The sequence below is a fragment of the Phalangium opilio genome, unplaced genomic scaffold (assembly GCF_054372755.1).
Source record: "Phalangium opilio isolate 3A_F unplaced genomic scaffold, DU_Popi_V2 ptg000070l_1, whole genome shotgun sequence".
In the NCBI taxonomy this organism is placed as follows: domain Eukaryota; kingdom Metazoa; phylum Arthropoda; class Arachnida; order Opiliones; family Phalangiidae; genus Phalangium; species Phalangium opilio.
Window position 1 is genome coordinate 3201891 of NW_028324182.1, and position 125642 is coordinate 3327532.

At 37.3% G+C, this 125642-nt stretch overlaps 5 protein-coding genes across 9 annotated transcripts; 3 read left to right on the top strand and 2 right to left on the bottom strand.

Annotated features, from left to right (window-relative positions):
* Positions 1-3981: 3981 nt before the first annotated feature.
* LOC149661102 (uncharacterized) lies at positions 3982-4542 on the bottom strand. Its single transcript, XM_089843619.1, has 2 exons — positions 4391-4542; positions 3982-4322 (listed from the first exon to the last, which is right to left on the bottom strand). Exons 1-2 carry the CDS (start codon positions 4494-4496, stop codon positions 3982-3984), a joined length of 447 nt encoding a protein of 148 aa, XP_089699745.1. The 5' UTR covers positions 4497-4542.
* A 4121-nt stretch (positions 4543-8663) lies between these two features.
* On the top strand, positions 8664-56715 carry LOC149661103 (echinoderm microtubule-associated protein-like 2). Its single transcript, XM_089842494.1, has 20 exons — positions 8664-8823; positions 14305-14454; positions 20541-20810; positions 21745-21961; positions 28232-28303; positions 29899-29924; positions 30864-30993; positions 31471-31620; positions 32326-32398; positions 33351-33452; positions 33979-34083; positions 34398-34532; positions 36926-37025; positions 38723-39006; positions 41719-41850; positions 42280-42537; positions 43283-43370; positions 46360-46455; positions 49015-49145; positions 51803-56715. The coding sequence occupies exons 1-20, from the start codon at positions 8811-8813 to the stop codon at positions 51926-51928; spliced, it is 2658 nt and encodes an 885-aa protein (XP_089698620.1). The 5' UTR covers positions 8664-8810; the 3' UTR covers positions 51929-56715.
* Positions 56716-56829: 114 nt separating this feature from the next.
* LOC149661104 (uncharacterized) lies at positions 56830-70070 on the bottom strand. The gene is made up of 3 exons (XM_089842495.1): positions 69557-70070; positions 67119-69467; positions 56830-58590 (listed from the first exon to the last, which is right to left on the bottom strand). Exons 2-3 carry the CDS (start codon positions 67621-67623, stop codon positions 58493-58495), a joined length of 603 nt encoding a protein of 200 aa, XP_089698621.1. The 5' UTR covers positions 67624-69467; positions 69557-70070; the 3' UTR covers positions 56830-58492.
* A 2945-nt stretch (positions 70071-73015) lies between these two features.
* Positions 73016-112918, top strand: Impbeta11 (importin beta11). 4 transcript variants are annotated; one of them, XM_089842491.1, is made up of 24 exons: positions 73017-73224; positions 73314-73775; positions 75176-75276; positions 77399-77471; positions 78212-78415; positions 79775-79904; positions 81067-81174; positions 82191-82261; positions 84348-84540; positions 88443-88625; positions 89073-89113; positions 90437-90575; positions 93064-93333; positions 94012-94052; positions 94401-94466; positions 102600-102765; positions 104404-104595; positions 105263-105423; positions 106642-106737; positions 106809-106919; positions 107735-107859; positions 107953-108045; positions 108928-109015; positions 111442-112918. In XM_089842491.1, exons 2-24 carry the CDS (start codon positions 73620-73622, stop codon positions 111625-111627), a joined length of 2994 nt encoding a protein of 997 aa, XP_089698617.1. In that variant the 5' UTR covers positions 73017-73224; positions 73314-73619; the 3' UTR covers positions 111628-112918. The 4 variants fall into 4 exon arrangements, with proteins under 4 accessions (XP_089698616.1, XP_089698617.1, XP_089698618.1 ...); XM_089842490.1 differs by having other exon boundaries at positions 73016-73775; XM_089842493.1 differs by lacking the exons at positions 73017-73224; positions 77399-77471 and having other exon boundaries at positions 73635-73775.
* A 2424-nt stretch (positions 112919-115342) lies between these two features.
* On the top strand, positions 115343-118565 carry baf (barrier to autointegration factor). Of its 2 annotated transcripts, none has more exons than XM_089842497.1 (3): positions 115343-115502; positions 115888-116040; positions 118302-118565. In XM_089842497.1, exons 2-3 carry the CDS (start codon positions 115915-115917, stop codon positions 118446-118448), a joined length of 273 nt encoding a protein of 90 aa, XP_089698623.1. In that variant the 5' UTR covers positions 115343-115502; positions 115888-115914; the 3' UTR covers positions 118449-118565. The 2 variants fall into 2 exon arrangements, with proteins under 2 accessions (XP_089698623.1, XP_089698624.1); XM_089842498.1 differs by having other exon boundaries at positions 115351-115502; positions 115893-116040.
* Positions 118566-125642: the final 7077 nt, after the last annotated feature.

Here is a 125642-nt window from a genome sequence, read left to right on the forward strand (position 1 = left end):
ATATATCTGTGACGTCAGCCTACGGGAAACGTTTTAGCCTTTCATAAAAAGTGGATTTCAAATAATTTCATATGAAGCATTTTCAAATGAATATTGCGGCCAAATAAGCAGAAATCGGAGAATTAGAAGCTTGATATTTTTGAATTCACAGAAATTAATTCTATCTTTTTATTGTTATATAAATCAGAGGTTTTTCAAGCGAAGCTTCTCATTCCCTTTAATTTCAGAGAACTTCATTACGAACTATTTCAAAATTCGCCTTGAGGTACTCCACTATGGCGGCGTAATTAACATCAACCATGCAGTTTCGACAAATTCCATAATTAACGAATTGTCGGGGTTAAAGGCCGACTTCCAGCGAAAAGGGTTCTAGCGAACTGAAAACCGAGCATCGAGACTAACAATGAAGCGACCGTGCCGATTTTCGAATCCCCGCTGGGTCAAAAATTGGAAGGGTTCTCGCTAACTGAAAGCCGTGCAATGTGGTTCTAGCGAACTGAAGATGAACAATAGAAATCCATTTAAATTTATTTCCTCTCGAATTTTTGGTTTCCCCTGAAGGAAATTCTCTATTGCGTATCTTCAGTTCGCTAGAACCACATTGGACGGCTTTCAGTTAGCTAGAACCCTTCCATCTTTTACCCCAGCGGGGATTCGAAAATCGGCACGGTCGCTCCAATGTTAGACTCGATGCTCGGTTTTCAGTTCGCTAGAACTCTTTTCGCTGCTGGAAGTCGGCCTTTAAAGTAGAGTTTCGTGTTTGAATACCTTGTTGTCCTAAGATGAAATATTCGGTATGGGGATTCAAAGACGATATATATGACTTTAAACATTCGGATTTTGCAGGACTGGTAACGTTGAAGCTGCGTCCTAGCCCATTTTAAAGGATCTGTTGGGACTGTGCATTTAAAAACATCCAAACAATCAACTTTCTGAAATGTATATAAAAATCTGGAATAAGACAGAAACAAGTTGGAAAACCAAAATAAACCTCTCCGAGTCGAGGCGCAATTAAGAGGTTTTTCTTAAATAATTAAATAAATATAATTGATATTAATTATTTTAAACGTCATTAATTTACCCTAATTCTAGTTAAATCGTTTTAAGAAACGTTATTCCTAAAAATCATTTTTAACATAGCTATTGTTGACGTTTGAAATGAAGCGTATGCCTCTTTAACAATTTTCGGAAATTTAGGGTATATAAGGCGATTGATTCGCAATAAGTTGAAAGAAAACCCGCAATTGCGTGAACCTTTGGTGGAAGCCCTGCCTGCCATTGCGAGGCTTGACGTTTCTAGTAACCCTAGTCAATCGCCGCGTAAATCTTAACACTAACGATGATAATGGAGTAGAAGCCAATATTGCTTTCTGCGAACGCGGTGACACACAGACACGTCCAGTGTAATACCTCTTCGTGACGTCATCGTCACTCGGAGAGGTTTAACTCCTAACGTGGAATTTTCCTTTAAGTCCTTTCATCTAGATTGAAGAAATAAAGTTCATTTTGTGTGGCTCTAAATTTTATTACACAAAAGGTCTTTTGTGACTCTAGCACAAAAGATGGTACTAGCTTCCTTCATTCTTCGCCCTTTTGTCGCGCAGTATTTTACATTTGTAGAGTAATTGGCATCGCATTATTTGATTTTTATCTTTTCGCGCGAAGCGTTAAGTTAGAGTGGCTAGAAGATGGCAATCTGACCCACGATGACCAGCAGACTTCCTCTATTCTTTCTAGCTTTTTAAAGGGAGGGTGAAGTGGAAAATCAAGTTATTTTTATCGATACTTCCACTAAGATCAGATTACTCTGTTCTCCATTCCTACTTCTAAAATTAAATCTATCCCTGGTAAAACACTTGTTTTTTCCGACTTTGGCAAATCATTTGAGGTTGGTTGTCAGTTGGTTAGCCTGACACACGATGGGTAAAAAGAAACAATGTCGGTACTGACGACTTTAAATGACAGCCTCATTTGTCTACACCTAAAGCCGAAGGTTCGGTCATTCGTGAAATCCCGTACGCTACCAGTGAAATCCAACTTAAGAAATCCCAAATCAATGCTGATTTCGAAATCAAATAAAAAATCCGAAATCAGCAACGAAATCACAAAATCAGTAAAGAAATCATAAAATCAGTAAAAAAAAATCATAAAATCAGTAAAAAATCACAAAATCAACAAAGAAATCATGAAATCAACAAAGAAATCACAAAATCAACAAAGAAATCACGAAATCAACAAAGAAATCATAAAATCAACAAAGAAATCACGAAATCAGAAGCAAAATCAGTAAAGAAATCGTGAGGTTGGTTGTCAGTTGGTTAGCCTGAAAATTCACGAAATCCAAAATCAAAAGAAATCACAAAATCCGACGAAATCACGGGGAAAATCTCAAAATCCGAGGAAATTAAGGGAAAAATAGCAAAATCCGACGGAATCACGGGCAAAATCTCAAAATTCGATGAAATCCATTGGATTTTATCGAATTCTGAAATCAAACAAAATCCGACGAAATCAAACGTAATCCGAAGAAATCAAATTGGATTTCGAAATCACTACACTTTTTCCTAAACGTCCGACCCCTCGCCTAAAGCAGTTACCGTCTTAAAGGGAGGGTGAAGTGGAAAATCCAGTGACTTTTTTATGGATTCTTCTACTAATTATAAGACCAATCTGTATAGTGAAACATCCAGGAAATACCAACTCCGAATGATTTTAAAATTCAAATTAGGTTCAGATTTTGAGGACAATTTTAAATAAGGACCTCTGACCAATCGCGTAACGCTCTGCCTTCTTGTTAACAAAATTCTTGTGGCACGCTCCATGCCTAATGAAATTTATCGCAAGATTTGATAAAAGTTGCTCGCGATGTGACCGAGGGGTTCAACATTTACACAAAATTCCGTACGCTTCACGCAAAATTGCGAAATCTTTCACACAAAATTCCTAAATCTTTGAAGAATTGGCGAAATCGTAAAATCAAAGAAGTAATCAGGAAATCTTTGCGTAATCGTGAATTCAATCAATCTTTTGTGAAATCAAGAAATCTTTCTCGAAATCACGAAATTCCGTACGCTTTTTTGGGAATGTCGGACCCCTCGGTTCATCAAGTTTAAGCGGAATTCTACATAAATTTATAATGTATGCTAGTCACTGCATAGCCTTAGCTTGTACGGTTTTGTACAACCTTTAACCTTGGAATCAACTTTGACCCTGTTTCTTGCAATTTAATGTATTTAACAGTGTTTTTCTTGCAATTTCATGTAGTTTATAGTTTTTTCAATCAATTTTATGTATTTTATAACTATTTCTTGAAATTTTATGTATTTTATAACTATTTCTTGAAATTTTATGTATTTTACAGTTTTTCCTTGCAATTTAACATATATTTTTATATTTTTTCTTGGTATTTTATATAATTTTAAAATTACGAAAATATTTTGTACTTAAATAGAAAATAGTTTTGGTATTTTTACTAAAATTTGTAATTAAAATATAACAAGTAAATAAATTTAGTTTTTATTTAAAATATGTCAGGTAAATAAATATAACTTTTAATTAAAATATAATAAGTAAATAAATAAAACTTCCAATTAACACATAATAGGTAGGTAAATATATTATTTAATTAAAATATAATAATTAAATATAACTTTAAAGTAATAGGTGAAAAATATCTTTTTAATTAAACTATAAAAAGTAAATAAAAATTTTAAATAAAAAATAGGTAAATAAATGAAATTTTTAATTAGAATATAATAGGTAAATAAACATGATTTTAAATTAAAATATAAAAAGTAAATAAATAAAATGTGTAATTAAAATATAATAGGTAAGTAAATAAAATTTATAGTTAAAATATAATAGGTAAGTAAATAAAATTTATAATTAAAATATAATAGGTAAGTAAATAAAATTTATAATTAAAATTTAATAGGTAAAAATATATAAATTTTAACTAAAATGTAATATGTAAATATAATTTTAAATTGCAATATAATAGGTAAATAAATATAATTTTAAATTAAAATCAGGGATAGATAAAATTTGAGGAGCAGGAATGGAGAACAGATCTGGGCACGACCAGTATTTTTTATATTTAATTTTTCTCATCCCGGTATTGTTTCGATGTGACTCTTGTCCGTTGCCTAACCACGGAAAATGACGCGATGTAACGCAGGGCCTTTGAAAACAATGATCGCATTCGGGGTTTGCGATATACCCATCGTTCGGAAATTCAGGCTCTGGGACTGGTGACATATCACTCGAGATTCTGGAAGGCTGCGGTACTTCGTTCATTTTTCTTTTTCTTGGTATTTTCGACCCTGATACGGAAAACCATGGAAAAATTAAGTTTTTATGCCATGAAAATTGAATCTATGCTGTATAATACCTGTGCTTTCTTGGTAATTCCATCCGTTCTTATTAAAAAGATTTTTAATGGCCTCTTCTTGTTCTCCACTAACTTGGAGGGTTACTTTTTTCATTTTGGAACTCATTTTCGATATGGTTATCTATTTGAAGTCCTACGTTTTGTGAAGGTATCTCGCCAAATACAACAAAGCCAATAGAAATTTTACGCTTGAGGGGCAGGATTAGAGTAGCAACAGAAAAATTCCATAGTAAGTCTCTTCAATGTAAGAGGGAAAGACACGGGGGTAAAACTTTGCCTTCCATCGCTTTTCGGCACCTGCACTCTAGGCGTTTTGGATCTTGAGAGTGCGCATTGACGGCAACCCCTTATGTACCGATACTGAGAGTTTCCTACCCCTTTTTTACAAAGAAGAGGCTTATACTCACGCATCTACACATACCTACTCCCTGCTAATACCCCCCTCGATGATACGGGGCATTACTATGTCCACAAGAAAAATACTTTCATTTACCTTTTAAATACCAATAACACGCCTTCTTGAAGTAGAATTGTTCTGTGATAATATACAATAGCCCTTCTCTCGAAATAAATTTTAAAAGCGCGATTATAGAAGCAACTTTGGTTGATCTTCACTTCGAATAGAATCGACCTAGGCGCGGATATCAATAAGCCTCGAACCTATCGGTTCCCGTCAGAGCCGAGGATCCCCTATTGTTTATCTTCAGTTCGCTAGAACCCGCCTTGCACGGTTTTCAGTTCGTAAGAACCCCTAGTTTTACGTCAGATGGAAGAAAAATTTGGGGGAAAAATATTAAGAGACCCTCTATTGTTTATCTTCAGTTCGCAAGAACCCTCCTTGCAAGGTTTTCAGTTAGTAAGAACGCTTCAAAATTTGGTCTCAGCATGAACTCGAAAATCGGCACGGTCGCCCCATTGTTAGTCTCGATGCTCGGTTTTCAGTTCGTAAGAATCCTTTTCGTGGGAAGTCGGCCTTTAAAAGAGACAGAGGTGAAAAGGAATTACGTATTTTTCGCTGTCCCCATCAGCAACGTCATCAAAACGTAGTTTAAGTGAGCCAATAAGCTAATTTGAAATTTTCGTTACGTGTTGGAGGGGAGGGGCTCTATACTGGGCTATGAGTCGGACTGAAGTAAATGCTAACCGTTCTCCATTCCTGCTTCTGAAATTACATCTATCCCTGTTAAAATATAATAGGTATAAATATAATTTTTAATTAAAATATAATAGGCAAAAAATATAATTTTTAATTAAAATATAATAATTGAATAAATATAGTTTTAAATAAAAGTATGAAAGGTAAATAAATATAGTTTTAAATAAAAGTATGAAAGGTAAATAAATATAGTTTTAAATAAAAGTATGAAAGGTAAATAAATATAATATTTTACTAAAATAAATCAGGTAAATAAATATAATATTTTACTAAAATAAATCAGGTAAATAAGCATAATTTTAATTGAAAAATAGGTAAATAAGCATAATTTTAATTGAAAAATAGGTAAATAAGTATGATTTGTAATTAAAAAAATTAGGTAAATAAGTATAATTTTTAATTAAAAAAATGGGTAAATAAGTAGAATTTTTATTAAATTATTAATTTTAAATAAAATATAGTAGGTAAATAAATATAATTTTTAATAAAAAATAATAAGTAAATAAACATCATTTTTAAATAACATATACTAGGTCAATATATATAATTTATTTCAAGCATAATAGGTAAATAAATAAATTGAAAATTCTGGATGTTTGGAATGATCGACGCCTCGGTATAAATAAATACAAGGGTATAACTTCCCACGGTAAGTCTTTTAAAGGTATTTAAAGTTTTCACCTGCTCTTCACTTTGTATATGTAATTATGTAAAATTTATAAACACCTTGAACTGCCAAAAACATTTTAAAATACTGTTGAAAAATTATCCCGTTATTATAAATAGTGGAAACAGCGGTGAAAACACTCGCTCCCGACAAGTCTCGATACGTATAGGCATAAGTTTATCATGCCTCTAAGTAGAGTTATGGCTGCTACCAATCTTATGGCAATAGTGTTTGTCTGGCTCCCTTTAATGAAACCCTATACTCTCTCCGTATCATTTATCACCTCAACTTCAATACAAAATTGTACTTCCTAGCCTAGCGTTTCATTTATATCTTTTAGAATGTTTCATAACTGAAACCGCCTTTATCTCACGAGAGAGAGGGATTTTGGGGTTGCTTAAGAAAAATTCGTTCCCCCCCCCAATGCCTGCCTATACGAAACGTAAAAATCTCCTTCATTTCATTTCATGATTTTATTCATGTGACCCATTTAGTAATCGTCTCGACCGCTTGGTGGCTGCACCGTGACAGATTTTTCAAAATTTTCTCTCTTCGGAACGAGTTCTGACGTCACAGTAGCCTGCGGAAGATGCCCAGTTGTAACCCATATCTGTGTACTTAGATTCATGATAAACTTATGGTATAGTCATTGCCGCCTCTATTCTTTAATAATAAAATAATTTTTCAATCCTGTTTCCTCTGTTACTTCGCATTTAAAATTTCAAGATTTTCCCCTAGTCACCCATGTACTTGCTTTTAATCTTGAATTATATAAAATTAATCATGAAATCAGAAATATAATCAAATACTTATATCACTTTAGTCAATGTTGCCCAACAGGCCTTTTCAAAAAGTCCACTATACAAAATATGTAGCCGGGGGAAAAAGCAGAGATGGAAGGCATTTTTCCCTCCCTAATTTCTGCGCGCGCACCTGTGAAACGTCATTTTTAAAATCGCCTAGGCTACTGGTCGAAGAAAATGTATTGCGCGAACACAACCATTATTTCAAATCTCGGATAAATCCCGCCACCTATTGGGAGAAATTCCAATACAACGTAAAGTCCCCCAATGGAATCCATGGATAAAGAATGCGCGTGAGGAAATTTGTTTTGACACTATAGGATAGGCAACTCCCTATCTCGATCGGTGTTTGGTGGGGCTATACTATGGCGCTAAAGAGGGTAGACAGTAGAGGAGTAGACACTGTAGCCTTTTCTAACGCATATGGGAATATCTCGCAAAAATTTCTACCCTCATTTCCAGTTTCTTCTTATTGGTCAATGGACTTCTAAGCAAGACTCTTCCTTATTTGTTGAAAAACGTCGTCTGCTTAATTTTAATTGTTAACGGTCAAGGTCGGTCAAAATCGTGCAGGCACGGTTTCTATTCCGAATTTTGGATTTTCAAAATAGTTTGGATTCATTTGGAAAGGTAATTAATGCAAAATAATTATTGTAGATGTATATTACTTTTCACATTCTAGTGTGTAGTTTTTAACGTTTTATTTCAAGTTTATTTGTTATTTAAGATATGCCTCCCTCTCCAAGATACTGTCTACCCTCTTTGATAGCGCGTGGCACGCGTGCAGTCAAAGCGTGATGGAGTGGGCTGTGTCTGAATCCTCGTACCTCTTTGCCCGTACATGGCCAACTTAGATTACCTGTGGTAGAAGGCCTGCCAGGTTTACCCGAGCCCCATGTTAAAAATCGACTAACAAAATCGCCCCTACTTCCGACTTTCGCCGTTAGGTGCGCTACCAACCCAGTTTTCCTCATAATGCTATTTCTATGGGAAATTTTATTATATTTACCGATTTTTTTCGTGGGCGAATTTCAAATGAGAAGTCAAGTAAGTTTTAATTTATATTTTGAGACCAATTTCATAATTTTCCGTCCGTTATTTGACGAGTTATCAACATTCAAAGTTGGGGTTTGTTTTTAAGGCGGATAAATTAAATTTCTCGGAAAACATAAGCCTTCGTCCAACGGCGCCACTAAATTTTAACAAAGAACGAATTTTAATGCAAACTTCCTTCAAGACCGAGGCTTAACTCTAAACGGCGCATTTCTCCGCCTTAAAAACAACCCCAACTTTGAATGTTGATTACTTGTCAAATAACGGACGGAAAATTATGAAATTGGTCTCAAAATATAAATTAAAACTTACTTGACTTCTCATTTAAAATTCGGCCACGAAAAAAATCGGTAAATATATTAAAAATGCTCTTAAACCGAGTCCACTTCCGAATTTTTTTCCCATAGAAAAAGCATTACGAGGAAAACTGGGTGGGTAGCGCACCTAACGACGAAAGTCGGAACTAGGGGCGATTTTGCTAGTCGTTATTTAACATGGGGCTCGGGTGAAGCTGGCAGGCCTTCTACCACCGGTAATCTAAGTTGGCCATGGCCCGTACGTCCCGCTACCTTACGGGCGATCTGGCAGTGATTTGTGTTTATTAGTATCCGGGTGTAAGCAAGACGGGGTCGGGTGTAGGGTTTTCTGTTACTTCTGTAAACGTTTCAATTTGAAATAATTCAAAACTATTTATCGCTAAATGGATTAAACTAACTTCTGAACGACTAATTTCGATCATCGATGGATGAGAATGGTTCGTTAATTTATTTTGTATTTTATTTTAGCTCTACCATATTTTGTTAATGATTTTTATTATGAGAATTGGTAAATATTGCTAAGCCTTTGCCAGTCCAAAGGCAAGGGGGAGGCAGGTCGCAGGTGTCTTGCGATTGCGAAGTTGTAAATCAGAAACCACTTTGCGTTTTGTGTTCTTTATTTATTTACGTTGATTACGTTTATTTGTTTAATTTTATAGTATTCAATTAACTTTAAAGAGTAGGCTTAGCTATTTATTTTCAAAGTTGTGTTTTCCTTATTATTTGAGATGCATTTTGTAAGAATGAGTGGCTAAAGAAATGAAGTAAAATAACAATATTGTGGGAAATATTGAGAATAAACGAGCTAATTATAAATTATTTGGGATATTAGTAATATTTTGGGGTAAAAAAACGTACCCTATATAGTAATATTTTGGAAAGGGGGAAACTTATTCATTTGGTAAACCTTGATCAGGCACACATTTAGCCGTTCATGTGAAACTTTAGGCACTACGATTGTGACATTAGTGATTCTAAACATCCTTTATGTTAATTTTTTTTGGTTGCACAGTGATTCAAAGCTTTAACAGGGTTTATACAAACCTGGAAAAATCAGGGAAATAAATAGTTGACAAAAACCTCAGGGAAATTTAGAATTTTTAGTAAAATTCAGGGAAATCAGGGAAATTTGTGTCAAACAACAGGGGCCGAGTAATTAAGCAAAACGTAAACAAACATACCCTCTTCATAGGATTAACATTACACTATACTTTGTAGGCTCATAACTCTGGTTATATTAGAGATACAGGGATGTCCTTTAGAGTATTTACTAGTCCTATTTATCCCCCATCTAACCATACTAAAAGCTTAGGGCTACGACAAACAGGGGCCGAGTAAATAAAGAAAATGTTCATAAACATACCCTACATAGGATTAACATTACACTATACTTTGGAGGCTCATAACTCTGGTTATATTAGAGATACAGGGATGTCCTTTGGGTATGGTATAGTCCTATTTGCCCCCCCCTCCTTCGTTAACATTTGCTCCCTAGGATACTCCATATACGGGAAAAACCTGGAAAACTCAGGGAAGTATATGGGAAAAAACCTGGAAATCTCAGGGAAATTGGTTTTCCAAAAGTTGTATGAACCCTGTTTAATTTCCTTCATTTGTTGGAAAACGTGATTTACATAAATTTCTTAGACTTACAGTGATTCAAAACACTTTAAAGTTAACATGTTTAGTTTCTTATATCACATGGTTAATTTTTATATTCAGGGTTGTCCGTTTTGTTTAAAAGTAGTACAGGGTTCGTACGGAACCTGGATAAGTCAGGGATATGGAGAAATAGGTGAAAAAGTCAGGAATTTAAAAATGTTTTCTAAAACGTCAGGGATATGTCAGGGATTTCGTTTGTTATATCAAACCATGCTTCGATTAATGCTAAATGTGATAAAGTGGGCTCTGGTAAACACCTTTAAATGGTCAGGGATATTGGACAAATTTGGTCAGGGATAACCTGGAAAAGTCAGGGATTTTCAATGTAAAAATTTCGTACGAACCCTGTTTAGGCTTGATTATTTGAGATGCATTGTTGAGAAAATGTTGTTATGGTTGGTGTGTTGTTGAATACATGATTAATAACATTGGCAATGGGTTAATATATTCCCCAGGGTTCATACAAACCTGGAAAACAGGAAAAATCAGGGAAATAAATAGTTGACAAAAATCTCAGGGAAATTTAGAATCTTTAGTAAAATTCAGGGAAATCAGGGAAATAAATAGTTGACAAAAAACTCAGGGAAATTTAGAATTTTTAGTAACATTTAGGGAAATCAGGGAAAATTGCGTCAAACAGGGGCCGAGTAATTAAGCTAAATGTTCGTGAACATCCCCTCCATAGGATTAGCATTACTCTAAATTTTGGAGGCTCATAACTCTGGTTCTACTAGAGATACGGGGATGCCCTTTGACTATGTAATAGTCCTATTTGCCCCCTCTTTCGATAATATTTGATCCATATACGGGAAAAATCAGGGAATTATATGGGAAACTCAGGGAAATTTGTTTTCCAATAGTTGTATGAACCCCTTTTAATCCCATATTGACTAGGGGTAAAGGAGACCTTGCTGTGCCTGTCAGGACATTTTGCTTACCGTTAGGGATGCCATTTTAAAAGAGGGGAGTGTTCAACATTGAAAACCATAAACATTGTTGCCACGGGTCAGTGAAAACCTGGAAAAGTCAGGGAATTTAAAAATGGGCCTAAAAGGTCAGGGAATTTTAAAAGTTTCAGAAAATTCAGGGGATTTGATTTTAGTGCTAAAATTTTTGGGGATAAGTCTTTATTGAAAGAGTAATGAAAGTTTCTCCTCATCCTCTCTTAACACAAAGTGAACTCTAGAGCAATCTTTAAAAATGCTGTCTAGAATTGTTTTTAATAAGTAAATGCCTTTAAAAATAATATCTTAGACTGTTATTTATAGTTAAAATGTTTCTTAATAATTTTGGTGCAACAAATACATTGGGAAACTTAATGTAGAGAGTTTATTTAATTATAAGCACTTAAAATGTGCTGTAAACATTCACACTTTCGGACTAAAAAGGTCAGGGAAAACCTGGAAAAGTCAGGGAATTTTGTTCTGAAAATTCCGTGGCAACCCTGTTATATTTTCAAGAAAAAATACCTATAATTCCTATAAATATTGTGCAATTTATTTAATTAGTTTGTGGCAATTTTGAGAAAGTCATCTGTTTATGTGAAGTCTTTCTGACAAATTTGAGATGGTCCACAATTTAGTTAAAGGGTTTCTAACAATTTTGAGATAGCCCGCTTTATTTAAACGGTTTTGACAAATTTGAGTTAGTCCTCCAATTTTAAAAGATTTATGACAAAACTGAGATACTAGTCTTCTATTAATTTTAAAGAATTTGTGACATAGTTTTTGGCAACACACGATCTAAAGAGTTTGTGACATAGTTTTGGCAAAAAAGGATCTAAAGAGTTTGTGACATAGTTTTGGCAACACACGATATAAAGAGTTTGTGACATAGTTTTGGCAACACACGATCTATTTAAATACATGCGGGGTCCACGTTGGTTCGTACACTCTTGAAATTAAAAAATTAAGTTATTTGTTTAAAGAGTTAGGCTTCACATTTCATCCCCCCCCTCTGTTCTTTAAAATTTGGAAATTACCCCTATTTGCGAGAAAACCATTTACATTCTAGGGACCAAGGTAAAAATGGATATATTTAAAGGGTTAGTGACGAAATTGAGATAGTTGAAACCAAATCTTACATCATATTGACGCTGATTAGAAATTAAAAAAAATTTAATTTATTCGTTTAAAGAATTAGGCTAATACCCAGTTGAGTTGACCCCCAGTTCTTTAAAATTTGTAAATGACCCCCTATTTGCGTGAAAACCATTTACATTCCAGAGAGTGAGGTAAAAATGGATATTTAAAGGGTTAGTGACAAAATTGAGATAATTTATCTGAGTAAAAGTCCAAACTGACGGGATGATAATCAACTCCCAAACTTTATGGCTTATCTTTTCGATTTGCCTCCATCTTTTAAAATGGCGTTTCGAATTGGAAAATTCGTGAAAATGTTAAAGGGAATGCGAATTTACAATTTCATATCATATTTTAGCACGAAAGTGGTATTATGTTACACTTTCGAGTCTCTACTTTCAAAATATCAAGTTTTTAATAAAATTGAACCAAAGTTTCAATTTTTAAAATCCATTGAAAAATCACGAAAACTCATGCAGTTTCGATATGTCAATAATTTTGTCTTGTCGAGCTTGTTCGCCCGTTTGATGACATCACTATGACGTCAGGGGGAAAAAAGCGCGGGAATCCTAGAGGCGTCTCGAGCTTCTCGCCAGTCTAAACTCTGGATGGTCTGATATAGCGGAGAGAGTGGCACCATCTCTAAGAGGAAAAATATATCTGTGACGTCAGCCTACGGGAAAAGTTTTAGTCTTTCATAAAAAGTGGATTTCAAATGAAGCATTTTCATGCATATTGCGGCCAAATAAGCAGAAATGGGAGAATTAAAAGCTTGATATTTTTGAATTGACAGAAATTAATTCTATCTTTTAATTGTTATATAAATCAGACCAGGTTTTTCAAACGAAGCTTCTCATTCCCTTTAACACCGGGATACTTGGCGTAAATGGAGTTAATAGCGTTGAAAGAAAAATTTGATATACCCAAGCATTTAATTTCATTTTTATTGAAGCAGAAATTTCAGAAAAATTTAATTTTTTGGTTAACTTATTTTTACGGCCGCCTGTTCTATTTTCTCTGTATGTCAACGGTGTGAATTCAGTAGAGCGTAAAATAAGGTCACACATTATTTATAGACCTGTGGCACCTCGTGTTAATTCCCCATAGAGATTTGCAGTGAAAGGTGGGTAGCTGCCATTACTCTGTAGAATAATTTTTTTTAAAACAATTGAACGATTGTTTTAAATATTATAATTTCCTAACACATTATTTGTGATTAGAATCTGGAAACGTCATCGCAAACAGTTCTATTATATTATTCGAGTTTTTATCTTGAAGGTTAAGAAAAACTTTAAAATTCTAATGAATTAACAGTCCTTAAAAGGGAAATGACCAGACAATATTTCATTTTTTTTTAAATTGATTTAGGTTGATAAATTAAATTAGTTTTAAAGGGAGGGTGACGTGGGAAATCAAGTGATTTTGTTTCGATTATCCTATTTATAAGACCAGTCTGCATAGTGAAATATACAGGAAATATCTCCGAATGATTTTGAAATTCAAATTAGGTTGATAAATTAAATTATAATCAAAGGGAGGGTGAAGTGAAAATGTTTATCGATTCTTCTACATATTATAAGACCAGTCTGCATAGTGAAACATCCAGGAAATACCAACTCCGAATAATTTTAAAATTTGAATTAGGTTCAGATTTTATGGATAATTTGAAATAAGCCCCTCCGACCAATCGCGTAACGCCCTGCCTTCTTGTTAACAAAATTCTCGAATTTCTCGTGGCACTCTCCTGTCGTATGAAATTTATCGGGAGATTTGATAAAATTTGATGTGAAGTATACAACTGGAATCTTGTTAATAAAAAGCCAGGTCGTTAGTAAAATTTCGAATCATAATAATCTTTGAACTATACAATAAAAATAAAATTTGTCATATTGATTAAGTTTAATTTCAATTTGCAATATACCTACATTAGTTTCTAATTTCTGATCGTTTGTGGGCTTGAGCATAGCCCACTCGATTCGCGCTCGGCGAAGTGTTGTACGTGATCAAGTGGGCTATGGCTAGTAAGAGCACCGGGGAAGCCATTACTATTTTAATGTTTTGTTATTTCAATGTTCTCAATTTGATATTTAGTTATAATTAAATAATGTTTAAAACTCAATTATTACCTTAAACATTTTTGCATATTTTTAATTTTTCATTTTGATTTATTGACAGATGATGACGCCTATGTTAACGAGGGTGAGTCAGTTGAGGTCAGGATTTCTGACTTGGAAAGGAAAGTTCAAGATCAGGCAGACGAGATTGTCTCCCTCAAGTCAACTCTCGCTGATGTCCTAAGAAGACTCGCCCAAATTGAAGGAAGAGGTTAGTTAATCTTATATATAAGTCTATTATGTATAGGTCAGTAACAAAGTCGAATAGTTAAGCCCAGTATTCGCGAATAGTTAAGCCCAGTATTCGCGAATAGTTAAGCCCAGTATTCGCGAATAGTTAGAATGTAGGACATAATCCCCCCTGGACACAATCCCCCGGACATAATCCCCTCATTTGAGAAGAAAAGGACATAATCCCCTCAGGTAGGAGACAAAATCCCCCGGTCAATTTCCCCCCGAATGGATGCCGAAGACAAAATACCCCCAGCCCAGGACAAATACCCCCCAAACTGTGTTCTTCAGAAGAAAATAAATGTAAAAAATAATATTTTGGAAAAGGCGTACCATTGTTACAATATTTCCAAAATATTACGAACCGAACCCAACCCAACCCAACCTAACTCAACCTAACCCAACCCAACCTAACCCAACCCAACCTAACTCAACCTAACTCAACCTAGGAAAGGAATTTTGTCTAGAGCGTAGGGGGATTTTGACTAGAGAGTAGGGGGATTTTGTCTACAGAGTGGGGGGATTTTGTCTACAGAGTGGGGGGATTTTGTCTACAGAGTGGGGGGATTTTGTCTACAGAGTGGGGGGATTTTGTCTACAGAGTGGGGGGATTTTGTCTACAGAGTGGGGGGATTTTGTCTACAGAGTGGGGGGATTTTGTCTACAGAGTGGGGGGATTTTGTCTACAGAGTGGGGGGATTTTGTCTACAGAGTGGGGGGATTTTGTCTACAGAATGGGGGGATTTTGTCTACAGAATGGGGGGATTTTGTCTACAGAGTGGGGGGATTTTGTCTACAGAGTGGGGGGATTTTGTCTACAGAGTGGGGGGATTTTGTCTACAGAGTGGGGGGATTTTGTCTACAGAATGGGGGGATTTTGTCTACAGAATGGGGGGATTTTGTCTACAGAATGGGGGGATTTTGTCTACAGAATGGGGGGATTTTGTCTACAGAATGGGGGGATTTTGTCTACAGAATGGGGGGATTTTGTCTACGGAATGGGGGGATTTTGTCTACAGAATGGGGGGATTTTGTCTACAGAATGGGGGGGATTTTGTCTACAGAATGGGGGGATTTTGTCTACAGAATGGGGGGATTTTGTCTACAGAATGGGGGGATTTTGTCTACAGAGTGGGGGGATTTTGTCTACAGAATGGGGGGATTTTGTCTACAGAGTGGGGGGATTTTGTCTACAGAATGGGGGGATTTTTTTCTACAGAATGGGGGGATTTTGTCTACAGAATGGGGGGATTTTGTCTACAGAATGGGGGGATTTTGTCTACAGAGTGGGGGGATTTTGTCTACAGAATGGGGGGATTTTGTCTACAGAATGGGGGGATTTTGTCTACAGAATGGGGGGATTTTGTCTACAGAATGGGGGGATTTTGACTAGAGAGTAGGGGGATTTTGTCTACAGAGTGGGGGGATTTTGTCTACAGAGTGGGGGGATTTTGTCTACAGAGTGGGGGGATTTTGACTAGAGAGTAGGGGGATTTTGTCTACAGAGTGGGGGGATTTTGTCTACAGAGTGGGGGGATTTTGTCTACAGAGTGGGGGGATTTTGTCTACAGAGTGGGGGGATTTTGTCTACAGAGTGGGGGGATTTTGTCTACAGAGTGGGGGGATTTTGTCTACAGAGTGGGGGGATTTTGTCTACAGAGTGGGGGGATTTTGTCTACAGAGTGGGGGGATTTTGTCTACAGAGTGGGGGGATTTTGTCTACAGAGTGGGGGGATTTTGTCTACAGAGTGGGGGGATTTTGTCTACAGAATGGGGGGATTTTGTCTACAGAGTGGGGGGATTTTGTCTACAGAGTGGGGGGATTTTGTCTACAGAGTGGGGGGATTTTGTCTACAGAATGGGGGGATTTTGTCTACAGAATGGGGGGATTTTGTCTACAGAATGGGGGGGATTTTGTCTACAGAATGGGGGGATTTTGTCTACAGAATGGGGGGATTTTGTCTACAGAATGGGGGGATTTTGTCTACAGAATGGGGGGATTTTGTCTACAGAATGGGGGATTTTGTCTACAGAATGGGGGATTTTGTCTACAGAATGGGGGATTTTGTCTACAGAATGGGGGGATTTTGTCTACAGAATGGGGGGATTTTGTCTACAGAATGGGGGGATTTTGTCTACAGAATGGGGGGATTTTGTCTACAGAATGGGGGGATTTTGTCTACAGAATGGGGGGATTTTGTCTACAGAATGGGGGGATTTTGTCTACAGAAGGGGGGGATTTTGTCTACAGAAGGGGGGGATTTTGTCTACAGAAGGGGGGGATTTTGTCTACAGAAGGGGGGGATTTTGTCTACAGAGTGGGGGGATTTTGTCTACAGAGTGGGGGGATTTTGTCTACAGAATGGGGGGATTTTGTCTACAGAGTGGGGGGATTTTGTCTACAGAGTGGGGGGATTTTGTCTACAGAGTGGGGGGATTTTGTCTACAGAGTGGGGGGATTTTGTCTACAGAGTGGGGGGATTTTGTCTACAGAGTGGGGGGATTTTGTCTACAGAGTGGGGGGATTTTGTCTACAGAGTGGGGGGATTTTGTCTACAGAGTGGGGGGATTTTGTCTACAGAGTGGGGGGATTTTGTCTACAGAGTGGGGGGATTTTGTCTACAGAGTGGGGGGATTTTGTCTACAGAGTGGGGGGATTTTGTCTACAGAGTGGGGGGATTTTGTCTACAGAGTGGGGGGATTTTGTCTACAGAGTGGGGGGATTTTGTCTACAGAGTGGGGGGATTTTGTCTACAGAGTGGGGGGATTTTGTCTACAGAGTGGGGGGATTTTGTCTACAGAGTGGGGGGATTTTGTCTACAGAGTGGGGGGATTTTGTCTACAGAGTGGGGGGATTTTGTCTACAGAGTGGGGGGATTTTGTCTACAGAGTGGGGGGATTTTGTCTACAGAGTGGGGGGATTTTGTCTACAGAGTGGGGGGATTTTGTCTACAGAGTGGGGGGATTTTGTCTACAGAGTGGGGGGATTTTGTCTACAGAGTGGGGGGATTTTGTCTACAGAGTGGGGGGATTTTGTCTACAGAGTGGGGGGATTTTGTCTACAGAGTGGGGGGATTTTGTCTACAGAGTGGGGGGATTTTGTCTACAGAGTGGGGGGATTTTGTCTACAGAGTGGGGGGATTTTGTCTACAGAGTGGGGGGATTTTGTCTACAGAGTGGGGGGATTTTGTCTACAGAGTGGGGGGATTTTGTCTACAGAGTGGGGGGATTTTGTCTACAGAGTGGGGGGATTTTGTCTACAGAGTGGGGGGATTTTGTCTACAGAGTGGGGGGATTTTGTCTACAGAGTGGGGGGATTTTGTCTACAGAGTGGGGGGATTTTGTCTACAGAGTGGGGGGATTTTGTCTACAGAGTGGGGGGATTTTGTCTACAGAGTGGGGGGATTTTGTCTACAGAGTGGGGGGATTTTGTCTACAGAGTGGGGGGATTTTGTCTACAGAGTGGGGGGATTTTGTCTACAGAGTGGGGGGATTTTGTCTACAGAGTGGGGGGATTTTGTCTACAGAGTGGGGGGATTTTGTCTACAGAGTGGGGGGATTTTGTCTACAGAGTGGGGGGATTTTGTCTACAGAGTGGGGGGATTTAGTCCGTATACCGAATAGTTAAGCCCAGTATTCGCGAATAGTTAAGCCCAGTATTCGCGAATAGTTAAGCCCAGTATTCGCGAATAGTTAAGCCCAGTATTCGCGAATAGTTAAGCCCAGTATTCGCGAATAGTTAAGCCCAGTATTCGCGAATAGTTAAGCCTAGTATTCGCGAATAGTTAAGCCTAGTATTCGCGAATAGTTAAGCCTAGTATTCGCGAATAGTTAATACAAAGCAAGTTGAAAAACATTTAGAAGCTCCTAAATTTCAAAGTATCTCTCCTGATTGGTGTCCAAGTATTTCTTAAAATTTTCCTAAGCGCTTACTGGTAGTTTTTGAAGGGAGATAAGTAAAATTGGGATGATATTTTTTAAAATAAGGTGGGTTTCTCTAGTGCCAAGGACCTAAATTTATGGTAGTCGAACTTTAACCGAATAGTCAGTTCGGTATTCGATATTCGTATCGAATATTGAAAATGAGCTTATCGAATACCGGATCGAATTATTCGATTGAAAAGGTTAACCGCACACCTCTACAAGTTGACCTTTTCCAAAAAAAAAAAAGAAATAATAAAAAATAAATAAAAAATAATGAAAAAAGAAGAAAAAAAGCACAAACACCCTCTTATTCTTTCACAATAAATAGTTTGTAAGTTTTATGAAAAATGAGGAAAATGGCATTGAATGTAAGGGTGTTTTAAATTAGCGGCAGGCTTTCTTAACTCTTATAAAACAGAGTGGGTTTGTTTTTTCTCTCTCATTTTCTCATTAGCTACTTTTTTGTTATATAGTAACAAAAACGTAGTTTGTTATCTGATGGTGTATGTCTGTGACGTGTTTGTTGGTTTGTACCGTTTGTTTGTGGAGGTCAGATACACGAAAATTAGTTTTGCTGTGGCTAGAAACTGGTTAAAGCAATTAAGTGTCGACTGTGGTTTGTTTTAAACAAATGTCACTAGATGCTCCCATAGGTGGAGTTATCTAGCCCGCTTAGTACACCTAAGGCAAATTTTTGCCTAAAAAACCCTGTATTTTGATTTAAATTCTGTATTTTGACGAATCCCATTATATTTTTTGACGAATCCCATTATATTTTTTGACGACTCCCATTATATTTTTTGACGACTCCCATTATATTTTTTGACGACTCCCATTATATTTTTTGACGACTCCCATTATATTTTTTGACGAATCCCATCATATTTTTTGACGAATCCCATCATATTTTTTGACGAATCCCATTATATTTTTTGACGAATCCCATTATATTTTTTGACGAATCCCATTATATTTTTTGACGAATCCCATTATTTTTTTTGACGAATCTCATTATTTTTTTTGACGAATCCCTTTATATTTTTTGACGAATCCCTTTATATTTTTTGACGAATCCCTTTATATTTTTTGACGAATCCCTTTACATTTTTTGACGAATCCCTTTACATTTTTTGACGAATCCCTTTACATTTTTTGACGAATCCCTTTACATTTTTTGACGAATCCCTTTATATTTTTTGACGAATCCCTTTACATTTTTTGACGAATCCCTTTACATTTTTTGACGAATCCCTTTACATTTTTTGACGAATCCCTTTACATTTTTTGACGAATCCCTTTACATTTTTTGACGAATCCCTTTACATTTTTTGACGAATCCCTTTACATTTTTTGACGAATCCCTTTACATTTTTTGACGAATCCCTTTACATTTTTTGACGAATCCCTTTACATTTTTTGACGAATCCCTTTACATTTTTTGACGAATCCCATTATATTTTTTGACGAATCTCATTATATTTTTTTGACGAATCTCATTATATTTTTTTGACGAATCTCATTATATTTTTTGACGAATCTCATTATATATTGACGAAAAATTCCCTTTCCTATTTTTTGTATGAAACTTCTTGAAATTCGGCCCTTGCTGCAATTTTTACTCAATCTGTAATTTCATCTGAGAGCTTCAACACATCTCAGACAACCTAACCCATGGACATTGAAAGCCATGTTAAACCCGCGTCCCGTACATAAAAATTCCTCTGTAATGATTCGGGATATTTTTTAACCAAGGCTTAATGTTAAACAGAGTGGTATTTACAAAAACTAACTTGATAGATCGTTTATGAATCGTCTATGTGAGAGAAAGGCTAAAATAAATAAATTCAACTCACTTTTATAAATTAGTCAAGATTTTCTGCCCATATCGGTGATTGGAGAAACAAAATGGGGCGAATTTTACCAGGGTTTGGTGAAAAACTTCCAACATTCGCCACCACAGCGCTAGTGTCAGGCGCTGCTCTAAGCAAACCTTACCTAGCTCCCTATTCAGTTGCCTGTCCATGGGTTAGTTGGTGGTCTGAGACCACACGTAGCTATTAAAGTTACGTAATCGCGATTTTTAACCAAGCTTGTTCGGTTTTTATCTCTCATTTCAATTTGGTTGTTTAATTTCATTTTCAGTGCCAGTCTTGACTTCAACGACGACTCCTCCTCCACCTCAAACCTCTTCTCCTGGTTTGGAATTTCTTCGTCGCTCACCCAGCGCCTATTCTTTGCGTTCCTCAAATGGTGCAACTTCTCCTACGTTTAACTCCAATTCTGGTCGAAATATGAATAATTATCATAGGCATTCATTGACCAATCATATTCCTGTTTTGGCCGCTAATGTTAGACCGTCATCTCAACGTCAAACTCACCATCAGTCCGCCATGTCTCTTCTAAACACTAATGGTCAGTCTCTCTTTATTATTTTTTCATTTTTTTTTAATTAATTTTCTTATTTTTTTACAACAAACATTTTTTTAATATTTGGTTATGTATAATTAAAGCCTTGATTTATTGTAATACCATTATTTGCATTAGTTTTCTCGAACTTTTCTCGAGTTTTTTTCTTTTTAATTTTTCTCAAACTCATTTTTTTCTCTAATTATTTTTTCTTCTCTAATTCTGTTTTTCTCTAATTATTTTTTCTTCTCTAATTTTTTCGTCTCTAATCATTTTTTAATTCCTAATTTTTCTGGAATATTTCATTGTTCATAAATGTACATTTTGAAATACCGCACTTTTCATAAATGTACCATGGATAAAGAATGCTCGTGAGGAAATTTGTTTATAGGATAGGCAACTCCCTATCTCGGACTACAGCTTATTCTGGATATACTCTGTTACAACATCGGGTGTCAGCACGCGCAAAGCCAGGTCTCTATTCAACTTAGCTTTATGCGTGCTGACAAGAAACGAAAAACTTCAGGATTTAAAATATCTGCCAGTTTTTTAGCTCGAGTGCACGGACCTCTAGGCCTTAGTAGTTTCAAATACGTGTAGTAGGCTGTGGGAAATTTCACACGTATTTGAAACTAAGGCCTAGAGGTCCGTGCACTCGAGCTAAAAAACTCGCGAATATTTTAAATCCTGAATATTTTCGTCTCTTGTCAACAAGTGAAAAGCAGATTACATAGAGACCTAGCTTTGCGCGTGTTGTCAACCGATATTGTAACAGAGTATCTACAGAATAAGCTGCCGTTCGAGATAGGGAGTTGCCTATCCTATAGCGTGATTTAAACAAACTTCCTCACGCACATTCTTTATCCATCAATGTACGTTCTTAAATATCTGATTGTATTCAACCATTTTTATTTTTCCATCCGCGTTCTTCCTTTTTAAGGTAAACATCATCGAAGTGGAGGTGGTGGCGGCGGTGATTGTAATTCCTCAGGGTCTTTATCGCCCACTCCTGCAGCGCCAGCTCAATCTTCTTCGACCAATAAAATGTCTCCCAATCGACAGATATCTCTCTCAGTTTCTAATTTGGCCAAAATGAAAAAATTCTCAATCAGTCAAGAAATGTCAAATAATTCATCCCATCATTCTTCACCCATCAGGTAACTAAATTACCACTTAAAGGGAGGGTGAAGGGGAAAATCAAGCGAATTTTTTTATCGAATCTTCTACTAATTGTAAGACCATTCTGCATAGTGAAACATTCATCCGAAATACCAACTCTGAATGATTTTAAAATTCAAATTAGGTTCAGATTTTAAGGATAATTTGAAATAAGCCCCTCCGACCAATAGCGTAACGCCCTGCCTTCCTGCTGTTAACAATATTTTAGTTGGACGCTTTACATCTCGCGTCACGAACAACATTTTAAAATCTCGCGATAAATTTCATTCTTCATTGAGCGTGCCACGAGAATTTTGTTAGCAAGAAGGCAGGGCGTTACGCCATTGGTCAGAGGTCCTTGTATCAAATTATCCATAAAATATCAACCAAATATAATTTTAAAATCATTCGGAGCTGGTATTTCCTGGATGTTTCACTACGCAGACTGGTCTTATAATATAGTAGAACAATCGATAAAAAATCACTTGATTGTCCACTTCACCCTCCCTTTAAATTTTAATTATAGTTAGGATAATTACATGTCATTTTAAAGAGTATGACATTTTTGTCTTATTTTACACCCAAACGTTAAAAAACAATGAGTATGATTGAAGTGCCAGGTATTTAAATTTCTGTTTGCGAATTATTATAATCACTTGTTTGAAGTCCCAGATTACAGGGCCCCAGTGGTCCTATAATTCGTATAAAATCCTAAATTTTCAAAACTGTCCTGTGAAATACTATATTTTTGGCAAAATTCGTCAAAAATCCCATAAATCGCGTGAATTTTCGGGAAATCTCGTTAAAATATCCTCAAGTCGCGGGAAATTCCGGGAAATCTCGTTAAAATATCCTCGAGTCGCGTGAATTTTCGGGAAATCTCGTTAAAATATCCTCGAGTCGCGTGAAATTCCGGGAAATCTCGTTAAAATATCCTCGAGTCGCGTGAATTTTCGGGAAATCTCGTTAAAATATCCTCGAGTCGCGTGAATTTTCGGGAAATCTCGTTAAAATATCCTCGAGTCGCGTGAATTTTCGGGAAATCTCGTTAAAATATCCTCGAGTCGCGTGAATTTTCGGGAAATCTCCTTAAAATATCCTCGAGTCGCGTGAATTTTCGGGAAATCTCCTTAAAATATCCTCGAGTCGCGTGAATTTTCGGGAAATCTCCTTAAAATATCCTCGAGTCGCGTGAATTTTCGGGAAATCTCGTTAAAATATCCTCGAGTCGCGTGAAATTCCGGGAAATCTCGTTAAAATATCCTCGAGTCGCGTGAATTTTCGGGAAATCTCGTTAAAATATCCTCGAGTCGCGTGAATTTTCGGGAAATCTCGTTAAAATATCCTCGAGTCGCGTGAATTTTCGGGAAATCTCGTTAAAATATCCTCGAGTCGCGTGAATTTTCGGGAAATCTCCTTAAAATATCCTCGAGTCGCGTGAATTTTCGGGAAATCTCCTTAAAATATCCTCGAGTCGCGTGAATTTTCGGGAAATCTCCTTAAAATATCCTCGAGTCGCGTGAATTTTCGGGAAATCTCCTTAAAATATCCTCGAGTCGCGTGAATTTTCGGGAAATCTCGTTAAAATATCCTAGAGTCGCGTGAAATTCCGGGAAATCTCGTTAAAATATCCTAGAGTCGCGTGAATTTTCGGGAAATCTCGTTAAAATATCCTCGAGTCGCGTGAATTTTCGGGAAATCTCGTTAAAATATCCTCGAGTCGCGTGAATTTTCGGGAAATCTCGTTAAAATATCCTCGAGTCGCGTGAATTTTCGGGAAATCTCGTTAAAATATCCTCGAGTCGCGTGAATTTTCGGGAAATCTCGTTAAAATATCCTCGAGTCGCGTGAATTTTCGGGAAATCTCCTTAAAATATCCTCGAGTCGCGTGAATTTTCGGGAAATCTCCTTAAAATATCCTCGAGTCGCGTGAATTTTCGGGAAATCTCCTTAAAATATCCTCGAGTCGCGTGAATTTTCGGGAAATCTCCTTAAAATATCCTCGAGTCGCGTGAATTTTCGGGAAATCTCGTTAAAATATCCTAGAGTCGCGTGAAATTCCGGGAAATCTCGTTAAAATATCCTCGAGTCGCGTGAATTTTCGGGAAATCTCGTTAAAATATCCTCGAGTCGCGTGAATTTTCGGGAAATCTCGTTAAAATATCCTCGAGTCGCGTGAATTTTCGGGAAATCTCGTTAAAATATCCTCGAGTCGCGTGAATTTTCGGGAAATCTCCTTAAAATATCCTCGAGTCGCGTGAATTTTCGGGAAATCTCCTTAAAATATCCTCGAGTCGCGTGAATTTTCGGGAAATCTCCTTAAAATATCCTCGAGTCGCGTGAATTTTCGGGAAATCTCCTTAAAATATCCTCGAGTCGCGTGAATTTTCGGGAAATCTCCTTAAAATATCCTCGAGTCGCGTGAATTTTCGGGAAATCTCCTTAAAATATCCTCGAGTCGCGTGAATTTTCGGGAAATCTCGTTAAAATATCCTCGAGTCGCGTGAATTTTCGGGAAATCTCGTTAAAATATCCTCGAGTCGCGTGAATTTTCGGGAAATCTCCTTAAAATATCCTCGAGTCGCGTGAATTTTCGGGAAATCTCCTTAAAATATCCTCGAGTCGCGTGAATTTTCGGGAAATCTCCTTAAAATATCCTCGAGTCGCGTGAATTTTCGGGAAATCTCGTTAAAATATCCTCGAGTCGCGTGAAATTCCGGGAAATCTCGTTAAAATATCCTCGAGTCGCGTGAATTTTCGGGAAATCTCGTTAAAATATCCTCGAGTCGCGTGAATTTTCGGGAAATCTCGTTAAAATATCCTCGAGTCGCGTGAATTTTCGGGAAATCTCGTTAAAATATCCTCGAGTCGCGTGAATTTTCGGGAAATCTCCTTAAAATATCCTCGAGTCGCGTGAATTTTCGGGAAATCTCCTTAAAATATCCTCGAGTCGCGTGAATTTTCGGGAAATCTCCTTAAAATATCCTCGAGTCGCGTGAATTTTCGGGAAATCTCCTTAAAATATCCTCGAGTCGCGTGAATTTTCGGGAAATCTCGTTAAAATATCCTAGAGTCGCGTGAAATTCCGGGAAATCTCGTTAAAATATCCTCGAGTCGCGTGAATTTTCGGGAAATCTCGTTAAAATATCCTCGAGTCGCGTGAATTTTCGGGAAATCTCGTTAAAATATCCTCGAGTCGCGTGAATTTTCGGGAAATCTCGTTAAAATATCCTCGAGTCGCGTGAATTTTCGGGAAATCTCGTTAAAATATCCTCGAGTCGCGTGAATTTTCGGGAAATCTCCTTAAAATATCCTCGAGTCGCGTGAATTTTCGGGAAATCTCCTTAAAATATCCTCGAGTCGCGTGAATTTTCGGGAAATCTCCTTAAAATATCCTCGAGTCGCGTGAATTTTCGGGAAATCTCCTTAAAATATCCTCGAGTCGCGTGAATTTTCGGGAAATCTCCTTAAAATATCCTCGAGTCGCGTGAATTTTCGGGAAATCTCGTTAAAATATCCTCGAGTCGCGTGAATTTTCGGGAAATCTCCTTAAAATATCCTCGAGTCGCGTGAATTTTCGGGAAATCTCCTTAAAATATCCTCGAGTCGCGTGAATTTTCGGGAAATCTCCTTAAAATATCCTCGAGTCGCGTGAAATTCCGGAAAATCTCATAAAATAAATCGCTTTAGTTATTAAAATTTCAGTAAAATCACTAGAAATCGAGATGAATTTGTGAAACCGTGAAAATCAATGCATATATTTTTCAAAGTATTGTTAGTCTTTTTAAAAATGGTAGGCATATTTCAATTAAACACGACTTTCCATAAAATCCGGAAGTTTTCTTAAAAATGAAACGAAGTGTCTTGAAAACATTTTCAGAAGGGGTTACAGGTTTAATACAAAATTTAAAACTTGTTTGTTACATCATTTTGAAGAACCTTATTTTTATTAACTGCATGGGTGTTTGTTTCAACTTAAAGGCAGAGTGAAATGGTCCGAGAATAATTTTTAATAGATTTAGATTAAGGAAAGACTTTGAAGTCATCCATTAATTATAAATTAAACTTTTAATAGTTGACATGCTAAGCCTAACGTACTTTTTTTCATAAACGAACTTTGATTTTTATATCAAATACCTCTATACAAGAATCTTTCAGACATAACAAGTTGGGAAACCAAAATGAATTAATTAATAATGAAATATTAATATTGATTATTTTTATCGTCAGTAATTTACCTTAATATTAGTTAAGTTGTTTTAAGAAACTTTATTCCTAAAAATCATTTTAAACATAGCTATTGTTGCCGTTTCAATTCAAGCGTATGCCTCTTTTGCGATTGATTCACAGTAAATGATAAGAAAACCCGCAATTGCTTGAAAATTTGGTGGAAGCCCCAACATTGGGAGGCTAGACGTTTCTCGTAACCCTAGCCGATCGCAGCGTAAATCTTAACCCTAACGATGACAATGGAGTAGAAAAAGGGGGTATGAAAGAAGAGGCGGGTCATAACGACAGAGGTAAAATGGAACTAAGTATTTATCGCCGTCCCCGTCAGCAGCGTCCTTGAAACGTAGTTTAAGTGAGCCAATAAGATAATTTAAAATTTTCCTTACGTGTTGGAGGGAGAGGCTCTATACTGGGCTATGAGTCAGAGTAACTGAAGTAAATACTAACCGTTCTCCATTCCTGCTTCTAAAATTACATCTATTCCTGCTAAAACATTCTAACCATAACTTGTAAACATTGAAACTTTAGGTAAATGTTATGAAACATTTTGAAATCGTAATCGCCCATAGAACCTTTAAACTTCTGTCCTACCAATCTTTTAGAAGCATGCTGTTTATAGATTCAGGGTTCATACAAACCTGAAAAACAGGGAAAACCTGGAAAAATCAGGGAAATAAATAGTTGACAAAAACCTCAGGGAAAACTCAGGGAAATTTGGAACTTTTAGTAAAATTCAGGGAAACAGGGGCCTAGTAATTAAGCAAAATGTTCATAAACATACCCTCCATAGGATTAACATTACACTAAACTTTGGAGGCTCATAACTGTATTTATATTAGAGATACGGGGATGTCCTTTGATTATGTAATAGTCCTTTTCGCCCCCCCCTCCTTCGTTAACATTTGCTCCCTAAGATACTCCATTTACGGGAAAACCTGGAAAACTCAGGGAAGTATATGGGGAAAAGAACCTGGAAGTATAGGGGAAAAAACCTGGAAATCTCGGGGAAGTGTATGGGAATAAAACCTGGAAAACTCAGGGAAGTATATGGGAATAAAACCTGGAAATCTCAGGGAAGTATATGGGAATAAAACCTGGAAAACTCAGGGAAGCATATGGGAAAAAACCTGGAAATCTCAGGGAAGTATATGGGGAAAAGACCTGGAAATCTCAGGGTAATTTGTTTTCCAAAAGTTGAATGAACCCTGTAGCTATTTCGTTATCCCTTTGAAAACTATTTGCTTTAAACTGCGTGGGAGTTAGTTTATAAATTAAAATGGCTGTATTTTACAAAATTTATAGACTAAGATTATCTTAGCGCGCTTGAGTATGGGGGTGTGAATCTAGGTCAAAGTAAATCCTACTAATGAATTATTTATATAACAAGAAAAATAATGATTATTTAATATTTATAGCTGCAACATGTGTATTTTAAAATATGGAACTTCATAATGTAATAGGTCAGGCCCGAGGAGTCCGACATTCACAAAAAAACGGACGGGATTTCGGAGAGTTATTACACTGGACGTATCTGTCTGTCTCTGTGTGTGTGTGTGTGTGTGTCTGTCACCGCGTTCGCAGTTGGCAAATTGGAGCAAACTTGTTTGCAAGAAGGAATTTTTGGCTTCTACTCCCAGAAGTACGCGGCGATCGGCTAGGGTTACGAGAAACGTCTAGCCTCCCAATTGCAGTTAGGGCTTCTACCAAAGGTTCACGCAATTGCGGGTTTTCTTATTATTTACTGTGAATCAATCGCCTTATATACCCTAGAAAAGAGGCATACGCTTGAATTCAAACGTCAACAATAGCCATGTTTAAAATGATTTTAGGAATGAAGTTTCTTAAAACGATTTAACTATAATTATGCTAAATTACTGCCGATGAAAATAATTAATATCAATTATGTTTATTAAATTATTTAAGAAAAACCTCTTAATTGCATATCGACTCGGAGAGGTGTATTTTGGTTTCCGAACTTGTTTTTTTTTTTTAAATCTATGTAATTTGTGTGTTAAATCTTTATTTTTCGTTTATTATAGGAGGCCGCCTTCTGGGTCTCTTTTTAACATTAACTCCAGATCAAGTGCCTCGCCAACTCAAATGAAGCATGGGTAAATACACCATTATAATTATTGCAGATTTTTTTTTATTAGAATGAAAATAAGTAGCGCCTTGCGCAAGACAATTTAAACAATTTTAAAAGCAGCTATTTTTTCAAGTGCACAAGCTATGATGGTCCAATAGTGTGACCGCAATTAGTCAAGTTTTTAAATAAAATTTTCTTGTGCACTTAAAAAAATCGTTGCTTTTAGAATTAATTAAGCAGATTTTTTATATTACGGGAATATTAATGAAATTTCTAGACAAAAATCATTTTTAATCAATGATAAAGTAGATAAAATAACACCCAAAATATTGAACATAACGTTTTCCGACAACGCGATTAAACGGCATGCTGCGAGCATGGATGAAGAATGCGCGTGAAGAAATTTGTTTTCACTCTACAGGATAGGCAATTCCCTTTCTCTGACGACAGCTTGTTCGATGTATATACTCTGGTACAGCATCGGTTGTCAGCACGCGCAAAGCTAGGTCGCTATGTAACCTAGCTTTGTGCGTGCTGACAAAAAACTTCAGGATCTTCAGGATTTAAAATATCCGCGAGTTTTTTAGCTCGAATGCACGGACCTCTAGGCCTTATTTTCAAATACTCGTGAAATTGCCTACAGCCTACTACACGTATTTGAAACTAAGGCCTAGATAGAGACCTAGCTTTACGCGTGCTGACAACCGATGTTGTAACCGAGTATATACAGAATAAGCCGTCGTTCGAGATAGGGAGTTGCCTATCCTATAACGTGAAAACATATTTCAATCTCACGCCCATTCTTTATCCATAGCATAGATATATTAAAAGGGTAGATACACAATTCAATGGGAGGTCGACGCGGAAGGGGCAACGAGCAGACAGCCGCTATTTTCTGGGGGTAGCCGTATAAAACGCCATCTATCGGGGACAAATTAGCGGCCAAAATTGGAACTATCATAAGGATGAGTGGCACTCTATGTTAACTCCCTATAGGGCATAATAAGTCAAACCCTCGGAGATGCCATTACTCCATTTCCAAATCTACTTCTACATTATGGCCATGACCAAGGCTTAGCTCGCCTTAAATGTTTTTATTACTAATAAATGTATAAAAAAAAGACTCTTACCTTCAGAAAACGGTGGTATTTCCTCGAAAGTATGTAGAAATACAAGTTCCAAGTGTTTTTTAAAAGATTTTACAGGTGTAAAATTTATAAAATACGTTTTTCCACTCTTAGCTCGTATAAAATGGAGCAATGGCATCTCCGAGGGTTTGACTTATTATGCCCTATAGGGAGTTAACATAGAGTGCCACTCATCCTTATGATAGTTCCAATTTTGGCCGCTAATTTGTCCCCGATAGATGGCGTTTTATACGGCTACCTCCAGAAAATAGCGGCTGTCTGCTCGTTGCCCCTTCCGCGTTTTTTCGTTAAGCCTAAGCCAGCGAAGTGGATCTAGACCCTTTATAGTTTTACTATATCTATGATCCATAGTATGATCATTTCAATCTCTCTTTAATGATGATGTTTTCTCGCTTAAACTAGAGAAAATCATGCAAACAATTTATTATTGTTTATTTATTAATTTATATTTTTTTTAAAAAAATTCTTCCAGAACAAAAGATGTACATTTAAATGAAGGTATGTTATTTTTATGATGAGATTCATCTATACTAGTTTTAGGAGTGAAATTTATTGAGGGCCGCCATTGTTTCTTAGTGGTTTTTGCTAGCGCCATCTATCATTAAAAGATGGGTGGTGCCATCGTAAAGCGCATTTTATTCCTGGCAGTTCACGGTTTATACAAACCTGGAAAACCTGGAAAAATCAGGGAAATAAATAGTTGACAAAAACCTCAGGGAAATCTTGAATTTTTAGTAAAATTCAGGGAAATTTCGCATTTTTAGTAAAATTCAGGGAAATTTCGCATTTTTAGTAAAATTCAGGGAAATTTCGCATTTTTAGTAAAATTCCGGACTTTTAGTAAAATAAATATGGCTACCAGAACAGCGGTAAGACTTTCAAGGGTGTGACGTACTACTATATCATCTGATAGCTCTCTATACTTTGGAGGCTCATAACTGTGGTTATATTAGAGATACGGGGATGCCATTTGATTATATAATAGTCATATTTGCCCCCCCCCCTCCTTCGTTAACATTTGCTCCATATACGGGAAAAACCTGGAAAATACAGGGAAGTATATGGGGTAAAACCTGCAAATCTCAGGGAAATTTGTTTTCCAAAAGTTGTATGAACCCTGCAGTTCCAGTAGAACGCCGCAATTTTTCCAATATAATGGAAAATGTAAGTTGAGAAGTCGCTTCAACCATAAACTACTATCATTTAAACGATGGGCACTTAGTTTCTAGCAAGTAACAAGGTCTTAACATTGCGCCTCGCAATTTTTTAAATGTATTGAAAAATACAAGTTGAAAAGTCGCTTACTAGATGGTCGCAATCAAAATCTACTAACATTTAGAAAATGGGCTGTACCCTAGTGAAATGCGTTAAAATTCTTTTAGAATTCTTTGTATTCGTATTTAATTGTTAATTTGTATTTATGATGTTATTTTTCAGAGGATGGTACGCTGAAAATGTACTTGCAAGGACATCCTATTGTTTTCCACATCCCAACGGATTATTTGAACGAATACATCTTTAGGAAAGTCAACAGTGCTCCGCTTCACCGTTTAAAACTAGACTGGGTGTATCCTTTTCAATTTACTAAAATAAACTTGTTGCAATTTGTTAAAGCTAAGACCATTAAACACAAATGGACTGGGATGATAAGCTTAAACCCCGGTTCTTCTAAAGGCATCTCCTGTCGTCGCCCCTAGCGGGAACTTGCCGAAATGTTTCGACTCATAGATCATGTAAAGGCCATGGTTTGAGTCGAAAAAGTTGTCAATATTGGTTGCGGCTTGGCGCTAGAGAGGCGCTGCCCTAAAAGAACGACTATGAGAGCATCTATTAGCATTTGTTGAAACTAAACCACAGCTGAGACTTGCTTTAAATCAGTTAAAAAGTGGTTGTGACTTGTGAGGTCATTTCATTGTTCCTTCAATTACTTGTTTCATAGCTAAAGTTGACATTTTACTTAATGTGAACTTCTTAATGACTTTCTTGGGATAGACTAATTAGTGTTAAAATTGATATTAACCTTAATTATAAGTAAATGAATCAGATATGGTTACAGAGGGCGAGATTGTCGTTGCAATTTGTTTCTTTTACCGACAGGAGAGATTGTCTATTTTGTTGCGGCAGTTGTCGTCCTTTATAACGTCGACGAACAAATTCAAAGACATTATTTAGAACATACGGACGATATCAAATGGTAATTATCACTCTAATTAAACTAATTAATGTGTAGATTACAGTGTTTATTCTATCTACGTGTGTGGGTATTTAACTTATGAAATGCGCGTTTGCGGATTTGTCCTTTTACCTCTCGGAGTGACGATGACGTCACGGAGAGGTATTACACTGAACGTGTCTGCCTGTGTGTCTGTCTGTCATCGCATTCGCAGTTGGCAAATCGGAGCAAACGAGTTCACAGAAAGCAATATTAGTTTCTACTCCATTAGGGTTAAGATTTACGCGGCGATCGATTAGGGTTACGAGAAACGTCTAGCCTCCTAATGGCAGGGCTTCCACCAAGGGTTCACGCAATTGCGGGTTTTCTTGTCATTCACTGTGAATCAATCTATGTCTATATAAATCAAAGTCCTGACTGGCAGACTGACTGATAATGAACGCCCAGCCCAAACCGTTTGCCCTATAAGGCTGCAAATTTGCAGGAACGTTACTCATAAGTAGTAGGCGCGTACTAAGAAACAGTTTTCCGATCCGCCGCCATCTTAATAAATGGCACCCAGAAATGAAAAAATCTCTATGCAACAAAGGGGCGGGGCTTCTTTTGAACTGGACGCGAGGGGTGGGGGCTTTTTTTGAACTGGACGCGAGGGGTGGGGGCTTTTTTTGAACTGGATGTGAGGGGGGGGGGTTTAACTGGATGTATCTAAAATTATTTTATTTTTAGTTTGACAGTTCATCCTAACAAGCTTTTAATTGCAACTGGGCAAGTGGGTGGTTACAACAGAAGAAATAACCAGGTAAAAGCATTTTAATCCCATTATTTTCCTATTAATTTTAGATGGCGTTTTTTTGTGATTAATATTAGATGGCGTTTTTGTGATTAAAGCATAGCACGGCTCCAGTTGATCCGCTACAAGGAGACTTTCCTCCTGAACTCCGGGTTTGGCTTGGCAAAGGCTAATGGGCGGGATTTATACATGCACGTATAAATCCCGCCCACAAATACCTCCTGCCTTGGCCAATCCAAAACTGGAGTCCGTAAGGAAAGTCAATTTTTAGGGGATCCACTGGAGCCGCGCTATGCTTTAAGCATGGTTTTCACTTGATCGAAAAAAACTACTTTGCAGCTGGACGTCAAACGTCAATTTGCTTTTTACGTTGTCGCCCAGCGTTATAGCGTTTTCACTTAGCGTAGTTACCGCAAATAATGGAACCAAGGCTTAACAGATAAACTGAACACGGCACTAATTCCGGCCCATCTATTGTCTTTACTTTTTGCAATCTTTGTTTCTAATATCATACAGATTTGTATTGTTCCTAACCTCTTCAATAAACCTTTCAGCATTGAACTTCGGCATTCTCAGGGATTTGTATACTAGTTACTGACTCGATTAGGAACGAAATAAATAAAAACATGGCGGACCGCGGACGGCCTCTTCCGAACACGCGTGGTCGAAAATGACGTCACGACTCTAGCATATTGCTGATTGTCTCGCGCAGAGCGTTGACGTTGAACGTGGCCGAAAAAATAGAAAGCTAATATCGCCACACTCAACGTAATTTCTGTCCAGTGTAACTAGGTTTTATTTTTTCGGTTGTCGCTTGACGTCGGGCGAAAAGTCGTGATTTACGCCATGTGAAAACCATGCTTTAATATAAGATGGCGTTTTTTCTGATTAATATTAGATGGCGTTATTTAATGTTAAATTAAATTCTAAAATTATCTCTTATTTTTCTTTCATTATTAAGCCTCACGTTAGAGTATGGGATTCTGTGAGTTTACATACTTTGCACATAATTGGAGTTGGAGATTTTGAAAGAGCAGCTTCCTGCATAGCATTCTCAAAAACTGTAATTTCATTTCGTATTTAATACAGGACGTTCTTCCTTAAAGGGTGCTAGGACCAAAGTACAGCAGGTTCTGTGGGTGATTTTGAGTCTTAAATGTTCTATGACATTTTTTCCTGATCCAGGACAGATAAAGAATGCGCTTGAGGAAATTTGTTTTCACGCTATAGGATAGGCAACTCCCTATCTTGAACGGCAGCTTATTCTGTATATACTCTGTTACAACATCGGTTGTCAGCACAAGCAAACCTAGGTCTCTATGTAATCTAGCCTTGCGCGTGCTGACAAGAGACGAAACACTTCAGGATTTAAAATATCCGCCAATTTTTTAGCTCAAGTGCACGGACCTTTTTAGGCCTTAGTTTCAAATACAGTCCAATCATAACTCGTTTTCGGTGTCCCTCATAGAACCTTTTCTACTCAAAAATGTCCCATTAAAAAACCACTGTACTAATATGACCCTTTTCGGACCACAAAGTATTTTGGTTTTATTCTGTTTCAATAATTTAAATTTTAATGTGTATTAAAGGATGGGGGCTCATTGTTGTGTGTTTTTGACGATTCAAATGAACACACTATTTCTATTTGGGAATGGCAGAAAGGAGAATCGGGATTCAAAATTTCCGAGACTAAAGTAAGTACAAATTAAATTTTAAGAAAAATTTATTACTTTTTTTGAGTTTTGTTGAATACAGTTGACGTATTTTTCGAAATGATGTTGAATGCAGTTGACGTGTTTTTCGAAATAATGTTGAATGCAGTTGACGTATTTTTCGAAATAATGTTGAATGCAGTTGACGTATTTTTCGAAATAATGTTGAATGCAGTTGACGTATTTTTCGAAATAATGTTGAATGCAGTTGACGTATTTTTCGAAATAATGTTGAATGCAGTTGACGTATTTTTCGAAATAATGTTGAATGCAGTTGACTTAATTCTCTGTTGTAGAGTTCCTCAGAAACGGTTTTGGCGGTGGAATTTCACCCTATGGATCGTTATACTGTCATTTCAATTGGGAAAGGTCACGTCCATTTCTGGGATTTCGAAGGTGGAACTCTTGCAAAGAAAATTGGATTATTCGAGGTAAGTTCATTTCTGATTTTGCTTTGTTTCCAATGGGTCGGACGTTTTGGAAAAAGTGCACTACGGGATTTCAAAATCCAATTTGATTTCTTCGAATTTTGTTGGATTTTGTTTGATTTCAAAATTCGATAAAATCCAACGGATTTCGACTTTTGTCAGATTTCGCTATTTTTCCCGTGATTTCATCTAATTTCGTGATTTTTTTTTTTTTCTCTTGTTTTCGACGGATTTTGCGATATATCCCGTGTTTTCGACGGATTTCGCGATATATACGCGCCGAGGATTGAGAGGTAAAGTAACAAGCAGCGCCTCTAGCGGATTGAATTGAAAACTCTTGGCGGGAAATTCGCAAATGGTAGATTGGCAATTTAAAGATGGGGAGCGCTACAATTGTAAAATACGTCGGATTTTTAGCATTAGAAGGTTTACAAAATTATTTTAGGGATTCTACTCTTCGAATAGTCTAAAATCTAATAAAAAATTAACATATTTTTAACGTAAAGAGATACTTGTAAACCAAACGAAATATTGTAGTCACTGGATAGTGTACAAGGGAAACTTCCGTAACTAAGCAAGTTTATGATATTACCATCTCAGTAAGTGTTCGAATTAAATAAATATGTTTATATTGTAAGTTAATTAAATTACCTAGCAAGTGCTTCCGACAGACACATTTTTGGGGTTAACTGTACTGTACCTGTACATTTAATTTGGGAATTTGGGTGTTGGGATTAGATAAGATAGTCTAAAAAGTTACTTTTTCTCTTTAAGCGCGTTAATCCATTCATTTATTTTAACGCAATGAATTCTAGAATTTCGAAAACGGTTAAAATTTCACCCTTTCTTTGAAATTTCAGTAATAATTCCTACAACTAACTACACAACAAGCATATGGCTTCATTTAAAGACGCGGTCATTTTCCCGCCAATTTGTTCTTCTAAAATCCGCTAGATGGCGAACGCGGCGCCTCGCTCGGCGCGTATCCCGTGATTTCGTCGGATTTTGCGATATTTCCCGGATTTTGAGATTTCACTCGTGATCTCGTCGGATTTTGTGATTTTTTTTTATACTGGATTTCGTGATTTTTTTATACTGGATTTCTTGATTTTTTTTATACTGGATTTCTTGATTTTTTTTATACTGGATTTCTTGATTTTTTTTATACTGGATTTCTTGATTTTTTTTATACTGGATTTCTTGATTTTTTTATACTGGATTTCGCGAATTTTGAAATGGATTTCGCGAATTTTGAAATGGATTTCGCGAATTTTGAAATGGATTTCGCGATTTAGTTATTGCTTTTATGATTTTTTAACCGGTTTTGTGATTATTTTTGATTATTATTATTTTTACGAATTGTTTTGATTTCGTTACTAATTTCGGATTCTTAATGGGATCTCGAAATCAGCAAAAATACGTTTGATTTCTTTCCTGATTTCTGATTTTGTTATTGATTTCGGATTTCTTAAGTTGGATTTCGTGAATGACCGACCCCTCGATTGTTTCGCTGTTGATTGCATCCTTATTAAAAAAATTGGCGAAACGTCACTTAATTATTCTCCAATTCTGTTTAAGCATTACTCTAATAAACGCCACCTTAAGCCGCATGCTAAATATAACGTCGGTATATACTTGCTTTTTCTTTTTAAAATTACTTTGAATTGTGAAGTAGGGGAGCGGGATTGAAAGCGTGAAAGCCTTATTTATCTTAAAGGGAGTATTAAACCTTCCATTTAAACTAAAGCAATACCATAATCCTCTCTCTCGTTTTAAATATATCAAGCAAAAGTTAAAGGGTATGGGAATTTACAATTTCATATCATATTTTAGCACGAAAGTGGTATTATATTACACTTTCAAGTCTCTACTTTCAAAATATAAAGTTTTTAATATAATTGAACCAAAGTTTCTATTTTTAAAATCCATTGGAAAATCACGAAAACTCAGCTTCGATATATAAATTATTTTGTCTTGTCAGCTTGTTCGGTTGGTTTATGACATCACACGGGCAAACCTATACAAGCGAGAGCGAGCGCGAGCTATACCCGTCTCGTGCTCTGTCTATGCTTTGATAGCGGAGAGAGTGGCACCATCTCGCGTGCGTGACGTCAAAAACAAGAAAACGTTGTAGCCTTTCTTAAAGACTTTTAAAAAGTGGATTTTAAATAATTTCATATGAAGAATTTTCAAATGCATATTGCCAAATAACTAGAAATCGGAGAATTAAAAGCTTGATATTTCTGAATTCACAGTAATTAATTCTATCTTTTGCTATATAAATCAGAGGTTTTTCAAACGAAGCTTCTCATACCCTTTAAACACAAGTCACAATTCTTAACCTTACTAGCAAAATTAAAATTTAAAATTATTTTGTATTTGGTTTTGTTTTTCAGAAACACGACAAGCCAAAATACATATTATCAATGGCCTTCAGTGATTTGGGAGATTTGTTAACCGGGGATTCCAATGGAAACATCATGATTTGGAATAAAGGTGAAATTCTTTCTTTATAACCTGTTCTTCCTCATTTACAACCGATCAAATTCCGAGGGGTCCGACATTCCCCCCAAAAAAAGCGTTCGTGATTTCGAGAAAGGTTTCGTGATTTCGAGAAAGGTTTCGTGATTTCGAGAAAGGTTTCGTGATTTCGAGAAAGGTTTCGTGATTTCGAGAAAGGTGTCGTGATTTCGAGAAAGGTGTCGTGATTTCGAGAAAGGTGTCGTGATTTCGAGAAAGGTGTCGTGATTTCGAGAAAGGTTTCGTGATTTCGAGAAAGGTGTCGTGATTTCGAGAAAGGTGTCGTGATTTCGAGAAAGGTGTCGTGATTTCGAGAAAGGTGTCGTGATTTCGAGAAAGGTGTCGTGATTTCGAGAAAGGTGTCGTGATTTCGAGAAAGGTGTCGTGATTTCGAGAAAGGTTTCGTGATTTCGAGAAAGGTTTCGTGATTTCGAGAAAGGTTTCGTGATTTCGAGAAAGGTTTCGTGATTTCGAGAAAGGTTTCGTGATTTCGAGAAAGGTTTCGTGATTTCGAGAAAGGTTTCGTGATTTCGAGAAAGGTTTCGTGATTTCGAGAAAGGTTTCGTGATTTCGAGAAAGGTTTCGTGATTTCGAGAAAGGTTTCGTGATTTCGAGAGAGGTTTCGTGATTTCGAGAGAGGTTTCGTGATTTCGAGAGAGATTTCGTGATTTCGAGAAAGGTTTCGCGATTTTGAGAAAGATTTCGCGATTTCGACAAAAATATCGGGATTTCTTCTTTGATTTCGTGATTTCGACAAAGATTTCGGGATTTCTTCTTTGATTTCGTGATTTCGACAAAGATTTCGGGATTTCTTCTTTGATTTCGCGATTTCGACAAAAATATCGGGATTTCTTCTTTGATTTCGTGATTTCGACAAAGATTTCGGGATTTCTTCTTTGATTTCGTGATTTCGACAAAGATTTCGGGATTTCTTCTTTGATTTCGCGATTTCGACAAAAATATCGGGATTTCTTCTTTGATTTCGCGATTTCGACAAAAATATCGGGATTTCCTCTTTGATTTCGACAAAAATATCGGGATTTCTTCTTTGATTTCGCGATTTCGACAAAAATATCGGGATTTCTTTGATTTCGCGATTTCGACAAAAATATCGGGATTTCTTCTTTGATTTCGCGATTTCGACAAAAATATCGGGATTTCTTCTTTGATTTCGGGATTTCTTCTTTGATTTCGCGATCTCGACAAAGATTTCGGGATTTCTTCTTTGATTTCGCGATTTCGACAAAAATATCGGGATTTCTTCTTTGATTTCGTGATTTCGACAAAGATTTCGGGATTTCTTCTTTGATTTCGCGATTTCGACAACAATATCGGGATTTCTTCTTTGATTTCGCGATTTCGACAAAAATATCGGAATTTCTTCTTTGATTTCGCGATTTCGACAAAAATATCGGGATTTCTTCTTTGATTTCGGGATTTCTTCTTTGATTTCGCGATTTCGACAAAAATGTCGGGATTTCTAATTTGATTTCGCGATCTCGACAAAGATTTCGGGATTTCTTCTTTGATTTCGCGATCTCGACAAAGATTTCGGGATTTCTTCTTTGATTTCGCGATCTCGACAAAGATATCGTGATTTCTTCTTTGATTTTACAGGGAGCACAAATTTTTGCTGGCATGCTAAAACAAATATTTTTTGTTTTTAATTAAAGGCTCAAATCGTGTGAATCGAATGATATATGGGGCTCATGACGCTGGCGTCTTCTCTCTGTGCTCGATGAAGAATGGAACGTTCTTGTCGGGCGGAGGCCGTGATAGGAAAATCGTTGAATGGGACGAGAGTTTCAACGCGACGGGACGAGAAGCGAAAGTTTCTGAATCCATGGGAGGAGTTCGAACGTTAACGCAAGGAAAGGGGACCATGATTCTCATTGGAACTGTAAAGAATTGTATTCTTCAAGGATCACTCTCTATGGGATTTTCACCCGTTGTTCAGGTGAGAAATTTAAGAAATGCTATGAAAGAAAAATATTGATGTTGCACAGGGTTCGAACCTGGATAAGTCAGGGATATGGAAAAAGTCAGGGATTTAAAACATTTTCCTAAAAAGTCAGGGATTTTCTTCGGTATATCAAACCATTCTTCATGCAATGCTAAATATGGGCCAGGTGCCATTATGAAGTGGGCTCTGGTAAACACCTTAAAATGGTCAGGGATATAGGCAACATTTGGTCAGTGATAACCTGGAAAAGTCAGAGATTTTCAATGTAAAAATTTCGTACGAACCCTGTTGCAATTAATGACCTTAATTGCCCTATATGCAACATCACTAACGGTTATACCATGGATGAAGAATGCGCGTGAGGAAATTTTCACGATATAGAGAGCTTTCAGAAGCGTCACACACTCCCAAGTCTTGCCGCTGTTCCGGTAGCCATATTTGGTGGTCTCAGCTTCATTCCTGCTTTAAACCCACCAATATGGCAGCGTAAATTATGTCAAGAGGCTCAGCTCCTCCTCCAACTGAAAGCTCTCTATAGGATAGGCAACTCCCTATCTCGAACGACTGCTTATTCTTGAAATAAGGACCTAGCTCTGGCCAATCGCGTAACCAAAGAGGAGGGAAATAGGGAGAGATAATCGCATAGGCAGCCGTGATCCATCCGTATTGAGAAGAGAGGAAAATGTGTGATACGCGGCGGCTCTTAACGCGCCACTTATTCGCGCACCGTTGACGTTATTGGTTCTCCTCTTTCTGGCTACTACGTCACCAAAATTGCTCGGAAAGGTTTAAAGGTTGTTAAAACGTACGCTTTAAAAATAAAAAGCCGAGGCTTAAGTGAAATGATCAGCCAACTTAGAGCCAAGTGGGCTTTTTTAAGCAAAGAGTTATTTATTTATCAGAGGTAATTTAAAATCACCATTAGAAAAATGGCTTGAGCATACGAAATGATGTTTTTTAATTAAATCCGGAGTAAGGTCTGACCTGCCACAGTTATTTATCCATTTCACACATTGTTGATGTTTGGTTATAGGTTTTGGAAATGGTTTAAAAGTTATCCCGTTCATTTTTGGATTACTTGAATATCGCGTATTGCTACTACAATTCAAGTAGCAGCATTTTTGTGGTAAACCATTTTAAATTACCTCTGATAAATAAACTTGACTGAACATTTCACTTAAGCCTCGGCTTTTTATTTTTAAAGCGTACGTTTTAACAACCTTTAAACCTTTCCGAGCAATTTTGGTGACGTAGTAGCCAGAAAGAGGAGAACCAATAACGTCAACTGTGCGCGAATAAGTGGCGCGTTAAGAGCCGCCGTGTATCACAAATTTTCCCCTCTAGATGGATCACGGCTGCCTATGAGATTATCTCTCCCTATTTCCCTCCTCTTTGGCGTAACGCCCTGCCTTCCTGTTAACAAAAATTCGCGAGGCATGCTCCGTGTCGAATGAAATTTATCGCGAGATTTGGTAAAGATTGCGCGCGATGTCACAATCGTGGCGCGAGATGTATAACATGCAAGGGAAATTTTGTTAACAGGAAGGTGGGGCGTTTCGCGATTGGTCCGAGGGGCTTATTTCAAATTATCCTTAAAATCTGAACCTAATTTCAATTTTAAAATCATTTGGAGAGATATTTCCTGCATGTCTCACTATGCAGATTGGTCTTATAATTAGAAGAAGAATCGATAAAAAAATCACTTGATTTTCCACTTCACCCTCCCTTTAAGACGGTATTACCAACTGCTTTAGGTGTAGGCAAATGAGGCTGTCATTTAAAGTCGTCAGTAGACAGTAGTCAGTACCGACATTGTTTCTTCACCCATCGTGTGTGTCAGGCTAACCAAATGACAACCAACCTCAAATGATTTGCCAAATGTTTTACGAATAGTCAGTAACGATTTTTTTATAGTCGTCTGAATTTATAAACACGGGCACATATTCTAAGGTTGCTTGATAGTACTTCCGTTAATTGATATTATAATAATCATTTTGATTAAAAATTGAAAAAAATATCACGGGTTTGCTTTATCAGTCAGGGATAGATGTAATATTAGAAGTAGGAATGGAGCACAGAGTAATCTGGGTCAAAGTCCCGGACCCCTTCCACGGGACAGGGGGGGGGTATGAGAGAAGAGGCGGGTCATGGATGTAATTTTAGAAGTAGGAATGGAGCACAGAGTAATCTGGGTCAAAGTCCCGGACCCCTTCCACGGGACAGGGGGGGGGGGGTATGAGAGAAGAGGCGGGTCATAGCGACAGAGGTAAAAAGGAACTACGTATTTTTCGCCGTTTCCGTCAGCAACGTTATCAAAACGTAGTTTAAGTGAACCAATAAGATAATTTTAACTTTTCGGTACGTGTTGGAGGGAGGGGCTCTATACTGGGCTACGAGTCGGACTGAATTAAATACTAACCGTTCTCCATTCTTGCTTCTAAAATTACATCTATCCCTGGCTTTATTAAGTAACTACAAATGGAGTATGCGTAAATTTATTTCATAACTTGTTGTTCGCGTATCTAAGCTCCATATACACACAAAACCTCATCACGTAACTATGGCCAGTTCGGACCAAACTTGTTTTTCGTGTAGCCGAGCTCCACAAACTCGCATACACATACCAAACATTATTATCGCATAAACTACTTTTTTGTTATATAACGCGTAACCAAAAGATTAATAAATTTTCTTCTGCTCCTATAGGGCCATACAGATGAAATTTGGGCATTGGGAATTCACCCAACTCAGAACCAGTTTTTGACTGGGGGATTCGACCGGAATATTCATCTTTGGGATTCTATGTCGCATTCCGTTGTTTGGTCCAAAGAAATGAATGTAAGCTATGTTATTTTGTTTTTCCAATGTGCTTAGTATTTATTTTGTAACCAAAGCTACTGGCAACCACAGAGCACGGCCGGAAATAAGCACTGGACATTGTCCAATAAAATTTAAAATGTCCCATAATCTTTATTAAAAACTAAGGGGGTCACTGGACAGTTGACCAGTAAATTTTTCCGAAGTTTTGATAGCTTGACTATGAAGACTCGACATAGTTTTTGGGCACTCCAGTGGACAATGTTCTATAATTTTTTCAGTCAAAGGTGGCATCACTGGACACATGTCCTATAAGAAATTTTGCTTATTTCCGGCCCTGTCCATTTTTTTATCTTTTTCACACGAGGCTTTTTGAATTTTTGAAATATGCAAAAATATTTTAAACGTGTTTATCCAGCCATAGGTGTTTAAAAGGCTTAATTCTTTTAGGAAGGCATTAGCTGCGCTTGTTTTTCGCCAGATGGCAACACTTTAGTAGTCAGTACGAAATTTGGTGATTGGAGTGTTTTGGACGCTGCGACCAAGCAAGTTTATTCGATGCACAATGATGGTGGCGGCGAAGCCATCAGTTGTTTGAAGTTTTCCCCAGATGGAGGTTATTTGGCTATTGGCTCCCATGATAATTTCGTCTACGTTTATCAAGTTACAAACGAGTGTCGGAAATTTGACAGAATAGGAAGGTGTACAGTAAGCCTAATTACGTGTTTTTATTTTGTGTGTTTAGTACCAACTTAAGTTATAAGAGAATCCGTTTTATTCGCGATGCGTGCGCCGAGGCTTAACGCGCGATTTTTGGCTGGCAAATCTGGGTCATAATGATGCGTCGTCTGCTTTATACTAGAAATATATATATTAAAATTAAATATTTTCGACTCTCAAGCAGACGACGCATCATTTTGACCCGGATTTGTTAATTAAAGTAAGCCTCGGCTGTGGTTTAGTTTAAAAGTGGAATTCGTATTTAAACGTCGGACGCAACGCAGACGTTTGCGCACGACGCCCTGCCTTCGCCTGTACTAAATTGCGTTGCGTCCGACTACGCTTTAGAAATCAGAAAAAATACGTTTATTTTTCCGAATTCTGATTTTGTTATTGATTTCGGATTTCTTAAGTTGGATTTCGCGGGTAGCGTACGCGATTTCCCGAATGACCGACCCCTCGGCTATATGGCACTGTTCACCCAGAATTCCTTTCGGTTTTTACCAGAACGCCTATAGGGACTTGGCATTACTACGTCAGAGAAACGTCAGGCTACCTTCCACCAGTGCTAAAGAACATACCAGGAGGAGGGGCTTATATAGCTTTCATTCTGTAAAAAAAAACATACCATAATGGCGCTGGAGGCGGAGTTAAGCCCTAATTGCCAAGTCCCTATTGCCCATATTGCAAATAAAAAATGTGTGGCGTTACTTAAATTATTTTTTCTTCATAGGGTCATTCGAGTTACATAAAGCACCTTGACTGGTCAGTTGATAGCACCTATTTACAAAGTGAATCTGGAGATTACGAATTACTGTATTGTAAGTTAAACATATTTCTTAGTGTTAAGAAAAGTATAAATCATATCGAAGCATTTTTTGTTGATGATTGTGACGTCAGTATACAGGTTGTCCAGAAATACGGTGGGTTTTATGCATTATTTTGAGTTGATAATGACCCACCGCTTACAAGTTATGATTAGAGTATTTTACGGATGGCCCCATAGCATTTGTTTAGTGTCTTAACTAATTCTTGTAAACTATGGACCTTAAACAAGATGGCCCCGGTCCATATTGTACTGTTGCGCACCCTAAAACACTATAATCATAACTTGTAAACAATGGACCTTAAACAAGATGGCCCCGGTCCAACTTATACTTTTGCGCACTCTCTTGACTGGAATTAGTATTTCTATATTCATTATAAGATGACCCCGGCTAATTTATAATTTTCGGGTTTTTTTTCATAGTTTATAAAATAGAATTCCTATTATGAATAAAATCAATCTAGTAATTAAACTACATCATTATCTACAGTAACTTACTCATTACGTTCATTTTAAACTTAAACTACAGTACCGTATCTTAATGAAATTACAGAATAATATTAATTAAACTAAATTAAGTTCCTCAATCGGTTAATTTTAAACTTAATAAAACTGCATCATTATTTATGAAGTTGTCATAAACTACAGTATAATATTAATTAAATTGCAGCGTAGTATTAATTAAATTGCAGCGTAGTATTAATTAAATTGCAGCGTAGTATTAATTAAATTGCAGCGTAGTATTAATTAAATTGCAGCGTAGTATTAATTAAATTGCAGCGTAGTATTAATTAAATTGCAGCGTAGTATTAATTAAATTGCAGCGTAGTATTAATTAAATTGCAGCGTAGTATTAATTAAATTGCAGCGTAGTATTAATTAAATTGCAGCGTAGTATTAATTAAATTTCAGCGTAGTATTAATTAAATTGCAGCCGCGTAGTATTAATTAAATTGCAGCCGCGTAGTATTAATTAAATTGCAGCCGCGTAGTATTAATTAAATTGCAGCCGCGTAGTATTAATTAAATTGCAGCCGCGTAGTATTAATTAAATTGCAGCCGCGTAGTATTAATTAAATTGCAGCCGCGTAGTATTAATTAAATTGCAGCCGCGTAGTATTAATTAAATTGCAGCCGCGTAGTATTAATTAAATTGCAGCCGCGTAGTATTAATTAAATTGCAGCCGCGTAGTATTAATTAAATTGCAGCCGCGTAGTATTAATTAAATTGCAGCCGCGTAGTATTAATTAAATTGCAGCCGCGTAGTATTAATTAAATTGCAGCCGCGTAGTATTAATTAAATTGCAGCCGCGTAGTATTAATTAAATTGCAGCCGCGTAGTATTAATTAAATTGCAGCCGCGTAGTATTAATTAAATTGCAGCCGCGTAGTATTAATTAAATTGCAGCCGCGTAGTATTAATTAAATTGCAGCCGCGTAGTATTAATTAAATTGCAGCCGCGTAGTATTAATTAAATTGCAGCCGCGTAGTATTAATTAAATTGCAGCCGCGTAGTATTAATTAAATTGCGGCCGCGTAGTATTAATTAAATTGCGGCCGCGTAGTATTAATTAAATTGCGGCCGCGTAGTATTAATTAAATTGCGGCCGCGTAGTATTAATTAAATTGCGGCCGCGTAGTATTAATTAAATTGCGGCCGCGTAGTATTAATTAAATTGCGGCCGCGTAGTATTAATTAAATTGCAGCCGCGTAGTATTAATTAAATTGCAGCCGCGTAGTATTAATTAAATTGCAGCCGCGTAGTATTAATTAAATTGCAGCCGCGTAGTATTAATTAGATTGCAGCCGCGTAGTATTAATTAGATTGCAGCCGCGTAGTATTAATTAGATTGCAGCCGCGTAGTATTAATTAGATTGCAGCCGCGTAGTATTAATTAGATTGCAGCCGCGTAGTATTAATTTAATTGCAGCCGCGTAGTATTAATTTAATTGCAGCCGCGTAGTATTAATTTAATTGCAGCCGCGTAATTCTAATTTAATTGCAGCCGCGTAATTCTAATTTAATTGCAGCCGCGTAATTCTAATTTAATTGCAGCCGCGTAATTCTAATTTAATTGCAGCCGCGTAATTCTAATTTAATTGCAGCCGCGTAATTCTAATTTAATTGCAGCCGCGTAATTCTAATTTAATTGCAGCCGCGTAATTCTAATTTAATTGCAGCCGCGTAATTCTAATTTAATTGCAGCCGCGTAATTCTAATTTAATTGCAGCCGCGTAATTCTAATTTAATTGCAGCCGCGTAATTCTAATTTAATTGCAGCCGCGTAATTCTAATTTAATTGCAGCCGCGTAATTCTAATTTAATTGCAGCCGCGTAATTCTAATTTAATTGCAGCCGCGTAATTCTAATTTAATTGCAGCCGCGTAATTCTAATTTAATTGCAGCCGCGTAATTCTAATTTAATTGCAGCCGCGTAATTCTAATTTAATTGCAGCCGCGTAATTCTAATTTAATTGCAGCCGCGTAATTCTAATTTAATTGCAGCCGCGTAATTCTAATTTAATTGCAGCCGCGTAATTCTAATTTAATTGCAGCCGCGTAATTCTAATTTAATTGCAGCCGCGTAATTCTAATTAAATTACAGTGTAGTATTAATTAAATTAGCTACCCAGATCTAGGTGTTCGAGTTTTGGAGCATGATGTAGTTGAACAAATTCCTGAACGCGAAAATGGGCGGGGATAGGGCGTGGGAAAGGCGCCCGGCCAGCAGTAATATAGGCTATAATGGGGGAAAATGCGCTAAAAAGAGGGGGAAAAGTGAGGGTAGTAAATGTTCCGTATAAATGCATAACTTTTGCAACCATCAACAGATGGCGTGCAAAATAAAATAAAAATAACATGGACCATTTTCGCCTCAAAATTCCCCATAGAACCCACTGTACTTTGGTGCTATCACCCATTTTGGATAACCCTGTTAAAGGCAATAACAGCTTGGTTTTCATTTTCTAATTTTGTTTAGGGAATGCGTCAGTTTGTCGTCAAGTGAGCAACATGTCAATAGCAAGAGACGTCAAATGGCACACGCAAACTTGTACATTGGGATTCAGCGTCTTTGGTGCGTAACTCAAAATTTTTTAACTACGCGGGAATCATGGATTAAATACGACTACGTATGGATAGCACTCCTACGAAAATTTGACTACCGTTTGTCCCTTAAATAGGGCACCATCTAGGGCGGGCTAATGTCAAAGGGGGAAAATGGAGAGTTGTAGATTAAGTGTGGGAAGCCTATGTAATGGGTAGATACCCTATTAGCCAATGGAAACGCGTATTTTTAATTTTAATCGTGACCGGTTCAAACTCAGCTGCACGCGTCAATTTTTTCTTCGTGACTTATGACGCCACTTCTTGTCACACCAAAATTATTACCCCTTTTCCCCTTACCCTCCTAGGATTTTCCGTGCGTTTTGATGTGCGAGAGGCGGACTCCTTACCGAAGGCTAGAGTGCTATATCCGAGGGGTCCGACATTCCCAATAAAGCGTACGGGATTTCGTGTATTCACGATTTCGCCAAAGATTTCCTGATTTCTTCTTTGATTCCACCAAAGATTTCATGACTTTTTCATTGATTTTGCGATTCTACCAAAGATTTCTTGATTTCTTCGTTCATTTCGCGATTCCACCGAAGATTTCTTGATTTCTTTGTTCATTTCGCGATTCCACCGAAGATTTCTTGATTTCATTGTTCATTTCGCGATTCCACCGAATATTTCTTGATTTCTTTGTTCATTTCGCGATTCCACCGAATATTTCTTGATTTCTTTGTTCATTTCGCGATTCCACCAAAGATTTCATGATTTCTTTGTTCATTTCGCGATTCCACCAAAGATTTCATGATTTCTTCGTTGATTTCACGATTCCGCCAAAGATTTCATGATTTCTTCTTTGATTTCCCGATTCCACCAAAGATTTCATGACTTTTTCTTTGATTTTGCGATTCTACCAAAGATTTCTTGATTTCTTCGTTCATTTCGCGATTCCACTGAAGATTTCTTGATTTCTTTGTTCATTTCGCGATTCCACCGAAGATTTCTTGATTTCATTGTTCATTTCGCGATTCCACCGAATATTTCTTGATTTCTTTGTTCATTTCGCGATTCCACCGAATATTTCTTGATTTCTTTGTTCGTTTCGCGATTCCACCAAAGATTTCATGATTTCTTTGTTCATTTCGCGATTCCACCAAAGATTTCATGATTTCTTCGTTGATTTCACGATTCCGCCAAAGATTTCTTCTTTGATTTCCCGATTCCACCAAAGATTTCATGACTTTTTCTTTGATTTTGCGATTCTACCAAAGATTTCTTGATTTCTTCGTTCATTTCGCGATTCCACCGAAGATTTCTTGATTTCATTGTTCATTTCGCGATTCCACCGAATATTTCTTGATTTCTTTGTTCATTTCGCGATTCCACCAAAGATTTCATGATTTCTTCGTTGATTTCACGATTCCGCCAAAGATTTCATGATTTCTTCTTTGATTTCCCGATTCCACCAAAGATTTCATGACTTTTTCTTTGATTTTGCGATTCTACCAAAGATTTCTTGATTTCTTCGTTCATTTCGCGATTCCACCGAAGATTTCTTGATTTCTTCGTTCATTTCGCGATTCCACCGAAGATTTCTTGATTTCTTTGTTCATTTCGCGATTCCACCGAATATTTCTTGATTTCTTTGTTCATTTCGCGATTCCACCAAAGATTTCATGATTTCTTTGTTCATTTCGCGATTCCACCAAAGATTTCATGATTTCTTCGTTGATTTCACGATTCCGCCAAAGATTTCATGATTTCTTCTTTGATTTCCCGATTCCACCAAAGATTTCATGACTTTTTCTTTGATTTTGCGATTCTACCAAAGATTTCTTGATTTCTTTGTTCATTTCGCGATTCCACCGAAGATTTCTTGATTTCTTCGTTCATTTCGCGATTCCACTGAAGATTTCTTGATTTCTTCGTTCATTTCGCGATTCCACCGAAGATTTCTTCATTTCTTTGTTCATTTCGCGATTCCACCGAATATTTCTTGATTTCTTTGTTCATTTCGCGATTCCACCAAAGATTTCATGATTTCTTTGTTGATTTCGCGACTCCACCAAAGATTTCGTGATTTCCTCTTAGATTGGAGAATTTCCTCTTTGATCTCTTAATTTCGTGATTTGTTCAAAGATTTCGTGATTTTGTTTGAAAGATTTCGCGATTTTGCGAGAAGCGTACGGGATTTCGTGTAAATGTCGGACCCCTCGCCCATATAGTGGGGTGGCGTAGCGGTTAGCGCTTTCGCCTCGCAGCAAGAGGATCCCGGGTTCGATCCCGGACTGTGGTACCGGGTGAAAATCTGGGAACAAATCCTTCTGCGTAGAGTTTGCAAGTTAAAGGAGTTTTCCTCCGCGGTCTAACCCGGTTTCTCCTTTCCATCAAAACTTGCAGAGGTTAACGGTAATAGTTAGTATAGGGCGCTGTAGGTTAGCTGTGGCATAGGGGCTAGCCACCACCCCTCTATGCATTGTAAAGGGACCCACCTGTAAATAAGCCACAGGCTTAGTGTGGATATCCCTTCGTAGACTAAGCTTAGATTATTATTATTATTATTATATCAACATTATTTTTATAGGAATTTGGCCAGAAGTAGCTGACGGGACGGATTTGAACACGTGTGACCGTTCGCATAGTGGACGTTTGCTTGTAACCGGAGATGATTTTGGGAAAGTTAATCTCTACGCTTATCCCGCTTGCCAACCTAAGGTAAGTGCGGGAGACTTTTAGCATAGGGTGGGAACATGGATTAACTAACGCTAGGGATTGTTCACTAACCGTGTTTCCCATTTTTTGCTATGGGCAACTACATGTTCCGAATTATTCTTTGATTCCCCTCTTCATTCCCCCAACTTATTGGACCAAAACGGATGTAGATACAGCGCCATCTCTGGGCAAAACAAATATGGATTTTGCGTATTTTAAAGATGGTGGCGCCCAATTTAGGCGGGATTTTAATTTTGACGTCATAGGACACGTGACATTTGGTCCAATTTTCTTATAACTTCCTGTTAGGGATAGTAGCTGCTGCTAGGGGGCGTTTGGAACATGTATACTTTATCTTTCAGAGGGAAGGAACAATCCCTAGTGTTAGTTAATCCATGGTGGGAACAATAGAAAGTTTCCAGTTTTGATACGTGCTGGGGTAATTAAAACGGGATTTACGGGCGTTTGTAAAGGCGTATGCCCACTGGCGTTGCGTGTAAGTTTCACGCAAAAATTTCGCGCATGCGCAAATCGATGGAGAGTTGTCGCGCGAGAATATCTACGCGTTCATGCGACGAGTTGGGAAATTTTAGCGGCTTTCTATTTTCTTAATTTAGCCCTTTTTCCTGATCAGCGCCACCTAACCAAAGCGACTTTGAGAACTACTGTAATCGGCAAGCCAACCACTCCAGATGTCGCTAAAATCTGGTGACGTCACTGACTGGCACTCTCGGGGTTTGACCAAAATTAGCCCGCTTTATTTTATCTAAAGCAGCACGCCAAGGCTTAGCGAGTAGCACTACTTTAAAAGCTCCAAAAACGCCATAAAATAAGTTTTTACCCTTGGATATCGTCGAGAAAGAAGTTTGAAGCCCGATTTAGTCCTATTTCCTAATTTAATTCAAATAATGACGCTGAAATTAACTTTTAACGAGCTTTAAAGCGGGTGATTTTTGGTCAGTGACATCACCAGATTTTAGCGACATCTGGTTGGTATGCCCAGGGAGGAAGTAAGGAGAGTCGACTCCGCCTTTGGCCTATGCAACGGGTTTTTTTAATGTCGATTTCATCGCCCCCTGGCTGTCATACGTAACAAAGTCGTCTGCTATAATTTTTGAAGATTTTTTTTAACCAAGGTAGGATAAAACGCGGTAAATTCAAATAGGGGATTGGCATAGGCGAAGGTTGGAAGGATGTGTTTGCGTTTTCTTGGTAGTAAAAATGCACATTGTTGAGGTTTTGTATAATTTTAATCAATAATAATAGTTTATTATTGATAACTTATAAAAAAAAAACAACTTGAACCTCCGAAATGATGCCAAGCCGCCATTGCTATTCTACCGCCCTATTTCACGAGAAAACCATATGCGCGGCGCCATCTTTTTGTTCCGTATGACAACCAGGGGCGCCACAAGCAGTAGGGTTGCCAGTCACTCTTCTAGAGAATGTTAGAGTCGACTCTCCTTACTTCCTCCCTGGTATGCCGATTACATTAGTTCTCAAAGTCGCCGCTATGGGTAGATGGCGCTGATCAGCAATAAGGCTAATTCGCGCGCGAAAATATAAGCGGCAGATGGCGCGGAATAATGAACAGATGTCGTACGTTGGTCACTGGACTTACAAAACAAATCTGTTTGTAATAGCCCTTTACAATGCACAAAGAATCAGTACTATTAAATCGAAATGTTATATGAAACTGGTAGTTTTTATAGTATTTATACTAAATATAGTACTATAGTAAAAGTATATAGATATAAAAACAGAAAGTACGCTTCGTTGAATCTTGCTCGTGCCGTGTAATATGAGAAGCCCCGCCTCGTTTATCCCAGAATAGCGTATGATTATTCTCCCGACCGTGGCACAGAGAAAAAGCCGTTAATAGGCTCGTACAGTACGTAGCAGATGCTAGATCTAGTACCAAAAATGAACGTTTGGATCACGAGCATTATGTACTAATTTCTATAAAACTATGACGTCAAGAAGCTCTTCCCTGATTGGTTAGTTCCTGTAGACCATTGAGCGGAGGGTAGTTTGCCTCTCAGTTGTTTGCATGTCGTCTATAACCAAAGGCATTGAATTGTTAATGTAGTGTACTTTTGTTTTTATATCTATAAAGTTTTGACTATAGTGCCAAAAACGGATTATTGTAAGAACCTCAGAGCACTGCTTAACCCATAGACAGGCCATGTTAAACCCGCGTTAACAAATAACAATGCGTAGCACGCGCCCTCACGCGTCTACCGACCACAATTTATCGCCAAATGCCCCGTAAAGTAAAATTCGTCTGTAATGGTTCGGGATATTTTTAGCCAATGCTTAATGTTAAACTGACTTTATAAACAATACCAGAGTGATATTTACAAAACTAACTTGATAGATCGGTTATGACTATTTAATGAGAGGTTAAAATAAATAAATAATGAAATTCAACTCACTTTTATAATTTAGTCAGAGACCTCTACTCCTCAAAAACAAAATGGCGCGAATTTTACAAGGGTTTGGTGAAAAACTTCCAACATCCGCCGCCACAGCGCTAGTGTCAGGCGTTACTCTAAGCAAACCTAGATCCCTATTCACTTACCTGTCCATGCATGGGTTAGGTGTTCATAGTTTTCACATTATTTTTACATTTTTATAAGCATTTATTTATTTATTTTTAGTGCCTACACCATGTTTACCAGGGGCACAGTAGCCATGTGACGTCAGTTGGATTTTTACCGGACGACAGTAGGGTAATTTCAACTGGAGGAAAAGATTGTGCTGTGCTACAATGGTCTTTATCGTGAAGTTGATAATTTAAAAAAAAATAATGTTCAAAATTGAAAGTAGTTTAAAAATTAATTAACAATATTGAAAAAAAAACTATGAATGGCAACTAAGTGTATTTGTAATTAACCACCTTGTAATGATTACCAGGCAAAAAATCTCAAATGAAACGTGCGTTTTGGGTATTTACAATTAACCTGATAATGATTAACAGGAAAAACAATCTTATTAAGCGCTATTACCATTTTTTAATTGTAATGATTACTGTGAACCTACTGAATTCCGCCATTTTAATTTTTAATCAGTTAATTTTTTTACCAAAATTGTTTTTTAATTAAAATAAAATTACGAGGTAATGATTACCTGAAAAATAAATACCACCAGTTAATTGCAATTTGATAGAGGTGGATTAATGCAAAATTATCCCAGCTTATGTTAATTAACTTAATTACCAATTCAAAAACGATTTAATTTATCGTTAAGTAACCATAGAAATTACCCGAAGCAAGTCTTTATGGTTATTAAAAAAAAAGAAATATTTTTTAAGGGCAATTTGAACCATTTTTCTTTAGTTTCGTCAGGGATAGATGTAATTTTAGAAGCAGGAATTGATAACAGAATAATCTGGGCTCGCTTCAAAGTCCCGGACCCCCTTCCACGCAAGGGGGGTAAGAATGAAGAGACGGGTCATAGCGACAGAGGTAAAAAAGAACTACGTATTTTTCGCCGTCCCCGTCAGCAACGTCCTTAAAACGTAGTTTAAGTGAGCCAATAAGATAATTTAAAATTTACGTTACGTATTGGAGGGAGGGGCTCTATACTGGGCCATGAGTCGGAATAACTGAAGTAAATAATAACCGTTAATTCGATCTCCATTCCTGCTTCTAAAATTACATCTATCCCTTATTTCGCCATATTTAAATGGGCTAAAGCTACAGTGCAGGTAACTAACACACCATGTAAAACTGTTTTAAGTTCCTCTTTAAGTGTTTGAAGGGAATGTAAACCATTATCGGTTAGGTTTTTGTTACTTTGATGCCCTTGTGCAGTTAGCCTTAAAAAGTATGTTGTCCAAAAGAAATGTACAATTAAGGCCTGTTTCAAAATTGAAAATGTTTTAAATTTGTGTTAATTCCCTTAGAAAATATGCAAATTTTCCGCTTTTAAATAATATTTTTGGTTCATATTCCCTTTAAAACAAGTTCTAATTATAAGCAGTAGGAACTATACAGATAGACATGGATCCAAGATGGCCGCCGCCAGCAAGATGGCGACCATGACGTCATCCTCCAAACTCAAACCAAAACTGAGTTTTAGTATGAGTTTGGGGATGACGTCATGTTTTTTGTCTAGGGTTTGGTTTGAGTTTGGGGGATGAAGATGGATTCAAGATGGCCGCCGCCAGCAAGATGGCGACCATGACATCATCCTCCAAACTTAAACCAAAATTGAGTTTTAGTTTGAGTTTTGGGGGATGACATCGTATTTTTGTTTTTCTTTGAATTTGGGGCAGTGTTGTTCTGAGTAGTAGAATTGTACTTTTTTAGTACATTTTAACGTCTTCAGTTTGACAGTGTTTGAAAGTACATTTTCAAGTTCAATTTTTTGACATTAGCGTCTATGGGACGAAATTTACGCCACTAATTGGCTCCAAAAGCCTTTCTTGGAGATGAACGGAAATTTTAATATCCCCAAGGGGGGAAGTACGTTTTCAAAAAGCCTCCAATTAGGGTAGTACGTTTTACTATTAGGGAAAGTACGTTGCCAAAAATCAAAGGAATAACACTGGTTAGGATCATCTTGCTCTCGACGGCCATCTTGGATCCATGTCTATCTTAATAGTTCCTACTACTATTATAAACCATTTTCTTTAGGGGTTTTTTGTACTTAGATATGGTAACGCTTAAAGTACACAAATGACCTTTAAGAACAAGTTGTCCCAAGAAATTAACAACGCATGTTTTTAAATTTAAATTTTTTATTAATTCGTAGTACCGTTATAAATATCAATATCAAATAATAAGCCATCTTTATAGATCTGATGAACTTATTAGAAGTGTAGTTTTTAAGCTTTTTTTGCTTGACAATTTTATCTTAATTATTTAATGTTAATTATGTAAATTACGTTAAATAATCATGAAAGAATTTATTTACAGGGTTTCAAAATTAATATATTTTGACTTTAAAATGTCATTTATTATAATTTTAGAGTGTACACCCCCTATTGCGCATGTGTAATGAAATTTATATTCCCTTTAAAGGGAGGGTGAAGTGGAAAATCAAGTGATTTTTTATCGATTCTTCTTCTAATTATAAGACCATTCTGCATAGTGAAACATTCAGGAAATACCAACTCCGAATGGTTTTAAAATTCAAATTAGGTTGAGATTTCATGGATAATTTTAAATAAGGACCTCCGACCAATCGCGTAACGCCTTGCCTTCTTGTTAACAAAATTCCATGTGACAATCGTGTCGCCAGATGTAGAGCTTAGTAAGTTGCCATTTTTGCCAACATTTTTAAAATAGAAGTTGAGAAATCTCTCACCAGATGACTCCAAACAAAATCTACTAATATTTAAAACAAAATGGGCAGTAAAAGAATTACCAATAATTTTCCTTGTAGTTTTAAGAGAAAAATCAAATAATCACTTGATTTTTTTTTTCACTTCACTCTCCCTTTTATAATATAATAAAAACTAATTAATTAGTATATAAAAAAGCCCAAGTTACTACAGAAATAGCCCAGAATTACGTACAGTAATTAGTAATTACTAGAGCTAGATTACTCGAGAAATATATATTTTTATATAGAACTTTATCTTAGTTAATTTCCGTCCCCAGCTACCTTTTTTACTTTTACGCTTGTTAGAGCTGCAAAAGTATTGTTCTGAGCCATGCTGGCTGGTAGTTAATGTTATTTCCCCACTAGTCACATGATCGCAAAATAAGAGTTTCATGGCCCCCTACAGCAAGTTTAATTAAAAATTATATCTTTTAATATTCAAGATTTCATGGGTTTAGCCGAATTTCCAAATCTTCAGAATTTTTATTTTTTGAACAGGCTTTTTGATTCGGCAAAACAAAAATGTAAAGTGCTGCCTCTAGGGCATTTTCTGAGTACTTCAAAACAGCAGACTTCCCCCTTAACTGTATTAGGCTCTATGGCAAGTTAACACACAGTGCCAAGCCCCGTTTTTAACGAATAAGTTCAGAATTGGCTGCAGAGGGCCCTGAAATTAAAAGTTAAAAAATATAATATTAATGCCCTATATCAATATTTTCTTGCGATTTCAGTGCGATTGTATTGAAAAGAAATGCCATATTTTAAAGTTAATATTTCGGAATGAAATGAAGGAAGGGTAATTTGAATACAAGTAATTTTGAGAAAGCAGAAAATCAAGACGCGTGAGTTATGTGACTTATGTAAAGGATTAAATCTAGGAAACATTTTTGAGAACGCGGGAAATATATAATGCTGTAAAGGCTTTTCTGAATATTTAAGAACCGTCATTAAACGCTAAAGTTTTGAGAAAGACATTACACTCAAATTAAACCTTTACTAAATATTTGAGAAAGACGTTAAACCCAAATTAAAACCTTTACGAAAGTTTTGATGTTGGCAGAAAAATTCATTACATGGTTAAGAGAATAGAGAATATTTGTTTGAGTTTGTATTCGCTAGGGACTCTTAGTTTAGCTAAAGTTTTGAGAAGGACATTAAACGCTAGGAACTTTTTTCTGAAGTTTTGAGAAGGAAATTGAACATGAGGAAATATTTTTCTGAACTTCGAGAAGGAAATTAAACGCTAGGGACTCTTTTCTGAAGTTTTGAGAAGGACATTAAACGCTAGGGACTCTTTTCTGAAGTTTTGAGAAGGACATTAAACGCTAGGGACTCTTTTCTGAAGTTTTGAGAAGGACATTAAACGCTAGGGACTCTTTTATGAAGTTTTGAGAAGGACATTAAACGCCAGGGACTCTTTTCTGAAGTTTTGAGAAGGACATTAAACGCCAGGGACTCTTTTCTGAAGTTTTGAGAAGGAAATTGAACATGAAGAAATATTTTTCTGAACTTTGAGAAGGAAATTAAACGCTAGGGACTCTTTTCTGAAGTTTTGAGAAGGGCATTAAACGCCAGGGTCTCTTTACCAATGTTTTGAGGAGGAAATTAAACACGAGGAAATCTTTTTCTGAACTTTAAGAAGGAAATTAAACGCTAGGGACTCTTTACTAAAGTTTTGAGAAGGACATTAAACGCTAGGAACCTTTTTCTGAAGTTTTGAGAAGGAAATTAAACGCTACGGACTCGTTACTAACTTTTTGAGAAGGACATTAAAAGCGCGTAGACGTTTCATTAATGTTTGAGGAACTCTTTGAGGGTTTGCGGTAAGAAAACGCTAGAAAATGTTAATATCTACTAATATTTTGAAAAGGACATTATACGCTATTAATTCTTTTCTAAAGTTTTGAGATAATTTTTAAGTACAGAAAATTGTATGAAAATATTTTGACAACAGAAAATAACTGAACAAATCTGACTCCTTTTTTTTGAGAAGGCAGAAAACCTAATTTATAAAACATTTTGAGAAGGCTTAGCTAGATAATTTTGTAAAATATATTTTTATCAGAAAGGAGGTTTTAGGTTTGTGATAGACACCTGCTTGCCCTACGTCGCTATAATAAAAAAGTTGAATTAATTATTGACAAAAATTAAACAAAAACCAGGTTGTGAATGTTTGTAGAGAAAAATTTCTAATTTGAATTTCGTAAATATTTTAACCATCTGAAATTTTAAAATAACTAAACATTTTTTTTTGTTATTACTGATTTTGGGCAGTTACACCTGACATTCGTTTTTACACCAAGAAAAAGCTGTTTTAAATTTAAAACATTTTGCAAATGATATTTTTTTTTAAATATTTTTAATTAAGAGCTCAGAAAAATTTACATAAAATTTTACGTATGCAAATATTATTATGCAATTTACAATATAATTTTTCAGACAGATAAATAATAGTGATTTTAAAAATGTTTACCCTCCTTCACGACGTATTTTTTCTTTGCGAAAAGTGTGATAGCAAAAATATACAATCTTCAAAGACGATAGAATTATTTGTACTGTTTTGTCGGATCGCACTGAACGTTTTTGCAAGGATGCAAATTTCCGCACAATTTTCGAGAATCATACCCAATTCCGCACAATTTTTATGGCCCACTAGCTATTACCCGCGGCGTCGCTCGCGTGTAATAAGAACTTCTATCAAAATCATATAAAGAATGGGTAGATTTTACTGATGACTAATATTTTTGTAGCAACCTAGGAGCGAAGGCACTCGGCGTTGCCCGTCAGCCCGTCCGGACATTTTTTTTTATTACTTTTCACGCGGACATTATTAAATAAAGAAGGGTTTTTAAGTTTTATTTGAAAACTGTGCGGAAATCTGTCATGAAAAATTGTGCGGAAAGTGGCTAAGGTGTGAAAAATTAAACTGTGCGGAAACATTTGTACATCTAGATCTGCTCGCGCTCAAATTAACGTTTTCCATTTGTTGACCCCCTGGCCCGAGATCCTCCAGAAACTGATCTAGAATAACAGGGTTGCTACGGGTCTGGGAAAACCTGGAACTGGAAAAGTCAGGGAATTTGATTTTAGTGGGTAAATTTTCTGGGGATAGTCTTTATTGAAAGAGTAATAAAAGTTTCTCCTCATCCTCTCTTAACATGGAAAACTCTAGAGCAATCCTTAAAAATGTTGTCTAGGATTGTTTTTAATAAGTAAATGCCTTTAAAAAATCCCTTAGACAGTTATTTATAGTTAAATGTTTCTTAATAATTTTGGTGCAACAAATACATTGGAAAACTTAATGTAGATCGAGTTTATTAAATTAAAAGCACTTAAAACGTGCTTTAAACATTTACACTTTCGGCCTAAAAGGTCAGGGAAAATCTCAGAAAAAAGGTCAGGGAAAACCTGGAAAAGTCAGGGAATTTAGTTCTGAAAATTCCGTGGCAACCCTGGATCAGTATTTTTAGAGAAACCTTTGACCCGAAAGAATGAAGAACGTTTGAGCGGCCCCGAAAATAATGCGAATTTTATTTCTATTTCGATCTGTGATTAACAATTTTGGCGCTCTCTTGGTTTCATGACGTTTTATGACGTAATAGATCAGAGAAAATGATCGGCATAATTCTATTGTCTTTTTTTTGTATAAAACCCACAGGTTGTGCGTGAATTATTTTTGTGAAAATTTTAAAAACTAACGAAATAGTAAATACCAATAAATATTAAAAAAAAAAGCTATGTCATAAATAAAGAGAAATAATTTTAAAACGGTTAGTGACGCAAGAAAAATGTTTATATGAAATCTTGTTGCCAAATTATATTCCATTCCAGTTATTATGAAACTATATAGATGCCCCCCCCCCCTGTGATGATTTATGATTTTAAAACAATAAATATTCAACACTCAAAAAAACTGTCATTATTCAAGCAACAGATATCTTACCATAAGTTTATCATGCCTCTAAGTACACAAATATGGGTTACTTACAACTGGGCATCTTCCGCAGGCTACTGTGACGTCAGAACTCGTATAGCGCTAAGATTCGAAGAGAGAAAATTTTGAAATTTCTGTCGCGGTGCAGCCACCAAGCGGTCGAGACGATTACTAAATGGGTCACTTGAAAAAAAAATCATCCAATGGAATTAGCCTTTTCACATTAAGGGCCGCGCATGAGAAGTTGCAATGTTTGGGGCATGAGTTATAGCGCTTCTATGGAGTTAACGTGTAAACTAAACTACGATGGACGTATGGGAGAACTTTTTGAAATTTAATATTAAAATAAAATGCCTAGTATTTAAAACCGAGATAGTACAATTAAAACCATGTTAAGAAATAAAGTGTTTAAGTTCTAATGGAAACGATGCATTGATATTAGTACGCCGCTATAACTCACTAAAGCCCTGTTTTCATCAAAGCTAGAAGCGAGAAAAATTCGCGCTAGAGCGAGAAGAGTTTGCTAGAACTTTGTCTGGCTTCTAGCAAAGGTGTTTTCATTGCCGCGGGAACCCCTCGCTAGACGCGAGAAAACGCAAAAATAGAGCGAGAAAATGACGCTAGCTCCGATCTGTCAGAGACAGATATTTTCTAGCGTCCCGCTTAGCGAGAAGCGAGATGTAGCGGTCACGTGACATGGAACCACGAATCAGAAAGCAGTGGGGGGTCAACATTTCGGTTTTTAAAAATGGATGGCAAAACCTCGAAGAAAGAACTTAAAGAAAAGTTAAAACAGGAAAGGGAAAGAAATAAAAAGAATGAATTTGCTAAAAGGGAGCAAATTATTAACAGTATTAGAATTAATTAGGGATGGGTTGTGGAACCGCAAATTAAAAGAAAATAGAAATAGGGAAATTAATGAAACATTATGGGAAGAAGTAGCCACAGAAAACAACATGACAAGTAAGTTGAACAGTTTCTATTGTTTGAAAATTGACAGCGAAGGCATGGTGAAGGTATTAAAAGTATCCTTCTAGCTTCCTGCGTTGCCATATGGGATGAACCCCCACCACCGTTTCTTCTAATATCGAGTTGATTTTATAGCCGAGTTTTTTAAATAAAGCCCCTTTAAAATGATTTTTTCCTTAAAAGCCGCTTTCTTCTACTGACCGCCATTTTAATGCAATAATTATTTGGACATTCGCGGAATCGCGCCAGATGACGCCACTTTCTCGCTTCGATGAAAACACCCCAGGGGGATACCACGAGCGAGAAAGCTTCTAGCATTTCTGGCGCGGGATTTGAAACTCGCGGAAGCAACACGCTCCAAGCTTCTCGCTTAGCGAGAAGTGATTTTCTAGCTTTGATGAAAACGGGGCTTTAGCCTTGGCGACGGTACGGATCATCGCTTCATCGGCAAATAGACGGCGATGTCCGCCGATGCCGCTGCCGAAAGCTCTGTGTATAACATGCCCGTAAGCTCTGGTGCCCAATTTAGTGTGTAGAATTTCATTAAATGCCCTAATTTTACGTCTATCAATTGAATTCGATAAAATTTTACATCGGAAGTTCAATTAATACTTTTACAACAAGTAATACAACACTGTTTTATAAAAATAAACTCGAATGCTTGGCAAATAAGGCAAAAGGAATGGTTAAAAGTACTGCGCTGCCCCCAAACGTTCTTTCTACGCATGCTCACTTCTCGAAATTTTTTCCCCCTTTTCACCCCCGCTCTACCGGTGAAAAGGTCTATAAAGGAGATTTTTACGTTTCGTATAGGCAGGCATTTGGGGTTGAACGAATTTTGCTTAAGCAACCCCAAAATCCCTCTCTCTCTCTCTCGTGAGATAGAGGCGGTTTCAGCCCTGATACATTCTAAAAGGGAGCCAGACAAACACTATTGCCCAGAGCTGTGCTAATTAGCTGACTACTAATTGAATTAGAATTAGAAATTAGGTAAATATTTATGAACTAATTAATTAGCCAATTTGCAATTAGACATAGAAACTAATTAAATTCAATTAGAAATTACCCATTTATTTATCAAACTAATTAATTAGAATTACTAATTTCTAATTAATTACTTGTCTAATTAAGGAAAAAAAGAAACCATAAGTAAACATAAAAGTTTAAAAGCGCCCATGGATTTAGTACTTTGGTAATGCAAAGTTTAATGCTTTAATGCCATTGAAAAACGGGTACGGAAGCCGTGAATTATTCACGAAAAATGAGACAAGCCTCGAGCCTTCCGTCATGTTAAAATTTGTCTTATTTCTTCATTTTCTTGCCACAGTTCCAATAATGGACTCTGAGTAGTAAATCCATGGGCACTGCTATAAATTCGAGTAGGAAAAACAGTCAAAATTTCGAAATGGGACAATTACGATTTACGAAATTTTCTACTAGTTCTAGTATTCTCTCATGTTTTGAGGAGCTGAAATATTCAAATAGAAGACTCAAGAGTTAATTCCTCGATTTTTAGTTTTTACTAAATTAAAAGATTAATTGAAAATCCAATTGGCTAATTAGTTAATCCTAAATCTAATTAAATTTTAATTAGATAATTACCTTTCCTTTTCATACTAATTAATTAGAATTACTTCTCAATTAGCACTAAGGTAATTAAAATTCAATTACCATTTTCAATTAGTAAACGTTGCTAATTAATTAGAAATTCAATTAGCTAACTAATTAATTAGCACAGCTCTGCTATTGCCATAGGAGTAGCAGCCATTTCTCTACTTAGAAACATGATAAACTTATGATCTTACCATAGTAGAGATGGGTCGGACTATAGAGCTATCTCAGAAGCTTTAGTTTGACGTCACCCTTGCTATTTGCCCATAGCACCAAAGCGATACCAAACATGGCCGCCCACTGCCAAAGTTAAGCCCGTGACGTTTTACCTAGGCACTGACGTCACATCTGAGATAGCACTATTTTCCCGGACTAATTCATTTCACTATTTGAATATGAACATGTTAAGCTGATCTGACTTTGGACAGAGTTAAGCGAGTTTAAACCTCGGCTTAAGCTGACTAAAGTACAGAATTGGGCAGAGTTAAAGCTGTGCAATGTAAGTCCTTTATTTTTGAAGAATTACTTGTTTTCAATGGTACAAAAAGGTTAAATTGGTAAAGTATAAATAATTTTTAATCATAATTAAATGTATTTTACTTCTCGTTGGTCTCCTTAACTACCAAGAATGGGCGTGAGGAAATTAGTTTTCACGCTATAGGACATTTTGTATACAGGGTGTTTCTGATAACCATGCCCTAAATTAAAGGGTGTGTTCTTTGGGTCAAACTGAGTGAGAAGTGTCAAAGAACATGGGGTCTACAACGTTTAGTTTCGGAGGTAGGGCCCCTAAAAGTGAAAATTGTCACAAATGTGGAGTAAGATATATCAGCTTGCTCATCTTGTTTAGACAATTCCAATATCCTCCCATCTAAGAATTCTAATGAGCCTTTTTTTTAGCCGAAGCGTATTATTAAGAACATCTACGATGTGGGTCTTAATAGTTTGGCCTGGCCTGTTGCTGGCGGGGGTGGCGTCGTGAAAGAGAACCGCATATAAAAACTTTCGTTCGTCATTGAAGGGAGAGTGAATGGGAGAGAATTGTGGCGAGGTGATATTTTTCGTTCGTGTATTTTAAAAGGATGGGGTTTATATTAGTAAGTTTAAGCATTGCATTTAATTTTACTAGTAAGGTTAAGCATTGTGAATTGTGTTTCACGTTTGCTCGATATATTTGAAGCAAGAGAGAGGATTATGGTATTACCTTAATTTAAATGCAAGGTTTAATACTTCCTTTAAAATTCCTGTCGACAATAAGGGTTTCACGCTTTCAATCCCGCTCCTATATTTCAAAATTCAAAGAAATCGAGGGGAATTTTTAAAAATCAAAAGCAAGTATATACCGACGTTATATTTAGAATGGTCTTAAGGTGGTGTTTATTATTAGAGTTACGTGTATTTCAACATAAATCGAGAAGAGTTTTAAAAGAAGGTACTTGCTTGGGACCGCAGATATTACAATTATAACGTAAGCAAATTTAATTTATTGAAGTATTAAGGGTTATAATTTTTGTTAGGGCATCTTATTTTAAGGGGTATTTTCGGGTATTTCGTTTTACCACTGTTAAAGGATGCGCATCGTGGGGGTACTAACTCACGTTTTCCGTTCGTGTCACACTATTATAATTATAACAGAAGTAAAAAAAAATTAAGTAATAATTTCAAAACAGTTCAAGGTAGCGCATCGAGGGGCTATTCACTCAAATTTTCTGTACGCCTGTACGGTACGATGTGGCTACTATTTCGAGCCCTTGGGTCGTCTTGTTAAAATTACCCTCGATTTCTTTGAGTTTTGAAATATGAGAGCGGGATTGAAAGCGTGAAACCCTTTTTTTTTTGTCGACGGGTGACAGGAATTTTAAAGGGAGTATAGACCCTTAAAGAAAATCGTTCAAATTTCTCAACCGTCTTTTGAGGATTGACAGAGCATTCTGGGTAATCAGTATATTAATGTGATTGGTTTAGACGGCTATGGTCCGATTTTGCGCAGTAGTGGGCCTAGTGGCAAGGAAGTGTACTTTAATAATTTAATGGCGGAACTTGGGAATTGATGTTTCAGGTGAAAGTGATTTAGGAACTGTTTTAGAGCAGATTTCGCTTTACCACAAGCTCAAATCGTAATTAACTAGTTGATTTTCGCAATGGAGTCTCAAATTGTAGAAAGGTAAGGAGATTTCCAAAGCTTGTCATTGAAATTACACAGTTTTAGATTTTGGCAAAGGCTTAGTAAAGTTTTTTGAAATTGAAAGAGCAGACGAATAAATTTATTCCACGAAATCTTTCGCCACTAGATGGCGTTGGTACTCTATTCGAAAAAATCCCGACTCGGCGATAAAAGGTGTCCAGCTTGTTTATTTTCTTTAAGGGTCTATTAAACCTTCCATTTAGACTAAGGCAATACCATAACAGTCTCTCTCGCTTTAAATATATCGAGTAAACGTAAAACAAAAGTCACGAATCTTAACCTTACTAGTACAATTAAATGCAATGCTCAAACGTACTATTATAATCACCAATTCACCATACTTATAAAATACACGAACGAAAAATATCACTAAAAGGCAAGTTTTGGACAAGTATAATGGAGTTCCGAGTTGGGTTTCTTTATCGTGGAAAACGGTTGTAAGTACTGAATTTACAATTGTGACATGGGAAATTAATTTTAATTAAAAACAATTATCTATCGACTTTAAAGGACCACCGACAACAGAATCAAAATTTTCGTGTTTTCTGTACAGGGTGATAGATTTTATATCAAATATTATCCCTCTTAAGTCTTAAGGGATTTAATTATTAAAAATTTATTTAAAATGTTATTACAAAAAGTTCAAATTGTATAGGATAGCCGCTCAGATTTTAAAGATTCTATGTTTAACCCCCGTGCAGCGCCTCTCTAGGGAATTTAGTGTAACTATAGAGCTATTTCAGAGGGGGTAATGGCTACGTCACCAATGCTATTTGCCCATAGAGAAACCCTCACAAAATGGCCGCCCTCTACACTCAAAGGCAGGCCCAATTTTCGTAGCAGACGAAATTTTTCCCCCACTGAAATAGCTCTATCGACGCCAGCTGATCGTAACTTCCGCCAAAGCTTCCGCTCATTTCTAGGAGGTAGACCGTAGCTTCCGCGAGTGCGCGTCGGGTCTAGCCAAGGCTTACAGGATTTGCCAAGGGAAATTTTTCGGATTATGTTAGTTTTTTCTGTTAAACGTTTACTATAATTATGACTGAGTTTCCAGATCCCGCAAACGTAAGCTATTTAGAGGAATCGTCGAGCAATGACAGTAATTCAGATAGCTCAGAAGATGACCAACAGGAGTATAATGATGACATAATTAGGTCAAGAGGTGTTGTGATGCCATATAGAGTGCTGTCAGAAGCGCCGGTGTGACGTCACCCATGCTGTTTTCCCATAAAGAAAAAACGGTAACTGTCATGGCCGCCCATTGCTAAAGGCAGACTCGTGACGTTTAACCTTGGATCTGACGTCACAACTGACAGCACTCTATAGGTTTGAAAGTAGCAGTTCAGAGTCTGATACTGAACTATCAGGGACAGAAAGTTCTGATTTAGATGATGACAATGCGCATCATGTAGGACCTAGGCAAGGGAACACAGATTGGTATGTTTTATTCAACAACTTGAAACCAAAAATACGCTTCACTAAAGCGATATTTTTCTTACCAAAATCTAAAAGGTGTCAGTGTTTTTGTTGCGTTCCAATGTTAAGCGAACATGAAAGCATCTGTTGTTTTGAAAATCCGAAGGTAGTGGAGCTTAAGAGTGATGCTAGAAACTGTGTAACAGGAGAAGATTTCTTTGTTCAAGGATGTTTGAATGTTCACGCCTTGTATTATGCGTTCCACCGATATAACAGGCGTCAGAGAAATCCCGAAGATGATATACACCAGTATGGTTTCAAATGCTTTTCCCTTTTAACTTTTATCGTTCATATTGTTTATTTCTGCTATAGACAGTACCGTTACTGTGCATACCGCGCTTTTACGGCACGCGTTTATGGGCAGTTGGGTAAAAATGTCAGGAGACCATTGCCAAGTTGCGCTGTATCAAAAATTAAAGAAACATTCCCATCTGAAGAATATTCAGGATTCAAATATCCACGCCGATGAAAGAAATGCATTATAACTTTTTTAACTTTCCTGTTATTTTAATTTTAAGGGAATTTCAATTTTTGCGCTAGTTTACCAAATGAAACTTTTTTGTGATAGTTGGCCAGATAATTAATAATACCATGGATGAAGGATGGGCGTGAAAAACATTCGTCGTTCTATAGGATGTGCAACTCCCTATACTAAAAAGTAGACAAGTCGATACTAGCGCCGCCTGGCTACCAGCGCTGCAAACCCTCGCGGGAAAAATAAAAAATACTGGACATAAGAAAAAAAAACCACTGTTTTGCTTCTAGCAGACGACGCTAAGTAAAAAAATCGACGGTAGCGCGTGTTTTTTTCTTATGTCCAGTATTTTTTATTTTTTCCGCGAGGGTTTGCAGCGCTGGTAGCCAGGCGGCGCTAGTATCGACTTGTCTACTTTTTAGTATAGGGAATTGCACATCCTATAGAGCGTCGAATGTTTTTCACGCGCATACTTCGTCCATGATAATACTGTTAATGATAAAATAGTATTAGTATGATAATTACGGCTTAAAATAAGAATTATTCCTGTTATAATAATTTTTTATTTTAAGGGAATTTCAATATTTTTGCGCTAGTTTACCAAATGAAACTTTTTTGTGATACTTGGCCAAAAAATTAACAGAAAAACTGTTAATGATAAAATAGTATTAATATGATAATTACAACTTAAAATGAGAATTACCAGAAGGGAATAAGAGAGAAGGGAGACATTAGAGCCTGCTTTGGTAACGAGAGTCCGACCAACCTCGAGAAAACCGCGAAAACTTTGCGCAAGTACACAGCTTTTAACCAATTTACTGCAAAAATAGTTCTTTAAGTTCTCCGCGGTATCGGCCCATTTGTCTGCTAGATTTTCATTCTCCAAAGGCTTAGGGCTGTCGATGTTTCGTTCTTGTGTAATTATAACCTCAAGTATGTATTTTATTGAAACTAATTTGTATTTTTTATATTAATTCAGAATAATTAGTTTTCATCTATTTATTACCTTCAAATTATCTGATTTTGGTATGTTTTCAATACCCGTGTATCTAAATTAATTGCGCAGCTTGATTTCGTTTATCAACATGAAATTCGGCCATTTTATCTCCTTCAATGTAAAGTTGTAAACAAATCTACTTTTTGTACGTCACCTTCTTATGTGACGTCACAGCTAAGGCAGAAGTTAGATAGCCAATCAGTGAAGGATAGTTGATTTGAGGTTAGTAAGACTGTTGTTACAAGTGTAAAGCATTATGGAGATATAAAGTGTGTCCCTTCTCTCTTATTCCCTTCTGGAATTACTACTGTTGTAATAATTTTTAATTTGAAGAGAATTGCAATATTTCAGTCTGTGATTATTATATTATATAAAGCACAATATTTAAGATTTATTAAATTTGTGATAATCATACTAAAGGCTCTTTCAGACGATCCAACTTTTTGACTCAGCTCGATGGGTCAAAAAGTTGTATCAACTTGCCCAACTTTTGAAGGTAAAATTGAAATAAATCCTTCCTATTCATACGACTAAACTTTTACCGCCAAATGGCTCTTTTTAAGCGCCACCTACCTTTGCACTTGGGAAATAACCCGCGAAAAAGGGTTTTTTTGTAATTCGTTTTGATTGGCTTAAGAAATGAAATTAAAAAGTTGAGTCAGCAAAAATTGGATCACTGATCCAATTTTTCCTAGCCAACGTTTTTGGTGACTCAACTCATCCAGCTTCTATTCACACGATCCAACTAGTTGATTCAACTCGAGTTGACCCATCAAGCTGAGTCAAAAAGTTGGATCGTCTGAAAGAGCCTTAAGTGAGTGGTATTACTATTTTTATATATTTAAATGAAATTAGATAATTTTTCATATCAAAAACTCCTACATTTAGTTTCTTTTCGCGTACCGAGAATGAAAATCTTTAATTGCGTCTTCCATGCATTTTAGGTCGTTTGTAGGAAGACGCGAGGCTTGGAAGGGGCGTAAAAGTGGTTGTTTTACCTTCTTCGTAACTTGAAACAGTTTTTAATACATCGAATAGTTCCGTCATCAGTTTTTCAAAATATTCATATGAGCTTTCTACTTTAATTTTCTTTAAACTATGTTCGCCAGCTTTCACTTTGGGATAGAACAGTTTGTAACGTAAAGTTCCTTCTTTAGTTGTAGCTTGCTTTTTGTTACCGTTTTCGTTGAAGTGCAAGGCAGCTATTATTAGTCGAGCATTCATTCCACGTAAAGAATAGTGCGTTGACTTGGGAGCAAAGTGGTTTATTACACTATGAAAAACTTCCGCGCTGGAAGTCTGTTCGTAAGGTGAAAGCTGCTTAATGTCCCGCATGAGCCTAAATGACATTTTTTCCAATTCTAAATACGCATCACTTTCTCTTATCAACCATTTTCGACTTGGTCCTTCAAGTTCTCCATGTTCACAACAACCAAATGGCCCGTCGTGTCCCTCATGAATGTCGAGAATGTGATTTAACATGGATAGCCATTTTGCCACCATTAACTCTGGATGACCATCACTTGTCGAAGCTAGTCAGTAGATGTGGTTAGAAATACTATTAGCCCATTCACTAAGAATTGAAAAATTCTTTTTCTTCCCCAGTGTTTTCAATTTACTGGCAAATCCTTTACTTTGTAACCGTTCTGTCGAACCCCGGTCAGAATTACCCAGATTAAAGTAAGTAAGATCCGACCCTAGTTTAAGTCTTTAAAAAGACACGTATCTAAATTAAGACAAGGTAGCCTTTCATAATTACCAAAAAGTCCATGTTTATTAATGTCGCAAAATCGAAGTCAAAAATAAAAAGATACAACTTAGTTAAATAAATACCGGCTTAACGCCCCGCACAATCACTACTCGTCGAACTACCCCTTTTAAGCATCTACCATGACTTTTTATACCGTTGGTAAAAAATATACGTATGCCCTCTTAGCAAAGACGGGCTGAACATATTCCCCGGGAAGGAAGTTTTTTAAAGAAAACTCTCCAACGTCACGTGAGGTGTAAGGAAGCCCTTACAACTTATATGCCAACAATCAAACATATGCACTACTAGCTGTTACCCGCGGCGTCGCTCGCGTATAATAAGAACTTCCATCAAAATGATACTAAGATCTAAGAATGGGCAAATTTTACTGATGACCAATTTTTTTGTTGCACCCTAGGAGCGAAGGCACTCGGCGTTGCCCGTCAGTCCCTAGGGACATTTTTTTTTTAATTTCACGCGGACATTATTCCATAAAGAAGGGTTTTTACGTTTTTGGCCGCCATTTAAAAAGGTGGCGACAAATCGAACCCGAAAGACCATTCAGCCCGTCTATAGGTTAAAGGGAACCAGTGTACTAAATATTTGCGAAATCGGTTGAAACGCGCGGACTTTGTTGCATAGAGAATATTTTTTACATTTCTGGGCGCCATTTTTTAAGATGGCGGCGGATTGGAAAAATCTTTCTTAGTACGCGCCTACTACTTATGAGTAACGTTCCTGCAAATTTTCAGCCTTCTAGGGCAAGCGGTTTGGGCTGGGCGTTGATTATCAGTCAGTCTGTCAGTCAGTCAGGACTTTGATTTATATAGATATAGATTTGAACGTGACGATCTGTAATAATGTGACTGATTGACAGCTCGTTTTTAAGCAAGTCCAAGCAGCGAATCAGGCCTTCTTTTTCCATGTAGGAGCTCCCTCCAACTTCATTTGATTGTACCAATGAGAAATGTATAACTTTGTTTTCAGTTGTTTCAACAATCGTATAACTTCCGTACTTGGCCGAGAAACCTGGAGAATCTGAGCGACCATCTCCAGCCAGAATTAATTTCATTCCTTTGTAATTTTCAAACATACGTTTTTGTTCATTCATTTGATTGAAACCATTTGAACCGGCCAACATCATTTTGCAAAGATATTCTTGTCTGTGTACCTCTTGTCGCCATTGTTACAGAAGCTTGCGAAAATTTACATTTGGTGATTGGTTTTTCCGTTTGAACGCTTATTCCTTTCTTGGAGGGTGGTGAGACGCTTGCTCCAGAGTAACTAGTGGAACTGGCCGTTAGTCTTGATTGGGTTGGAATTTCATTGTCGTCACAAGCTTGAACGTCTTCTGGTATATTATTATGACCATATGTTCGTAAACGTTTAGGAACCAAGCCTTCTCCAGGGTCCTTTTCCATACTTGTCCCAAGAAATGGTACAGAAAGTGGTTTAAGAATCTTCCTTTTTTTCCCTTTAGTAACGATAATATCGTCTTGGCTAAAATGCTTTGAGCAAATAACGGAAACTTTGTTAGGTCTCCACTCTTTACCACGATTTGTAGCCAAAATCCACTTTCCAATAAGGTCATCATTACCTTTAGAGAATAAATATCAGTCAAAACTGCCCACAGGGCCACAAGTGCAAAAGCAGCAAAACACACTTTTTTGCTAAGTTTATTATTACCTTTAGGAAAGAAATGTAAACTGTAGGTACCATCTTGAGCTAAATCGTCACTACAACTTGAACATCCAAGAATCGCGCATCGTTTATTGTAAGGCATCGCAAAATAAATCTCGATCAAATGGTAATTAACTAGCGGATAATTGAAAAAATTAGCCGAGGCCTAATACCACAAGACCGCTGCCATAGAATGATAGAAATTCGATCACTGTCAGCGGAAAACCGGAAATGAAACTCGACGCGAAAGATGGCGCTACACGTAGGTTCTTCTGGCGGTCTAACCATAGCCCACTTGATCACGCTGTCTGCACGCGCTCTAGAAGCCCGGTCAATCGACCCTAAAAATGAGAATAACATAGGTTCGGTCTAAAATTCAAACCCGTCTGGTTTTAACATGGGCGTCTATGGAAAGGGAGCAGTTTTATCAACCTTTTTGGTCCAAATAGTGCATCCACTGGTTCAAATCTCTTGAATTTTTAATGAGACGTGTATTGAAAGGTTTGATATTATCCTGTAAAATTTAAAGTCTTCAGCTATAATAGTTTTTTTTATAAAAAATAAAAATCATCACATAGTAGAGAAATTGATAGTAGAGTTTCAATTTCTCTACTATGTGATGATTTTTATTTTTTATTAAAAAAACTATTATAGCTGAAGACTTTAAATTTTACAGGATAATATCAAACCTTTCAATACACGTCTCATTAAAAATTCAAGAGATTTGAACCAGTGGATGCACTATTTGGGCTAAAAACGTTGAAAAAACTAGTCCTCTCCCATAGACGCCCATGTTAAAACCAGACGGGTTTGAAAGTTTAGACCGAACCTATGTGACGCGCCGTATTCGCGAGTTAACATGTAAAAAAAATCGTTTGGACGGGCTTCTAGAGCGCGTGCAGCCAGCGTGCGTGATCAAGTGGGCTATGGTCTAACTAAACTTTTGGGGGGGAGGTGAAACTGTATCTTTCGTTGTTTTTTTTTTTTTTTTTTTGCTCCTGAGGGGGGATACGAGCTAGGGCTGAATGAAGCCTTACAGCTGCGATTTCTTAGGTTGAAAATTGTGAGGGAAATTAATTAAAGGTTTAAGTGTTGTTTGAGTTTGGTTTTAAATTGCACAAGTGATTTTAGGGAGATAATCTCAGGGGGTAGGGAATTCCAGATGGGGACCAACCGATGGAAAAAAGAGTGCTTCAGTTGATTTTTACGGGCCTGTTGACGAAATAATTTTCTATGGTGACCACGGGTGGGGATAGACGAGGGAGCAGCGGAAAAGAATCTTTGGTCGGGACAATTTAGGATTTTGAATAAACTGATTAGGTCGAGGTAAGACCGACGAGTAGTCAAAGAAGGCCAACCAAGGGTAGATAGCCTACTGTCTCTGGGTTGATGTTTTAGGATACGCGGTAGTCGAGAGAAGGAACCTTGAATGTTGTCTAGTTGTTGAATGTCGAGAGCTGAGTGAGGGTTCCATATTTGGCTACCAAATTCTAGGACTGGGCGAACGTAGCAGTTATAAATCCGGGTCAGAAACTCAGGGGTGATGCCTGGGAAATTGGCTTTGATAGTGGCTAGTAAACCTTTGGCGCGACCACAAGTCTTTCTCACATGGGAATGAAATTTTAGATTATGATCTATTTGGACACCCAGATCTCGACACTCATTAACACGTTTTATGTTTTGCCCGGAAAGAAAATAAGGGGACGGTGAATCTAGGTCTGAAGGGGTATTTTGTAAAGTTAGGACCAATGATTTAGTTTCGTTAAAGAAAAGACCGTTACGTGTCGACCAAACCTCAAGCTTATGGAGATCAGATTGTAGGGTGAGCACGTCAGTATATGAGTCTATCACGCGGAAGATTTTAAGATCGTCAGCAAATAAACAAAGAGGGGATGTTAGGTCATTGGGCAGATCATTGATGTATATGAGGAATAGTAAGGGGCCTAGGACACTTCCCTGAGGAACGCCACTGGTAACAGGTAAGAAGTCACTCAGGGAATCACTAACCCGGACTGCTTGAGAACGATCAAGAAGATACGATTCTAGCCACCGAAGAATTGTATTTGTAACGCCGTAAGCTTGAAGTTTTGCAAGGAGTCGACGGTGGGGAACAGAGTCAAACGCTTTGGCGATATCGAGATATATTACATCAACGCGTTTGGATTGGTCTAAAGCTTCTAGCCAAGTGAAAAGGGCTGATAGGAGATTAGATTCTACAGACTTGCCATTGAGAAACCCATGTTGGAAATTGCTAAGGCGGGGGTTAAGTTGGGCTAATAGTGAAGAGTATAGACATTTCTCAAAGACTTTGCACACAGCCGACGTCAAACTAATTGGGCGATAATTTATCGCGTCATATTTGCTTCCCTTCCCTTTATATATGGGGGTAACATGAGCTACGCGCCAGTCATACGGAAGGGACCCAGAGGTTAGGGAGGAACAAAGAAGGTAATGTAGGGGAAGACAAAGGCTTGAGGCACAGTTTTTAAGTAGACGGTTGGGGATCCCATCTGGTCCAGAGGCACTTTTAATGTCTAATTTAAGCAGGATCTTACGAATGTCATTAGGGTGCGACCTGAATTCAGGCATCGGAGCTGAAAGACTTTCAGGGAGGTGTTCTAAATACGGATCCGAATTATTAAAATTTTTAACTAGTGTTTGATTGAGGCAGTTCGCCATGGCTAAGTTACAATCTGTTTTGTGACCGTTCGTAAGTTTAATATTTAGGCGAGTTAATTACCTAATTAAATTTTTATCGTGTTCTGATGAAAATTGGAGATTAACCATTTTTTGGTGTCCTCCAAATAATTTCATGGTTTTTAAACAAATTTTTTCTGGTGACGGTTCTCCTTTAAAGATTGAATCCATTTTAATATAATATAATCGATTGTAACACACCTCAAATTAAATTTTCAGGACATTTGGGCCATTAGATCCAAAGATATTGTGCATTAAGTACTTAATGTACAATTATGACATTGGAAATTAATTTTTATTATAATAATTATCCACTCTAAAAGCTTTAATCCTTTTTAATATAATAGAATAGATTGTAACACACATATCATAAAAATCTCAGGACATTTGGACCAGTAGATCTGAAGATATATTCAGTCTTAGCACCGAACCCTTCATTTTCATTTTGAAAATAATTTTTATAAAAAAAGCTATCCACTCTAGAAGCTTGAATCTTCTTTACAATAATAAAACACGTCGAAACACACGTCTCATTAAAATTTTCGATCAATAGGACAGAGAATCTGGCCAAAAAACCTACCTCCTCCCATAGAACTTAATGTTAATTTTCGGTAACTTCAATTTTTTTTTAAAAGTCGCGCTTATACATGTAAACCTGATGTAAACTGAATTCTTTGATCGGGCTTCTATAGGGCGAGAAGCTTGCATCGTGATGCGCGTGATCGAGTGTGCTATGCCCTGTTAGACTACTAGACGGTCACGGGTCTACTCTTAACCCTGTTGGACAGTTAGGGTGATGTGTTAGTTTGTGTTGTAGTGCGGAAGAATTAAACTTATAAATAAAACACAATTATAAACTGTCAGACCACTGAAACGTAATTAAAACGAACAGCTAAACATAAAAGTTAAAACTCCACCGCAATCGCAAACCATACCAATTTAATAGCAAGTTGCAACGATTGGAGAAAAATTTCACTGTAAGCCTTTGCTATGGGAAATAACATTTATGGACTTCAGAAGTTTAAATGACTTTTTTAGAACTTCGAAAATGAATGTTTTTATTTAGAAACACACGTGTTCGTGACAATTTACCTTTGAAAACATTGAAAATTTGAAGAAACGAATTGAACTCTGGCTAAGTTATTAAAAAGCTACCTTAAAAAAGAAAGAACTTTGGATGTTAATGTGCAATCAGCCAGTGTCCTTTTTCCAACTGATGACAAATTATTAGTGAAGTTAAAACAGTCTCCCATCTATAGGAAAATAACATGGGGTGCCATTAGTGTATTTACGTGACAACTGTTATTTAAACCTGTAAACTTTGTATATTTGTTGGTGAAAGCGTTAGAAAACGCTTGGAACTCAGGGAAAAATGAATAATGTTTTGGATGGAACCAACGTTAGTTCGTTGGGCATGGTTTTGGAGACGTTGTCGAAAGCTGCGTCACAGGATACAAGGTTTTTAAGACCAGCGGAAGAAATGCTTAAAAATTGGGAAATTGAACCTGGATTCTACTCAACGTTACTTGTAAGTTATCTTTAAAATATCACATTCTTCGATGGATATTGCTTTTAAATGTCTGGGTTTTGTGAAAATTGCTTTTAAATGTCTGGGTTTTGTGAAAATTGCTTTTAAACGTCAGGGTATTGTGAAAATTGCTTTTAAACGTCAGGGTATTGTGAAAATTGCTTTTAAACGTCAGGGTGTTGTGTAAATTGCTTTTAAATGCTAGGGTGTTGTGTAAATTGCTTTTAAATGCTAGGGTGTTGTGTAAATTGCTTTTAAACGTCAGGGTATTGTGAAAATTGCTTTTAAACGTCAGGGTATTGTGAAAATTGCTTTTAAACGTCAGGGTATTGTGAAAATTGCTTTTAAACGTCAGGGTATTGTGAAAATTGCTTTTAAACGTCAGGGTGTTGTGAAAATTGCTTTTAAACGTCAGGGTGTTGTGTAAATTGCTTTTAAATGCTAGGGTGTTGTGTAAATTGCTTTTAAATGCTAGGGTGTTGTGTAAATTGCTTTTAAACGTCAGGGTGTTGTGTAAATTGCTTTTAAACGTCAGGGTATTGTGAAAATTGCTTTTAAACGTCAGGGTATTGTGAAAATTGCTTTTAAACGTCAGGGTATTGTGAAAATTGCTTTTAAACGTCAGGGTATTGTGAAAATTGCTTTTAAACGTCAGGGTGTTGTGTAAATTGCTTTTAAATGCTAGGGTATTGTGAAAATTGCTTTTAAACGTCAGGGTATTGTGAAAATTGCTTTTAAACGTCAGGGTATTGTGAAAATTGCTTTTAAACGTCAGGGTATTGTGAAAATTGCTTTTAAACGTCAGGGTATTGTGAAAATTGCTTTTAAACGTCAGGGTGTTGTGTAAATTGCTTTTAAACGTCAGGGTATTGTGAAAATTGCTTTTAAACGTCAGGGTATTGTGAAAATTGCTTTTAAACGTCAGGGTATTGTGAAAATTGCTTTTAAACGTCAGGGTATTGTGAAAATTGCTTTTAAACGTCAGGGTGTTGTGAAAATTGCTTTTAAACGTCAGGGTGTTGTGTAAATTGCTTTTAAATGCTAGGGTGTTGTGTAAATTGCTTTTAAATGCTAGGGTGTTGTGTAAATTGCTTTTAAACGTCAGGGTGTTGTGTAAATTGCTTTTAAACGTCAGGGTATTGTGAAAATTGCTTTTAAACGTCAGGGTATTGTGAAAATTGCTTTTAAACGTCAGGGTGTTGTGTAAATTGCTTTTAAATGCTAGGGTGTTGTGTAAATTGCTTTTAAACGTCAGGGTATTCTCAAAATTGCTATTAAACGTCAGGGTGTTCTCAAAATTGCTATTAAACGTCAGGGTGTTCTCAAAATTGCTATTAAACGTCAGGGTGTTGTGAAAATTGCTTCCAGTTTTATTGCACACTGTTTTATTCTAATTCTAGACTATTTTCTTCAACCACGAAATTGACCGCAACGTTAGATGGCTTGCAGTTCTGTATTTCAAAAATGGTGTCGAAAGATACTGGAGAAGAAACGCTCCCAAGTAATTTTAAAGGGAAAATGAACTAAGCTATAGTTTTAATGGATTTAGTTCATTATCCTTTTCAACTGAAACACTAAATTTTTTCCACATTTTTTGTTGATCTTAAAATAATTTGTTTATACATAGTGTTCAAAATATTGTGGTAGGACCTAAGTACAGGGCCTCAGTTTTCATGTTATTATCAGTGTGTTTTATTGATGACCCTTTAAATTTAACCTAAGACCATTAAACACACATTTACCAGGGTTCATACAAACCTGGAAAAATCAAGGAAATAAATAGTTGACAAAAAACTCAGGGAAATTATCGAATTTTTTGTAAAATTCAGGGAAATTTGCGTCAAACAACAGGGGCCGAGTAATTAAGCAAAATATTTATAAACATTCCCTCCATAGGATTAACATTACACTGTACTTTGGAGGCTCATAACTCTGGTTCTACTAGAGATACGGGGATGTCCTTTGATTATGTAATAGTCATATTCCCCCCCCCTCTCCTTCGTTAACATTTTCTCCATAGGATACTCCATATACGGGAAAAACCTGGAAAATTCAGGGAAGTATATGGGGAAAAACCTGGAAATCTCAGGGAAATTTGTTTTCCAAACGTTGTATGAACCCTGATTTACTGGAATGTAGATAGGACGCGTGGTTCTTTTAGGGTAGCGCCACGTCGCGACCAATATTGAAACTTTAACCATGGATGAAGGATGCGCGTGAAAAACATTCTTCGCTCTATAGGATATGCAACTCCCTATACTAAAAAGTAAACAAGTCGATACTAGCGCCGCCTGGCTACTAGCGCAGGAAACCCTCTCGTGAAAAATAAAATGTAACTGGACATAAAAAAAACCCACCGTTTTGCTTCTAGCAGACGACGCGAAGAAAAAAAATCAACCGTAGCGCTTGTTTTTTCTTATGTCCAGTACCAAAAACGGATTTATGGGATCCCATAAATCCGTTTTTGCCAGTACTTTTTATTTTTCACGCGAGGGTTTGCAGCGCTGGTAGCCAGACGGCGCTAGTATCGACTTGTCTACTTTTTAGTATAGGGATTGCACATCCTATAGAGCGACGAATGTTATTCACGCGCATCCTTCATCCCTGCTTTAACCAATCAAACCAAAACAGGCGCGTGATATAGCAGACGAGATTAGGCATTAGCTCGAAAGTCGATGTAATGGTTAGAACTAGGTTTGATGCAGGGCTTCCATCAAAGTTTAACGCTATTGCGGCTTTTCATGTCATTTAATGTGAATCAATCGCTTTATATACCTTTAATTTCCAAAAACTGTTAAAGAGGCATACGCTAGAATTCAAAGTCAACAATATGTTTAAAAGGATTTTAGGAATAAAGTTTCATAAAACGACTTAACTAATATTAAGCTAAATTACTGCCGATTAAAATAATTAATATCAATTATATTTATTTAATTATTTAAAGTGTTAGTGACATAATTTTCGTCATCCACAAACTTAATATACGAAAAAAATCCTTGAAAAATCTAGTTAATTATGATATGTTTACTTTTTTATTTGGTTTCGTAGCAATTTATAAAATTGCAATCAAAGTAGAGTATTTGGAAAAGGCCTAGTTAAAATTTTGTTTCGTTTGATGACGTAGTAAGGAGAAATTTTCTCTCTAGATGTCGCGTGACGCCTGTTAGTGTCTCCGCGCGCGCCGCGTTAAGCCTATTTTATTCAGATTCGCGCGGCATTAGTATACTCGGGAGTCTCGGGCGCGCGCGCTTGGCGTTTCCGCGAGATGCCGTGAGTGACGTAGCAACGAGAAAACCCGCCAAAAATCTTCTCCGCAAATTTGCTTTTTGCCCCCCAAATTTCAAGTTTTCAAAGTGTTTTTTCCGTGTTTTCCTTCATATTTAAATATTAATCAAGCATATTTTTGGAATCAGAATAGTTTAAACTCTCAAAAAAGTAAGGTTTTCTTTAGATTTGAGATAATTTTTAAATCACGTCGCTATTCCTTTAAGAAAAACCTCTTAATTGCGTCTCGACTCGGAGAGGTTTATTTTGGTTTCCCAACTTGTTCCCCCCTAAACCCGTTTCTATGTATTTGATTTTAAAGGCAGGGTGAAGTTTGAGATTTTTAATTTTGCGTTTAGTGCAATTTCCGAAGAAGAGAAGAAAGTTATCAGGGAAAGATTGATATCAAATTTTGGAGAACCAGTCAATCAGGTCAGAAAATATGCAATCTCTTTGACATATTTAATCTAAAATTTCAAGATTTATGAGTGTTCTGCTTTTATTGAAATTTATTGCAATAAATAAATAAATTGTACTTTTTTCAGGGATAGATTTAATTTTAGAAGTAGGAATGGAGAATTAACGGTTAGTATTTACTTCAGTTATTCCGACTCATAGACCACCCAGTATAGAGCCCCTCCCTCCAACACGTAACGAAAAGTTTAAATTATCTTATAGTCTCACTTCAACTACGTTTTGTTGACGTTGCTAAAGGGGACGGCGAAAAATACGTCATTCCTTTTTACCTCTGTCGCTATGACCCACCTCTTCTTTCATACCCCTCCGTTCCGTAGAAGGGGGTCCGGGACTTTGACGCGCGCCCAGATTACTCTGTTCTCCATTCCTCCTTCTAAAATTAAATCTATCCCTAGTTTTTTTTATATTAAAGAAAGTAGGCCTGTTTAGAAATTTTAAAGATTTTTTAATTATAGGTGGCGTGCTATTTTACGAATTTTTTTAAAGAAATTTTACGAATTTTTGAAGAAATTTCGCGAAATGTTTTAAAGAAATTTCGCGAGTTTTTTAAAGAAATTTCATAAATTCCCTTGAAGAAATTTCATAAATTCCCTTGAAGAAATTTTTTAAATTATTTTAAAATCATTTATTAATTAGTGTATTTTATGAATTATGTTTTCTGATAAAACTAATAAATAATATATTTGTTATTATAGTTGGCAGTTCAGCTTTCAGTTCTTATTTCGAAAGTTGCGAGGTTTGATTGTCCCAAAGAATGGCCTGAACTGATTCCCACTCTCTTACAAGCGGTCAGAAACGACAATGACCTCTATCAACAAAGGACACTCTTAGTCTTGCAACACGTCATCAAAGCTCTTTCTTCCAAAAGATTAGCTGGAGATCGAAGAGTCTTCCACGAGGTAATTTATTCTCTTTTAAGTAGGGGTGTGAGAATACCACTTTTTGGGTATCAAACCGGTTACCGAATACCACGGCAGGGTTCATACAAACCTGGAAAAATCAGGGAAATAAATAGTTGACAAAAACCTCGGGGAAAACTCGGGGAAATTTAGAATTTTAAGTAAAAATCAGGGAAATTTACGTCAAACAGGGGTCGAGTAATTAAGCTAAATGTTCATGAACATTCCTTCCATAGGATTAACATTACACTATATTTGGAAGCTGATAACTCTGGTTCTACTAGAGATACGGGGATGTCCTTTGAGTATGTAATAGTCCTATTGCCCCCCCTCCTTCGTTAAAATTTGCTCCATAGGATACTCCATATACGGGAAAAACCTGGAAAATTCAGGGAGGTATATGGGGAAAAACCTGGAAATCTCAAGGAAATTTGTTTTCAAAAAGTTGTATGAACCCTGCACGGACTGTTATCGCGCATGTCAACTAAAGCGTTTTGTAGTGGTATAGCCTACTTGATCATGCGCTGATAAACGCATGATCGAGTGGCCTATGGTACTGAAAGACGTCGTGTTTCGTTTTTTGTAGCTTGCTTTAGTTGACCCAAGGATTATTTAAAAACATTTTAAATAATCCTTGGTTGACCCCTCGCGAAGAAGAAATGAACTAGCCAGACAAAAATTAGAATATAGTGGCGTAGGTTTGTTTAAAGGGTATGAGAAGCTTCGTTTGAACTAAAAAACCTCTGATTTATATAACAAAAGATAGAATTAATTTCCGTCAATTCAAAAATATCAAGCTTTTAATTCTCCCATTTCTGCTGCTTATTTGGCCGCAATATGCATTTTTGAAAATGCTACATTTGAAATTATATCAAATCTACTTTTTACGAGAGGCTAAAAAGTTACCCGTAGGCTGACGTCACAGATATATTTTTCCCCTTAGAGATGGTGCCACTCTCCCCGCTATCAGACCATCCAGAGTTTAGACTGGCGAGATGCTCGAGACGCCTATAGGATTCCCGCGCTTTTTTTCCCACGTCATAGTGATGTCATAAAACGGGCGAACAAGCTCGACAAGAGTTACATCGAAACTGAGTTTTCGTGATTTTTCAATGGATTAATTTAAAAAGTAGAAACTTTGCCTCAATTATATTAAAAACTTGATATTTTGAAAGTAGAGACTCGAAAGTGTAACATAATACCACTTTCGTGTTAAAATATGATATGAAATTGTAAATTCGCATTCCTTTTAAACTAAACCTCAGCTCTAAAATAAGTTGCCCACGGCCAAAGAAACTTTAAATTAATGTTAATTAAAAGTTATTAAAACACATAGTTTTAATTTCAAATTTTCTATAGCTAACCAGCAACATTTTCAACTACATTTTAAATCTATGGAATACATACACAAAAGATTTCTTAGAACACATGAGATTGGAGCAGTTTGACGTCGGAGTTCTTCTTGAAAAATCTCACCTATCTCTTAAAGGTACAGTGCAACTATTATTTATTATTTATTAAAAAGTAATATGTGAAATCGAAGGGAAAATGAAATGGTTATATAATTTTGTATTCGTGTTCGATTCATCGAAATTAGCCTTTAAAGAGAGGGTGAAGTGGAAAATTAAGTGATTTTTTATCAATTCTTCTGCTAATTATAAGACCATTCTGCATAATGAAACATCCGGGAAATACAGTCTCCGAATGATTTTAAAATTCAAATTAGGTTCAGATTTTATGGATAATATGAAATAAGGACCTCTGACCAATCGCGTAACGCCCTGCCTTTTTGTAAACAAAATTTCCCTTGCATGTTCTACATCAAATTTTATCTAATCTCATGATAAATTTCACTTGGCATGAAACGTGCCACGAGAATTTTTTTAACAAGAAGGCAGGGCGTTAAAGAATGCGCGTGAGGTTGAAATTTGTTTTGACGCTATAGGATAGGCAACTCCCTATCTCGAACGACAGCTTATTATGTATATACTCCGTTACAGCATCGGTTGTCAGCACGCGCAATGCTAGGTCTCTATGTAACCTAGCTTTGTGCGTGATGACAAGAGACGAAAAACTTCAGGATTTAAAATATCCGTGAGTTTTTTTAGCTCGAGTGCACGGACCTCTAGGCTTTAGTTTCAAATACGTGTAGTAGGCTGTAGGCAATTTCACACGTATTTGAAACGAAAGCCTAGAGGTCCGTGCACTCGAGCTAAAAAAACTCGCGGATATTTTAAGTACTGAAGTTTTTCGTCTCTTGTGAGCACGCACCAAGCTAGGTTACATAGAGAGCTAGCTTTGCGCGTGCTGACAACCGATTCTGTAACGGAGTATATACAGAACAAAGAGGATACACGCCCCAGGAATGGAAAGTGTAGCTTCCTCTAGTGTAAATTTTTGTCTCTCCCCTCCTAGTACACTCCAAAGGCAGGCTCGGTTGACCGAGGTATTTCCGGCTACATTGAAACACCGGAAGTTCCTTGGTCAACCCAACCCCCAGACATACCTTCCATTCCTGGAGCGTATATTTTCTTTGATACAGAATAAGCTGTCATTCGAGAAATGGAGTTGCCCATCCTATAGCGTCCAAAACAAATTTCCTCACGCGCATTCTTTATCCATGTTTAACATAATTTTTCATTCATTTTCAGTGATAAGAAAATTAGTTGTTCACGGATTTAAGGAACCAGGCGAGGTTCAAGATGCCGTGACCTTTTTAAGCCTTGTTTTCCAAATTATTAAGCCATTTTTAGAGTGCAGTAAGTGTTAATTACTTCCTTTCTTATAAAAAATAGTGTTCATTTAACAGAGATTGGCCCCTTCCTGTACCTTTACCCTTAATGTTAAAAATTGGGCCATTATTTTGAAGCCGTTGGTAGCGCCATCTAACAGACGGAAGTTCGAAATTGCGCTGTAGCGGTTCAGCTACTGAGCATGCGTTGCCTACGTTAATCAAGGCCTGTGCGCGGCACCGATTTTTATTTTTCGTTTTCCAATTTAAGTGGTTAAATTCTCTCACCTGAGGCGCTATTAGCTGGACCTAAATAATTTGAAACGTTCATTTAGTCGCGCTTCGAATTTGAAATACTCATTTTCGCGCGCGTTTAGGTCCAGCTCACAATGCCATCTCGCGGTAAAATAGGGAGAAAATAAGTAGTCGCGTTTCTTAAAAGTTGCCCCCCCCCTTTCGAAACTACCGTGCACAGGCCCAATGAGATAGAGTTACAAGTCAAATTGGCTTACCGCGAAACACATTGTTTTTATCAAGCACGTTTATCAAAACATAACAGCGCCATCTGTGAGCCTGTAGCGGAACTAATTACAACTTTTACTCGCTTATTTGCAATCAGGAACATCGTTATGATTTTTATTTCATCTATTTATTAGATTAAAAAGAACTAGAGTTTTTATTATTTAACTTACGTATTTTATTTAACACGTTTAAAATACTATCTTGACAGCTTGTTGCACAGATTATAGCAGCAGACGGTAATAAAAAGTTCTTCGAGTGATTAATAGGTGGCGCCACCCGTATTTGATAAAGATTCATGCTCGACAAAAGGTGTATCGCGAAACGTCGATCTCTAGTAGATCCCACGTTGTGACTCTAGGTTTAATATATATATTCAATCTCATTGCACAGGCCTTGATTAACGTAGGCAACGATTGAGGTTTGTTCTGTCTTATGAAAACAATGTGCACGGTCTCACATCAGGTTTTTTTACATTCGACTTCGGAAAGCGTAATTTTCCTTGGTTTTTTCTTTGTAAAATAGGAAAAAGTTTCCAAGGGCAGAACCAGTTGGCCGAACTTTGTGAAAAATACATAATTCTCTTAACTAAAGTCGTAAGTTGATCTTTAGAAAATTTTTTTAGCGTAAGCCTAGCTATATCAGGGATAGATTTAATTTTAGAAGTAGGAATGGAGAACAGAGTAATGTGGGCGCGCGTACGTCAAAGTCCCGGATACCCTTCCGCGGGACGTGAGGGGGGGGGGTATGAAAGAAGAGGCGGGTCGTAGCGACAGAGGTAAAAAGGAATTACGTCACTATTTTTCGCCGTCCCCGTCAGCAACGTCATCAAAACGTAGATTAAGCGAACCAATAAGATAATTTAAACTTTTCGTTATGTGTTGGAGCTATGAGTCAGACGGAAGTAAATACTAACCGTTCTCCATTCCTGCTTCTAAAATTAAATGTATCCCTGCCTATATACAAAGTGTTACTAAAAAGGGTGATAGGACCTATGTACAATGTACACGAAATTGTGGTACAAAAGCGTGCCGTATAGTTAACGAAATTTTGGTTCAAAGCGTACCAAATAGTTTTTTAAAGGGAGGGTGAAGTTGAAAATCAAGTGATCTTTTTATTGTCGATTCTTCTACTAATTATAAGACCATTCTGCGTAGTGAAACATCCAGGAAATACCAACTCCGAATGATTTTAAAATTCAAATTAGGTTCAGATTTTAAGGATAATTTGAAATAAGGACTGCCGACCAATCGCGTAACGCCCTGCCTTCCTGTTAACAAAATTCCAGTTACACGCTATGCATCTTAATTGCTCCATGATTATCACATCGCGAGCAACTTTTACTAAATCTCGCGATAAATTTCATTTCGGCATGGAGCGTACCACGAGAATTTTGTTAACAGGAAGGCAGGGCGTTACGCGATTGGTCAGAGGTCCTTATTTCAAATTATCCATAAAATCTGAACCTAATTTGAATTTTAAAATTATTCGGAATTGGTATTTCCTGGATGTTTCACTATGCAGAGCATTTCACTACGAGGGGTCGGACGTTTTGGAAAAGGCGTACGGGATTTCGAAATATAAACTGAAATCGCAAAATCCACGAAGAAATCCCGAAATCTTTGGCGAAATCGCGAAATCAAAGAAGAAATCCCGAAATCTTTAGCAAAATCGCGAAATCAAAGAAGAAATCCCGAAATCTTTGGCAAAATCGCGAAATCAAAGAAGAAATCCCGAAATCTTTGGCGAAATCGCGAAATCCACGAAGAAATCCCGAAATCTTTGGCAAAATCGCGAAATCAAAGAAGAAATCCCGAAATTTTTGGCAAAATCGCGAAATCAAAGAAGAAATCCCGAAATCTTTGGCAAAATCGCGAAATCAAAGAAGAAATCCCGAAATCTTTAGCAAAATCGCGAAATCAAAGAAGAAATCCCGAAATCTTTGGCAAAATCGCGAAATCAAAGAAGAAATCCCGAAATCTTTGGCGAAATCGCGAAATCCACGAAGAAATCCCGAAATCTTTGGCAAAATCGCGAAATCAAAGAAGAAATCCCGAAATTTTTGGCAAAATCGCGAAACCAGAAAAGAAATCATGAAATCTCGAAATCTATCTTGAAATAACGAAATCCCGTACGCTTTTTTGGGGGGGGGGAATGTTGGACCCCTGGCATCTACGTCATTTCATGACAAGCTCCAGTTTGTATTTTGTAACCAGTGACAACCTTATGGAACACACCTTATGAAGTTTTGGTTTTAGTAGAAGTAAGATAAGGGACTAGAAGTATAGAGTAAACCAAATTGTTCACTTGGCGAAAGTGAATATTCTTGATAAGACACCAACGGTTGGCCCTCTGGTAGCGGTTTCTAAATTTTCCCTCCAAAACGTGAGACGCTCACGGCGGTAGACGGCCGAACTAGATTCAAGCAGCCGCGTCCGTGTTCCGCGGCTTTATGTTGAGGGGAAGGGGGTAGGAAATGTTTTTGGAACTCGACCAATTTCTCTCTAGTGTAGGCGCGATGGAAGCAGCATAAAATCCTCAAATTTGTTCACTAGTGACAGGATCTACTACCAATGCTAGAGCTCTTTACTTCTAGTCCCTTATCCTACTTCCTACTTCTGGTTTTAGCCATATCTTACAAGAGTTTTAATTAAAATAATTTATTCTCCAAATGATTTTTAGCTTCACGACGTTTTGGAAGTTCACCCTTTCTCTTACGTTCCTTTCATCAAACCGACGCTAGAATGTTCGGTCACCTTATGTTTCACTGAAAGTGGAAACGGATTATTATTCGAACGTTTTATAGTTCAATGCTTCAATCTGATCAAAGCGGTATTGCTCTGCGCTGAATACAGAATCGCCAAACAACCCGAAGGTAAATCAAGTTAAAAGTTAAATTTATATATAATAATAAGTATTAGTAGACACAAAAGTACATAGATATAAAAACAAAAAGTACGCTTCGTTTGAGCTCAGACTGCACCTAACCGGGCATGGATGGGCAAAGCCATGTTAAACCCTCGTTAGCAAATGGCAATGCGTAGCACGCGCCCTCACGCGTCTAACGACCGCCGCAATTTATCGCCAAATGTCCCGTAAAGAAAAATTCCTCTTCTGTAGTGGTTCGGGATATTTTTTAGCCAAGGCTTAATGTTAAACTGACTTTATAAACAATACCAGAGTGATATTTACAAAAACTAACTTGATAGATCGTTTATGAATCTTTATTACGAGGGAGAGATAGACTAAAATAAATAAATAATGAAATTCAACTCATTTTTGTAATTTAGTCAGATTTTCTGCCCATATCGGTGACTGGAGACCTCCACTCCTCAAAAAACAAAATGGCGCGAATTTTACTAGGGTTTGGTGGAAAAACTTCCAGCATCCGCCGCCACAGCGCTAGTGTCAGTCGTTGCTCTAAGCAAACCTAGCTCCCTATTCACTTACCTGTCCATGGGTTAGGTGCAGTCTAAGCTCTCAGAATAGTGTCGCCCCCATCTGCGTATTGTTACTTTCCCGTCCGTGAATAGGCTCATAAAGTAGCAGTACCAAAAATTATCGTTTGGATCGCCAGTATCATGTACTACTTTCTATAAACCTATGACGTCAAGGAGCTCTTCCCCGATTGGTTAGTTGCTGTAGGCGGTTGAGCGGAGGGTAGTTTACTTCTCAGTTTACATGTCGTCTGCAGTCAGTTTTTGTTTTTATATCTATACACTTTTGGTATTAGTAGACCCTTTTCAAAAGTCGCGGGTCTGGTGTTTGGCCACCTTGTTTCGTGCGGTATGTGGATCCAAAGATATGATTTCAAAATTAAGTACTTGGGTGGTAACTTTGGAGCCCTCCCTGTTTAACGTCTCTGGATCTACCACGGAGCTGTATTGTAGAAGGAGTAGAGACTCGTAGCTTCCCCTCTATTAAAAAAAGCTAGACCTTATTTGTCCATAAAAAGGGGGTATGAATTTTGACCCTCCCTCCAAACCTAGGCGAGCCCATGTAAACAATAAAGATGGCCGCGAGCTACGAACGTTCAGGAGGGTTAAGCCTCGGTTTTTTGTGTATTGAGTCCGGGTGACGGGAGTTTCTCAAGCGTTTGCAAATCTTATTCAAATTTTTATTTTTATTTTTATTTTTACTATTATTTCTATTTATATTAACTATAATATGGAAAATATTCAAAGAATTAAGTCGGGAAAGAAGAAAACGACGCCTTCTTTAAAACACGTGACGTCAGAGATTGTTTACATTGGCTCGGTATGCGCGAAAATTGTGCGCGGAGCACTAGTACGCTTATGTCTAGGCCCTAGAGGCCTAGTCTCTACTCCTTCTACAATACAGCTCCGTGGATCTACATACCGGATTTACCTTCTCAACCATTTATCAGGTCGACTGTACTTCGCCCCCTCCCATTTGAAAACGGTCTATTGGGATATTTTATGAAATAGGGAGCTAACAGTTCTGACCCTGAAACGTCACACCCTTCTATCTCTTACTGGAGTTTCATCCCCTCTAACGGTTGGGAACGGTATTCTACGCGCAAAAAAATGCCAACCAGAGGGGGCTGCAGACGTCAGACTATCTCTTCCCCCTAGCCAGTTGTTAGCTCCCTATTAGACGTAATTTAAACTGTTTAGGGGCGTGTAAAGTAATATTTTGCAAAGTTAAAACATAGTTCTTTGTTAATCTTTCTCTACGTAAGCTTCTGATGGGAGGACTTGTTCTAAACGACATTACGCTAATGATCTGGGTATAATTTAAAAATATATATTTTTATGTATAGTCTTTAGCCCCATTTGCATTTAATTTACGTTTCAATTAAAGGGAATGACAAGCTTCGTTTGAAATAAAAATCCTGGTCTGATTTAAATAACAAAAGAAAGAATTAATTTCTGTGAATTCAAAAATATCAAGCTTTTAATTCTCCCGTTTCTGGTTGTTATTTGGCCGCAATATGCATTTGAAAATGCTGCATAAATTTGAAATCCTCTTTTTATGAAAAGCTAAAACGTTTCCTGTTGGGTGACGTCACATATATATTTTTCACTCGAGATGGCGCCACTCTCTCCGCTATCAGACCATCCAGAGTTTAGACTGGCGAGAAGCTCCAGACGCGTATAGGATTCCCGCGCTTTTTTTTTCCCTGACGTCTTAGTGATGTCATCAAACGGGCGAACAGTTTTCTATATATCGAAACTGAGTTTTCGTGATTTTTCAATGGATTTTAAAAAATATGAACTTTGGTTCAACTATATTAAAAACTTGATATTTTGAAAGTAGAGACTCGAAAGTGTAACATAATACCACTTTCGTGCTAAAAAATGATATGAAATTGTAAATTCGCATTCCCTTTAACGTTGCATGGGGCTTTAGTAAAATCAGCTGATTTCGATATACACTGCACCATAAGTTTATAAGACATGTTCCTTCCATAAGTATGACACTACCTATACTATGTAATGCTAGAGACTTACAGCTCGAGCTAGTTCAAGAATTGAAGTGCTACACTCGGTTTTGCAGTCAATCTTCCTATTTAGTCTGTACTAAGCCTTTGACAGCGCCTCACCAGGCGTCGCTTTACGAGAATCTATGACCTACGTCACTTCATGACAAGCTCTCGGTTACCAGTGACAAACTAATGGAACATACTTTATGAACTTGGTCTCTCTTGAAAAAAAAATGTGGCTGAAACTGACTCGTTAAAAAAAATCTGGCTGATAGGAGTAGCGTCGTTTGTGCATGACGTCTAAAATGCTTTTAATTCAACTGTGATAAAAAATGCGTTTGTGACTTTGGAAAAAAAGCGCAAAATGTGAAAGGATGCTTTAAAAGTTATGTTTTGGTGAAATTTCAACGTCTAAAAATTGCGATGACGGCGTAATTTTGAGCTTGTCTATTAGATGGCATTGCAATTGATCTCAAAATAATGCGTTATCATTTTTATTTACACTTTACTTGCCCTTTATTTCACGCAGGTGCAGTAAATCGTCTCTTCTTTTTTTATTCCAATTGTTTTAATTTTCTTTGCTTCATTTTGTTTTCATTGTTTTATTATTTTAAATGAAACATTAGTTAATCACTTCAGCTTCTGTATTTTAATTGGATACCTAACTTTATTGTAATTTATTTTAATAGTTTAATTTGCAATTTTTTATATTGTAATTTTTAATTCACACTTTACAGTCCCTTTATTTCCTATATTTTCTTTTTAAAGGGATTGTAAACCGTTTTATTTTTTTTTTATTTTTTTTTTTATTTTTTTTTTTTGAATAACTTAAATTTTTATTAGTTACTGTCTTAACTTTTAAGGCCCGCTCGATTTTCCCTTTATTTATTTCTATTGCTTTACAGTCCCTTTATTTTCTATATTTTCTATATTTTCTATTTAAAGGGATTGTAAACCGTTTTATTTTTATTTATTTATTTTTTTGAATAACTTAAATTTTATTAGTTACTGTTGTAACTTTTAAGACCCGCTCTATTTTCCCTTTATTTCTATTGTTCTTTAATTAAGGGACGATGAATCGTTCATTATTAACTTTTAAATTCACACTTTACAGTCCCTTTATTTCCAATTTTCTTTTTAAAGGGATTGTAAACCGTTTTATTTTATTTTATTTTTTTTTGAATAACTATTAGTTACTGTTGTAACTTTTTTAAGGCCCGCTCTATTTTCCCTTTATTTCTAATGTTCTTTAATTAAGGGACAATGAATCGTTTATTATTAATTTTTTTTAATTGCATTAAATGTTTCATTAAACTTTAATTAATTGGTAGGTGTGGTAGCCCGTTACCTAGCGGAAGAATCTAAAGAGCAAGCGACATTAGAAGCGTGTAAAACAAAACAGGAATTCTTCAATCACGATACATTGGTTGGAATTTGCCGTAGACTCTTAACGCATTATTTTCTACTAACAGAAGAAGATCTCAATTGTTGGGATACCTCCCCAGAAGATTTTGGTATGAAAACACTTTTTTACTTTTTAAAAAAGCATGGTCCTATATTTTCCTATAAAAACACATTTTTTTCTCCTATAAAATCCTATTATTCCGGAAAAAAATCCCATTTTTCCTGTAAGAAATTGAAATTTCTGACTGGGCTCCCTGGGGTCGTGGACTTTGACGCGCGCCCAAATTACCCTGTTCTCTATTCCCGCTTCTAAAATTACATGGATCCCTGCTTAAACTGAGCTTTACTGAAAACAGTCACTAGTCTGCTACTACGGACTTTCTCGTGACGTCACGCCCTCCTATGTCTTACCTCGGTTTTGGCGACCATATTGGAAGTCGTCAGCTCAGGCCCTACAATTTAGACTACCAATATTGACGTCACGTCCCCGTAGCTCCTCCCCTCTCAGTAGCACTCTCTTGAATTATACTTAACTAATTTTTCAAATTTAATTTCAGCTGTCGATGAAGGTGGTGAAGCGTGGAAATTTAGTCTGAAGGTAAAGTATTATTATTTAAAGTGAATAAATTAGTATTAAAGCGAATAAATTAGTATTAAAGCGAATAAATTAGTATTAAAGCGAGAATAAATTAGTATTAAAGCGAGAATAAATAGTATTAAAGCGAGAATAAATTAGTATTAAAGCGAGAATAAATTAGTATTAAAGCGAGAATAAATTAGTATTAAAGCGAGAATAAATTAGTATTAAAGCGAGAATAAATTAGTATTAAAGCGAGAATAAATTAGCATTAAAGCGAGAATAAATTAGCATTAAAGCGAGAATAAATTAGCATTAAAGCGAGAATAAATTAGCATTAAAGCGAGAATAAATTAGCATTAAAGCGAGAATAAATTAGCATTAAAGCGAGAATAAATTAGCATTAAAGCGAGAATAAATTAGCATTAAAGCGAGAATAAATTAGCATTAAAGCGAGAATAAATTAGCATTAAAGCGAGAATAAATTAGCATTAAAGCGAGAATAAATTAGCATTAAAGCGAGAATAAATTAGCATTAAAGCGAGAATAAATTAGCATTAAAGCGAGAATAAATTAGCATTAAAGCGAGAATAAATTAGCATTAAAGCGAGAATAAATTAGCATTAAAGCGAGAATAAATTAGCATTAAAGCGAGAATAAATTAGCATTAAAGCGAGAATAAATTAGCATTAAAGCGAGAATAAATTAGCATTAAAGCGAGAATAAATTAGCATTAAAGCGAGAATAAATTAGCATTAAAGCGAGAATAAATTAGCATTAAAGCGAGAATAAATTAGCATTAAAGCGAGAATAAATTAGCATTAAAGCGAGAATAAATTAGCATTAAAGCGAGAATAAATTAGCATTAAAGCGAGAATAAATTAGCATTAAAGCGAGAATAAATTGGCATTAAAGCGAGAATAAATTGGTATTAAAGCGAATATGAATTGGTATTAAAGCGAATATGAATTGGTATTAAAGCGAATATGAATTGGTATTAAAGCGAATATGAATTGGTATTAAAGCGAATATGAATTGGTATTAAAGCGAATATGAATTGGTATTAAAGCGAATATGAATTGGTATTAAAGCGAATATGAATTAAATTTAAAGCATTGGATTTAAGGCAAGAATATAAAATTTTAAAGGCTTTTTCATGAAATTAACATAAGTTAATAGGTTAAAAATTGTATTTTATGGGATATTTTTTGAAATTATTGGTGAATATTTGTTAGTTCCAAAATTTAGAAGAAGAAAAATTAAGAAGCTAGTATTGGGAATTTAGCCCTCAAACAAATGTTATAATTAAATCTAATTAACTTAATGATTTTTTTTATATTATAGCCATGCACTGAAGTTCTGTTCATGGCTTTGTTTCATGAATTTCGCCAAATAATCACTCCAGTCATTTTAGAAATGGTACAAAACGTTCAAAACATGGGACCAACGCAGAATTTAGAAGCTATACTCTACAAAGACGCTGGTAAGCATAGAGATGTAAAAATACCGTATCTTAAAAATAACTGTAATATACTGGGCAGAAGTAAGATAAGAGACTAGAAGTATCGTGTTCACCAAATTCTTCACTTGGCGAAAGTGAATATTCTTGATAAGACACCAACGGTTGGCCCTCTGGTAGCGGTTTCTAAATTTTCCCTCCAAAACGTGAGACGCTCGCGGCGGTAGACGGCCGAACTAGATCCAAGCACCCGCTTCGTCCGTGTTCCGCGACTTTAGGTTGAGGGGAAGGGGGTTGGAAACATTTTTTGGAACTCCAATTTTTTTTCTCTCTAGTGTGATGGGAGCGGCATAAAATCCTCAAATTTGTTCACTAGTTCTAGGATCTATTACCAATGCTCGAGCCCTTTACTTCTAGTCCCTTGTCTTACTTCTGACTGGGTAAATTTAGTTACATTTTTTCCAAAGTTTTGAAATACCGACAAAATGGTAGCATATTAACATTATTATATAAAATTAGCTTTCCCCATTGTCAAATTATTGTGCGCCTGTGTAGACTTCATTACGAGGGGTCCGACATTCCCAAAACAAAACGTACAGGATTTCACGATTTCGCCAAAACATTTGAGATCACCAAAAAATATTTCGTGATTTTATGATTTTGCCAAAACATTCTGGATTTCTGCTTGGATTTCGCGATTTCGACAAAGATTTCGGGATCTCTTCTATGATTTCGGGATCTCTTCTATGATTTCGCCAAAGATTTCGGGATTTCATCTTTGATTTCGCGATTTCGACAAAGATTTCGGGATTTCTTCTTTGATTTCGCGATTCGACAAAGATTTCACGATTTCAACAAAGATTTCGGGATTTCTTCTTTGATTTCGCGATTCGACAAAGATTTCACGATTTCAACAAAGATTTCTTCTTTGATTTCGCGAACGATTTCGGGATTTCTTCTTTGATTTCGCGATTTTGCCAAAGATTTCGGGATTTCTTCTTTGATTTCGCGATTTCGACAAAGATTTCGGGATTTATTCTTTGATTTCGCGATTTTGACAAAGATTTCGGGATCTCTTCTATGATTTCGTGATTTCGCCAAAGATTTCGGGATTTCATCTTTGATTTCGTGATTTCGACAAAGATTTCGGGATTTCTTCTTTGATTTCGCGATTTCGACAAAGATTTCGGGATTTCTAATTTGATTTCGCGATTTCGACAAAGATTTCGGGATTTCTTCTTTGATTTCGCGATTTTGCCAAAGATTTCGGGATTTCTTCTTTGATTTCGCGATTTTGCCAAAGATTTCGCGATTTCTTCTTTGATTTCGCGATTTCGACAAAGATTTCGGGATTTCTTCTTTGATTTAGCAATTTTGCCAGAGATTTCGGGATTTCTTCTTTGATTTAGCAATTTTGCCAGAGATTTCGTGATTTCTTCCTGGATTTCGCGATTTCGCCAAAGATTTCGGGATCTCTTTAATTTCGCGGTTTTGCCGAAAATTTCGGGATCTCTTTGATTTCGCGGTTTTGCCGAAAATTTCGGGATCTCTTTGATTTCGCGGTTTTGCCAAAAATTTCGGGATCTCTTCTTTGATTTCGCGATCTTGCGAAAGATTTCGGGATTTCTTCTTTGATTTCGCGATTTTGCCAAAGATTTCAGGATTTCTCCTTTGATTTCGCGATTTCGACAAAGATTTCGGGATCTCTTTGATTGCGCGATCTCTTCTTCGATTTCGCGATTTCGACAAAGATTTCGGGATCTCTTTGATTGCGCGATTTCTTCTTTGATTTCGCGGTTTTGCCAAAAATTTGGCGATCTCTTCTTTGATTTCGCGGTTTTGCCAAAAATTTGGCGATCTCTTCTTTGATTTCGCGGTTTTGCCAAAAATTTGGCGATCTCTTCTTTGATTTCGCGATTTTGCGAAAGATTTCGGGATTTCTTCTTTGATTTCGCGATTTCGACAAAGATTTCGGGATTTATTCTTTGATTTCGCGATTTTTACAAAGATTTCGGGATTTCTATTTTGATTTCGCGATTTTGACAAATTTTTCGGGATTTCTTCTTTGATTTCGCGATTTCGACAAAGATATCGGGATTTCTTCTTTGATTTCGCGATTTTGCCAAAGATTTCGTGATTTCTTCTTTGATTTCGCGATTTCGACAAAGATTTCGGGATTTCTTCTTTGATTTCGCGATTCCGCCAAAAATTTCGGGACCTCGATTTTAAAGATTTCGGGATTTCTTCGATTTCGCCAAAGATTTTGGGAGTTCTTCGATTGTGCCAAAGATTTCGGGATTTCTTCTTTGATTTCGCGATTTCGACAAAGATTTCCTCTTTTATATCGCGATTTCGACAAAAATCTCTTCTTTGATTTTGTGATTTTGCCAAAGATTTCGTCGTGATTTTATGTGAAAGATATCGCCGTTTTATAGTTTCTAGAAAACCAATTCCCCCTAATCTTAAAAAATTTAGAAGTAATGAGTTTTTTCTCTTTTTTTTTCTTTTCCAGTTTACAATGCAGTTGGTCTAACAGCTTTTCAACTATTAGGAGATATAGACTTTGACAATTGGTTCACGCAATCTCTGATACCCGAACTGAAGAATAAAGATTTGAGGCACAGGATTATAAGACGAAGGATTATTTGGTTAGCTGGTCAATGGATAGAGGTCAAATTGTCACCCAAAAATCGACCTTTGTTCTACGAAGCCGTTTTGGAACTCTTGGATCCCCAAGAAGATTTAGTAGTCAAATTAACGGCTGCTAATTCATTAAAAGAAGATATCCTTTTTAGATAAGGGTGGTGGTACCACCTAACCCATGGGCAGGCAAAGCCTTGTTGAACCCACGTTAACAAATAGTAATGCGTAGCTAGCGCCCTCACGCGTCTACCGACACAAATTTATCCCCAAATGTACTCTTGTAAAGAAAAATTCCTCTGTAATGGTTCGGGATATTTTTTAGCCAAGGCTTAATGTTAAACAGACTTTATAAACAATACCAGAGTAATATTTACAAAAACCAACTTGATAGCTCGTTTATGAATCTTTAATGAGAGGAAGAGGCTAAAATAAATAATGAAATTCAACTCATTTTTATAATTTAGTCAGATTTTCTCCCCATATCGGTGACTGGAGACCTCTACTCCTAAAAGAAAACAAAATGGCGCCGATTTTATTTACTAGGGTTTGGTGGAAAAACTTCCAGCATCCGCCGCCACATAGCGCTAGTGTCAGGCGTTGCTCTAAGCAAACCGAGCTCCCTATTCAGTTGCCTGTCCATGGGTTAGGTGGTCTGAGGTCCCATATAGGGTCACGGGTGTTTACTCATCAAGTTTTACAACAAATATGTTTTCGTAGAAACTATTATTTGTTATCATATGATCTTAATTATTATGATGAATTCTACTAGGCCATAGTTTCATGTTTATAAGGGTTGTTTTTCTTAACTACAAATCACCTGTTGATGATTTTGATTTTAGCACAGAACAGTTTATGCCTGTAAGTTAAAAGGGACTGCGAAGAAGCTATCGGCGGGCGGGTAAAAATTATTTGATATACGTCGCAAGCACAACGTGACAACAAGATACAAAGACTACTCCACATAGAGTGGGACTGGACACTTCGTCCTTGTTTTTCTCAAGATTGCAGCGCCAATTCCATGTAGTGGTAGTTTTCGAAATAAAACGAACTAAGCTTCTTTGAACCACGCCTCTCCTCGGTCACGTGCCTCTGGCGTATTTCAAATAATTTTTACTCACCGCCGATGTCTGCTTTACAGTCCCTTTAAAGTAAAATATAAAAGGGAGGATAAACTATTGAAATTTTTCTCATTTTTAATTTTTTTAGTATTTGGAAGCGACTGTGTTTAAATTATACCAGTTATTGCGACAGGTTTCGGAATGTGATACTAAGGTAATAATTAATTTTAACATCATTATTAATGGGATAAAGAACTTCTGTTAATTAATTTCAACATTAGTATAAAGCCCCTACCTCCAACACGTAATGAACATTTCAAATTATCTTATAGAGCTATCTCAGAACCAAAGCGGTACCAAACATGGCCGCCCACTGCGTTTTACCTAAGCACTGACGCCACAACTGAGATAGCTCTATTGGCTCACTAAAACTACGTTTTGATGACGTTGCTGACACGGACGGCAAAAAATACGTAATTCCTTTTACCTCTGTCGCTATGACCCGCCTCTTCTTTCGTGCGCCCCCCCCCCCCCGGCCAGGAGAAGGGGGTCCGGGACTTTGACGCGCGCCCAGATTACTCTGTTCTTCATTCCTACTTCTAAAATTACATCTATTCCTGCCTGAATTTAGTGCATGAATGGTGAATTATAGAGGGCCAGTTAAAGGGAGGGTGAACTAACTACCTCGGGCCAATCGCGTAACGCCACTACAATTTTGTAACATGATCTAAGAGTCGAAAAGTTTCGGGACTCTCCCATTAGGGGCGACGACCGGCGATTCCTTTAGAAGAACCAAAGAGGGTAGAAAAGGGGGGGGGGTTAGAAGGCTAGGCTGGAGTGTTCTTGATACTCTAAGCTTCCGATGTGCGCGCGCACCTTTCTCTGCCCTGTTATTGGTCGAAATACTGTGAACCGGATATTAGGAGCCTAGGAAAATATAACTAACAAATAAATAAGAAAAGCGAGAACTCAAAAAATGCCTTGCCAAAGCTGCTAGCTTCAACTCCCCCTCTTTATACAGGGTTCATACAAACCTGGAAAACCGGGAAATATCAGGGAAATTGATTTTTGCGTCAAACGTCAGGGAAAAATCAGGGAAATTTCAAATAAATAGTAAATGTCAGGGAAATCAGGGAAATTTACGAGGAGAGTGTACTTTTCGCCGAATCCAGTTTATTTTCGATCGAGGTAGCCGAAAGAAAAATAATTTTCGGATAATTTAATAATAATAATTTCCAGCCATAGAGATGGCTCCAGCGGTACTCGCGTTCCCTCTGAGGCTCTGAGTCCTCTCAAGGCCATGTTTGTAGTGTTATTAGCATACTCTATAAAATTAGGGGCTCTTACACCTGGAAATATCAGGGAAAAACCTATGAAAAAACCTGGAAATATCAGGGAAATTGATTTTCCAGATTCTTTGTAAGAACGGGGTTTTAGCATGGACCTATTATAGAAGCTAACGCTTCATTCATATATCACTGTAGCCTTCGGTAAGGCAATTCGATTTTAACCACATTTATGTCATAAAAATTCGCGAGGGTGGGGGTACAAGCTTGCTGATGCAGAGGCGTAACGACGTTTGAAGGCCCCCCCCCCGCAGCCCGTCAATAAGGGCCCCTTCTTATGTGTCGAGCTTTCAAAAGTATGAAAGCATCACGAACGTTACTACTTTTCCCTTTCATAATTTATAGCAATGCGCCTTATCGCCGCTCTCGATCAAGATTTCTCGCGCAAACTATACTGCAATTCATGCTCTCAACTCTTTTAGGGAATTTTTAATACAAGAAATAGGATTCTCTTCGCAAAATTATAGCATTATATAGGACCAGATTAATCAAATTATAGGATTATACAGGACCAGATTAATAAATTATAGGATTATACAGGACCAGATTAATTGAATTATAGGATTATACAGGACCAGATTAATTGAATTATAGGATTATACAGGACCAGATTAATAAATTATAGGATTATACAGGACCAGATTAATTGAATTATAGGATTATACAGGACCAGATTAATAAATTATAGGATTATACAGGACCAGATTAATTGAATTATAGGATTATACAGGACCAGATTAATAAATTATAGGATTATACAGGACCAGATTAATTGAATTATAGGATTATACAGGACCAGATTAATAAATTATAGGATTATACAGGACCAGATTAATCAAATTATAGGATTATACAGGCACAGATTAATCAAATTTAAGGTTTATACAGGACCAGATTAATCAAATTATAGGATTATACAGGACCAGATTAATCAAATTATAGGATTATACAGGACCAGATTAATCAAATTATATGATAATACAGGACCAGATTAATCAAATTATAGGATAATACAGGACCAGATTAATCAAATTATTGTATAATACAGGACCAGATTAATTTAAATTACAGGATTATGCAGGACCAGATTTATCAAATTAAAGGATTACACAGGACCAGATTAATCAAATTATACGATTATACAGGACCAGTTTAATCAAATTATAGCGTTATACAGGACGAGATTAATCAAATTAAAGCATTATACAGGACAAGATTAATCAAATTATAGGATTATACAGGACTCATAAATTATTAGACTTAGAGTGTGCATAATTTTATTTTATTGAGAAGGTAAGACTCTTTAAAGAAGCGTTATATCGCACCTAGATCTAAACAAATACTGAAGGGCTCACACAGACATAGATTTAGATTTGCTTGAAACAGTCCCTTACGAAAATAAATCGGTCTAAACATGGTCTATTCTTGCACTTTAAACACTAAAAGACGTCTTATTTTGTTCTTGATTAGTCTAACTTAAAAATTGGGATGATCGAAGGTTTGTTTTAGGCTATTATAAGACCTCTATTTAGCTTTAGTTTTAAGATGGTCTAACTTAAGATCCATTTTAGGCTTATGATACGTCTTTGCACGGTCTTAGCCAAGTGCAATTCTGAGTTCCCTAAATTACAGACCCACATAGAGGTCCTACTTTTTCCTTTTTCCAAGAGGTTCTTTAGTCCAGTCTAACATTAAGATGTTTAAGACGTCTATGTTCAGGGTTAAAGATGACATCTAAAAACGGTTGGCCTTGTAGACCAACTTAGAGGTCTTAATTCTTCCTCTTTCCAAGATGTTCTTCAGTCCGGTCTAACATTAAGATGTTTAAGACGTCTTAAAGACGCCTTTGTTCAGGGTTCAAGAAGACACCTAAAATCTGTTGCCCTTGTAGACCAACTTAGAGGTTTTAATTCTTCCTCTTTCCAAGAGGTTTTTCAGTCCGGTCTAATATTAAGATGTTTAAGCAGTCTTATAGACGCCTATGCTCAGGGTTAAGGATAACGTCGTACGCTGCAAGTCTTTAGCAGAAAATCATGATCTACATTTTCAGACGTCTATGTTTATTCATTATCTTGTCATATTCCAACACGTTAACAATGCCATTTAGAAAAATATCATGCCCAACCCAAATAGAAGTCTGACGCGAATTAATATTATTGACAGAAATTATTTCTGTGCCATCATTTCTAGTGTAAACAACCATTTTTATGGGATGTAGATTTAAGAAGGCTAGGTCTCCGTTGTAAAGCAATCATCAACTATCAGTTTCTTAACAATAGCAAGGGGGGGGGGGTTCGTGTTTAAGAAAGAAATAATTTATCCTTAATCTAAGCCACCGTCGCTATTTTGGTATGTAATGAAACAGTTATGTCTTTTCATTCTTAGCAGCGTTAAACTCGTATAAGTTTTCCGTTCGAACAGTTTAAAAGGTCTAAAATAAGTACCTTTAAAAGGGCAGACTGTAGGTCTAGAAATTAAAGCTTGAGACTTTTTGCTTAATAAGAGGTTTTTAGCCTAGAAACAGCCAGGTTGTGTAAGAAAAGAACATGCAGACTGTAGAAGGTCAAAGGGAAAAAACATGAAAGCGTGAGAAGGTCTAAAAATAAGAGGTTTCTAGCCCAGAAACAGCCTGACGCATGCGTGGAAGTATAATAAAAAGGCGGGAAATGAGCATGCAGACTGTAGAAGGTCAAAGGAAAAAACATGAAACCGTGAGGTCTAAAAATAAGAGGTTTCTAGCCTAGAAACAGCCTGACGCATGCGTGGAAGTATAATAAAAAGGCGGGAAATGAACGTTCGAGCATCGCATCGAGCCGCACAGTCGGGTGAGAGCCTGCCGGTTATGTACATAACGGATTTTTCGCGCTTCCATATTCCCGACTTTAAAAGATCTGTCAGGTATCATCGGATTAATTTTCATACAAAACCTGCATCATTGGACTAAATTGTACCAAGTAAATATGTTATGCTGTTTTAATAGTAAACAGGGAAAAGTATATTCTATTTGTGTGGCGTTGATTTTACTATAAGGGAAACGAAATATATTTTTAATTTATTACATTGAGTGTCCCCGACATTTGCCAACTATTATTGATGGATAAGGTTAATTATTAAGCTTAATTATGTGATACAACAATTATTTCTGTTTGTATCCGGAAACATAGTGTTATTTAGCCTGATTTAGACTTAATATTACTAACATTGTAAATGGTTCTTTAGGGAGAGGTTGTAAAACCAAGAGGTTAATTATAGATCCACAGGGCACAATAAGGTTTAGTTCCCTTTAGATTCACTGTTTTTTCAATTAGAATAAAGTTTTTGAAATAAGTCTTCTAACAAGAGCCTTCTATAAATTAGTACTGACGTTTTACCATATAGACATTCTGAGTACTACAGCCAATTCTATGTTTGCACGTTACATGGTCTGGTATTGATGAAATTGATGTTTGAGTCTTACGCAATATGTCCTCGAAAAAAGCGATTGTTAAATGGGCGAAGGGCGGTAAAATGAGTTTAGTTGGCCTTGATAAAGTGCAAGCAACAGGAGACCGTGTCGTGGGAAAGAACACGTTAGTGAAATGGAGAGCATCTTCCATTCAGACTTCTCGAGAGCATCTTCCATTCAGACTTCTCGAGAACGTCTTCCATTCAGACTTCTCGAGAGCGTCTTCCATTCAGACTTCTCGAGAGCGTCTTCCATTCAGACTTCTCGAGAACGTCTTCCATTCAGACTTCTCGAGAACGTCTACATTCAGACTTCTCGAGAACGTCTTCCATTCAGACTTCTCGAGAACGTCTTCCATTCAGACTTCTCGAGAACGTCTTCCATTCAGACTTCTCGAGAACGTCTTCCATTCAGACTTCTCGAGAACGTCTTCCATTCAGACTTCTCGAGAACGTCTTCCATTCAGACTTCTCGAGAACGTATTCCATTCAGACTTCTCGAGAACGTCTTCCATTCAGACTTCTCGAGAACGTCTTCCATTCAGACTTCTCGAGAACGTCTTCCATTCAGACTTCTCGAGAACGTCTTCCATTCAGACTTCTCGAGAACGTCTTCCATTCAGACTTCTCGAGAACGTCTTCCATTCAGACTTCTCGAGAACGTCTTCCATTCAGACTTCTCGAGAACGTATTCCATTCAGACTTCTCGAGAACGTCTTCCATTCAGACTTCTCGAGAACGTATTCCATTCAGACTTCTCGAGAACGTCTTCCATTCAGACTTCTCGAGAACGTCTTCCATTCAGACTTCTCGAGAACGTCTTCCATTCAGACTTCTCGAGAACGTCTTCCATTCAGACTTCTCGAGAACGTCTTCCATTCAGACTTCTCGAGAACGTCTTCCATTCAGACTTCTCGAGAACGTCTACATTCAGACTTCTCGAGAACGTCTTCCATTCAGACTTCTCGAGAACGTCTTCCATTCAGACTTCTCGAGAACGTCTTCCATTCAGACTTCTCGAGAACGTCTTCCATTCAGACTTCTCGAGAACGTCTTCCATTCAGACTTCTCGAGAACGTCTTCCATTCAGACTTCTCGAGAACGTATTCCATTCAGACTTCTCGAGAACGTCTTCCATTCAGACTTCTCGAGAACGTCTTCCATTCAGACTTCTCGAGAACGTCTTCCATTCAGACTTCTCGAGAACGTCTTCCATTCAGACTTCTCGAGAACGTCTTCCATTCAGACTTCTCGAGAACGTCTTCCATTCAGACTTCTCGAGAACGTCTTCCATTCAGACTTCTCGAGAACGTATTCCATTCAGACTTCTCGAGAACGTCTTCCATTCAGACTTCTCGAGAACGTCTTCCATTCAGACTTCTCGAGAACGTCTTCCATTCAGACTTCTCGAGAACGTCTTCCATTCAGACTTCTCGAGAACGTCTTCCATTCAGACTTCTCGAGAACGTCTTCCATTCAGACTTCTCGAGAACGTCTTCCATTCAGACTTCTCGAGAACGTATTCCATTCAGACTTCTCGAGAACGTCTTCCATTCAGACTTCTCGAGAACGTATTCCATTCAGACTTCTCGAGAACGTCTTCCATTCAGACTTCTCGAGAACGTCTTCCATTCAGACTTCTCGAGAACGTCTTCCATTCAGACTTCTCGAGAACGTATTCCATTCAGACTTCTCGAGAACGTCTTCCATTCAGACTTCTCGAGAACGTCTTCCATTCAGACTTCTCGAGAACGTCTTCCATTCAGACTTCTCGAGAACGTCTTCCATTCAGACTTCTCGAGAACGTCTTCCATTCAGACTTCTCGAGAACGTCTTCCATTCAGACTTCTCGAGAACGTATTCCATTCAGACTTCTCGAGAACGTCTTCCATTCAGACTTCTCGAGAACGTCTTCCATTCAGACTTCTCGAGAACGTCTTCCATTCAGACTTCTCGAGAACGTCTTCCATTCAGACTTCTCGAGAACGTCTTCCATTCAGACTTCTCGAGAACGTCTTCCATTCAGACTTCTCGAGAACGTCTTCCATTCAGACTTCTCGAGAACGTATTCCATTCAGACTTCTCGAGAACGTCTTCCATTCAGACTTCTCGAGAACGTATTCCATTCAGACTTCTCGAGAACGTCTTCCATTCAGACTTCTCGAGAACGTCTTCCATTCAGACTTCTCGAGAACGTCTTCCATTCAGACTTCTCGAGAACGTCTTCCATTCAGACTTCTCGAGAACGTCTTCCATTCAGGCTTCTCGAGAACGTCTTCCATTCAGACTTCTACAGAGCATCTTCTATTCAGACTTCTGCTGAGCATCTTCTATTCAGACTTCTGCTGAGCATCTTCTATTCAGACCTCTCAGGGGCATCTTCAAACCATATCTTTAACAGACGTTGTATAGGACTATTCTATACAGAGGTCTGTAGAACATCTTAAAATCAGAATAAACATGGTTTCGCGCAGGTGCAAATTATTAAGAGGTTTAAGACCTCTTCTAGACGTCTAGAATACTTCTAAAAGACCCCAAAGAGCAGTATTCTAGATGTCTAGAAGAGGTCTTAAACCTCTTAACAATGTGAAAAAAGCAATTGGTCTAAACTGCTCCTAAATGAAGACTCATTATTTTCGTAAGGGGTGACTATTAATCAAATAAAATTGTAAGCAAAAAGAGACTTAAAAGTGACTGATAATGACTAAATCAAGCTAATTAAAAGGGTCAGGTAGGAAGAGATGTTTTCAGAGATGACAGATTTTCAAAACCCTTTTTAATAATTGAACATAGTTTAAAGGTCTGTGCTATAATTCACTTCAATCTGTGGGCTTAGATATTTAAATGAATGGTCAGAGGCGTAATTCAATTGTGTTATTTTGAGTTCAGCTCAGAATGCAAAGTAATTTTCATCATTTCATATAAATACCTGAAAAAGGAGTATAAATTCAATTATGTGAGAATTGAAGATAAAAAAATTCCTTAGCGAGCGAAGCGAGGTCCGCCATTTTTTAATCTCACCATTCTGACCAAATGAGATATCACTAATTCTGCGTTTAAAACGTCATACAGCGGGGATCATAAATAATTTCTTTTGAAATCACTAAATTATAGGACTTTATTGGACGATTTGTGAAATTGTAGGGCACTTTATAAAATATGGAACAATCAGTCTTTAAAGAAAATTTCGAAAGGGCCCCCAAAAAGCCATGGGCCCGCCCGCAGTTGCGGGCTCTGCTCCCCTGTAGTTACGCCACTGTGCTGATGACGTAGAATTTGAGGCAAACTCGATTTTTCTCTCGGCGCGCGTACTGCTCACCCCCTCGTCCGATGAATTTGCCTCAAATTTTACGTCACCAATCAATTCGCGCCATTTCAGACGAAGAGTAAATTATGTGGTGCGTGTTTTAACTTGAGTGATATATCCATGAAGCGTTGACTATTTTTAGTGTTAATCTCACCATTATAGGGATACTAAATTTTTCAGTTTTAAAGGCGTAGTGCCACAATTAAAGAAAAATCAAAAACTAAAATTAAAAAAAAAAATCTTGTTGCAGATGGCGGTACTGTATGTATTGTCCTATGTCATTCAACGGATGTTCCGTTTGATTCAACCATACGCGGCGGAACTGGCTAATTATTTACCGTTGTTATGGGAGACATCTGGTGATCACAATATGTTAAAATGTGCCATTATTTCACTACTGGTGCATCTAGTCCAAGGTATGATCAATCGCTTAGTTTTTTCTTTTAATTGAAAAGGCTGTAAAAGGGACAGTAAAACTACCCAACAACTATACTTATAATCGTGAAAGGGATAATGAAATGGCCCGAAAACCATTTTGATTTGTTAAATTTTGATTATGAAATGAAATGGTTTGACAAAAGGCCTTTCTGAAAAAGTTTCTGAGCCCGGGACATCTTGTTTAAAAGGTCCCACTCACGCGCATATCATGCGGATAAACGTCACTGATACGACAGCAGGCGCCATCTGGTGCTGGATTATTGGGATATAGTTAGGCTTAACGGATTTTTTAACTGTTAAAAATAGATAATATTTACACTATATTTTACGAAATTAAGTATAATAATAACTAACAAAAGATGGGAACTCGAAAGTACAAAAATACGACTATGACCAGACGTTAAATCTTGGACTGAAAGCGGCCTTTATAAGTACTGAGCGAATAAATTAGGTTTGATTGGCTGCTGCTAGAACTAAACTGACTCGAATGAACTGCTGTTGGACCTTTTACCCAGGTTTCCTTTGGTTTTTTTTTAGGAAAGGTCTATTGTTTTGTTGTTAAAGGGATTGCGAAATGACCAGACAACCATTTTAATTATTATGGAATAATGAAATAGCCTGAAAACCTTTAATCGTTAAAATAATATATATATATATATATATATATATATATATATATATATATATATATAGAAGGTGGGGTGGCGTAGCGGTTAGCGCTTTCGCCTCGCAGCAAGAGTATCCCGGGTTCGATCCCGGACTGTGGCACCGGGTGAAAATCTGGGAACAAATCCTTCTGCGTAGAGTTTGCAAGTTCTCTCCCCGCTTGTCAAAGGAGTTTTCCTCCGCGGTCTAACCCGGTTTCTCCTTTCCATCAAAACTTGCAGAGGTTAACGGTAATAGTTAGTATAGGGCGCTGTCGGTTAGCTGTGGCATAGGGGCTATAGCCACCACCCCTCTATGCATTGTAAAGGGACCCACCTGTAAACAAGCCACAGGCTTAGTGTGGAAATCCCTTCGTAGGCAAAGCTTAGATTATTATTATTATTATATATATACATGAATACTGTACTGCATTAGCACATACAAAACTAACAGTCCCTCACCACCCTCTACCACACCTAGCTAATACGTAAATGTTTTTACGTGACTTGTTCATATTTTTGTTAGTTTTTGAATTTTTGTTATTAGCTTTTCACATAAAACTGTTCTCAAGAAGCGATATCTAATTTATTAGGGAGAAGGTATAAGATGCCTAAGTATTCGCGCGCCATAGTCCCAGTCCCCCTTTCAAAATACAAGGGGGGACGTAAAAGGAGGCCGGGCCATTTCGCCTCTCCTCAGTCGGAAAATACGTAATTTTCGTCATTCGCGCCGCGCTGACGTAAGTTTTCAAGAACCAGTGACCAATGAGATGCTGGTTGTAATTTAGAGGCGGGGATTAACTCCGGACCTACCTTTGGACTGGAGATAAAGCTGGAAATGTGGCGAATTTATACCTTCTCCCTAGTAAACTAGATATCGCTTCTTGAGTTCACATAAAATTTTTTGATGAGGAATTTTTAATTTTTATGTATTTAACCATTTGCAACACGTTTCACGTTTTCCTTTTTTAGGTTTAGGAGTTCTTAGTGCTGGTTTGCACCACTTTCTACTTCCTGTCATTTCCCTGAGTACTGACGTCACACAGCCTTGTCACGTGTACTTGCTAGAGGATGGTCTCGATCTCTGGTGGGCGTTGCTTCAAAATACGTCAACGTTCACGCCAGAATTGTTAACACTATCTAGAAATTTACTACCTCTATTAGGTGAGTTGGATATAATAATTTCCTGACAAATTTAAATTGCGCGAGTTGTATAGAGTGGTACTGAGAGGGGAGGAGCTACAGCGATGTGACGTCAATATTGGTAGTCTAAATTGTATGGCTTGAGCTAATGTTATCTCGTAACTAATCCATCGAAGATATATGATAGTGTTGAACCACAGGCTTAAAATGTTACTTTTGAGAACAGTGAAAAATACAATCAGGGATAGATCTAATTTTAGAAGCAGGAATGGAGAACAGAGTGATCTGGGCGCGCGTAATAGTCCCAGACCCCCTTCCCCGGAAAGGGAGAGGGTATGAAATAAGAGGCGGGTCATAGCGGCAGAGGTAAAAAGGAATTACGTATTTTTCGCCGTCCCTGTCAGCAACGTCATTAAAACGAAGTTTAAGTGAGCCAATAAGATAATTTGAAATTTTCGTTACGTGTTGGAGGGAGGGGCTCTATACTAGGCTATGAGTCGGAATAACTGAAGTAAATACTAACCGTTAATTCTCCTTTCCTACTTCTAAAATCACGTCTATCCCTGGTTGTAAAGAGGAGGAAGTGGTTGGAAAAATGTTTAGCGCTATAGTTGAATCGCAGCGTGGGAAAATTTATACTTTATAGGTGGGATGACGTCACAAAACTTGAAATTCTTTTATTTTTCAGAATTGGGGACAGAAAATTTGCGGAATTGTATGCAAATTATCCAAGGTTACATTCTATTGGCGCCAAACGAATTCCTAAGCCTTTGTGGCAAAGATATAGTCAATTCCTGTTGTTCTTTAATCAAAGATATGCGATCTGAAGGCATCACAATTGTCATGAGAGTAAGTAAAGAATTATATTTCTTAACATTTTCATTTTCCCCTTGAATTGTGTTAAAAAAAATAGTGGCAATACTTTATCAAACCTCGGAATAATCTTTTATAATAAACTAGCTGTTACCCGCGGCGTCGCTCGCGTGTAATAAGAACTTCCTTCAGAATGATATAAAGAATGGGTAGATTTTACTGATGACTAATATTTTTGTAGCACCCTATGAGCGAAGACACTCGGTGTTGCCCGTCAGCCCGTCGGGACATTTTTTTATTACTTTTCACGCGGACATAATTCCATAAAGAAGGGTTTTTAAGTTTTTGGCCGCCATTTAAAAAGATGGCAACAAATCGAACCCAAAAGACCATTCAGCCCGTCTATAGGTTAAAGGAAACCAGTGTACTAAATATTTGTGAAATCGGTTGAAACGCGCGGACTTTGTTGCATAGAGAAGATTTTTTACATTTCTCGGCGCCATTTTTTAAGATGGCGGCGGATTGGAAAAATCTTTCTTAGTACTTGCCTACTACTTATGAGTAACGTTCCTGCAAATTTTCAGCCTTCTAGGGCAAACGGTTTGGGCTGGGCGTTGATTATCAGTCAGTCTGTCAGTCAGGACTTTGATTTATATAGATATAGATTAGTGCAAAAACGGATTTATGGGATAAGAACGTCGGATCGTAGCTTTAGCCTCTAGTACCATCCTCGCATACTTTATTGAGAAACTTCGTCTGCTTATATTTTGACTCCACCCACAAATTCGATCTCTAGAAGTAGCTATATACAGAATTTGTGGGTGGAGTCAAAATATAAGCAGACGAAGTTTCTCAATAAAGTATGCGAGGATGGGGAGTGAATTCGCTAACTCCGACGTTCTTATCCCATAAATCCGTTTTTGATTAGTGGAAAAACCTTTTGCAATTGGCCATATGTCTAATCAGCGCCACTAGCGGATGGTCTGAGAACTACTCCCATAGAGACTAGGTATATTTAAGAGGGTTTGCAGAATCATAGCCAGGTGGCTCGAACGCCGCGCCATCTGACGGAAATTATGCAAACCCGCTTAAATATACCTAGACTCTATGGGAGTAGTTTTCAGACCATCCGCTAGTGGCGCTGATTAGACATATGGCCAATTAATACAACGGGCAATATCTATTACGAAGTGTCTATTTTGGTCCAGTTTAAAGGCGTTTGACACACAAAATAATTGCCTTAATTATTTTTAGGTTGTAGAAATAATTTTAAAGGTTTTTCCTGAAGACGGTCCGCATTTGATTGTGCCTATACTTCCATTTGTTCTAACGGAGGTCTTAAAAGCTGAGGTATATTTGTGATTTCACTGTCCCTTTATAATTAAATATAAATTAATTAATATTAATTTATTTGCGTTAAGGAAATGCCAACTTTAATGTCGATGTATTTATCATTAATTTCTCGAGTGGTTTTACATAATAGACCGTGTTTTACAAATTTGTTGAGTGCAAAAGCTATGGAAATTGGGAAAGTAAGTTGAAAATTTCAATATTTTTGAACCCTTGAGCAAATGTTAGCTGCTGTGGCAGAGACCCTAACATGCTGGCTAATTACCCATGGACAGGCAAAGCCATGTTAAATCCGCGTTAACAAATGACAATGTGTAGCACGCTCCCACACGCGTCTACCGACTGCAATTTATCGCCAAGTGTACTTCCGTAAAGAAAAATTCCTCTGTAATGGTTCGGGATCTAGTAACTAGCGTAAATTACCACGGTAATGACCAGGGTAATTACCATTTACCCGAGAAAATCGAAAATTACAGTTACCCTGGTAAATTACCGTGTAAATTACCATGGTAATGACCAGGGTAATTACCGTTTTCGTAATTTACCCGAGAAAATCGTAAATTACAGTTAACCTGGTAAATTACCATGGTAATGACCAGGGTAATTACCATTTTCGTAATTTACCCGAGAAAATCGTAAATTACAGTTACCCTGGTAAATTACCGTGTAAAATACCATGGTAATGACCAGGGTAATTACCATTTTCGTAATTTACCCGAGAAAATCGAAAATTACAGTTACCCTGGTAAATTACCATGGTAATGACCAGGGTAATTACCATTTTCGTAATTTACCCGAGAAAATCGTAAATTACAGTTACCCAGGTAAATTACCGTGTAATTTACCATGGTAATTTACCATGGTAATTTACCAATTTAGAAGCCTAGACGTACATCATGCAGATTATGGTTGGTCGCAATGATAATTTAATGTCTAGTGTCTACATAGACAGGAAACACTTCCTATTTACATTTCTTAACTTTATCTGTTATTATAGGTTGAAGACGATATTTTAAAGCATCTATTGGAGGTTTGGCTGGAAAAAATGCCGTTGGTTCAACCTATTGAAAGGCGGAAGCTATTGGGTCTCGCTTTAACCTCATTGGTTACCACCAATTCACAGTAAGTCGTATACAATTTTGGCGCATTTACTATAATAAAAACTAGTTAATTGCGTAAATTTCATTAATCAAAATTTTTCCGCCGCTGTTGCAGAGTCATTCACAAGCAATTTTGCGGCATCATGTTAGCCATATGCGAAGTTTTAAACGATATTGTTAAAACGGACGATCTTGGAGCTTGCATTGAGTAAGATTCATCAAAATATTTGTTAAAGGGAGGGTGAAATGGCGCCAGACTACCATTTATTTTTAATTATTTTAAATTGATAAAATAACAAACCAACCATTAACAAAATTTAATTTTATTTATATAAATTTTCAAAGTAGCCGTGCAAGGTTGAAAAACAATTGTGTTTGGTTAAAAATTAATTCTGGTTATCAGGCCATTTCATTAATTTTTACCTTTTAATTAGAGGTGTCGTCCGAGTCCTAATTTTAAGGTTGCGAGTAGTGGAAAACTGGGCTTTCCGTCTTTCTGAGTCCTCGAGTCCAGTTTCCCAGGACTCGCGAGTCCTCAAAAGTCAAAAATTTTTAATCGAGTCCTATGCGAGTCCCAAATTTTTTACCTAGTCTAATTTAAAAATAACCCTTTCATGACTAAAAATTAGTAACTAATGCTAAACGCATGATCGAGTGACCTATTTTACTGAAAAAATGGACTAGCGTGACAAAAATTAGACTAGTTTTAGTTAAAAGAAGAACAAGAGACTCGCATAGGGGAAACATTGACTCGTCGAGTAGTGTTACTAGCCTTGCGGAGGACTCGCGAGTAACTGCAAATTTCTAGGAAAACAGGTTGCGAGTCAATTAGCCTTATTCCTGATCAGCGCCATCTACCCATAGCGGCGACTTTGAGAACTACTGTAAGCGGCAAGCCAATCAGATGTTGCTAAAATCTGGTGACGTCATTTTTGGTAAGACCCGAGAGTGCCAGTCAGTGACGTCACCAGATTTTAGCGACATCTGATTGGCTTGCCGCTTACAGTAGTTCTCAAAGTCGCCGCTATGGGTAGGTGGCGCTGATCAGGAATAAGGCTAATTGAACTATAGTTAAAGTTATTTACTTTAGTTCGTTGCTTGTGACGGATGACGTAGATAATCTCAATTTGGAGCCAGAAGAAGATGACGACACTGAACATGATAAACGAAAAAGACAGGTAATAAAAATTGAAGTAAGGGTGGAATCTCTGTGGGTGAATTTAAGTCCTAAATATTTGTACAAAGGGTCATCGTTTAAAAAATAATAAATATGACCAGAAGTAAGATAAGGGACTAGAAGTATAGAGTAAACCAAATTCTTCACTCGGCGAAAGTGAATTTTCTTGATAACACACCAACGGTTGGCCCTCTGGTAGCGGTTTTTGAATTTTCCCTCCAAAACGTGAGACGCTCGCGGCGGTAGACGGCCGAACTAGATTCAAGCACCCGCGTCCGTGTTCCGCGGCTTTAGGTTGAGGGGAACGGGGGTAGGAAATGTTTTTGGAACTCGACCAATTTTTTTCTCTCTAGTGTAGGCGCAAGGATGGAAGCGGCGAATAAAATCCTCAAATTTGTTCACTGGTGCCAGGATCTACTACCAATGCTAGAGCACTTTACTTCTAGTCCCTTATCCTACTTCTGATATGAGTAGTGTTTTAGAGATGACCCCTTAATTAAATTAACATTGTCTTTAATTTTCTACTTAAACTTAAGGCGTCATCTGTTAAACACTCCAATCATAACTTTTAACAAAAGTATATAAAAACAAAAAGTACACTTCGTTGAAACTTACTTGCGCCGTGTAATATGAGAAGCCCAGCCTTCTTTATCCCAGAATAGTGTCGACCCCCCCCCCCTCTGCGTATGATTACCTTCCCGGCTGTGGCATAGGGAACAAGCCGCGAATAGGCTCCCAAATTAGCGGCTTTAGTACCAAAAATTAACGTTTGGATCGCCAGCATCTATAAACCTATGACGTCAAGAAGCTCTTCCATGATTGGTTAATTCGTGTAGGGGGCTGAGCGGAGGGTAGTTGGCATCTCAGTTTACATGTCATCTACAGCCAGAGGCTTGGAATTGTTAATGAAGTGTACTTTTATATATTTCTATGTGCTTTTGCTTTTAAGGGCAAAATGTCATTGAACGTTTTCCGCTACATATCGCCAATAGCCTTTTTGGAACGCCCCGTAACTCGGTCCTAGCACCGTTTTTGTAACACCCTCTATTTTGAACGCTTAGTTTTTTCATCAGAATCAGCAGATTCACGAGAGCAACTCCATTTTTGACACCTAAGACTTAGTTATTTAGAAAGACACGAGGGAAAGGGTTGTGAAGCCTCAAAGGGCTTGGGTACAAAATATGCCTAGTAGTTACAAAATATAGGGCAGAGTGAGGAACAACGACAGTTAAAAGGGCCCAAACGCGGGCGGTGAAGTAGTTCAGGTGATGGCGGGTGCGGGCTTGAGGCTTGCGGAACTTGAGACAATGACTGCGAATACGCGTCACAGAATTAAGAGAGCCCGTGCCCGGGGGCCACGTACCTACCACCAACGTTACGCCCTCAAAACGTGTCCCGACTTCACGTCGACAAAACGTCGTATTGTGTAGTAGTCAAAGCACTAACAACCGGATATACAAAGCCCATGCGGGCGCCAATTTTTTTTATTTTTTTCCGGACCTTTTAAATCGCCACGATTCTCCGCTAGAGGCGCTTTTAAGTCTAAAAAAATTACGTAAACCTCACGTGACCATCTATCTGCTCGAAGTTTCGAACCTCGAGCGAAGGAGTGCGCGACCGGATTTCATGTGAATTAAGCCTAGTTAGTAAGTGCATTAAAGAGACTAAGAAGCGCCATCTGTCAACTACACAAGTCAAATATATATGGATAAGGGACCCCCCCCCCCCTTCGAAGTGAGCGTGCATGGGCCTTGTATATCTCGTTGGTAGTGGTCAAAGTACGCCATTTTTAAATGAGCAAACACGAAAACGACGCGCACGCTCGGAAAGAGTTCGGAATTTGGACGTTTCCTCGCGTTTTGTTAGCTTGCGTGACGTCTCCGACGTTTTGCCGCGTTTCACGACGCGCTGCCTCGTGACGCGTCAAGCAACTCGACAAAACGTCGTAGTGTGTAGTAGGCCAGGGTTCATATAAACCTGGAAAACCTGGAAAAATCAGGGAAATAAATAGTTGACAAAAACCTCAGGGAAAACTCGGCGAGATTTAGAATTTTTAATAAAATTCAGGGAAATTTGCGTCAAACAGGGGCCGAGTAATTAAGCAAAATGATCATAAACATACCACCCTCCATAGGATTAACATTACACTAAACTTTGGAGGTTCATAACTCTGGTTATATTAGAGATACGGGGATGTCCTTTGAGTATGTTACAGTCCTATTTGCCCCCTCTTTCGATAACATTTGATCCATATACGGAAAAAACCTGGAAAACTCAGGGAAGTAAATGGGGAAAAAACCTGGAAATCTCAGGGAAATTTGTTTCCCAAAAGTTGTATGAACCCTGTCTAAGGCTTTAGAGTATTGGAGGGACAACGCTTCCACGTACATAGTTCAAAATATGACGTAACATAAATTTATATTGCAGTTAGCCAAAAAGGATCCAGTTATGACTGTAGCTTTGAGAGAATATCTCTGTTCTCAAATGTCGTTATTGCATCAAAATATTGGAGGTGCAAATTTTGAGCAACTAATCTCCACGATTGACAGTGAAACTATGGAAAGCCTCAAAACCTACGTTTTTGCAATTTGTCCTTTATTTCCGAGTGCCTGAAAAATATTCCTCTGGAAAAATTTGTTAACGAAGAAAAGATGAAACATAATTTTCGGTACAGATTTTAATGTGAAAAAGGCGTGTAAATGGAAATTTAAAAAAAAACATGAACCCTAAATAAATAAATGGCCGCTAAAAAAAGTGTAAAGGCTGGTTTTCAAAGGCGCTTCTTGAGGGTGAAAATCGAGCTTGGTTTTTTACCCTAAAACCCGCGCCTTTTAAAAACCCACGTTAAATGGAAAATGATTTGGCCAGACAACCCATTTTTAATTGTTTTAAGTCAAAACAATTTACAAAACTTTATTAAGAAAAGTTTCCCGTTAGTAATTTTAATAAAATAAAATTTTCTAAAAAATACTCTTCAGCGCTAGTGCACTTATTAATGATACGCGTGAAAAAATATATTTGTTGCTATACAGGATGTGCTAGTCCTTATACCATGGATAAAGAATGCGCGCGAGGAAATTTGTTTTCACGCCATAGGATAGGGAACTCCCTATCTCGAACGACAGCTTATTCTGTATATGCTCCGTTACAACATCGGTTGTCAGCACGCGCTAAGATAGGTCTCTATGTAATCTAGCTTTGTGCGTGCTGACAAGAGACCAAAAACTTCAGGATTTAAAATATACGCGAATTTTTTAAGTCGAGTGCACGGACCTCTAGGCTATAGTTTCAAATACGTTTAGTAGGCTGTAGGCAATTTCACACTTATTTGAAATTAAGGCCTAGAGGTCCGTGCGTGACTCAGCTATAAAACTGGCGGATATTTTCAATCCTGAAGTTTTTGGTCTCTTGTCAGCACGCACAAAGCTAGGTTACATAGAGACCTAGGTGTGCGCGTGCTGACAACCGATGTTGTAACAGCTGAGTATATACAGAATAAGCTGTCGTTCGAGATAGGGAGTTGCCTATCCTATAGCGGGAAAATAAATTTCAACCTTGCGCGCATTCTTTATCCATGGTTTTCCATATAAAAATTGCTATGCGCTTATCGCGTGGTTGCCTGGACATATCATTCTCCCTCAATAACTTTCCTCGAAAAATCTAACCCAAAGAAAAAAGAAGGCCAAAAGTTTTTCGTGTTTACGTTTCAAAACTTTTTAAAACGTTTCCACATTAATTAAGTTAAAAAAAAACGGAGTGAAAAGTATTTGTCAAAAAATACCAAAGCAAATATTCGCGTTTAAAAAATTTCAATATTATTTTTTGTACATTGGGTTTTTTTTTTTGTTTTGTTTCTTTTGTGAAAGAAAAATGTAATAAAATCTTACATAAAACTTTATAGAAAGGTTTCTAATTTATTTTTATAATGAAAAAAGATCCCTCCTAAACAACTTACAGGATAATCAGTCTTTTTTAGGAAAAAGTTCAGGAAAGGTAGAACATTGTGTCTTTTCAGAAAGATTTCTTGTTGATAAAGTTCAGAATATTGTAAGTTTTTTCCAATGAGATAGATAGAGTTACAATTCAAATCGGATTACCGCGAAACACATTGCTTTTATTAAGCATGTTTATCAAAACATAACAGCGCCATCTGTGAGCCTCTAGCGGAACTAATTACAACTTTTACTTATTGCTTATTTGCAATCAGAAACATCGTTATGATTTTTATTTCATCTATTTATTAGATTAAAAAGGACTAAAGTTTTTATTATTTAACTCGAGTATTTTATTTAACACGTTTAAAAAACTATCTTGACAGCTTGTTACGCAGATTATAGCAGCAGACGGTAATAAAAAAGTTCTAAAAGTGATTAATAGGTGGCGCCACCCGTATTTGATGAAGATTCATGCTCGAAAAAAAGTGTATCGCGAAACGTTGATCTCGAGATTTCACGTTGTGACTCTAGGTTTAATATATATATATTCTATCTCATTGGTTTTTTTCTGGTTAAATTTGAACCCGTCGCGTCGCGTGTGCTATAGAGTAAGAGACTGGTGGTGCCAACTACAAGTTGAGAGGTAAAGTAAAATACAACTAAGTACTAACGCAATGTCAGTTTCAAATACGTGTAGTAGGCTGTGGGTGATTTCACATGAAACTAAGGCCTAGAGGTCAGTGCACTCGAGCTAAAAAAATCGCGGATATTTTAAATCCTGAAGTTTTTCGTCTCTTGTCAGCACGTACAAAGCTACGTTACATAGAGACCTAGCTTTACGCGTGCTGATAACCGATGTTGTTACAGAATAAGCTGTCGTCCGAGATAGGGAGTTGCCTATCCTGTAGAGTAAAAACAATTTCCTCACGCGCATTCTTTATCCATGCTATAGTTATGGGGGTTGCCACTCCATCCCTCTCTCCTTCAAGCTTATCCCTGCCCTGCCTCAACATCGAAGCTCGTGGCCATCTTTCTTGTTTACATGGGCTCGTCTAGTTGTGGAGGGAGGGTCAAAATGCATACCCCTTTATATGGACAAATAAGGTGTAGCTTTATTTAATAGTGGGGAAGCTACGAGTCTCTACTCCTTCAACAATACACCTCCGTGGTTACAGGAAATAGCCTCTTCGATGTAACTAAGAGGCAAAGACACGGAGGTTACGAGGTAAAACGTTGCCTTCCATCTTGTTTTTGGCGCCTGCACTCTAGGCGGTTTGGGTTCAGATAGTGCGTTGAGACGGCTATGGGTTAACCCCCTTGTATGTCCCGATACTGAGGTTGCCTACCCCTTTTTATACCAAAGAGGCCTTCCCACTCAATCTAATGTTGTCACAGTACAGGCCACAGGTTCCCTGGAGTCTAACAAGGTGTATATATAATACATTCGCTATAAGGGAGTCAAGAATCCTGGTACCCCTATTTACAAAAGAGTCTTTTGAAATTTTTGATAGCGAGAGCAGCTTGCGTGGTTGAGCGTTTGATCGAGTGGGCTATAATGGCACAGTAGAGGCCAGGCTGAGAAATAAGGCGTTGACCCTGGACAAATGTCCACTTTAAAAATAAATGCTTTGGGTGCCTACTGGCCCTGTGGTCACTTAATTAATTAAAAACGTACCAAGGTTTCACCATTCTAAGTGGCCAATTCTCAGTTATTTTAATTAAAAGTGCTTTGGATCTACTGGACATATGGCCAGTTTAAAAAAAATCCTTGGGTACGTTCAGTAACGAAAATCTCAAGGAAATCGCTGTTTTATTGATGTTCACTTGATGGGCTCGAGACGTCACAGTGACGTAAAAGGTTGTTGTACGGAAAAGTGACATTTTGAAGTTAGCGCTGTTTTCGAAAATGTAGTTGTGGAACTTGGGGAAACGTCTTACTGGCCCTCAAAACGTCACGAAGCGCAAATGGCGCTATTCAATTATTAAAACGACCTCGCAAAAAATCCATTTTTTTAAGAAAATTATGTCTATTTGAATTGTAGAAGTATTTTTGTAATGAAAACCATAGTGAAAACTAATACAATTACTATAGGAATAGCATTATTGGAATTTAATTTTTAAATCCCGCGCCAACCTTTCGTCTGTCAAATTTTCAACAGTCAAGCGCTACGTCACGCCATCAAAAAAACCATATCGATTAGATGGTTTTTTCGATGAGCAAGCGCTGAGCATCATGACGTCATAACCGGAAACACGAAAAAGCGTACAGTGGGGAAAATTTGGCATCGCTTAGTAAGCGCTGTCATCAAAGAGGGTTACTGAACGTACCCCTTATTTCTCAGCCTGGTAGGCTGGTACAGACCAGCTTGCGTTGTGATGCGCGTGATCGAGTGGGCTATGTATTTACGAAACCTTGAGAGTCTAAATTTGAAATTCTGTTCAACTGTCAATGTAGTTCTACAACAGGCGTCATATCTATGAATTGGCAGTTAATTAAATGAAAATTCTAAGTTACTGACGTTCAACTAAATCGTTTTTACTTATCTATTAAAGGTAAATAATTTTTAATTCTTAAAATTAACTTATTTTTGATCTAAGAAGTGTTTTAGACCAAGGCTTAGGTTCTACTTAGTTTTGCAAGAAGTCAGAAATGGCTAAAAGCGCGCCTAAAATAACAATTTTTTTCGAAAAGGTGGCGGCAATTAACAAGCTAATTAGCAATATTAGAGGTTAAATCATATCCAATTTAGTGAAATTTTCGCAAAGTAGGAAGTATATTTAGTTGATAAAACTTGATAATTCCATAAACAGGTTATTGGTGCACATTTAGTCGCTAATAATTTACCAGTTTAACCTGGTCTGACTGAATGCTGATTTCATATCTACTTTCTATTATTCATTTGAACTAATTTCTGATAATTCTGCTGCGAATTTTAAGGGCAGTTATCACACTAGAAGAGCCACGATGTCTTCAACTTCACAGAAACACAAGAATTTTGTATCAGAGCCAATGGGTAATAAACCAGTAACGGATTTAGCTGGAATCGGAGAAGTTCTTGGACGGAGATTAGAAGCCAAAGGGTTTGATAAGGTAAGAAATTGAAAATGGGCCTAAAATGTTAGGGAAATTGAAAATGGGCCTAAAATGTTAGGGAAATTGGAAATGGGCCTAAAATGTTAGGGAAATTGGAAATGGGCCTAAAATGTTAGGGAAATTGAAAATGGGCCTAAAATGTTAGGGAAATTGAAAATGGGCCTAAAATGTTAGGGAAATTGAAAATGGGCCTAAAATGTTAGGGAAATTGGAAATTGGCCTAAAATGTTAGGGAAAGTGAAAATGGCCTAAAATGTTAGGGAAATTGAAAATGGGCCTAAAATGTTAGGGAAATTGAAAATGGGCCTAAAATGTTAGGGAAATTGAAAATGGGCCTAAAATGTTAGGGAAATTGAAAATGGGCCTAAAAAGTCTGGGAAATTGAAAATGGGCCTAAAAAGTCTGGGAAATTGAAAATGGGCCTAAAAAGTCTGGGAAATTGGAAATGGGCCTAAAATGTTAGGGAAATTGGAAATGGGCCTAAAATGTTAGGGAAATTGAAAATGGGCCTAAAATGTTAGGGAAATTGAAAATGGGCCTAAAAAGTCTGGGAAATTGAAAATGGGCCTAAAAAGTCTGGGAAATTGAAAATGGGCCTAAAAAGTCTGGGAAATTGAAAATGGGCCTAAAAAGTCTGGGAAATTGAAAATGGGCCTAAAAAGTCTGGGAAATTGGAAATGGGCCTAAAATGTTAGGGAAATTGAAAATGGGCCTAAAATGTTAGGGAAAGTGAAAATGGGCCTAAAAAGTCTGGGAAATTGAAAATGGGCCTAAAAAGTCTGGGAAATTGAAAATGGGCCTAAAAAGTCTGGGAAATTGAAAATGGGCCTAAAAAGTCTGGGAAATTGAAAATGGGCCTAAAAAGTCTGGGAAATTGAAAATGGGCCTAAAATGTTAGGGAAATTGAAAATGGGCCTAAAATGTTAGGGAAATTGAAAATGGGCCTAAAATGTCAGGGAAATTGGAAATGGGCCTAAAATGTTAGGGAAATTGAAAATGGGCCTAAAATGTTAGGGAAATTGAAAATGGGCCTAAAATGTTAGGGAAATTGAAAATGGGCCTAAAATGTTAGGGAAATTGAAAATGGGCCTAAAATGTTAGGGAAAGTGAAAATGGGCCTAAAATGTTAGGGAAATTGAAAATGGGCCTAAAAAGTCTGGGAAATTGAAAATGGGCCTAAAAAGTCTGGGAAATTGAAAATGGGCCTAAAAAGTCTGGGAAATTGGAAATGGGCCTAAAATGTTAGGGAAATTGGAAATGGGCCTAAAATGTTAGGGAAATTGAAAATGGGCCTAAAAAGTCTGGGAAATTGAAAATGGGCCTAAAAAGTCTGGGAAATTGAAAATGGGCCTAAAAAGTCTGGGAAATTGAAAATGGGCCTAAAAAGTCTGGGAAATTGAAAATGGGCCTAAAAAGTCTGGGAAATTTAAAATGGGCCTAAAAAGTCTGGGAAATTGAAAATGGGCCTAAAAAGTCTGGGAAATTGAAAATGGGCCTAAAAAGTCTGGGAAATTGGAAATGGGCCTAAAATGTTAGGGAAATTGGAAATGGGCCTAAAATGTTAGGGAAATTGAAAATGGGCCTAAAATGTTAGGGAAATTGAAAATGGGCCTAAAAAGTCTGGGAAATTGAAAATGGGCCTAAAAAGTCTGGGAAATTGAAAATGGGCCTAAAAAGTCTGGGAAATTGAAAATGGGCCTAAAAAGTCTGGGAAATTGAAAATGGGCCTAAAAAGTCTGGGAAATTGGAAATGGGCCTAAAATGTTAGGGAAATTGAAAATGGGCCTAAAATGTTAGGGAAAGTGAAAATGGGCCTAAAAAGTCTGGGAAATTGAAAATGGGCCTAAAAAGTCTGGGAAATTGAAAATGGGCCTAAAAAGTCTGGGAAATTGAAAATGGGCCTAAAATGTTAGGGAAATTGAAAATGGGCCTAAAATGTTAGGGAAATTGAAAATGGGCCTAAAATGTTAGGGAAAGTGAAAATGGGCCTAAAATGTTAGGGTAATTGAAAATGGGCCTAAAATGTTAGGGAAAGTGAAAATGGGCCTAAAAAGTCTGGGAAATTGGAAATGGGCCTAAAATGTTAGGGAAATTGGAAATGGGCCTAAAATGTTAGGGAAGTTGAAATGGTCCTAAAATGTTAGGGAAATTGAAATGGGCCTATAAATTTTCAGCTAATGTCAAGGGAATGTTAACCTGTAATGGTTGATTTTATAAAATAAAACCTACTTGGCTAATATGCCTATTCTTTTTTGAAGGCTTACGTAGTTTTGGGACAATTTCTGGTGTTAAAAAAGAATCAAGAGCTGTTCAATGATTGGATGAAGGATTTGTGTAACGCTAACAGCAAACAAGCTAATGACTGTTATCAGTGCTTAGCCGATTGGTGCGATGAATTCTTATAAATTGTGAAAAATCGAAGAACTTTCAAAGGGAATGAACAAATTTATTCCTTTTGAGATAGACACTACTTAAATTTTCCAAATTGTGAAAATAGAACATGCCATTTTCAAAATTGGAAAGTGAAATTCAAAATTGGAAAAAAACAAAAAAAAAACCACTGAAAAACACTTTGTATTTACTTTGTATTTAATTCTAACATACAATCTTTTTAAGCATTTATTTTACTATATTAAAAGAATTTAACCACTAAATAATTTGCGTTAATAAGTCTACATCTACTGTAACAGTGAGACCAACACCTTCCTTTATCAGGGTTCATACAAACCTGGAAAAATCAGGGAAATAAATGGCTGACAAAAACCTCAGGGAAATTTAGAATTTTTAGTAAAATTCAGGGAAATTTGCGTCAAACAGGGGCCGAGTAATTAAGCAAAATGTTCATAAACATTCCGTCCATAGGATTAACATTACACTATACTTTGGAGGCTCATAACTCTCGTTCTACAAGAGATACGGGGATGTCCATTGAGTATGTTATAGTCCAATTTGCGCCCCATCCAACCATACTAAAAACGTAGGGCTACGACAAACAGGGGCCGAGTAATTAGGCAAAATGTTCAAAAGCATGCTCTCCATGGGAATAGCATTACACCCAACTTTGGAGGCTTATAACTCTGGTTCTACTAGAGATACGGGGATGTTCTTTTAGTATGTTATAGTCCTAAGTGTTGACAAAAACCTCTGGGAAAACTTAGGGAATTTTGGAATTTTTGGTAAAATTCAGGGAAATTTGCGTCAATCAGTGGCCGAGTAATGCAGCAATATCTTCGTAAACATACCCTCAATAGGATTAACATTGCATTAAACTTTGGAGGCTCATAACTCCGGTCCTACTAGAGATACGGGGATGTCCTTTGATTATGTTATAGTCCTATTTGTCCCCCATCCAACCATACTAAAAACGTAGGGCTACGACAAACAGGGGCCGAGTAATTAAGGAAAATGTTCGTGAACATACCCTCCGTAGGATTAACATTACACTAAATTTTGGAGGCTCATAACTCTGGTTATATTAGAGATACGGGGATGCCCTTTGATTATGTAATAATCATATTTGCCCCTCTCCTTCGTTAACATTGGCTCCATAGGATACTCCATATACTGGAAAAACCTGGAAATCTCAGGGAAATTTGTTTTCCAAAGGTTGTATGAACCCTGTTTATGGACAACCCCCGACACTGATAACGGATGACGTCACTATACTAAATTATACCTGGGACCCTATTTTCTAACTACATTTGGATCGTTCCTAATCCAAATGATTTGGATTTGGGGTCGATTCATCCCCAAATGACACTAATCGGTATTCTGTAACTACAAATCCCTTTTCATTTGGTTCAAACCCTATCCAAACATTTGGCCGGCCAAATCATGGCCAACTTATATTACCGGTGGTAGAAGGCCTGCCTGTGAGTGTGTATGTTTGTGGTTTGTCTGTGGAGGCTGGATAGACGAAAAGACCTTTTTAGCTAGGTGTGGTAAGACCTTTATGTACCCCAACCGTTGGGCCATCTCGAATATTACTTTAGCAAGTTAGAAAACATGAATACTGTACTACATTAACACATATGAAACTAACACTTCCTCCCTACCCTCAACCACACCTAGCTAATACGTAAATGTTTTTACGTGACTTGTTTTATCAGTTTATTGAGGAATGAGGATGCAAATGGTATACCAACGAAATGGTCAGCCATAGGAAGTACCGCGGAGTTCGTCATAATTGGTGGAGTGAAAAGGCATACGTCTTTGTAGTAATAAAGGGTTTCTCTGTCATCTTTCGTGTTGTGTTCTTGAGTCAAGTGACTCGAAATGACGATTAATTTTCTATTTCGCACACCCTCCCATATATCACCTAAAACTAAATCTTAGACTTCGAATGGTCGACCCTTATCTGTACTGTGAATAATATCGTATGCTTGTTTGAATTTTTTATCGATCTTGGCCTGCAATTTGGATTACAATCAAGAAACATAAGGTTAAAATCCTAGTATAGACTCTTTTCAAATCCTGGGGTAAAAGAGAGTCTGGTGTTTTCACCAAGAAGGGATATACTAAAAGAAGGCATAAATTCGTGAGAGTTTATTCTTCTACTCTTACGCCGGTGTCAGTGGACAAGTAAGCCCCACCCCTTTCATGTTCGTCACTGCTCTGCGGTTTCCCATTAGATCCCGTGGGAATAGGTCATACAGACGCGAATGACATATTCCGACTAAAGAAAAAAAACCTTGAGCAAAGAAAACAGAATATGGAAGATGCCCGCGGTGTTGAAACGGTACGCCAGTTGTTTTTAATTGCCATTAACAAGTTAGTTAAAGAATCGTTCGTTCTATAATTATTTCTAAATCTAATCAAGTGTACTATACTTATGATTTCGTGAGTTCCAAAAACCAAACAAGGCTTAACGAAAAGGTTAAATAGAATATTGATAGATGATGGAAAACATTGAGTAAGATAAAATATTAAGTCCCGCCTCCGTTTCCACCCCCCCCCCTCACCCATGATGGAGGGATTGTCGACTATCACATCGGACGCTATTTTATATCTTCTTATGGTATATCTCTTCTTGGTTTTACCACCTTGCTTTCTTAAAAAAGAAAATCGATTTTGTGAATCCAAAGACGTTTGATATGACTTGAAACAAAAGAATTATGGTGGACCGGTAGCTTTGAAGCACGTACCATCTAATGGATGTTTCATAGTAAAGGGTTCACAGGTTACTGCGCCCCTTTTGAAAAGAGTTTATAAGATATGATTAGAGTGTTCCACGTATATTCTGTACGCTGCAGGAAGTTACGCCATTAGGTGCTACTTTTTACCTCTTCAAGTGACGATGACGTCACGAAGACGTGTCTGTCACTGGCAAATCGGAACAAACGTGTTCGTAGAAAGCCATTTTTACCTCTCCGAGTGACGTATGTCACGGAGAGGTATTACACCGGCCGTATCTGTGTGTGTGTCTGTCTGTCTGTCAGACCCCACGTGACCGCGTTCGCAGTTTACAAATCGGAGCAAACTAATACCCGATTTCCGGAACGCGCTCGCGGTTCACGGAAATTTGGCCATTCATCTACCAACACCAGTCTTTACTAACTGGCTTCTAAGGACCACAATCTGCTAGTCTTTGTCCATCCCACATGGACACTAGCCTGTACTTGCTGGCTCGTAAGCACCACCATCTTCCGTTCTTCGTCAATCCCACATTGACACCAGCTTCAATGCATAACCATCTTCAGTTATTTGTCCATTCCGGCTTCTTCTCCATCGTTATCGTTTGGTTTTAAGATATACGCGGCGATCGGCTAGGGTTACGAGAAACGTCTAGCCTCCCAATGGCAGGGCTTCCACCATCGGTTCACGCGAATGCGTTTTTATCTATTATTATAATGGAAACGAATCGTATATATACCCCAAAATTTGAAGAAAGCGGGCAAGAGGGGTACCCTTCACTTTAAACGTCAATATTAGCAAAGTTTCGAAAGATAATAGGAACAACTTTATTTTAAACGATTTAACTATTTTTAAAGTTATTTACTGGCGATTAAAATAATTAATATCATTTATATTTAATTAATTATTTAAGATAAACTTATTTCTATGTAATGACACAAGTGAGAGTTTATATAGAACGAGTAATGAAGATTGCATCCGAATCGAAACACTACACGCACATCAAAGTTAATATAAAGCGAGTAGGATGATAAGATCTCTTACAAAACGATAACATTTCCTTTTTGCAGAATATTAAATGGAAATATTTTAAATATTTTTCGGCATTACGATTCTTTAAGTAGTTGTGTAGCTATAAAGCTCTGTTTCATCTTAATATTACAAGAACATCTTTAGATATTAATATTTCAAATTTGGTGTTTACTTTTTAATTCAGCTTTACTACATTTATATATAGTGTAATCGCATTTTATATATTCATTAGATAATATGGATGTTAATTCTTCATCTATCCGCAAGTGTTGAAACGATTGGGTCAGTGAAATAAGATACCGTAGATTTAAACTAGAAATGACCTTGTTTCGCCTCTTATAGGAGGTGTTAACGGTTCAGAGTGAGCCGAAAATTAAATACACCCTTCAGTGATACATTTTAGGTCCTCATTAGAATTATTTAGGATACAAAGGAAATTGTTAAACGCTTAAGCCTTTGCTAAATACCTTGGCAATATTTCGCCAATTTGAACTATGTATTTCCGGTTTTTCTCATTGGCTGGTGGACCTGTGTTTAGAAAGTAAATTCGTCTCGGCTCGGAGAGGTTCATTTTGGTTTCCCAACTTGTTACCTCTCCGTGTGACGTAGTCCAGGAGAGGTTCTGTAACGGCCGTGTCTGTCTGTCTGTCTGTCCGTTGTTACACCCACGTGACCGCGTTCGCAGTTTGCGTATTGGAGCAAACGTGTTCGCCATTTCCGAACTGCTTTCACAGTCATGGAAATGGCTCCTCTACTTGAGTTCTCACACCACCATCTTCTGGACTTTGCCCATCCCACACGGACATCAGTCTGTACTTACTGGCTTCTAATCACCACCATCTTCTGGTCTTCGTCCATTCCACTTGGACACCAGTCTGTACATACTGGCTTCACCACCATCTTCTGTTCTTTGTCAATCCCACATTGACACCAGTCTGCACTTACACTGGCTTCTAACACCACCATCCACTGGTCTTCCGTCTATTCCACATAGACACCAATCTGTATCATTGGCTTCTACTCCATTATCATCGTTTGGTTAGGATATACGCGGCGATCAGCTAGGGTTACTAGAAACGTCTAGCCTCCCTAAGGTGGGATCGCCACCAAAGGTTTTCGCAATTGCGCTTTTTCCTTACTATTATAATGGAAACGGATCGTATATATACCCCAAAATTTTAAGAAAGCGGGCAAGAGGGGTACCCTTCACTTTAAACGTCAATATTAGCAAAGTTTGAGATGATAATAGGTATAACTTTATGTTAAACGATTTAACTATTATTAATGTTAATTATTGAAGATTAAAATAATTAAAAATAATTATATTTATTTAAATATTTAAGATAAACCTCTCGTGCAAAGAGAGAGATTATCATCGCCTCCTATATCTACCAAGGCCCGTGCATGCGATATATTTCCTTCATTGCCTCCTATATCTATCAAGGCCCGTGCATTGTGATATATTTCATTCATTGCCTCCTATAACTATCAAGGCGCGTGCATTGTGATATAATTCATTCATTGCCTCCTATATCTATCAAGGCCCGTGCATTGCGATATATTTTTCAAAACAACAACAAAAATGGGAAGCTCCTCTCAGAAACATAATAATTTCTTTTCTCTGTATATGAAATGAAAATATGGATAATATTGCGCTCCTTCTTTAATGGTATGAATCCTTGCCTGTCTATTAATATTTTACGTAGGAGTAATACGTTTTTAGCGAAGTCTAGAGAGGATAAACATAAGCGAGATTGTTTCGGAAAAAAATACTGCTTCCACTAATGGGTTTATACTCCTTGTTACTGTTGTATAGAGTAATCATGATAAAAGCTTAAAAAATTACGAGAGGACAGACCTTTTTTATCCTCTTGTTTTATTACCTCTCCGTGTGACGTAGTCCAGGAGAGGTTCTGTAACGGCCGTGTCTGTGTGTGTGTCTGTCTGTCTGTCTGTGTGTCTGTCTGTCTGTCCGTTGTTACACCCACGTGACCGCGTTCGCAGTTTGCGTATCGGAGCAAACGTGTTCGCCATTTCCGAACTGCTTTCACAGTCACGGAAATGGCTCCTCTACTTGAGTTCTCACACCACCATCTTTTGGTCTTCGTCCATCCCACACGGACACCAGTCTGTTCTTACTGGCTTCTAATCACCACCAGCTTCTGTTCTTCGTCAATCCCACATTGACACCAGTCTGCACCTACACTAGCTTCTAACACCACCATCCACTGGTCTTCCGTCTATTCCACATAGACACCAATCTGTATCATTGGCTTCTAGTTACTCCATTATCATCGTTTGGTTTTAGGATATACGGGGCGATCAGCTAGGGTTACGAGAAACGTCTAGCCTCCCTTAGGTGGGATCGCCACCAAAGGTTTTCGCAATTGCGCTTTTTCCTTACTATTATAATGGAAACGAATCGTATATATACCCCAAAATTTGAAGAAAGCGGGCAAGAGGGTTACCCTTCACTTTAAACGTCAGTATTAGCAAAGTTTGAGATGATAATAGGTATAACTTTATTTTAAACGATTTAACTATTATTAATGTTAATTATTGAAGATTAAAATAATTAAAAATAATTATATTTATTTAAATATTAAAGATAAACCTCTCGTGCAAAGAGAGAGATTATCATCGCCTCCTATATCTATCAAGGCCCGTGCATTGTGATATATTTCATTCATTGCCTCCTATATCTATCAAGGCCCGTGCATTTCGATATAGTTTTCAAAACAACAACCAAAATGGGAAGCTCCTCTCAGAAACATAATAACTTCTTTTCTCTGTATATGAAATGAAAATATGGATAATATTGCGCTCCTTCTTTAATGGTATGAATCCTTGCCTGTCTATTAATATTTTACGTAGAAGTAATACGTTTTTAGCGAAGTCTAGAGAGGATAAACATAAGCGAGATTGTTTCGGAAAAAAATACTGCTTCCACTAATGGGTTTATACTCCTTGTTACTGTTGTATAGAGTAATCATGATAAAAGCTTAAAAAATTTCGAGAGGACAGAGACAGACCTTTTTTATCCTCTTGTTTTTATTCTTAATAAGAATATAAAACATTTATTTTGTATCAAAAAATATTTTTTGGTGCTAAGATTGCTTTAAAAAAATCCTAACGGTTAGGCATTGGTAAAAAAGACAAATGATATTTTTCAAATCTAATGAGATAACGCCCACCTAGTAGAAAATTGCCTTTTTTTATCCGCGGGAGCCATTCTTAATGAGAATTTCGATGCTAGTAGGTTGTCAATTAAACTACCGGTATATTGTTGTTGTTGGAAATTGGATATTAAGTCAAATTAAGTGGTTGTAAAGAGCCAGCAGGTTTTTGCCGCTTCTTTTGGTGAGTATTTGATTTTTTTATGTAAAATGGAGGAAGATAATGTTTAGAGTAAAGATGAAATGCGGAAGCGCAAA

Coding starts and splice junctions, on each gene's coding strand:
- LOC149661102 (XM_089843619.1), bottom strand. CDS start 4,496: ATGAGTTCCAAAATGAAAAAAGTAACCCTCCAAGTTAGTGGAGAACAA. Junction 4,323..4,390: donor GAATTACCAAGAAAGCACAG/GTATTATACAGC, acceptor TTTCCGTATCAG/GGTCGAAAATACCAAGAAAA.
- LOC149661103 (XM_089842494.1), top strand. Junction 33,453..33,978: donor GCATAGCATTCTCAAAAACT/GTAATTTCATTT, acceptor TGTGTATTAAAG/GATGGGGGCTCATTGTTGTG. Junction 46,456..49,014: donor ATTGGGATTCAGCGTCTTTG/GTGCGTAACTCA, acceptor TTATTTTTATAG/GAATTTGGCCAGAAGTAGCT.
- LOC149661104 (XM_089842495.1), bottom strand. CDS start 67,623: ATGGTGGCAAAATGGCTATCCATGTTAAATCACATTCTCGACATTCAT. Junction 58,591..67,118: donor TGTTTCAAGTTACGAAGAAG/GTAAAACAACCA, acceptor TTTTTTTTCAAG/TGACCCATTTAGTAATCGTC.
- Impbeta11 (XM_089842490.1), top strand. CDS start 73,620: ATGAATAATGTTTTGGATGGAACCAACGTTAGTTCGTTGGGCATGGTT. Junction 77,472..78,211: donor TTGGAGAACCAGTCAATCAG/GTCAGAAAATAT, acceptor TTGTTATTATAG/TTGGCAGTTCAGCTTTCAGT. Junction 79,905..81,066: donor ATCTCACCTATCTCTTAAAG/GTACAGTGCAAC, acceptor ATTCATTTTCAG/TGATAAGAAAATTAGTTGTT.
- baf (XM_089842497.1), top strand. CDS start 115,915: ATGTCTTCAACTTCACAGAAACACAAGAATTTTGTATCAGAGCCAATG. Junction 116,041..118,301: donor AAGCCAAAGGGTTTGATAAG/GTAAGAAATTGA, acceptor TCTTTTTTGAAG/GCTTACGTAGTTTTGGGACA.